The following is a 116,901-nucleotide window of genomic DNA, read 5'->3' on the forward strand; positions in this document are numbered from 1 at the left end:
AAACATAATAATCATGAAGAAAGAAGTTTCTCTGTAAGAAATGACTCTTCAAACAGGAGCGATGTGACTCAGTTTTGGGAAGTTTTCTCCTATGCTTCCCAGTCTGGTTTAGATTAACCTGGGGAATTATGTATGAACATTTGGATTTGGCCAGTAAATGGGGTGAGACCCTCTGGATGAGTTGGTTTTAAGACATATGGGACATGAAATTGATTGCTAAACCCATGTGTGATTTGGCCTATTGGGACTTCTACTCCTAGGCTTCTTCCCTTCCCCAACCCTGCGGGGTCTTTCTGGTTGACTCTGAGGCAGTGAGTAGCTGCTGCCAGAAGCAGTTGATGACCAAGAAAAGTGGGCAGATGACAGGAATTCCCTTAGCTGAGATGCCAGCGAAGTGCTTGAGGACCTTCCAGAATCAAGTGCTGAGTGCTTCCTGGAGTAATTTTAAACAGGGAGAACCGTTTTGAGCCTCAGTACTGAAGCACTGACTTTAACCTAAGGTTAGACAATCCAGTATTGAGGTACCTTTTGTGATAAAGGCAGCAAAGACCAATATGATAAAACAAAAAGGAAGCTTGATTTACTTAGAAGTGTTTATAAGATGAATATGCATTCTATGAGTCACTGATTGTTTAAAGTAAGTTACTGTATTATTTAAATGATCCTTTCTCCTGTGACTACTCAGATCTATCGGGCTACAGGAATCTTCACGGGGTTTGCTACTGTTATGCTGTGGCTACCATGTCTACACATATGACAAGTGTCTTACATCTTTTATCAATAAAAAAATACATCAACCCCATGAGGTAGGTAGTATCATTCTTATGTTTAGAATTAATATAATTCAGGCTCAGAAGTTAACTTTCTTACAATTTCACAGTTAGTAAGTGGGTTCATTACAATTTGTCAGATACTATAGAAGCAGCTCTTTAAGCTTCAATTACTGACACGTGCAAAGTTCTGCTGAGGAATATTTTATCTTTTTCCATTCAAAAGTTTTTTCAGGCATTGGAAATGTGACTTTTCTGAAGAAAAGTCTTCTATGAAGAAGACTGTTGTAGGGGAGTGGGAGAAATGACTGGAAGTAGAATCTTGTCACTCCAGGCAATAACCTGGCAACCCAGAAAATCTCTGATGGAGATGCAAGAGTTCTGTTATAATATTCTCAGAGTGGATAAGGTAGGCTGCCTATTGCTTATGAAATAGGTCATGTGACTTATTTTTTTTTTGCTGATGCAACATCTAATAATCTAAAATTACTTTTTAGAAATCTGCTCACCTTAATTTCATTCATCTTCTTGGAAAGAAAAGAATTCCCTATAAATTCCTATTTAATTTTGCCAATATTCTGAAGAAGACATGTTATAATGAATGATGGTTTTTTTTCCAGAATCCCATATTGTATGTATATAAATAGCTAAGCTACTAAAAATACTGATCCAATTCTTATAAGCCAGATTCTAATTCTTATTTCAACAAAGCAGAAGTCCCCTAAATGATTTTCTTTGGGTTAAAATACATTAATATTGGATAAAACCTCATATCCAAACACATTAAATTTTTCCTCAGATACCAAAGTTACACAGACACCAGGCTAAAATTTCTTTTAAATTATTTTATTTTTGTGTAAGCTAAAAGGAAATTTACACACTGAAATCTCAAAAGACCTTGGGCATGCACATTAACCTTGTTAGAGGTTCTTCTACATGTCTCTTTTTTTTCCATAGGAATTTCCCCAAACATTTAAAACCCATAGTTTTTACTGTATATACAGCCTAAACCATAGCAATCTATGATTATGTCATTTTACACTGTGCAAAATCCTCAAAAACTAGTGGTACGATAGAACAACAACAAAAAAATCAGTAACAAGTAAATTTCATTGTAAGACATTCATATAATTTGGTCCTTCTCCAAATCAAACTGATTTAAAACAGATACAATCTCTTTAAACCCCTCCAATCAAGTTCTGACAATGATCTATACCTATAACAAAAGAGCTATTGATGAAGTACCTTGCAAAAGGTTACACAGCAATATGCCAGATTGAAAAGATTAAAAAAGGGTCCAGAACTGATAACAAAAGCCAGATCTGAAACAAACCCATCACACACAAATGAAGTTAAACAGGGACTTTGGAGCTTATTTATGACAGCAAAAGTGATTCAACATATGATATGAAAAATTAAGAGGACATTCAACGCAATCTGAAAAGACTGAAGGGGATTTCAGACAGTGGAGCTTTGAGTTTTTAATTTTTTTATTTCAAAAGTTTTGTAAGAAGGACACCACCAGTGTATTTCACAAAGACATAAATGTATACACCCCAGCAACACAAAAAGAATAAATCTTCAAAAATGTTCACCCCCAATTATTTACATTTTTTTCTAATATAAATTTAGGACTTCAGTATGTAAATAAATATACATTACTATGTATACCTTTCTAGTGCGGCTTACCAACAAATCAGCTGAACTTGAATTTTCTTTAATTAGAGCAGGTATGCTTTTGATGGTAGGGAAGGAAGGAGGAGAGAAAGCATTTGAAACTGTCCAGTTCATGTCAGTTATCAGTCTGCTTGATCCTGGGAGCTGGTGGAAGGTGTTAATGTGGCTGGGAACATCAACACCTTGGCATGCATGAATGTCAAATCAGGTAGGCTGGCAATCACCTTGATAGCTTCTTCACTCAAGTGCTCTTCTCTTTTTGGTTTCCTATCAACAAATGAGAAAAGACAAGTGTGTTAATGGGACTTTGAAATAAGTCAAATGGAAGGAAATCCACTGTTATGGTTTGGACGTGAGGTGTCCCCTAAAAGCTCATGTGTGAGACAATGCAAGAAGGTTCAGAGGAGAAATGATTGGGTTGTGAGAGTCTTAACCCAATCAGTGAATTAATCCCCTGATGGAATTAACTGAGTGCTAACTGAAGTGTTAGGGTATGGCTGGAGGAAGTGGGAATTGGTATAGCTTTGGGGTATGTATTTTTATCTGGTGAATGGAGTCTCTCTCTCTCTGCCTGATCATCATGTGAACTGCTTCCCTTTGCCACACTCTTCCACCATGATGTCCTGCCTCACCCTGAGCCCTGAGGAACAGAGCCAGCCACTTATGGACTGAGATCTCTGAAACTGTGAATCCCTAAATAAACCTTTCCTCCTCTAGAGTTGTTCTGGTCAGGTCTTTTAGTTGCAGCAGGGAAAAAGCTGAGTAAAACATCCACTCTTTAGGTAGGCAGTTAGAAATCTTCAGGTACTTGACCATCTTTTCCTCTGCTAGTTCCTGAATATTATACTTTTGCATTCTGTGCTTCCTGCACCATATGCCAACTCTCCCATGAACACATGGCCTGTTTTGTATGTTTATTAAACCTAGGCACGTACTTATGGATATTCACATGTACATGCATACAGCTCATAGCTTATGGCTAAAAGAATCTACCCAGGCATAATTTTAACATGCTACTATACTGAAATACTGCCAAAGCCCTAAAAACATTTGGCCTGACTAGAGTCCAAACTGCCCCCTGTGAAACTACCAAAATTACCTTCACATAAAATGTGTATAGCACAAGCCATTGTCATTTTAACCTCAGGTTTTCTTCATCCCCAGTGGGGAGCCCTCAGCTAGCTGAGATGCAGGCAGGAACCCAGGGGCGGCCATTTCTGAATCTTATGGGTCTTGCACATGAAGTCTATTCTACTATACCACTCCAAACCCCATAAGAAATAACTGGTTTTGGGCTTAGAACAGATGTGAAAAACTCCTGAAGAGTCAGATGTCCTAGTATAAGTAGCTCAAAATTGAGCACATGAGTGCAAACCAAACTGTATTTTTTCCTGGGATGTCAAATATATTGAAGGAATAGTTATAGTCATACAGATTATTAATTTTAGGCCAAAGATGACAAAGATTAAAAAAATGGATTTTAGAAAGCCCAATTTTCTTTTGTAGAAAAGGACAGTTGGTACTCAGATATGACACAAGTTTTCTTTCACTTAAATATTTTATACTTGGACAGTGAGCACGAAGTAAAAAAACAGGTAGATGCAGGTCTTCATTTAATACCTAGATTTTTCTTTTACTACTTTTTAAAAATATATATTTTTTAGTTGTAGATAGACACAATACCTTTATTTTATTTTTATATGGTGCTGAGGATTGAACCCAGTGCCTCACATGTGCTAGGCAAGCGCTCTACCACTGAGCTACAACCCAGCCCTGTTGTTACTACTTCTGAATGAAGGCTGAAATCAAAAGATTTTAAAGAATGATTGAAAAATCCAACAATAGACTTTTAGGTCCAAAGTTCTTCAACAGGGAAATAGCTTGAGGCATATCAGTAGATCAACCACTGAACTAATTTCAAGGATTTCTTAGAAAAACGTAATAGCAACCCAACATCATTTCTGATTAGTCTACATTTTCCACTGCACTTAAATGGTGGCATAACTATTTGATGGATGTTTGAGGAACTGGATATTTGCATCATTCCAATGTTCAATCGCCTACATTACTTTCTAGTTACAATGTGAAAAATGGAAAAGATCAGCCTCTCATCAATGAATACTACCATCATTAATAATGCAGTCAGTCAAATGTCAGGTGTCTTCTCTGACATAAAACCTATTATGCAGTCCATGCAAAATGTCTGCCCTGCATTCTGAAGCCTTTAGATGTAATTTCCAGTTTATAGAAACTTGGGAGAATAGAGAATTTAGTAAAAACAACTTTAAGGAAGCAAACAGACAAATCCAAAACTTAGAACATTCTGTAGGTTCACTGGACTAGTCTTTTTAACAAGCTAGTATTAACAGAAAACAAAAGGGGATATGCTAGGTTATGTGGGACTTAAGAGCCATGATATCCAGGTATAATAATCCTGAACCGCATATTGGTTTGTATAAAGCAGGATATTTTTGGAAAAACATGAATACAGTATGGGTATTTTGTAAAATACACACTGAAATTGGCAGATGTACATCACTGACTTTAAAGACTGACTCCATGATTCATTCAGGCTGCATTATGAAATCTCATTTTTGGGGCTTGGAATATAGCTCACTCTTGCCTAAGCATGCGCAAAGACCTGAGTTTGATCCCCATTTCATACGTACACAAAATACCATTTATGCTTTAAAAAAGACATGTATGTGTATCTACATGGAAAAAGACTTGAAAGAATAACTTCCTATAATATCCCTTACTACTTCTGCAATAAAAAAGGCTATTTAAAAAACAAACTAAATTGCACCCAATTGGACTTCTCCATTTGTGGAGTGCAGCAAAAGAAGCAGCTTTTAACCAAGAAACTTTTGGTAATGATTATTCTAGGATTTGTATCAATTGTTTTATTTCAGAGGCACTATCAGGAGGCAATGAAGTTGTATTTTAAAATTTTTAAAAGATTACATAATTTATAGTTTGTGCATTTGTCTTAGTTATTATACATTTATATGAGCTAGTCTTCTTAGAATATAAGAGAAAAGAAATTCTTGAGGAAGATTTGAAAATAGTTATATCATGACCTTTTCTCAAAGTTACAGGCTGTAACCCAATTTTGATCTATGTTCTTTCTAGCTAAGATCTGCCCTTTTTGTTAACAGACTACGACTGAGAGTCCAGAAAAAAGCATCTATAACAAAAAAAAAAAAAAAATGTTTTTAAACGAGCATGCCAAGATTTTTCAATGGGGGAAAGAACAGTCTTTTCAAAATAAACGTTTTAGGACAATTGAATATCCATATGCAAAAAAATGAATGTGGAACCCCCCTACCTCATATCATAGACGGAAATTAATTCAGTTGATCAAGGACTTAAGAGTTGAAACTATAAAACTCTTAGAAGAAAACCTACATGTAAATCTTCCTGACCTTGAATTAGGCAATGGTTTCTGAGACCTAAAGCATAAACAACAAAAGAAAAATCAAACATAAAAATTTGATTTCATCGAAGTTTAGAAACTTTGGTGCTTCGAAGGATACTACAGAAAAAGATGACCTACAGAATGGGAGACAGTACTTGCAATATATATACTTGATTAAAGTCTAGCACTTGCAACAAAGAACTGTTACAAATTATCTAATGAAAGGATCTGAATAAATATTTCTCCAAAGAAAATATACAAATGGTCAATAAGCACATGAAAAGATGCTCAACATCATTAGCCCTCAGGAAATGCAAATGAAATGATAATAGAGTACTAAATGGCTCAAGTCTGAAATCCCACCTAGCTACTTGTGAGGAGGCAGGAGGCTAGCAAGTTCAGGGCCACCAGTCTCAGCAATTTAGTGAGATCCTGTCTCAAAATTTTAAAAATGAAAAGGGTGGCTAGGGATGTGGCTCAGTTATACAGTGTCCCTGGGTTCAATCCCCGGTACCATAAATTAAGCAAAACAATAGGATACCACTTAATACCCTCTGTGGTGGCTATACTTCAAATAACAAGTACTGGTGAGAATGGAGAAATTGAATGTGCATTCACTGTTGGTGAGAATATAAAATAGTGCCATCAACTTTGGAAAACTTTGGCAGTTCCTCAAAAGTTTAAATATAAAATTACCATTTGACTCAGCAAATCCACTTGCCAGAGAATCGAAAAGATTGTCCATACAAAACCTTGTACACAAATGTTCATAGCAGCATTACTCATAACATTCAAAAAGTAAAAGAAAGGTGCTCACTCTGGCAGCACATATACTAAAAACATTGAAAACCACTGATTAATAAACAAAACATGTTTTTCCATACCACAGAATATTATACAGCCAGGTAGCCATAAAAAGGAATTAAATATTGACATATGCCACAACATGGATGAACTTAAAACTGTGAAGAAGTTACACATATAAGGCCATATTATAGGATTCAATTCATAGGAAATAGAGTGGGCAAATCCATAGAGAGACAGCAGACTAGAGGTTGCTAACGGATGGGGGAAGAGTGGTATAGAAGTGTCTGCTAATGGGTACAGGGCATTTTTTTGGGGGGAGGACATGATAAAAATATTCTAGAACTAATTGTACAACCTTGTGAATATATGAAAGATTTTGTGGCATATGAAATATCAATAAAAAGGCAAAAAAAAATGTATCCCTTGGTAGTTAGTCTTTTGGCTTATATAATTCTCAGTTAGAGGTCTCTGGCAATTAACCACTAGTCAGTCACCCACTGATTTAAATTAAACATTTCTCTCCATATTAGGAAGGTAAAGAAGATGCAACTTTTTTTTTCTTTGAGTACTGGGGAATTGAACTCAGGGGCACTGGACCACTGAGCCACATCCCAGCACTATTTTTTGTATTTTCTTTAGAGAGGGGCACCTCGCTGTTGCTGAGACTAGCTTTGAATTTGTGATTCTCCTTCCTCAGTCTCCCGAGCTGCTGGGATTACAGATGTGTGCCACCGCACTTGGAAAGATTCAACTATTTTAAAGGTAAGAACCTGCGTTCTTTAAAAATCTAAAGTGAGAAGTTCCTTTCACAACTTGTGTACTGACAAGAGAAGAGCATGTGTGTGTTTACTTATTCAAAGGTTCTTAGAAAAGAGTGGGCTGTTGTTTGTTCCATGTCAAATTTCCTCTACCTCAATCACTTTCTTTCCTTCTCCTCTTCACTATCACTTAGCCTTACCCCGAGTCCTTTTTCTTTTTTCTTTGAGACGGGGTGTTACTAAGTTACCTGGGTTGGCCTTGAACTTTCATTCCTCCTGCCTCAGTCTCCCAAGTAGCGGGGATTATGGGCATGCTATGTCTGGCTTAACCACTGTTTCTAAACCCTTTCTTACTTGACAGGCCCTCACAAAGCTTTTTTGCTCTATTTTCTGTGTTTTGTCAATATGTGAGAAGATTTGTTGAACTTTTACTTTCTATGTTTTATTCAAAACAAAAATAAAAAACAAAACCTGAAAACAACCAAAATATTGAAAATGCTTTCTGAAATTATATATACCACCTGCCTCTTCTTTGCACAATTAAAAACCACTCAAGGAGACATGTTACAGTATAAGACCTTTAAATTCTAATAGTAAGAATTGGTATTTGTACTTCTCAGGTATGAATGGCCATGTATTTACTCATTTTCAAACAATATACATTCCTCAAAACAAAATACAAAATTGGACAGGAAAGTAATGCAATCCAACTATACTATTGCCTCCAGAATATATGTGGTAGTTTCAGTGCATTCTGCTAGTTCAGAATAAGGGAAAAATGAGAACAACTTCTTAAAATGATAGGGGTCAGAAATGTTCCCTAGTGTAGTTTTCAGGATGAGTTTTAAAAATTAGGAGAGCAAGACAGCAATGTGGCTTAGAGCTCCTCCTAATGGTACAAAAAATGAATTCTGAACATAGGGATTTCCAAAACTATTGCAGTTTAGTTAGTGAAACTGCAGGGGGGAAAATGTGAGCAAACAGTAGGGATGTCCCAGAAATAGGAAGGGAAAGCCCAGACAACAAAGGCATCAGGCTTCTGTTGTTTTTAAAGTCAAATGTACATACATAGAAAAAAATCAATCAATCAGAAATCTGTATGACAAGTTTCAACTTGAATGGTTTGTTTAGAAAGAGAAAGAAAAAAGGAAGCCCAAAGTCCACAGGAACTGCAGTTTACAAGTATGTTCATTTAATACGTGGCATACTACAAATGACATGGGGCAATGAGAACAATGGAGAGACTCTGTGGACTTTAAAAAAGGACCCATATGTTATAAATCTGTTCTAGGGAAAAGTTAAGGGTATCTACAGTTATAAAATAATAGCTTTTCAAATTATATATAATAGTAGTAATATCTGTTGAATGAATGGAAATAAGAACACAATAAAGTTTAAAAGGCAATGGCCATTCAAGCTTAAATTTGAAGACAGCATTTATCATACAGAAAAAAAGGAAATAATCTGTTTTCTATAAAAGAACTGACTTTAACTGGTAACTCTGAATTTAACATGGGAATGGCATGTATTTATTCAAGAGAAAACTATAAAACTTCTCTCAAAGTGGGCAAATAGCAGGTAAAAAGCTGATGAATTATGGATTTGGGAAGCAAAGCTGGCCTGCCAACCAACCAATATTGCTCTCACACTAGTGATTTCCTGGCTCATAATGATTACATTTCTATTAGGAACTGGCTTGTTCTTATGGTTAATAAGTCAAAGCAACACATTATTCCAGTGTTTAATTATGTAAAACAAAAATTTACCTAAATTATGAACGTAAGGGCCAAGTGACAATCCTAGGGTTCAAACTCTGGGATATAGCTTTTCTAAAGGTGATGCCCTTAAAGAGGCTCCAAAAAAGCTTGGTAAAGGAAGGTTTCATGTCCCAAATCAGAGATGCTGATCAGCAAAATTTTGGAAAATAAGAGTGGCTATTCTCTATCTTAGCCTGCAAGTAAAAAGATCAGCCTATGTGACTTTAGAAGTTCCTAAAGATGATATTCTTATTAATTATGAATTAAAATGTTTCTACAAAGGCCTCAATGAGAATGATTCTCTACAAAGTGGGGTGGAGAAAGGAGAAAGAAAAATCACATTAGTCCTTTCTTATGAAATAACTCTGCTCTAATAAAATTCTTAATTAAACATAATTTGATACTATTTTCTGGATTTAGGCATCTATTGGCTTTTATAGATATAAAATGAATTTTAATACAATATATTGAAAGCCTGCCAACTTACGTGCTTTTTCCCTTTGGTCTATTTTAACTCAGAATTCAAAATGAAGGTTTAATTGCCCCTAACTTTTTACCTGGTAGATGTGCTTGTCTTCTCTACTGTGGACATGAGTCTTGCAAATGCATCGGTCACTTTGAGGCTTGAGGTGGAGATTTCCAGCTTAGAAGTTGTTAATTCGTACAACTCTGGATCCACACCTTATAGTATAAAATGATAGTCAGTGATGGCAAGCTGCAGAGGTTACTCAATTAGCCACAATCCAAGATGCAAGAACAGTATTCTGTAAACATCTGAGCCTTTTATAAGCACAATATATCTTTAGAACACTATAATATTGTGCTTATTTTTTAAATTAGAAATTTGACTTTTTTGGAGAATTTATGAAACAGAACCCACCCCACCCCCCTCCCCCATCACCCTGTACTGGGGACTGAACCCAGGGATGCTCTAACACTGAGCTACAGCCTCAGTCCTTTTTAAGATGGGTCTCATTAAGTTTCAGAAACTAGCCTTGAACGTGCAATTCTTCTGCTTCAGCTTTCTGAGTTGCTGCGATTGTGAGTACCACTGTAACTACCTTTAGAAAAATGTTTTTAAAATTCCACTTCGGAATACATTTACCTAATTTAATATAAAATTTTGTAGCAGATGCCTACATTTCTATTTTCCATAGAAAATGCCCTTTGTTTTGGATTAGTTGTGAAATAAGTTTGTTTTGGTGGCACCAGGGGCTTAACCCAGGGGTACTCTACAACTGAACTATAACCCCAGTCCATTTAAATTTTTGTCTTGAGATAGACCTTGCTAAGTTGCTGAGGCTGGCTTCAAGCTTGTGATTCTCCTGCCTTAGTCTCTGGAATTACTCGGATTATAGATGTGCACCACTGCAACCGGCAAAAGTTTCAACATTTTATACACGGAACACACATGATTTGTTATATAATGTGACATTCCCAATTTTCAAATTGGCTTATTAACTTCCATTTTTAAAATGCTCTTTTCCGCCAACCTATTCTAACCAGTTTTTCTTCATTATTTTCTTCCGCAGCAAAAGATTTGGAAGTAATATAAATTCTCAAACATGGTAAATGATTTGGTTAGTTTAGACGTGCTAGGCATGGTGGTGCATGCCTATGATCCCAGGGGCTTGGGAGGCTGAGGCAAGTTCAAAGCCAGCCTCAGTCACATAGCAAAACCCTGTCTCAAAATGAAAAATAAAAAAGGGTTGGGGATGTCGCTCAGTGGTTAAGCACCCTTGGGTTCAATCCCTGGTTAAAAAAAAAAAATCTATCTGAGGACATGAGAACTATTATTCAGAGCTTCAAATTACTAAACATACAGCACACTATTCTTTCTTTAGGTAAGAGGTGGGAAGGGTAAAATATTTTCAGAAAAAGCAAATAAAATCACAACTTTTTAAAATTGAAAGTTCTTATTTCCAGGGTTTATTGTATTTTAGTATTCTCATATCTTTGGTAGTCAATGGTTCAAAATATCTACAGTAAGTCAAAAGGAAGCTGAATTAGAGGGTTAGATTTACTGCAAAAATATACATAAAACCTCCCCCCATCTGAATTCACTAAAATTAACAATTTTTTTTATATTTCCCATGTAATAGATGTATATTAAATAATGACTACAAAACACCAAGAAAAATTAAACTATTTTAAACCCAAGGTAAACTTTGGATAAAGATGCCCAGATTAAAAAAGTTTTTAATCCTCTACTGTCCCTGGTATCAGCAAATTATGTGAGCAGAAACTTCAGGAGTTTCAGGGTATAACAGAAAAATAGATTGTAAAAAGAAATGTTTTATATCTTGAATTTCATTTTTTCTTCTTTTTTTTTATTTGGAGACAGGGACTCAATATGTTCCTTAGACTGCCTTGAACTCCTGGGCTAACAACTGGGGACTATAGGTATACACCATTGTGACCAATTTTTACTTATTTTTTTAAACAGGCCTCAAAGATCAGACAGAATTATAATACATTTATTTACAAGTTCCCTCCCCTCAGGATATTTCAAGGTTAAGAAAAAAGGATCAGAAATTGGCTTCTATTAACCAGCTCTGTAGATGACCAGCAGGTTTAAACAGACCTCAGATGTTTACAGAAATTAAGCAAAAGCGGCTTCCACAGTTACCAAATCCAACAAGGGAGGAAGGCTATAGAAAATATAGGTTGACTCTCCCAAGTTCTTAATATTTCATTAAGGTACAGTTTAAAAATATACCTAAAAAGGACTTTTGTTTTTTCATAAGTATATAGATTGCAGTTAAAATGTAAAAAAGTAGAAATTATCTGCAAAGGACAAACTGCACTTCCTTCCTCTACTGGTAAAGGTTACATTCCAATCAACCACAAAATTTAAGTGATGTCCAAGTATAATGCAGAATAAAAAACTGCATTCTGACTAGCAACAGAAAGGTGCCAGTAAAAACTTAGTTGAGTTTATAAAATACTGGATACTTAGCTGTCAAATAATAAAGTGGCAGATGAAAAAGAAAAAGATGACAAATCACCCCTTTCTCCAGCCCCAAATACCTTTTCCCCAAGTAAAAACACACCAACCCTGCCCCCAAAACCACTCTAAAATCCGCAACCACCAATGGTTAATTTTTTTTTTTTTAAAAGAAACAGGATAACTCCCTATTATATACTAGTAATTAGAGAGTAATTTTTTAACGCGTTTTTTTAATAGAACCTTAATGAGGCATAGTTTATTTACATTATTAAAGCTAGCCAACCAAATTCTATGCCAACCTCCTCAGAATCACACACAAAATAATTAATTGCAAAGCTAAGACAAAATGACTTTCCCAGAAACAAGTCAGAAAAAGTGCAAGCAAGTGGTGACATGGAATACTAAGGTGTTGGTACCTGTAGCTTGATGGTAAGTTTTAACAAAACCCAATAACAATAAAAAGAAGTCAAAGCAAATTTATTATAATATTTATACAGCAGCTAGAGCATATTATTAAAAATATTGAACAGAAATATCTAAAAGGTTCTAAAGTAATGAGGATTGCATTTGACCTTGTTGATTTCACTTTCACTATAGCACTAAGCTTCTGAAACTGCTTACTTTTCTTGCAGCTGTGAACACTGAGACTGATTATTAGATCATTTCTATACTTCTTTATATGGCCAGTTTATTTGTGCTTCTATGAATTTTTTTAAATGAGTTTGAAATGTAAGCAAAAATTAAAACTAAATCAGGATTTTAGGCATCTAAAAGCAAAAGTGACCTCATTTAAACTTGATGACAAAATGAAGCTGAGAGCAAATTTAACATGGGACCCTGATGATTAATTCTTGGGAACAGAGTAATAAGGAAAGTGATATACAAGTTTTGGTTGCTCCCCCACCCCCATTAAGTATTATGAAATGTCAGGCACTCTAGCTTACCCAGGTCATTCCATAAATCAGATATATTTAGAAGTAATTTAAGTAAACAGTAAAATATCAGCTTTAAGTCAAAACCAGACACAGATTTTTTTTTTTTTTGTATGCTTCCAAAATGAACAAAAAAATTATATCCAGGGACTTAGATTTGAGGAATCCTGTCATCATATACTAGAGGGCTTTGGAAATTCCCTGTGACAGGATCCCTACCAGATTTTTTAAAAATGGGGATCCTGGGTTCCTAGTTCACCCTTAGCTGATTGTCGTAACCTTCATCTCCTATCATGGTTCCTAAACTGTTGGAAGTTGGGTTATCTGATGAAATAGAACAAAACCAGCAAATTCTCAGGAACCAGGCTAGCTGTGAAACTGGTCACTAGTGGTCACAAAGGGATCCTCACTATGCATTGAGGGCATTGGCATCTATACAGCACTCCAGTGGCTGCCTAGTGATCAATGGGCATTGTCAACTAGGAATAACAGGGATTCATTAAAATCATATATAAACAAATATAAACATAAAAATGCCATTATAATTTTAATCCTTTATTCAGTTAAAAATGACAAAGTACATTAGTTCTTTGGTCAATGAACTGAACTTTTGCAGGGCTGAATATTAACAAGCACTTCAGTAAGTTTTAATTTCTAGCTTTTAGTATCTCATAGCAATTGTTTTCTACTATTAAATTTGTTAACATTTTTTTTCTTCCATGGAAAACCAACAGTATACTTTTGATTTAAGAGCTACAATTAAAACAATAATAGTTCTATGTTGGACTGGGTGCTAACTCCATCATTCTGGAACCTTATTACATATTTTGCAGCACTAATAAACTAAAATGCTAGAATTTATAAAGGTTATGTTATTAGAGGTACTACAATGTAAAGTTTGAGTACTAAAATGTTCTTAAATCTGAAGTCTGTTTTTTCAAGTAGCTTTACAGAATATGCTTTAAAAAAATAAGCATACAAAATATCACATAAGTAGATACTTATGGGGGGAAAATCTTGCCTTTAACTGTCGAAGGACATTAGGGCTATATTATTGTTAGAAACTACCTCTAGCTCTGCATATTACACTCTGAAAAAGTTTTTCCTTAAAATATCTCACACAAGTCACTTGTAGTCAGATAACAGAAAATAACAACAGATAGATGAAAGAAATGTATTAAAAAGACATTATGGAGAATGCAGTCTACTTGTTTCCTTGTTTATAGGAAAGTCAAGTGTTGTGGTCATGCTTTTAGTAAATTAACTAGAATTGTGGTTTTAACACTCTGCTGACCTGGGATTGTGGTGCTGCTGCTAGAGCTACTGTCATCCACGGGCCCAAAGAAATCAAGGTTCAGAAGAGTGGAACCTCCACTAGCTTGAAATTCAGTGACCGTGTTGGTAGGCAGCCACACAGAAGGTAAGCCAAGGGAGGAGGGGTTATGTGTAAAAAGGGGTAAGACACACACTTGAACATGCAGGTTATAATTAGTAGTCATTACACATTTTAAAAAATAACATTAAAACAATGTGTACAGTAATTAGTTTTTCATTACTAAGGACATTTCTAAAGTAACAATTTAATTCAATGTACATTTTTTCATGTACAATGTAAAGAACGTAACACTTAGTAAGGTTTTAGTTAGGAGTTCAGTTCTTTCAATCAAAACTAGAAGCCATACCAGAAAGACCGAGGGGAAAGTGTACCCGTTAAAGGGAAACAATACTTTAATCTCAACCCAACATTAAATCACTATACATGCCCAAATCAATCTTTTACGTTAGTAATATTGGTTTCTAATTAATGGAGTTTAAAAAAAAACGACAAAGTTGTCAGTTGCAGGACAGGCACCATACATTAACTTAGTTTAAAATAAGATAATAAGGAATGTCATAACTGCCCTACCCTGATGTGCAACCTCAAGCTGTACTGTTCCCCTTTAACTCTGAAACAGTAATCAGAAATAGTATACATTTTTAAAGAAGTTGTTAATAAAAAGCATGATGATTTGACTAGACACCAGACAACAGCAAAAGGTGCATCCAGGCTTTCCTTCAGCACTGTTATTCAATTGGATGCTTTCCAGATATCCTAGGACCTCCACTATAAAGCAAAACTGATGGTGTTTTAGACAATGGCAATGACAACTGCCATTGAAATGATGATGACAGATATTCTGGACAAAGGCTCAAACTTAAGAAGCACAAGGTGCAGGAACAATTATACCTCAGGGTCCACTGAAAATGTGTGATGTGAATACTAGAAACTAGTATTGTGTGTTATTTTAAAGACCCCACATTACTAGAATAAATTATTCCATTTTCAGATTTTTCTTTAAAATTCATAAGCAAAACCAACACTTTCTATAACTGCCTATTAGCATTTGGAGAAAATTTTAGAAAAGGATCATGAAAATCATTCATTTTTCATTTGCAAGTAAGTGCTCTATAAAATATTAAATCTGAAAACTATTTTGAGTCAATAAATAGGGATCCACACATTGTTTTTGGTTAAATAATTGTGCTTTAAAGCAGCCTCGAGCCGTTAAGACTTCGCATTCAAGAAAATTCCATAAATTAAAACTACAGAAAAAATTTTGAAAGAAATCAGTCCTAGCTAAAATATCATTTAAGCTATCTAGATATCTGTAAAAAATAAAGCTTATTTTTGACCTAAGATAAAGAAGCTAAAATTGTACCTTGCTACTACTACCATAAATACTGTTGATAATAGTAACAGCTGGTTTCTTGAGCAATTACTATTTAGAAAGAAAGCCTGAATTTCCAAAGATAAGTTATGTTCAAACAAAAAGGGAAATCAGCAGAGAGAAGTTTGTCTGAACTTTGTAGCTTTCTTAACTCTAGCTCTGGTGCTAGAGGCTCTACGGAGAGACGTACCATCTAAAGGGTTAGTAAGGCCACTGCTACTCCAGTCAAACTGGACGGGTGGTAGAGACTCCTAGAGTTGAAAACCAAAAAATCAAAATTAATCAGTACAGGTTGTAGCAATGTAAAGAATCCTTAATAAACAAAGCGAAATTAAAAACCATTACAGCAAGACCACAAGGCAACAAAATACCTGAAGATAAAAATTGGGGTAATTTACAATTTCAGAAGGTTACCTGCAAATATAATACAAACTGAAATTGCAGTTTATAGAGAGGACAGCTTACTGACATAAAAAAAAAAAAAAAAACCACCTCAGAAATGGGGTTATCTTTACATTTTCAAACAATTTATGGACTGATTCTGTCAAACTTAGCTTGGTTAATAAGAAAATATGAAAAAACTTCATGAATTTTTTTTCATTAAAAAGTGATTAAATTTATTTTAAGTGACTAGTTATTTAAACTTTAATACATAAAATATAGCATATTAGAGAAAGTGCCATACTGAAAATGAGATCTGGGTTGTTCAAGATTAAGTAACCACTAAGAAACTAGTTAAATGACCTTTGTATAATTCAGTTAATTTAGTTGATCTCCCTACAAAATGAGAAGGTTCAAACTCCAAGGTCTCTAGTTCTTTACAATTTTCCACAAAAGAAATTATGAGTCAATAAATGGGACTTACATTTTTACTCAACTTCTGACTTAGCAATTACTTAACTGATATCAGAATTTAATTTTTAATAACGCACTACAAAGAATTTTCATAACCTATTTGACTATACTAGATTTTAAAATTTCATAACTGCCAAATATAAAGGTAAAATAACCAAATGGTAAATATAAAATGGAAAGTAGTTCAAAAACATTTTTAAAATGAGTATTTCATTTTAAGAATATTCTTAAAAGGAAAACTTTTTTTCTGGTTTCTCTAGTTTTGGGATGGTGTGGACAACTTTTAGAAACAACTTATGTTTTTGTGTTTTTTTTTAAGACTTTTAATATCGACATGTCATTTTTTCCTTTTTAAAAATATTCCTGGGTAGGTTTACCTACACTGTTCCCTGTAGGACAGAAGCCTGAGTACTGGAAATTTGGAATTTGGAATTTTGAAAAGTCTAATCTAATAATATAGTTGTTTTGATATAATTGGGATACTATTGATAGGCAAATTAAGTATTTAATTTCCAAAAATCTGGTCCATTTTAGACATTGAGGAAGAGAGTAAAAACCAAGTAAACATTAATATTAGGGGTTCCATGGATAAAAGATGGTTGGGAAGAGTACAGTGTGACTACGAAGGGGGTTTCTTTATGGTGATGTATGTTGATTACAGTGGTGGTTACCTGAATCTACACATGTGATACAGAACTACATACACATATCATACCAATATATCACATTCCTGATTTTTATACTGTACTATAATTATAAGATGTAACTCAGGGAATAGGAGATTTCTCTGTGTTATCTTTGCAACATTCTGTGAATCTATAATTATTTCAAATAAGTTTTTTTTTTTTTTTTTTTTTTTTTGAGGAGGTGGATACTGGGGATTGAACCTAGGGACACTCAGTCACTGAGCCACATCCCCAGCCCAATTTTGTATTTTATTTAGAGACAGGGTCTTATTGAGTTGCTTAGTGCCTTGCTTTTGCTGAGGCTGGCTCTGAACTCTCAATCCTCCTGCTTCAGCCTCCCGAGCTGCTGGGATTACAGGTCTGTACCACTACACCCGGCTCAAATAAGTTTTTTAAATGCTGTTAAAAGCTCAGTTTAAAACCTACCTGGCAAGATTAATAAACATTTAGAAAAGATCCTTTTGAGCTGATCCCAAAGCACAAAACTCTAAGCATTCTAGCAGGTTCAACTTATTCCACTTTTGGATCGACAGGACCTTCTACTTATATTCAACAATGAATGGATGGACAAAACCTAGATAGGTGCAATAACAAAATTTCTGAATAAATGAAGCAAGCCCTTTAACATGTCCTATCTAAATAACATCAAGGATCTGGATGCTAAGAAATGTATCAGTAGTTTGCTGGAATATTAGCTTCCCATAGAGGCATATAGCATTTTGAGGATATAACCAAAATTATAAAAATGGGTATGAACATGAATCAACATTTAGTGGAAATGAAAATAAAAGACTATGTAAGCAAAAAAAAATGGCATTTATAAGTAAGGCAACTCAAAGAAAGCACTGTGATGAAGCATTTTAAAACAACTTGAAGCAATGTGGTATGAATGATTACTGCAGAGACAAAAGCACTAAGAAAACAAGTTCATTACAAAAAGAATGAATATGCAGAATGAAGACAGATTTGGATTTTAGTCCTAGTGGTACCACTAATGTATAATTTAGGGCAAGTCACTCAGGTTTTCAAATATTTTCTTACTGAAAAAATGGAGTATGGTATTAGATAATTTTTTCTTCTAGTTTTAAAATTCTGATTCACAACTAAAATAGTCATATCAAACAGTCCAAGAGAAGTTGTTGCCAGTGGGGACTAGTTTGATTACTCCTTGTCAGAGATTTCACTCTATTGCAGTGAATGAAGTGTGGTTTAAGTATCTATTGAAAGGGTAATCAGTAATGGCAGCATGAATAGTGCGACCTTGAAATTCTGGGTGTAGTGGTGCAGGCATGTTAATCCCAGCAGCTCGGGAGGCTGAGGCAGGAGGATATAATGAGTTCAAAGCCAGTGAGAGCAACTTAGTCAGGTCCTAAGCAACTTGATGAGACCCTGCCTCAAAATAATACAAAAAAGGGTACCACTATTACACATGAACTGCCTTTTCAGGTAAAAGTATCTTAGAAAAAAATACCATTAATAATTATTAATAAGCATTTTAATTCCTCAAAATGGTTATAAGAAATCAACGCCAATCTGAAAACAAAAAAGTCCAACACAACCACATTCAACGTGTATCAAAACGGATAGAATGGGAAGATTCAAAAGCACTGTCATAATGGGAATTATATTAACAGTGCTGTTTGAAGTGGTGGGAGAAAAAATGAGGTACTGAACAGATTTTTCTTGACACATTTTGCTAAGCTTGTAGTACTACAGGATGGAGCTGTTTCATTTGGAAAAGATGACGACTGGGAAGATGTTAACAGTATTACTGCATGACCAAAAAATAAAAACTAAATTATATAGCATGCTAAAGACTAGTGGTAAGAAATATCATTTTATATAAGGAGAATCTTTACAATGCACTTCAGATGTTAACTATTTTGACCTGAATCAGAGGTGGAGCCAAGCAAGGATCATACAATTCAGTGGTGGAGGTCAGGCATCTTGGCACAGAATTATAAATTAACATATGTTCTTTATTACATCATCTGGAATATGTTTTTAATCAAATCTAAATCAAACTATATAAAAAATGACAAGCTGTGAGGTGTAAATAAAATGAAATGCATGAGATCAAAATGCATGAGGTGCAAAAATGACAAACAACAGCTAACTCCAATAAAATATACAATAGCTTATGGGGCTGAACATGTGGAAGTGGTTGGATGGAGAAAGGAAGGAGGCAAGCAAAACTTAGCAATAAATGTCTCAGTAAGAAAGCTCTATTTTCAGTAAATGTCCCAAGTAGTTACCTTCCTAATACCTCAATACTATAGAAATAAAATGTTGACAAAAGTAGAAGTGGAAATATACTATGGGAAATGTAATTTTGTAATCTGCGTAGATAGGGCAGGCCTGTGATAGCCGATAGCCAGAGGGCACTATGAGGGAAATGAAAGGAAGTTAACTAAGATTCTATCTACTGAGATATTTTGCCTAAGCCACCCTGTCTGCTTGCCCAACCATCAATAAAGCCAGGCACTTGTACACATCAGGTTTCCTTGTCCATCAATTTTGTGCCAGTAATTCAATGGATTCAAACAGATGTTTAAAATCATGCCCAAGAATAAATCACAGTGGTATGCAGCAGTAACATTAGATGCTTCTTGAAACAGGTGAGATGTGGACCTATAACATCATTTTCTAAAGTATGTTCTTAAAAATACTGGTTCTACAAAAGTTATGATTCCTTTCTCCCCTGCCACTACAAAAGGGTCCAAGGGTCAAGTAAATTTGAGAAATGAGTTAGAATTAAATAGGATTATTTACTGTATGATTCTTCAGAATCTTTACTGTGTGTGTTGCTAGTTTCCAAGGGTGATTATGAAGGTATAAAAATTATTTCCCAAACTTATTTTAACCTGGAACCTTGCTTTAGGGGACCACTGCTGGGGATTTCTGTTCAATGGAACATACATTTTGGGCAAAGCTATCCAAAAGTATATTTTTGTGTTAAGATACCACTGAAGATGATATTTAAGCTTAAGAAATGATGTACATGGCAAGAACATGGTTTAGAAATGTTAATGTTCACTAACAAAACAATGTTTAACCAGCACTGAGTCAGTTTCTAATTTGATGTGGGAAGAGTAAGCAAACCAAGAAGGCCCATTTTCTCTAGGTAGAGAGGGTAGACAGAGAGGGTAGACTTTAAAATAAGCATACTGGGCTGAAATAAAACCTGTGCTTAAATGTGCCAAAGAAGTAAAGCATAAGAAAGGTAAGACAGCTTTTGTTGCTTTCTAAAATGTCACAGGATTTCAAGACAGACCATAGCAGAGTTGAAGAATTGGTATAAATGCAGTGTTTTATTGTTGTTGTTTTTTTTTTTTTTTTTAATTCAGCACTTACCAGATTTGAGTCAGTAATTATAATCATATAACATTCAAACTGCAATGGACTTTTGAGATCCCTTCTTCAAACTCTTCATTTTATAAATTAAGAGACTAACACTTGGACTGGTTTAAGAATTTATCCACAATTATCTATTTTCATATTGTGCCTTTCTGTATTTGAAAATTAGATAATTTGATCATTGTATTCCAAGGAATGCTAATTAACAATCAAAACCATGTCCATCATCAAATTGAAGTTGTACAGTAATGATAAAGTGCATGTGGACATGTGTCAACATATGCAAAACATATCTATATAAATGTGGATATTTTTACCTGGAATTGATCAGATGTACATGTGTTCATCTCTGGTGTCAAGGTGGTTGTTTGACCAATGGAAGCAATTTTTTCTGCAGCAGAGAGTGGTTTCAATGGTTCCTTGGTGGGCTCTAACATGCCCTGAAAAAAGTATATTAGCCATTAATGAATGGGTGAGGGAAAATCAATCCATAAACATTTTTATAAAGTTACTATATTTCACTAAATAATCATCACCACTGCATAATTATTGCACCCTATTTTTTCAGTACAAAAACTGGTTTATAACTTTATGCTGTACATCACATAGTATAATTCATTTGACTTGCTGCTTAAAAGGTAAGCAGAGTTGCAATGCATACACCATTGACATATGAATGCACATTTGTCTTCTCATGCACTGTGAGCTGGGAACCTAGAATTCTCGGTGCACATGCATAGTCTGCATATTTCCAAAGCAAATTTGTGTAATTATTTTGAGTGTTGGCAGTATTATGGTAAACACATGAGTGGCATTAAAGATGGCATGAAAATGAAACCAATGATAGAAGTGCAGAATCTTTCAATACAGAAGATTAAATTTTGTAGTCTATACTTTGCAACACTGTAGTAAATGTTCTCAAGTGTAATATTTCAACTATAATACACAAATCAATAGCTAATGTGTTAACCTTTTTTTTCCCCAGAGCAGAAAAATATTTGTTACTGTTATGTAGAAATGATGTTCATTCAATTCACAACAGCCAAACTATGGAACCAGCTTAGGTGTCTGTCAGTGGATGAATGGATAAAGAAAATATGGTACATATTCACAATGGGGTTTGTGCTCATCCATAAAGAAGAATTAAATTGTCATTTGCAGAAAAATGTATATAACTTAAGAACATTATGTTAAGCACAGTAAGCCAAACTCAAAGTCAAGGATTGTATGTTTTCTCTCATATGTACGAGCTAGAGAGGAAAAAGGAAAAGGGGTGCGTGCTTTGGGTGAGAACCTCATAAAAACTGAAAGGAGATCAAAAGAGGAAAGGGACCATGGGGGGGAGGGTAAGGAGAAATACTGTGGAATGATATTGATAAAATTATATCATGTGCATGTATGAATATGTAACAATGAATCCCACAATTATGTGTGTTGACTTGGACATTCAATCTTAACATATCCATGAGTATGCATCAATGATGGTTTAGTAATACCAGCACTATTTTTTTCTTTTTTTTTTTTTTAAAGGAAAAAGCTTCACATAATGGTCACATCCTACTTTTTTGTGGGGGTGGATACTGGGGATTGAACTGAGGAGTACTTGACCACTGAGCCACATCCCAAGCCCTATTTTGTATTTTATTTAGAGACAGGGTCTCACTGAGTTGTTTAGAACCTCACTTTTGCCGAGGGTGGCTTTGAACTCATGATCCTCTTGCCTCAGCCTCCCAAGGTGCTGGGATTATAGGTATGCGCCATTGTGCCTGGCCCTACTTTTTGAAGAAAAAAAAAAAAAAATTGGCATAAAATCTACAATGGTGAATTAGTAGAAAGAATGAAGTTTACTTGGGAATCACTACAGACATTCTGTTTACAGAAAATCTTGTAGCATTATAATGGGAACTACTTCACAATTGTAACTTTATAATCAAATGTTTTTGAAGCCAGATCTTATATTTTAAATCAGACATTTTAAAGAGCATAGTTACTACTGTCTCACAAAAGCATAAGTGCAACTTGGAATGATGGTGTGCAAGAATCTAACACTTGTTTTTTTTCGGAGGGGGGTTCTGGGGATTGAACCCAGGAGTGCTTAACCACTGAGCCACATCCCCAGCTCTTTTAACATTTTATTAGAGACAAGGTCTTGCTGAGTTGCTAAGTGCACTGCTAAGTTGCTGAGACTGGCTTTGAACTTGAGATCCTACTGCCTCAGTCTCCCTGGTTGCTGGGATTACAGGCGTGCGCCATTGCGCCCGCCGGACAATCCAACACTTAGGATGATTAAGAACAAAGTTATAGAAAAGGGCCACATTTGTGTGCCCGGAGAAGTGAGAGCCGATTCTAAAACACTCCATGCTATATCGTGAGGTCTACATCCTTTAATGTTAATTTAGAATTTAATCTTGGACTCCAATGAGGTATTTGGTTTTGGTTTGTATATGCAGTGTTGGGAGTTAGAACCCAGGACCTTGTATATACTAAGCACACATTCCACCACTGAGCTACACCCTCTACACAAGGGATCTGAGTTAGTATTTAGTTTCTCAGACTGGCCTGGTAGAGGCAGTGCCATTTCAGATGGGAAACCATCTTACATATTTCAGTGCCTTCATTACAAATCTTTGACAGACATTCTGAATGGGTTATAGAAACTGGGGGAAGAATGAGGTGGGGGATCAGTGCTTCGCATCAACAAAACAAAAAATGGATAATCCAGGCTACTGGCCTGAAGAGTGAAGCATCTACAAGAAATAATACTTAATAAGCTCCTATTTAACAATTAAAGGTTACATCCTGGCAAAAGTCATCCTTAACTGGGGAAAAAAATCAAAGTTGCCAAGTCAGTAATGCTAGAATCTGTAAATTTCTAAAAACAGCTTTCAGAAGAACCCCACTTTCCTATAAACAGGGAATAAGCTAATGAAGGCAATTCACGGATTCAATTCTTAACAATAGTACATGTAAAAGGTCTTAATCTAGCAGCTAGAAAAATGAAAATAAGTTTATGGTCTAACTCAATACTATACTGGTTCTCTAAAGTGCTCTTATGCAAGAACAACATACATACGCCAAACAATTACTAGTGTCACCCAAGCTTCTATTTTAAACCATCACTTAAACCAGTTGTTTTCAAACTGTAGTCTCCAATCAGCAGTTTGAGTGTCACCTGGGAAGTTGTCAGATGTGCAAACTCTCAAGCCCTATACTCCAAAACTAAGTAAGAAACTGGAGGTGGTGCCTAACAATTTATGTATTAACAAGTCTTTCAAATGATTCTGATACACATTAAAGTTGAAATGTGTATGTGTAAAGTTGAATGATGATTTCAGGTACTATTCCTCCAAATGAGATTCAAAGATTATTGAACATTTCATGTGAAATGTACCATGGGAAAAATTTAGGTATAATTAAAATTTGATATTAGAATATGTTTCTAAATGAATACCATCACAAATACGGAGAAAAGATACATTTATATGCACTAAATCAACTTTGAAAATAAGGTTTATAAAGTAAAATTAATAATAAAGGTGATAAGGTAGAAAATTAAAGCATAAAGGTTTAGCTCTAACTCCTCTCACACCCCAAATTACTGGCTAATGTGCTGAGGTTACATATAGGCAATAGGTTACTGCCTTCAGGATACTGAATGAAAGCTCCTACAAATGAAATTCCTAGTTCCCGCTCAGATCATGACAATCTAACAGCAACCACCTCTTGAGTGTGATTCTTTCAGGGGGGAAAAAAGCCAAATAGCCAAAAAGTTAAATATTCTGGATCCTATTGACTTACAGCAAAAGAGAGCATAGGGATAATCAAGCTATTTTTAAAGTACAAGATAACTACTTATGAAAGGCAAAAATTGGCAAGAAAGCTCAAGCACAGAAAAGAAAATTTCATTAAAAAAAGTGAAATTTTATAATTCAATATCAGTTAGGGTTTACTCATGGAAAAAATGATGGAGTCTAAAAGAGTCAAGTTCCATAGCAAATTCACTTTCACATGTGCATGGGGGTGGTAAAACTTAGATTCCATATCAAGTGTTAGTTTTTCATTCTTAAACATAGTATTTTTTTCCTTATTTTCAAGTTATTGGTTAACATAACTTAAAAATTTTGAGTTTGATAGAACATTTTTATTCACCAATAACTCAATGACACACCAAAAAACACAAACATCAATCTTTAAAATGTGATTGAGGCTATATAAGTAACGATGAATATGACTTAGTTTTCTGAGAGTACTTGGCTTATCTGAAAAAACGAAATTTAATACATTTAAAATATTAATAGAGAAACTAAAAACCAATTATGGGTCCTGGTTCATTATTGTTTATTATAATTTGGTATTTCCAAGCTTTTATGTATGTCCATTGCCTTAATATTGCATTATTTAAAATTAGTAACAATTAGATTAAAAAAAACTAAGTTTTCAGATACTTCAGTTTCTAAAAGCAAGTTTAGAAGAGAGTCCTTCAAAGGTACATTTTAAAGTTATAAGCACTAGTATTACTAAAAATAATTTTCAATTTAAAAACAGTATAGGAAAGTTATGTTCAATTCATTCTACTGTCTTTCCTATTCCCAATCCTCCTCCCTTCTCCCTTCATTCCCCTTTGTCTAATCCATGAACTTCTATACTATGCTCATATAAGAATACAGGGACCAGTGTAACTCCACATCATGTTCAACCACAAGAATGGGAACAAAATTGTAATGGGTCGCACCCCATGTATGTATAATATGTCAAAATACACCCTACCATGTATATCTAAAATCAAAAACAAAAAATAAAACTATAATTGAGTACACAAAAATGTCCTGAGACAAAGACCAAAGGGCTTTATGATCTCAAAAAGGATATTTTGCATGTGTGTGTATAAAGATTCCAACACTAAATGTCAACTTACACTTCTGTCATTCTACGTAAGATGATTTTACAAAATAAATGCAGTCACTACAAATATGTGCAGAGACACTTCTTGGTACTTACCAATCCTGCTGCATACATGGGCACTATAACAGGCTGCTTCTTATTGCCCGTGAAGAGCTAAAACATGTGTTAGAGATAAAGAACAGATTTAGTCTCCAAAATATACTTACAATGTTTTATTACATACATTGTGAGTGATTAATTAAATAAATTGTTAAATTGCCCATACGGAGTTTTAAAAAATCTCCTAGTTTCAATTCTCTTTTTTTGGGGGGCTCGGGGGGTGGTAGCGGGGATTGAACTCAGGGGCACTCAACCACTGAACCACATCCCCAGCCCTATTTTGTATCTTATTTAGAGACAGGGTCTCACTGAGGCTTAGTGCTTCACTTTGGCTGAGGCTGGTTTATAAACTCACGATCCTCTTGTCTCAGCCTCCCGAGCCTCTGGAATTAAAGGTGAGTGCCACCTCACCCTCTTTTTATAGTTAAGGGAAAATACTGAAACAACTATTTTTAAAAATGAGAAATATTTCTTGGAGAAACATTTAGGTAGATGGATGTTTAAAAGTTGGAATACTTAAATAAATAAAGGAACATTTAAATAAACTAACTTTTTTTCTGAGGAATTAGCTTATCATGGCTTGAACAGAAGTATAAAATTTAAAAATCATTTGAAAGGATTTTTCAAAGTACTAACAAACTCACAATGTTTCGGGTGTCTATTCCCAAGGAGCACAAAAGTTTCTTGTTGCTATGGGAGCCGCCCCACTGATATCTCAAGCCATGTGCATCATGGATATCCTGTAGTTCAGTCCACACATCCAGCAGTTCTCTGCAAAGACCATAATAAAGCCACCAACAACAGGTTATTCAAAACTTTTCACTATGAATTCTACTTTTAATATGACTAAGACACACTATACATTCCAATTTACCTTTACGTAAGTATACAACAGTTATGTGAATGAAATCAAGAGCCAATACTTATTAGAAAAGTAACTAATTCATATGAAACAGTATGCCAGTACTGAGTAGAAATGTAGCCTTTTATTATAAAATAAAAAGAAATCACTCAGCATTTCACTACCTTAATATAGCTATTTAATATTTATGTTTTCTCCTTGACAAATCTTGATCTACAAATACACACTTGCAATTATATCATATCTATGCTTTTGTATTTTTCAGATTTTAAGCATTTCCTTGTTTACAAATGTACAGTAGTTCCTCTTTAACTGTGGATTCACTTTTGAGATTTCAGTTACTCATGGTCAATCATGGTTGTAAAATATTAAAGGGGAAATTCTAGAAATAAATAATTCATAAATTTTATATTGGGTGCTGTTCTGAGCATTTATCTCATTTCACTTCATCATATAGTTATTGTATCATCTCACATCATTGTAAAAGGTGAGTTCAGTACAATAAAATATTTTGACAGATCAAACAGGCACAGCTTTTATTACAATACATTGTTATAATTGTTCTATTTTATTATTATTATTTTAAATCTCTTATCATGCCTACCTTATAAATAAACCTTTACCATAGGTATGGATGTACAGGGAAAAAAACATAGTATATATAGGGAGTTTAGTATTTGAGGTTTCAAGCATCCATGGAGTTTTTGGAACATATCACCTGTGGATAAGGGTGGATTACTATGACTTTTTCAACTGCTGTGTAATGTTCTATTAGGTTGATGCACAATTATTTATTTAGTTACAACCCTATAGTTCTAAGGTTTTGTTTTGTTTTGTTTTTTGTGGTTATGGGGATTGAACCTAGGGATGCTCTACACCCCAGCCCTTTCATTTATTTTATTTTATTTTTTACTTTATAGGGACAAGGTCTTGCTAAGTTGCCAAGGCTATCCTCAAACTTGCAATCCTCCTGCCACAGCCTCCTGAGTTGCTGGAATTACAGCTATGTACCACCATGCCAGGCTTGGTAAGTCGTTCTTACTGTTCAGTTTTTAGAAAGTTAATGACTATCTTCCTGTATCTTATGGTGTATGTATTATTGTATGGTTGTACAATTTCCTTAGAATAAATCATGTGGAGACAGATGACTAAATGAATCCAAGAATACAAATTATCTATATATATAGCATTTTAAAAAAATATACACAACTAAATATTTTTAAGATGCACAATATAAAACTTGTTTTTGTCCCTTCTTTTCTCAGAAATCATCCCAGAACAAAAACCAAGTAGCAAAACATAATCTCAATCTTCCATGAAATAAAGGGACACTTAAATCCTATATTACAAATACTGGGAACACAGAGAGGGATGAAGGAGAAGTAACTGATTTAGTTAAATAGAAGGAGTGACCTACAGAAGGGGAGGATGCTTAAAGAGGCAGAGAAAGATAAAATGCAGAAGAACAGCCTAGGAATAAAACTTTAAAATTAAAATGAGAAAGTCAATCTAGACCCTTTAAGATCTAATAATTAACAGGAGTTCCCAAAAGAGAAAATAGGCAATTGACGAGGTAATAAAAGAAATGCTCAATACTCAGTAGAAGTCTCTAAATTGAATGGTCCTTCCTTATGGTCAGTCCAATGAATGAAAAAAAGACTCTCATCAAGATACTTTGTTGTAAAATTTCAGAACTTCAGCAGCAAAAAAAAAAAAAAAAAAAAAAAAAAAAAAATCTCAAACTATAAATTCAATGTGAAAGTAGAATAAAATAAAATTCTGTCTCCCAGGTATTTTTACCCCCTTCAGGAGGTTATTAGAAAATGTGCTCCACTAAAATGGGATCTGAGCAAAAGGAAGTCTCAAGAGAACACATGCGTAAGAGGCCTAGACAGAAACCATTCTAGATATGAGGAAGATAACAGGGAGGAAGGAGAACTCTGTGAGCTTCAGGGAAAAAAAAGGAAGAAAGGACAACCTAGTAGTTTTGCTCACAAGTATATTGTACTAACAGGCTGCTGAAGGGTAGTGAAAGACTTAGTAAATGAGAAAGACAGGCAATAACAAGTGGAGTATTCCTTATAAGAAATGACTGAGACCAGAAGTGTTTCAGATTTCAGAGATTTGCTTAGGCTTTACCAATTGTGCATCCCTTATCTGAAATGTTCCAAAATTGGAAACTTTTTCCTTTTTTTGAGATGGGATCACTGTGTTGAACAGCTGGCCCTGAATGTATGTAAATCCTATATTACAAATACTATACGCACAAGAGACCCTCCTGCTTTAGCCTCCTAAGTAGCTGGGATTAACATGAGTCACTTTTGTACTCAGACAAAATTTTAGAGTATTTCAGATTTTGGACTTTAGGATTATGGATGTTCAAAGTCCAAGAGAAAGTTGGGTAAAGGAAACAGGGGCTTAGCAGTGAACAAAATTTACTTGATCATACTAATAATTATAATAATGAAAATACCAAATAAGAAAAATAACCAAAAATCTAAGTATATCGGGAAGATGAAGGCAGAATGGCAGAGATAAGATCTAAAATCTTATTTATTACACTAGGAAATAAAAAGATAATACATGACACTGACTGATTAAAGTACTGATTTAGAATATCAAAAGAAATAGTTCAAAAATAGAGAAGCTGGGCTCAATGGCACACACCTGTAACCCCAGTGGTTTGGAAGGCTAAGGCAGTAGGAGCACAAATTTGAGGTCAGCCTCAGCAACTTAATGAGGCCCTAAGCAACTTAGGCCCTGTCTTGAAATAAAATTTAAAAAAGGGCTGGCGATGTGACTCAGTCAAGTAGTTAAGTGCCCCTGGGTTCAATCCCTGGTACCAACAAGAAAAGAAAGAAAGAAAGGAAAAAAACAAAAAAAACCAAAAAAACAGGTTTTTTGTTTTCATTATGTCTTTTTTTGGGGTGCAGGGGATTGAACACAGGGTGTCACACATGCTAGGCAAGTGCTCTACTGCTGAGTTACATCCCCAGCCCTTCATTATAAGTCTTTTAGCAGAACATGACTAAATTTCAACACATAACCTTTTAGATCCTTAACGCTATCAGAAAATTTTATAAATCAGAACAGTCAAACCACATGGTATCTAAAAACTGTCTGCTACTTACCCATTTTCAGCTAAGGCCTCTCTCGTTTTTATTGGCAAGGTGCTTGTTTCCAGCAAGTGCTTCAGGGATATAACATCCTCTTCAGCATCAGGGACAAATATGGAAGGAAAACATGCTTCGAAAATTCGTTCCAGGCGGTTTAGTAAAGCTGTCTGCATCAAAATATCCCCCAAAAGTTTATTTACATTTCTGCAATTGTAATAATGTCTAGTACTATCATTAAAACAAATGCATATACCTTGTCCACTACTGTAAAAAAGTGAGGGAAATCTGCCACTCAGGTACAAAAAATACATGTAATTACTCATAGAATAATCACTCTAAAGGATTACCTGAAGTAATCATGGTGATGATATAGCAGGTGACAAATATCGAAGTTTGAATAATGTGTCCAAAGCCAAACCGAAAATAAACAAAAACCAGACAGAATTCATATTCTTTCCACCATGAATGTACTCCAGATTTAGGAACAATGAGATTGTATACATGTGAAAGTATTGTGTGTGCTATTACAGCAGATCACTACCTTTTTCTTGGACATAAATACTTGAATTATAAAATCCTTTCTGAAATATCTCTGCTGCTAATATGTATAAACAAAAGTAGGAAACAAAGTCTCAATCTTTACTGATTAGAAAATTAAAAACAATTTTCATTTTGGTAATCTGTATTATCTTCTAGACACCGTTTCTCTATTCTTCTTTGTTGCATGTGTATGTATATTTTAAAACAGAAACTATCTTCTTTGCAAGTAAAATTTGAATATTCCATATTTTCACCTAAAGGATAAATTTCTTTAAAGTATTTTTTATTAATTCAAACTTATTGGATTTACATTAACTTTTTTTGGGGGGGGAGGTAACACCAGGCTTACCGCACATGTGCAACCTGTAGAAATATTCATTCCTATTTTCCTAACTGTATTACAGACACAAGCAAGATATTTTCAAACTCAGACCAATTCACTATTTAAACATCAAAGAGGACTACAAACTGTTAATGAGTTAAAACCTGCAGGAAGATTAAGTGTACTATCCAGTTGATGCCAAATGTACAAAAAAAAAAAAAAAAAAAAAAAGCCACATCATGGTAAAGTCATTAAAAAAATAAAAAGTGAATGCTTAATTTCTGTTGTCTAGTACAGTCAGGAGCCAAGAAAAATAAAAAAATAAAAAGGAAAAAATTTCATAAACACATTTTCCAAACCCAAATCTCTTTTGGAAGCTGAACCACAACAAAAAAATTTAACACTGAATAATTAGTCTCTAGGTACTTTCCTGCTAACTCTACAAAAGTTACTCTGTCACCTTCATTATATTCATGTGTATGCTGGGAAAAGGTTTTCACTCTCAATTATGAACCCTAAAGTAAAGGGTAGATGCAAGATCCCAAGGCTTGTGAAACTTGAGTGTGTCAAGGGGACCCAGCACTTACTTGCTTCAACAGAGGGAAGGGACAGACATTACTTTTAAAGGGATCAGATAACTTTCTAATTGGAAACCTGATAAGCATTGGCTCCTCCTGGACAAGGAAGGTAAATAAAAACTCACATATGGCCAATTTTTATTTCTCTTAAATTAAAATCTTTCTTCTATCCTGTTATCTTTTTAAAGGGAGAGGGGAGGAAAAAAAAAGCTTATCACCTGGAGAAAGAAAAAACACATTAAATCAACTGGGCAATATTACAGATGATGTGTAATAGTGAATAAATTCTCAAATGAATGGAAAGTACTTGAGGAAAAGAAACATCACATTAATCACCTTAATTTACTTCTTCAACCTTTTCCCACAAAAGATGTAAATTACATGAACACCGTTAAGAAACGTTTCATACATCTTCAGAGTTAGAAAATTTGACTGCTTCAGATCTTTTGTTGAATGAGGTGGAGTCAGAGCTGTCAGTCTTTTCAATATAAAGCCAAAGAGTAAACATTTTGGGTTTTGAAGTTCATTCATAAACAAACATGGGTGTGTTCCAATGAAACTTGTTTTTACAAAAATAGGCAGCAAGGATTTGTCCCCTGGGTCATACTTTGTCAACCCCTGAAGTAGAGCAATAAGTAAATATCAAATAACCAGAATCCACTAACAGCATCACCAAGCAGCTAAAAGAATTAACAAAGATTTGATTAAATTAAATTTGTTTGGGCATTTTTACTTTAAAAAGTGTATCAACTTCCAACTATCCATGAGACCAAGTTGATGGTAAGAGCATCCTGTAAAAATAATTTTCACTACTATCTTGTTCATGGCAACAAAAGATGCCAAACTGCATTTATTACTAGTTAATTCCAGTAAGTAAATGGCTGATATAACACTTTGATAGAAGGCTGCAGACCTTCTTATGATTCACTTATGATCTGCACATAACCAGGTCTATCTACATCACAGGGGGAATGATGAATTAGGAAATGAATACTGGGCACCCAGTGTGTGTTAGAAGAGACAACTTTAATCATTACTACTTTCTTACACAGATGATACTTTAACAGCAGCCTGTCCAGGAATAAAATAGAGTCAAAACTGGGCTCAAGATGCTGGGATGTAGCTCTATGGTCTACACTTGCCTAGCATGTGTGATTGCCCTGAGTTCAGTCCCCAACACACACACACACACACACAAACACACACAGAAAAATCAACCCACCAAACACACACTAGACTCAAAATTCACTAAGAATGTTTCTCTAAGTCCCATTTAGCACTCTAAATCATAATGAAACTACTTGTTTCAGTCAGTTAATTTCTACCATATTAGGATATAACAAAAAATTAAATCAAAGTATTTTGCTTCCTTCCCAAGATCTTGCTGTTGAGTAAGTGTGGGGAGAAAACACAGTTTTCGTTTTCAAGTATCTATTCTTTAAGGAACCTCTTATTTAAAGAGAATCTGTAACTGCTACTCCTTGCAGATTTTAAACTTTGGATATTGGTGATAGACTTATTGGCATTTGTGAGTTAAGTCTTGATTATATTATGAAACACAAAGTGTACAAAGCATACAGTAGGTGCATTTAAGAGTAATCTGCTTCCCCCAAAGCACGATAAAGCTAAAAGTTCAAAAATGTAATGGAATATCATCCCAAGTAACTTGGTAAGTAGAACAGGTTACAAGAATACAACTAATATGATGCTCAGAAAAAGAGAAACTAATCTACCATAAAAAACAGTCTTTTGTATCTTTCAAAAAAGATTTTCCATGAGACTGTAATCAGACAATAAAAAAAAAAAACATTGTTACTTTGAGCATAAAATTTAGTATCTCACCATACTAGTCAATAAAGTAAAATATTATACTTGGATTTGTTCTAATGTTTATGAATAAAAAGGAATTTTGTTTATATTACTTCTGTTTCTCTACAGACAATTTACTCCTGCTTTTGCTTCAATGAGAGCACTTTTAGTTTTTTTTTAAGTCTATAACCAAATTACTTAGACAAAAATTACACTGAATAGTGACATTTATTAATATGTTCCAGTACATGAAGACTGTATTAGAGTAAAATTCCACAAAATTATATCTTATTATTTAGAATTAGTGATAAATTCTTACTGGCTGATCTCTGCTTTCCTTATACAGATAAGGCAGCAAATATAAAGCAAACAACATCAGTATAACCCATTTCAGGAAACTGAAGAACTAAATTCAGCAAAAAATCAAAAGATGTTCTTTGAACATACTCAAACTGCAAAAGACTGATTTGATGCATTATAGTTTTGTTTAATGTTTACATAGTGCTTCCCATGAGCCAGGCATTATTCTAAATGCCTTACAAATATTAGCTCATTGAAGTTTCTTATGAAACTTCATTCATTCATTACAAGAAAGGTAACAATATTACTTCCATTTTCTGGATGAGAAAAATGGAGCACAGAGAGGTTAAATTAACTTGCCTCTGGTCACATGCATATTAAATGGGGAGGATGAACCCTAACTCAGGAAGTGTAGTCTCAGAGTAGGTGCTCTCAAACCACCTGTAGTTATAAAAGCAGTTCTAGGTTTAATTTCTGAAAATTACAGTAGTTTTTGAGGGAATGAACTATGTGTTATTTTTGAATCTCTAGTATTGAGGTTCCTGCACATGGTATGGGAATCCTAACTAAATCAAAGTGCATTGGGGGAAGGGGGGGTGCAGGAAGCACTCCACTTTTGTTTAGGACTGTTAAGGGCATAACTTCTATTTATGAAAGTATATCTTATTGTAAGCCATCTTAATCGTTCTTAGGAACGATATAGGAAGTACAGATTTATATAATGTATTGATAACTATAGTTGAATGCTTTCTATTTGCTATACTATGCTTAATGCTGTACATGTAACACTTGAGGAATCTTCTAAAAGAAACCCCTCAGAAAAGTATTATTGTCTCCATATTACAGATAAGCCAATTGAAGCTCAGGGAGCTTAAGGTCATTAACCACAATTTTATTGTGTACAGCAAGAATGTGACCCAAAGTTTGACTTCAAGGCCTACATTCTTTTCACCAAATCATACTTTTACCCACTTTTTGTGGTCTTTCAAATATTTCCAGTCATTAGACAATGGATCACCTGTTAAGTATTGTGATGATGATCATATTTTAAAAAGCAAATAATTTCATCTAACACAGTTGCAAACATTTACTAAACAGTAAGTGTTGGACTCCAAATGAACATGAAGGAAATAAGTGCACACACACTTAGCAGTCTAAATAATTAGCTGAGGCCACAATATTAACTAAATGGCACACTAAGTACAAAAACATTCACACAAATTACTCGAATTTTAAATATCTTTAACTTCAAAGTATAAAGAAGAGAAAAAGGGTCATTGATTCTCCCTTGAAACCATGAAATAAGGTGATGGGTTAGCTGAATACTAGTTTATGTAACTCAATCAAGTCATCCTACACACACGAGCACCAAATTCTCAATGTGACAAACAGGAGTACATTTGGCTATTAAACACTTTAAGAACTGGGGCTCTGATAAATGTAGGGTTGAAAAATCAAATGCTCTTCAAGGCAGGTGCCAGACTCCCCTTTTATTTTCCCTTAGTATTCAATTAACTATGAAACCAATTAACAGTCCAGCAGGTCTGCTACTTGGATTCATATGCATTTCTACCTGTCAAAACCATTCTGAAAATGGTAACTATCCCAAAGCAGGATCTTTTTCTCTCAAAATAGCTTGAAAGGTGAATATATTGCCAAGAGGCAGAACTAGAGGTACTGCTATACAAACTGAGTTGCCTCTCTCTTTCCACTCTTAACCAAACATACAGTTAGCAACACTATTTCCTGCACCTTTGAGAACCGTTTTTCAAAAAGTTTCTGAGGTTATTCAGTAACAGTTAACATTTACTCAGCACTCACTGTGTACAAAGTGCTCTCCTTAGCATCTTTACAGGCATAATTTCATTTATCCTCATAATGAGAGTTCTAAAGTGAGTACAATGATTATTCTTTATATGCTTTTCTTCCCCATTGTCCCAGGCACTGAACCCAGGAACTCATGTGTGCTAGGCAAACACTCTACTACTGAACTCACCCCTTGCTGATAGTATTATTCTGTATATCTTAAGGTTCAGGAAAGTTGCTCATGCAAGTTACTCCAAATCCCTGGAACTAACATGACTACAGCACCTTCTTTTAATCACTATGCTATATGCCTAGGGTTCACGATATTTTTAGGGGTTCATGAAAATGTTTAGTATTTAATATTAATCATCTTTATTTCAAGTCATGAAATTGAATTTAAAAAATCTTTTACGGAGAAGGGGCTCATGAAAAAGTCATAATGCAACGCTTGGCTATACCACATCTCCAAAGGTACACTCACTTTTACAGCTTTTATCTTTTACCATTGTCTTATTTTTCCAAAATTATTTTTACTTTTGGAAACCACATTAGATTTCATTTTTGAGAAGGGGGGGGGGGTGAGGTTTTGCTATATTATACCCAGCCCAGGCTCAAACTTGTAAACTTTCTACCTCAGCCTCCCAAGTGTAGCTGGGATTACAGCTGTATGCCATAGCACCCAGTTACCCAAAGGCTTAATTAATCAAAGGGGGCAAAGCATTATGCACAAATTCACTTTTACTCATTCCCAGTTCTGTTATCTTTCTATGTCTGGTGATAGGGAAGAAAGTCCTGTGGGATATAAGTAGCCATTTCATCTACTGGTGCAAATAAGCTATATTATGTAGTGCAACATTTCTCAAATGGTATACACAAGTCACAAATAGGTTGCAAGTTTTCCAAAAATCCTGAAAGCAATATATGGACATACGGTATTCTCTCTTGTGATGGTAATTTTATGTATCAACTTGACTAGCCCATGAGGTGCCCGGACCTTTGATCAAACATGTGAGTGTGCTTTCGGATGAGGAAACATTTGGACTGGTAGACTGAATAAAGCAGACTATCCTCTCTAATGTGAGTGGGCCTTGCCCTATTAAAGACCTGAATAGAACAAAAACACTGAGTAAGAAGGAACTACTCCTACCTGACTTTCTGAGTGGAGACAACAATCTTTTCCTGCATTTGGACTCAAGTAAAAAATTGGCTCATCTTTTTTTGGGGGGTGGGGAGGTAGTGGGGATTTAACCCAGGGGTGCTTTACCACTGAGCCACATTCCTAGCCCTTTTTATTTTGACAGTTTTGCTTAGTTGCTTAGGGCCTTGCTAAGTTGGAGAGGTTGGTCTCAAACTTGTGATCCTCCTGCCTCAGCCTCTGGGATTATAGGTGTGCAACTCTGCACCTGACAAAAATTGGCTCTTCTTAGGTCTAAAGGCTGCTGGCTTTCAGAACTTAAACCATTGGCTTTCCTGGTTCTCAGGCCTTCAGATCAGAATGGAACTATATTAGCTCTATTGGGTCTCTAGCTTCCCCGCTGTATTTTGGGACTTCTCACTCTCCAATCAATTTATTCCTTCCTTCTCTCCACCCTCTCTGGCCCTCCCAATTCCATTTATTGGTTCTCTTTCTCTAGAAAACCTAATACCTCTCTATTTTATAAATGACTACATTTGATAAAAGTGTACACTTGATAAAAATGATAAAAGTGTACCACAAATTTAATTCACCTTTCCAGAAGGATGTATAAAGACCCTCATCTAGAGTTCTAGATTCTGCTTCTTAGGCAACTCAAATGCCTGTCTTCTTTAAAGTATGTACTTAAGGCAACTGTTAAAATTCCTTCAACATGTGTCCAGTTAGTTTTCCTTTCTTGCTCAGGAATAGACATTGATTAATGCCAACAGTTTCAATATTGATAGCATTAGGTCTTGCACTTAAGTGGATATTTAGAAGAAACATAAAATCCACTGAGTAATTTAATCTTCCATTTAAGAGGATACCTTATGTCTTACCACTATTAAATATTAAGTAAGATATCAAGTATAATCTACACTTGTATACTTACAATTCTCAATTTCAAGCTATCTAAAAGGAGGGACCAAGTCACCAAGTTCAAAAAAGATGATTTGCTCTTTTTGGACAATTTCTAGATAAATCTAATAAGAGTATGTCTATCTACTTTTGAACTAAAGACCAGAATGTTGGAGCTGGGGCTGTAGCTCAGTGGCAGAGTGTTTGCCTAGCATGTGTGAGGCACTGGATTTGATCCTCAGCAGCACCACATAAAAATAAATAGATAAAATAGAAGTAGTCTGTCCATCTACCAAAAAACCAAAAAAACAAAACAAAAAAAACCAGAATGTCAAATTTTCTGAGGGAAAAATAGCAAAAGGAAATGCTATCCAAATACTTAAGGAAACCAAAGATCCTTAAGGCCAAAATCTTAAGTCTTAATTTCTTTACTTTGTTACTTGCTTCTGTTTCAATCATAAGTTCAAATGTTCACCCACAGAAGGGAAAACTGGCACACAATTTCAGGTAAATGATTAAATAAATGAAGTTGAAAATGTAAGATTGGTTACATTCAGTTAGAGAATGCAAACTTTCTGGTGGAAAAAAAAACTCAGTAACTTAATCTCAAAATAGCACAAACCAAAGAATAAGTGATTTTCTTCTTTTCCTTTTATGTGACATTCTTAGTTTTTAAACCTTTAACTTCTCAAGTAACATTCAGAGCAATATTTAAAAAACTTATAAAAGTTCAGTGTTAAATGCAATGCTTATGACATTTAGCTCTTTTACCATACATCTAAGAAAAAGGCATCTTGGCTATTTTAATCAAGGTTTCTTTCTAAAGTATTAAAAGTCAAAATAAAATGTTTAAATAACATCATAATTATCTTTTAGGTGGAACAAAAAGACTTCTTTGAAAATAAGGAGGCTTTGTTGTGGTTGTTATTTTTGTTTTGTTTTAAATCTTAGCCCAAAAAGTAAAGAACAGTTTTGACCTCTTTCTGATTTGTACTTTTTTTTTTTCAGTAATGGGGATTGGATCCAGGGCCTCGAGTATGCGATACAAGTGCTCTACCACTGAACTACACCTCCAGTCTACTACTTGTCATTCATAACAATGTTAAAAGAGAAATATACTAGACCCTGAGTTCTCAGGAAAAAATTATTCACTAAAAGGAGACTATCTTTTTTCTCATGTATGGTTCTAAAAGTAGGGCTTGAACTCTCTGAGGTACACTGCACCAGCAGCTGTAAATTAATTTGACTAAGAACATTTTTTGAATTTGAAAAATTTATTCTTGATGGAATTTTCCCCACCTAAGTAACAAATAATTGCAATAAGCCAGAGAAAGCTATATTTATTGAAACTTTAAGTTATGGTAGTTTAAGTTGAGATTCAAACTCAGATCTATCAGATTCCATGCTTTATTATCTCCTATATTCGGTTATCAAATTATAAATAAATAACTTCAATCAACTTGTATGATGCAAGAAACTGCTATTTAAAGTGGTCATATTTTAAAAATTCATTATCTGATGATGTTAAAAGTTCTAAGGCTACAAATTAAAGATCATTCAATACCAATGTCATCCTATACTCTAGTGAGATGAAACTAAGTAGGCAAACTGTTAGGTCAAAACCCAACAGTCTTCATTTTGCATTATAATTGGTTCACTTGTGTTTAAAATTCCAAGGTTCTGCCTCAATAATAAATTACTTGACAGGAATAATATACACTAGTCAAACCATGTAATAACTGAACTAGCAAAGTAGATAATTCAGACACCCAAAGTCAACAGAAAAATGATCAGCTATGTACATCAACTGGTAATAGCCTAATTTCCCTAATATCTTTTTTAATTGGTTCTTTTTAGTTATACTTAATGTGTCAAAGGTATCAAACAATGATGTATAACCAGTTCAATTAACGCACACTTTGAAATACTTCCAGTTGAAAATGGGTTTCTCAGCAAAAGATAACCAGAGAAATAAAGTTTGCAAACTGTGATTTTACCCACAGTATCTTTAAAAATAAGCATGTGGGCCAGGTGTTACATATATCAATCAGTGATATATAGCAGTGATTTTTAAGGGAGTGCCCCCTTACCCATCCTAGGGCTGAGGAAAGGCAAAAGGATACAACTTAGGACTAGGGAACAACCTGGATGTTGAGCCACTCCTCTAGGGTCTATTATAGGAAAAGTAAATTTAATAAATCTTCTAAGCAAATAAATACAACCACAGTAAGTTAACCTACAGTCAATTCTTGTTTGAGAACTAACCTTAATTGATCTCACACCCTCACCCCAGGTCTTTCTGTAGCTGTCAAACTATTTAGTTCAAAACTGCCTTTTTTCCTAGTTCTTTTCCTATCCTTCAAGTCACTACAGTTTCAGCACAAAATGAGACTTCAAATTCTGCTTGCTCTCTTCTGCATTTGAAACTATTCTTCATACTCGGTAGGCTGAGGCAGGAAGATCACAAGTTCAAGTCCAGCCTCGGCAACTTAGCAAGACTATCTCAAAACAAAAAATAAAAGTTCAATACCCCTACTGCAAAACAGAAACAAAACGACAAAAACAACCCCACCCCAAAACTGTACCTCAAATCTTCTAAATCTTTGATGGACAAAATTAACAGCATTTTTCCCCTCTTCCTGAAGCTTAAGAAAAAAAAAAATCTTCTAAATCTCAGCTTAACTTTAAAAACAAATCATGTAAAGGTAAAAATAGGACTTACTGGAATAATTAGTTTATTAATATATTATTTTTTCATTGAATATTTTTAATTGTTTCAACAAGTGTTAAGTGCTTGCTACATGCCACGTATTAGAGATAAGGTAAAAAAGTAAGAGCTACTGCCCTAAATGTCACCTTATATGCAAAATATTGCAAAGTCCTAGTTATTTTTTTCTCATTAGTAAATATTACTTCCCAACACACTCATGCTTATCTATTTTCTGTTTCCCTTCTACTTCCCTTTTCTTCTTTAATGTTAGAAAACCTTCACAGAAGAGACTTAGCTTCTTTTGTTAATTGCTCTATCCCTGGGGCTAAGAACAGTGCTAGGCAAGCTTATTGATAATTTTTTACACAGATAATATTTACACTCACCAAAAATCAAATGGGCAAATTTCAGTAACTATTACACACATCTTAATTTTTTTTGGTGGTACTTGAGATGGAACCCAGAGGGGCCCTACCACTAAGCTACATCCCCCAGGTCTTTTTTTTTTTTTTTTTTTTTTTTTTTGGGTGCTGGGGATCGAACCCAGGGCCTTGTGCTTACAAGGCAAGCACTCTACTAACTGAGCTATCTCCCCAGCCCCCTCCAAGTCTTTTAATTTTTTATTTCGAGGCAGGGTCTCCTTAAGTTGCTAAGGCTACCCTTGAATCTAGTGATCCTCCTGCTTCAGTCTTTCTGAATCCCTAGGATTATGGGCATGTGCCACTACAGTTAGCAAAACTGGCAAATTTCTGTAACTCTTAAGGAAACTCATTGGGATAAAAATCTTATCAAGTTTTATTACAGGACTATTTATAATTTCTCAAAGGGTTGTAAAAAGGTAACCAATCTACAAAGTGGGCAAACATTACATATAAAGAGATTCCTTTAACAGGTACTCAATTGAAAAAATATTTTTTAAAAAGCTGAATTGGAAGTCTTCACAGCAATTAATATGTCATAAAAAATAGAGAAAACTAGTAAATACCTGAATGGAAGTGGCTGATTCCTGTAAATGGCCACTAGCAACTGCTCCTTTGGAAGTTGCTGAAGGGATACTGTGCATCTTGGGGGTTCCTGGAGTATCAACATTTTCATCTGTCCTATGTGACTGCCAGACTTCCTTTCGATGATAAGCTTCAGTAGCCTGCTGATCTCCAAAAGCAGCCCAGGAACAACCATCTTTTTGTTCATCCCCAAAAGCATTCCAATCTACAACTTGGCTAGGACCAGCTGAACTGAAGTCCGCAAAGTCATCAGAGTCTTGAAAAGCACTGCAGTCATCTTGAATATTTGGCACTGAATCAAAATCTCCAAACTCACTATCTTGCCCATTTTTCAGTTTTGAAACAGGTTCACTGCCTGTTCCACCAGACTTTCTTGCCAACTGACATTCCTCTGATAAACTATCAGAAGTCTGCTTCATGTATGAATCAGTAAATATCACTTCCTCCAGGCAAGAAACAGCATTTGTATCCCCAAATTCTCCAAAGTCATCACCTGGTTCACTAGAATGTGGAAAGTGCTCTGAGGACTCTTCAAAAGTGACATCACTCATTGAATCTTGAGTACCAGTGATGAAAGGTGGAGTGGTGCCACTGGCTGTGCCAAAGTCACCAAAATCATCCTCATTGGTATCATTGCAAGTCACAAATTCATTACTACTATCACCATTTTTTACACTTATGGAATCATCCAAAACATTCTCTTCTGTAGGACCAATGTTTGGGTTTTGGGAATTAGTAAACTTTCTACCTTCTTCTTTGGAAGAACCAACTTCATCAGCATCAAAAGTTTTAATAGAATCCATGCATAGGTCAGCATATTTTGAAGTAACTAAATGTAGTTTTTCCTCAGTTTTACATTGTTCTCTCCTAATGGCTTCTGAATTATCAGCTGAATCTACCAAACTCCAAACCTTTGACTGATTGCTTGAATTTAAAAAATCATCCTGTTGTAGCATTGCAAGGCCTTGTTTTTCAACACTGAAACTTCTGTTAGTTGCTATGCTTATTTCTGAAACACACACCTGATCCTCGCCATCAGTGTCTCCTTTATCATCAAAACTTTTAAGCAAAGACATTTCTTTTACAGAATTCAGTTCATTGACTCTGTTAACTTTGTTGTTTTCCTGAATGGTTAGAGCATCTCTCTCATTTAAAACTGCACATCTTATTTCTTCTAGTTGTATCCTTTCCTTTTTGGAAAATGTGGCAAAATCTGCAAATTCTTCAGCAGGACTAGGTGCAAAGTCTAAATTATACTCAGTGCTATGAGTGCTCAAAGGCTTTCGTCCCTTTGAATCAGCTACATTGTCCAGATCATCTGTTCCCTGAGGATTTACAGTTTCCAACCCTGCAAACCCATTTGTTAGAATCTCCAGACAAGGAGGCTTTTCACCATTGCAGTTCTCTAACTGCTTGTTTTGATGAACAATGTTCATATCAGTTCTAAAATCTCCTGGAGAGAAACTTTCAGGTGTTTCAACATTCTGTCTCTGCTCTATTACTTTGTTTAAATCTCCTGGATCTTCCATGTCATCAGTAGAAGTATCTAAAGTTTTAGATGAAATAATTTCTTTGCTGGTGGTACAAAGTAAAACATCAGACTGACCTTTCACAGGAGTAGAAAGTTCAGCAGTGATGTCCTTATCATTACCATTTTTAATGGACTTAAAGCTTGTAAGGCTATCTACGTTTTCTGAGAAATCATGAATTGGCATAAAATGGTTTGAAGATACAAACTCTTCCTTGGGACGAGTATAATCCGGTGTATCAAAATCAACAAACCCTATGCCAGAAGGGCTGACTTCTGAAAATCCACCGAATTCCCCAAATTCATCATCATCATCATCCTCTGCTCCATTGTCTAGAGGTGGTGGGGATGAAGAGTACATTCGAATGATGTCTGGCTCCATTGTTCAGTTGCTTTCTAATTAATTTATACCTGTAAAAAAAATTTTTTTTGAGGGAAGAGATTACATATAATAAAGTCTTCCAAAACTCTCTCAAAGCTACTTTAAAACAATGCAAATTTATACTGCTCTATTTTGTATCTTTTTAAAAATTCTTTTCATTGTAGATGGACACAATATCTTTATGTTATTCATTTAATTTTATGTGGTGCTGAGGATCGAACCCAGTGCCTGGAATGTGCTAAGCAAGCACTCTACCACTAAGCCACAACCCCAGCTCTCTATTTTGTATCTTTTAAACTGTTTCTCTTAAGTGAGAGTACATAGCTATAACATATTGGCAAAATATTTTTTTTCTCTTTCAGCATACAATGTCACTGGGAGTACATTCCAGAAAATTTTGAATATACACCTTTAAAAGTACACCTAACAAAATGTTCTCTCAGGTCCTTGCTTATTCTACTAATTTCTCTTTCATATTCACTGGGGACTCAGTGCTTGCCTTATGGATTTGTATGAATTCTTTATATATTAAGACATGAAAACCCTCTAATTAAATTTCTACAAATACTTCCTTCACTTTACTTTTCAATGTTTATTTCTGAACCAAGGTTAACTTTTTCATACCTGAATTTTGAAGTAGTTTACGGCTCACAAGAACCTGCAAAAACAGGAGAACTCTTGTATATTCTACACAGCTTCTCTCAGTGGTAATAAACTACCATCACCAGATGCTCCTTGACTTTTATAGGTATACATCTCCAAAAACCCATCGTAAGTTAAAATTATCATAAAATAAAAATGCATTTAACACAACCAACTGAACATCACAGTTTATTTCTGAGGCACAAACATAAATAAGCATTTAATACACCTACTGAACATCACAGCTTAGCAACACAGTGCATTGTAGGGCAACACATATGCTTGTGTGGCTGTTTGGGAGCTGTGGCTTGCTGTTGCTCATGAGGAAGTATCCTACTGCATATTGCCAGACCAGGAAAAAAAAAAAAATCAAAATTCAAAATTCCAACTACAGCTTCTACTAAATGCATACTGCTTTCACATCATCATAAAGTGGAAAAATTTTAAGTCAAACTATCATAAATTGGGGACTGTTTGTACATGGTCAAACCAGGAAACAAATATCAGTATAATACTATTAGCTCACATATGGGTCTTATTTGGACTTCCCTTGTTTTTTCTTTTTTGGTCCATATGTAGTTTTATGAAATGTTATCACATATATATATTAATCATCACTACAACTGGGAAAAGAACAGTTCAATGAATACAAAGAAACTCCCTCAGGTTGCCCCTTAATAGTTACACCTATCTTGTGGGGTGGTGATCTCGTGAATATCCAAGAGAAATCAGTAGAGCAGAAGAAAGGGACCAGGGGAGAAAGAAGGGAAGCAAAGGGGCAATAACTGGGAAATGATACTGGCCAAATACATTGTTATATTGTGTGCATGTACAAATATGTAAAAATGAATCCCACCATTACTAAGAATAATTATAATGCACCAATAAAAATATGAAAAAAAATTTCACCTCTGCTTGTATTTTAATCCTTGGCAATCACTGATCTATTCTCCATCATTATAATTTTGCTATGTCAAGAGTGCTATGTAAATGAAGTTATATAATATGTAACTTTTTAAAAATAATTTGTAAATCTTTGAAGCTGGCTTTTTACATTGTTTTATGCCCTTGAGGGCTATCCATGTTGCTGCATGTATCAATAGTTCATTCCTTTTATTGCTAAGTAGCCTTCTATTGTACAGTTGTACCACAGGTTGTCTATCTATTCACTTTATATAGGACATCTCAGTTGTTAGAATATTTTTCTATTGCAAATAAGGATTCTATGAACATACATACAGATTACCATGTGAACTTAAGTTTTCATTTCTCCAAGACATATATCCAGGAGTGTGAATGCTGGGTCACATGGTATATTCAACTTCATAAAATTGCCAACCTGTTTCCCTAAGTTAATTTAATGGAGTCAAATCAAATGATATTTTCATTTGTAATTTTCCTCATTATTTTGTTATCATGTAAGCTCAATATTTCATAAATATTCACTTTTATTTGCCTCTACAGTTTAACATTTATTTTTTAATATATCTAGAACTTAGTTTGGTGTATGATGTAAAGCAAGGATCTGATTTTTTTTCCTAAACAGTCAAGCAATAATCATAACCCCATTTGCTGAATACTACTCCCCCTACTCATTAATTTATGATGTCTTCTTTTTTATATATTTAATTCTTAAATGCAAGTTGTCAGGTTTATTCTGTTCCTCTGTACTGAGGTTACAAGTCAGACAACATTAGAAGCAATGGAAGGACACAACCAACCCAAGTCCTGGAATAAACTAGCCTATTAATAATGAACCGATACTTCTTTTTTTTTTTTTTTTTTTTTTGGTGCTGGGGATCGAACCCAGGGCCTTGTGCTTACTAGGCAAGCACTCTACCAACTGAGCTATCTCCCCAGCCTGAACTGATACTTCTTGAAACTCACAATTGCCAAGTTAGATACATGAGGAAAATATCTGTTATAAAATGTAACCAGTTTCGCAAGCTAGAAAGCCAACTTTTTCCCAGCTCTTAGAATGAAGTTTCCTAAGATGTTCAAGTTTTAGAGCAAAGGTACTTTAAAAAAATCACGAAATGTAATTTACAGATGAGGAAAATAAGGCCTATTGGTGAGTAACTTTCCCAAAGTTCCTATATCTGCTTAATGGAGAATGGCTTGGAATTTTGAAAAGTAGGACCTTTGAGATCAGTGATGGGTTCAGTCACTAAGAGTTATTCTGAATGAAATATCCAAGTCAGAAAAAAGAAAAAGACAAAATTGTAATATACCTACTTTAAATTATCTTCCTTATGAAATCAGCACCATAAAGAAATAACAGCTTTAGCTGAGCTAATCTTCTGCTGCTGATTTGAAAATGATAAAGAAATAAAAGATACACATAAGTCCTATTTTCTTTCTTTTGTCTAACATCCTGATAACTTTTCTCATGTTCAATGTCCAAGGTAATTTGATCTTTAACAGTTTCTCCCTAATTATGAAGTCCCTATTATTTAAACATCCTCTGCCACTGTCAATGAGAATAAGAGGGAAAGGAACTTCTGGACATATATACTGCTGTTGGGACTGTATAGTTAAAAGGTTCCAGAAGGCAATATGACTATACTACACAAACTCTTAAAATCTAAAACAAAACTTATGCAGTCATTAACAGCATGATTCCTTTTTCTAAAATTTAAAAGCATTCATAATGATATGGACATGTCCAAAGGAAACAAAAGTCACATTGAAGGGGGGAATCCTACTAGTCAAATCAGAGACAATTTAGTATTAAAATAAGGACGAACAAATTATAACCTACTGAATAAAATAATAATCTAAGTTCTCACAGATAAAAACATGGCAGTGAATAAACTGAAAGTTAGATGGGGAACAAGATATTAGAACAGTTTCAAAGTGCTTCCCTACAATACACTTAATTACAAAGGGAAAAAGTATAACTTTACAGCAGTGAAGCCTGACACTACCTGAATCAAGTGATTAAGATGAATAATGAACTCATATAGCACCAGAAGAGATGTGATGAGAATAATACGGGACAAATTCTGGAATATTCTTGTCAAAAATATATAAACTGAACTACTGAGGAAACAAACCCAAATGGACAGACAGGTACTCTACATACAAGTTGGCTTGTAATCATTAAAAGTATAAGGTCATGAAAGTCAAGGAAAGAAAGACTGAAGAACTGTTTCAGATTGATGATTAAAGAGACAACAGTAAATGCAATACTTGATTCTCAACCAGATCCTTTTCTATAAAGGTCACTGGGACGATTGTGAAACTTGAAGTCCAAGGATTAGACAGAAGCAGTTTAATTTCTTGCTTCTGATGAGTTTGTGGTTATGTAAGAGAACATACTAGACTATAGGAAACATACACTGAAATATTCAAGAGTGACAGGGCATTAGTTTGGCAATGCAGTCTCAAACTATTCCAGAAAAAAATGTCATTTGTATTGAACTTGCAACTTTTTATAAGTTTGTGATTCAGAATAAAATTTTTTTTAAAAACTTAAATGCATTCAAGGAGAGTTGTATATCTTCATTTAAGTATGTACACTTTGTTACTTATGCAAATACTTTTTTTAAAAAATGTGGCAAGATACATATAATATCTGCCATTTTTAAGTGTATACTTTAGTGGCATTAAGTACATTTCACGTTGTGCAACCATCAGCACCATCTGTCTCTAGAAATTCCTTTTTATCTTTCAAAATATCAAAATGTCTTCTGTACTCATTAAACAATAGCCCCCCAAGCTTATTTCACTTTGCATAAAGTCCTCAAAGTTCATCTGTACTGCAGCATATCTCAGACTTTCACTCCTTTTTATGGCAGAATAAAACTCAATTATATGTATTACCACAACATGTTTATTCATCAAAGGATACTTGGGATGCTTCCACCTTATGGCTATTGTGGATAATGCTACCATGAACATGGATGTATAACATACCTTGTTTTAAAACATTTTTATTTTGAAATAATAGATTAAAAGAACATTACAAAAATAGCATAGAGTCCAGAAATGTTAATATCTTATATATCTCTGGTACTATTATGATTTAGATATGAGGTATCCCCCTAAAAAACTCATGTGTGAGACAATGCAAGAATGTTCAGAGGTGAAACAATTAAGATTATGAGAACTATAACCTAATAAATGAATTAATCCACTAATATGGGTTAACTGCAGGCAGGTAGAGTGCAGCTGCAGGAGAATCACTGAGGGAGTGCCTTTGGGGTTTATATTTTGTTCCTGGTGAGTGGAGCTCTTCCTCTGCTTCTTGTTGCCTGTCCTGACTGCTTTTTCTCGCCTGCCCTTCCACTGCAATGTTCTACCCCACCTTGTGCCCAGAGCAATGAAGTTGGCCATCTGTGGACTGAGATCACTGAAACTGTGAGCATCAAATAAACTTTTCCTCCTCTAGGTTGTTCTTGTCAGGTCTTTTGGTGACAGTCATGAAAAAATTAACAACAACAAAAAAAAAAATTCAAGAGCAAAACCAGAAACTGACAATGTTGGTACATTAATATTAACATTATTGTTAATAGATCTTATTCAATTTTTATCTTTTTAAAAAAAGAACCTGCATTTACTTGTTTGGATGTTGTTCTGTTCAACTTCATTCCCTAGAGACTGCATAACCAGTCACCATCGTCAAGACACAGAACTGCCCCTACCTGCTCTCCATCCTTGTTGACTGGCAACCATTAATCTGTTCTCTAGCTCCACAGTTTTGTCACTTCAAGATTGCTATGTAATCATACAGTCAGTTACTCTGTGAAGTTGCCTTTTTTCACCCAGCACAATGCTCTTGAGGTCTATCCTGGTTTGTTGCATCTATCAATAGGTCAGTCCTTTTTACTGCTGAGTACCTTTCTGCTATACAGAAATACTAGTTTGTCCATTTAACCACTAAAGGACACTGGGGTTGTTTCCAGTATTTTACTACAAATAGTATATATAATAAAGATGTTAAGACCATTCATGTTCAGGTTTTTGTGTAAATGTAAGTTGTTAGCTGAAATAAATGCTGAGTGTGACTGCTAGGCACTATGGTAAGTGCATGTTTAGTTTTATAAAAAGCTGCCAAATTATTTTCCAGAGTGTGTGTACCATCTTACATTCCTACAATACCTTATTTTTAAAGAACCATGTGTGATGTTTCTTTTTGGCAGAATCTGTTCATGGTAAAACTACAGATTTTTCTAAAATGTTGCCTTGTTTGAAAAATGGAATAATTTATTGATTCAAGGCTTATTTCAAAATCAACTAATGCAAATATGAAATATGAATCAGAAAACTTGTAACCAAGGCAACAACACAGGAAGTAGTTTCTCTTCCTCATGTACCTTGGCAAGGTACTCTATTTCCCCTTCTAGGTGACACAGGCTCTATCAGCCTTCCAGACTACAAACATTTGTACTTCTCAATACTGAGTCACCTATTGATAGGAATAACTTGGGGTTCTGCATGTTCCTCTCCAGCAGGCCTTGGCTCTGACTCAACTCACCCTTCAGAAACCTAAGAGAATGCCAGTCTTTATAAGTTTTAGTCAACCATACAGTGTGGAGGAGGCTCAAGGGTTTCCAGAAAATTCCTCTGTGTCCAGGCTAACTCTACTTAAAAGAAGTTTTATGTTAATTGAAGTATTACTTGTATAATGAATTTACAAATTAAGTTTGACTTAGATAATCCACTTTTTTAAACACATAAAACGTGGGTTTTAAATAGCTATTTCTATTTAACAGAGGGGAAAAAAGGATGGATGAGCTACTTTAATATTGTGTCTGGCACACAGCAAACTCAATAACTGTTTCTTCATCCTTCAAGATGTCCCAATTTCTTTATAACCTGAACAAACGGATGTGTGTGCATGCATAAGGGGTTGTGGTTGAACTTGCTATTTTTATGCCTGCTTACTGCAAGACCTGTTAGAGGGGAGTGAACAAGTAACAAGGCTACTGCCTTGGCAGACAGGGAGTAAAGCCATAGTAAACATAAATATTTGATGTGAGGGTCTTATAACTGTGTAGTGAACGGACTACTGCTAAAAGTGCTCAGAGCAGGAAGACAGAATCTGGACAGACTTCCTGTACTTTGGAGATTTATCCATGGGAAAATCACATCCTTATAAAAATGATTAAGAGAAAATCAGGTGAGTAATAGTATTTAAAAATGCAAGCCGAAGCAGACCTTCATAAACAGCGAATATCAAAAGGGTTTTGGGTCCAAGAATTCTGTAGAAGATCTGATACAAAGGGTCAGAAAAACAACAATCAGCAACAGACTTGAGTCCTAAACTAGATTAATAACTAGGGTGGCAGAGCACACAATGGGTGAAGGTGATTCAGTATTAATCTTCCATCAGAAGAGAAGATGCACATAAGAACTTCTGGCTTCAAAAATGAAATGATAGTGGAAAAGAGGAGATGGTGAGGGGCTGGGGTTGTGGCTCAGTAGTAGAATGCTGGCTTAGCATGCGTGAGAGGCACTGGGTTTGATTCTCAGCACCACATAAAAAATAAATAAATAAAATAAAGATATCGTGTCCATCTATAACTAAAAATTAAAAAAAAAAAAAAGAAGAGATGGTTAGTCTGCTGGCTGACAGCTGTGGAGTCAAGAGGCAAGAGGGGCTTGGGAAGGTGGAGGAAAGAAAGAGTCAACTATTATTTGACACTATTTGGTGATTTAAAATAGTTTCTTAGGAATAAAGTAGGAGAACAAAGTGCCACGTATCAAGACTTGGTTTAAAGCCATATGTTCACATGATAACAAAAATATCATTTAGTGTGGTAAGGAAAGGGTGGACTTTTCAAAAATGAAACTAGATTAGCTGCTTATCCACACAGGGAAAAAGCTTTGATTCTACCTAATATAGAAATAAATACCTTTGATTCTATCTTATGTAAAAATAAACCCAGATAGATCATAGACCCAAACACTAAAAGGTAAAGAAATCAACCTTTCAGGAGACAAGATTATTTTCATCACCTGAGGGAAGGCAAAAAATGTTTTAAACAAGACATAGAAAAGCACTAACTGAAAAAAAGACTGATAAATTAGACTACATTAAAATTTAAAACTTCTTTTCATCAAAAGAACATCATTAAGAGAGTAAAAAGGCAAACCACTGTCTGGGATATTTGTAATAAATGTAATTGTTAAAGAACTCATATCCAGAATATGTAAAGAATTACTAAAAATCCAATAGAAAAATGCCCAAAATATCTGAACAGGTATTTCATAAGAGGATATTCAAATGGCTGATAAGCACATGAAAAGTCATCAGGGGAATGCACATTAAGATCACAAGAAACCACTATGCACCCACTAGAATGGCTAAAATTAAAACAAAGTTATTCTAACCATAGCCACTTTGGCAAGGTGCAACTGGAATTCTCATACTTTATCGATGATTGTGTAAACTGTTCTATGCATTTGGAAAACTTTTAGCAGATATTTCACAATATTTGATAATTCAGTAAAAACATTTTAACTCTAAGCCTATGCCTCAAATAATATACCCATTAAAAATATAAGTCAATACTTGTTTAATTGCATAAACCTTCAATAAAGTTAACTTTATTGCTAATTTTTATAAATAATCAATCCCTAGAACATAAGCAACTTATGTAAGTAAATTATATAATTTCATAGGCTTGAGTGGGCCTGATGACAAAACAAATCTGAAGCCCAAAATTGAATGACCAAGACCATAATCTCTAAGGCCATTAACAGTCTGTTAACAATGGTAGTTTGGAAGAGGAATGGGAATATGCAACTTAGATGTTCTTCAGTGTCTTGAAGTAAACTGGCTACAACTCTTACACAGTTACAGGAAAGACCATAAGAATAAAAAAAATTATAAGAAGGTTGGAATGGAAAGAATTCTTTGTATGTAGGAAATATATAGGGTATTCCTTGCACAATCCTCAAAGAGATAGATAGTCTCTGACCTTTTTCTACCCTCTTATTCACACACAGTATTATCTACTATAAAGGTCTTTGGGCTCTCATTTGGTGGTGGTGGTATGGGTATTTCTAAGAGGCCCTCTAGCAATCTCCTAGAATCAAACACTGAGAGTTCCTTCTACACAAGCAAAAAGCTTATAGCCCATACTGCTTACTCCAAACTTACTTTTATAGGGACTGAGGTAGCGATGGGGGCTAAAATTAGGAAAGATGGTGATTAAGAAATGGGAAAAGAAAGACAACTTTATTTGAAGTTATATGACTGATAGTACAAACTATCAGGTAATGGGTCACACACAAAAACAAGTCACTATCATTTTGCCAGAGGATGCCTAAGATTTACCATTAGTTACTTGTTAAATTATCTGTGTAAGTTTAAAAAAGAAGAAGAAAGAGAACCTGGGCATGGTGGCACATCCCTGTAATCCCAGTGACTCAGGAGGCTGAGGCAGGAAGATCCCAAGTGTGAGACCATCCTGGGAAACTTAGTAAGATCCTGTCTCAAAAAATTAAAAAAGGGTGGAGGGGTAGCTTGGTGGTGAGTGCCCCAGGGTTCAATCTCCAGTATCAATCAATACAACAAAGAAAATCTGTATTTTAGAAAAATTAATTAAAATGTCACATAAGCAATTAACATTGATTTGCATTACAAATGTTGCAATAGTTCAAATTCTTCAAAATCTTATCTGTAATATCCTTATGAGAATTTGCAGATAATGTCAAAATGTACTATCAATGAATCTGCCCACCCAATCTACATTTGTTTCACTTAAGAATCATCTTAAAAAAAAAAAAAAAAAAAGAAAGAAAGAAAAGAAAAAGCCCAGAAAAGTCCTTCCTCTGAGCCACATGAAGTTTGGGATTTAGTTCACTTTTTAGTTTTGAATATATATTTAGAAAACCATGATGTCACTGTCACAAAAGTTTTCATGGCTCTGAATTTAAAATGATTTTTGTTCTCTCTTTTTGGGTGCATTGTTCTTGACATATTAGCCCCACAGGGGCCAACAAACACAGAGAGAGCCCCTAAAAATAAATGCTCTTAAAGAATTGAGAAAGGTTTTTGTTGTTGCTTTGTTTTTAGGACTACCATCCTCTCTTCAATACAAGCTGCAAATTTTAAAGCTACTTAATCTAACTTCCACAATTTCAAAGCTGATTTTTGGGGGGGCAGGTGGTACTGAGGATTAAACTCTAAGGTACTCTATCACTGAGCTATATTCCCAGCCTTTTATATTATTTATTTCTAATTTTGAAGTAGGATCTCACTAAATTGCCCAGCTGGCCCTGAACTTGCAATCTTCTTGCCTCTGCCTCCAGAGTAGCTAGGATTACAGGCTGCCACCATGCCCTGCTCACTGTTGAATATTTTTAAAAGATCTCATAATTAACTTGCCAACTTAAAAGCAAAAAACTAAGATATTATAGACATCAACTTAAATCAGTATCTACTCATAATATATAGTAATATTTAAGGTGTTTGTTAAACAAATATCTTCAATGTGTTTTCACTCTCCTGCTTATTCACAATATCAAGTTATTTACTGAGTGCTTGCTAGGTTCTAATATTATGTGAAAAGCAAATATGAATTATCTCATTTAATCCTTGTACTACCAAATGAAGTAGAAATTATCAGTTTTTTTTTTTTTTTTTTTTTTTTTGTACCAAGGATTGAACTTAGGGGTGCTCAACCACTGAGCTACATCCCCAGCCCTTTTAATATTTTATTTAGAGACAGGGTCTCACTGAGTTGCTTAGGGCCTCACTAAATTGCCCAAGCTTGCTTTGGCTTTGAATTTGTGATCCTCCTGCCTTGTAAGAAGTAAAAAGTGATCTCTCGAAGGTAGCATAACTAGTAAGTGGCCAGTTAATTACAAGCTAATCAAATATTTTATAAGTGACAGAAAATACTGCAGAAATGACCAATACCAAGTATTAGAATTATAAGAATTCTCCCCAAAAGATTTTGGAATTGCTCAGAAAAAGGTTTTTCAAACTTCCACAGTAATTTGGAAGAAGAAAGATGATTTTTACAAGATGAAGAAAGTATAATCAACAAAAATACCAAGAAGCAAATCTCTTATTTAATGCACAGAGTATCAAATATGAACAAATAATAAAAAAATTGTTATTTTTAACCAGGAAAATATCTTTACACTTAAGTTGATCACCCAAAGAAAGACAGACTGCTTACATTAGAGATTGTTTTACCTTTAACTTGTCATATCAACTGACCATATTCGAGAGTTTACTAGCTATTTTCCCTGAAAGCTACTTCAACTTGAAGTTGATTAGATAAATTGACTACCTACTGATAAAAAGGACACCAAAACTAGTAGCAGTGAGGATATATATATTAGACTTCACAAAACAATTTTTTCCTTAGTATGCTCTGCTCCAATTGTATAGCAGCAGAATAAATTAACCATTCTAATTCTCCACACTCATATCCCTGAAACTACAATGCAAATAGAATCTAAAATGCAAGAACTACTTTGATTTTAGGCCTCTTCACTAAAATCTTACTTACATCCACAATCTTGAACAGATAATCCCTGGACCACCTGCTTTTCGTCTCACTTGCTGCTCAGGGGCTATATGAATTTCTCTATCACCACTGATGCTTTCTTTTTAGCTCCTAAACGTTCAAGACTCTTTTATTCTTAAAACAAAAGTCCTCCTTTCTGTGTACTTTCTAGTTCTCACTACAGACCTTCTTAAAAGGGACCTGTCTGTTCACTATCTCTACTTCCTAACCTCCCACTTAATCCTCAACATTGCACACTCTGGCTTTCATCCTAGCACTCCACTGACACTGCTCCCACAAGTTAACTTTACTTGAGCTCAAAAGGCAGTGTGTATGGGCAGAGGCCTCTGTTGTTTCAATTGTATCCTCAGAGCCTGGCTCACAGTAGGGACTGAATACATTATTATGGTTCTTCCTGGGCATTTATTCCACTGACTACTCTTGAATGAGCCCCTAGATTTCAATAACCCTACCTCTGGTCTTTTAGTGCTCCACCAAAATTAACTTAGGAAATATATAAGTTCAAACAAGATAACTAAGTGTGTTTTGAGGGGGAATGTCCTAAAAAGTGATGAGCATGAAAGTAAACAAATGCCTTTGTGCTGCAGTACCTTATGTGAAAGCTGTGAAAAAACATTGCTTAAGGACAAAAATTTGTTAGTGTGTTAACAGACCTGCTAACATGAATATTTGCTTTGGTATGGGAAAATTTCTTTGCATAAGTAGAGGTGTCAGCTTGTGTTATCAGAGTGTGAACCTACTTTAGAAGTCCAACTGATTTTCCCATGCCTTCTTCCTCTGCTCCCCAGCAACTTTCCTTAAGCACTTCATGAAAAATTTCCCACAGAAGATTCCGCAGTCAGCTGACATGCTCTGAAAGAAATTTCTTGCTGTACAGTTAAATTACCATTCTAAGCAAGACTGATGAGTTAAACTTCAAGAGCTCAGGGTATTCTGAGAAAGAAAAACAAACCAATTCCTAAATCTAAATCACAAACTGCTTTGTGGGACTTTCAAAACTGAAGACACCACTCTAGTCTGTAACTAGAAGATGCACACCTTGGCATGTCCTTGGCAGCTACCCTTTATCTGACAGTGCTACTCTTCATGCAATTATAAGTACCTACCCTAAGAGCAACTCATCTGTTAGAAAAAGAAGCAATTACTAAAAGGTTATAAAACTGCAACTGAATGCAGTTACAACTACCTGAGTTAACAGGCAATATCCTAGATACGATGACTCACAAACAAAGCCTTAAAATATGGCCGAGGGAACAGCAGTTTTATCTTACAAATTAAGTTTTTGCCAGGTACTGTTAGTTTTACCTTAATTTGTTCTCTGACCACACATCAATTAAGAAAAAAAGGTGACCTAAAGGCATGTGATGAGACAGAAGGAAAATAAACCACACTTAAAGAGTCATACATGATCCACAGACAAAAAAACCATAACAACATTCTTGGTTTGTTGTTGTTGTTGTTTTTGGTACCGGGGATTGTACTCAGGGGCACTTGACAAAGGAGCCACATCTCCAGCCCTATTTTGTATTTTATTTAGCGACAGGGTCTCCCTGAGTTGCTTAGTGCCTTGCTGTTGCAGAACCTGGCTTTGAATTCATGATCTTCATGCCTCAACCTCCTGAGCCCTGGGATTACAGGTATGCACCACACAGCCCACTCATAACAACATTCTTGAAGGGGATGATCATAAAAGAAAACTTTACCAAAACAATGCTCACGAATATCTATAGGTAATGTCATAAGTGGGTCAATCTATACTGATAACCCCATGAAAATTATGGAAGGAACTGAACCCTGGGCACTTAACCACTGAGCCACATTCCCAGCTTTTTTTATTTTTAGAAAGGGTCTCACTCAGGGTCTAGCTTAGTTGCTGAGGCCAGTCTCAAACTTGAAATTCCCTTGCCTCAGTCTCCTGAGTTGCTGGGATTATAGGCATGGTTGACCTCTTATTTTATTTAAAAAAATTTTTTTAGTTGTAAATGGACACAATACCTAGTAAATCATTATTTTATGTATTTATTTTTATGTGGTGCTGAGGATTGAACCCATGCCTCAAACATGCTATGCAAGCACTCTACCAGAGTTACAACTCCAGCCCCATGGCTGACCTTTTAATGGTGTTTTTGCTTGGTTTAAAGTTTTACTTTACTTTTTCTTGAAAGGTAAAAAGACTCTAAAGGCTAAAAGGAAAAAAATAGGTAACATTCATTATTTGCAACATACCAAATGTTTTGGTTAGAAATAATTTGAGAATTAGCTTGTCACAGAATTTTTTACACATTACCCTCCTTGTGATGCACAGAAGAAATATATCTTTCATTATGATCCAACATTAAGACATTAAAAAAAGGTTTCACCAAACAGTATTTACTATTTTTTTAAAATTCTATTTCATTTTTTCTAAAAAGCTGATCATGATATTGAAATTGTATCAATCTGTAAATTGATATTACAAAATAATAGTTCTTAATCCAAAGTTTATAAGAGTATCTCTTTCCTTCTGATCCAATTCTTCCAAATACAATTATTGCTATGATTGCTTCCAGCACACAAATAGAGGGTAATAGGGCTTCTTTCTATTTCTTTTTTGGTGGTACTGGGGTTTCTTTTAAAACAAAGAACTCCTCCTTGATCTGCAAAAAAAAAAAAATGCATACATAAATTACACTATTTTAAAGAACCAAGCAATTTGATGAAATGTAAGTGTTCTTTTCCTCTTTGCATAAAAGTAGTAAGTCATTATTTCTTTTCCTTCAGATTCACACTACCCTCAATCTAGAAAGCAAGACACTTAAAGGATGGAGCTTTTTAAAAAACAAGTTACACAAAATATGAACATTTTGGCAAATTCTAATGATTTTCATTGTTTAGGTTTGCTAACATTAAAATTTTTCGTGCCATATCTACAATGTAAAAGATACTCTAAAAGATATTGCCAGTGAGAGTATATATTGGCTTATACATCCTATAGCAATTTAGTAACACATCAAAATTTTTAATGTGCACTCTTATAACTAAGGAATTTAATCTGCACAGATGTGTCCTACCTATGCATCCATGCAAGTATGCAAAGTTAGTTCATGCAAGTATAAAAAAATGTTTATTTCAGTGTTGTTTAATTTTTTTAAAAAAGCAACTAAAACAATTTACCGATATGTAAGTGGGTAAAGAAAAAGTGCACCAATTAAAAAGAGATAAAGTTATACTACTAATGGGGAAAGGTCTAAAATGCATTTAAGAGAAAGCACCTTTTGGAAAAACATTTCTCTTTTGACCCTTTCTCCTACAATGGATCTGTTTCTTCTGTATACCTTGTAACTATCAAATATGCTATAGGCCATGGTTTCCCTGTATTCTTATCCTGGCAAAATCTCCAACTTTTGTTTTTATATGTTCATAATGCCCACACCTCTATCTGAAAGCTTCCTGATCTCCAGATCTGCCTACCCAAATGTCTTTTAAAAATATATTTACCTGGATGTCCCAGAGACATCTCACACTCTCCAACTGCAAACTGAAGTCAACCTCTACTCAAAAAACAACCAGAAACCATTTATTAAGCCTTCAGAACCCAGGAATGAAGTTTTCTATGAAGTCTGAGGAAGTGAGATCACTTATAATGGAGAAACAGGGACAGTGAGACTGAATAATCTGTTCAGTCCCACAAAGAGTTATGTATAGAAAGTGGGGCTCTAACATTAAAGCCAGTGTTCTTTATTATGTTATTAGGTTGCCTATCTCTGAATTAATCCTCCTTTTATTACACTGTCACATTTGTTTCCATGTTTTTCTCCCCTCTTAGGCTCTAAACTAATGGTTCTCAACCTTAGATTGCTTGCTTGCTATTTTTTATTAGAATGGATGAACTCTAACATCTGAATTTCTAAAAAGTTTCAAAGGTGGTACCAATGGTTAGTTAAGGTTAAGAATCACTGTGTTACGCTCCAAGGGATCATATAAATATTTCTAAAACGGAAATGCTAAAATCATTGATATAGGCATATCAATGAGACAGTACTTCACCTTTAAAAAAGTGTTCCTTCATAATGATTGGACTACAAAAAATTGTGCTGTACACATTTATGTTAGAATATAATTAAGAAATTTAACGTTATCAAGATTTCAAAAGCAAGGAGTTCCCAACATTAAATTTTCAATATATTTCTTAAAAATGAAACTTAGAAAATTTACTTAAAGGACTGAATTTAATTTAATTATTGCAACAATCCTTGAAATGTGATACTTCAAATATCTGTAGTTTGGGGGCATTTCATTTCAGAAATGTTTAATTACTACAAAGAATGGTGACTTAACCAAAAGTAAAAAGTAATGAATATTCAAATAATCATGGGCTTCAGTTAAGAGAACGATTTGAATTTGATACTTGAAAAACTTGATAATATGTTTTTTTCAAGGAACAAAGATACTATTAAAAATAGTAAAAAGTATGCTGGGCACTGGGTGCACACCTGTAATCCTGGTTACTTGGGAAACTAAGACGGAAGGAAAGCAAGTTTGAGGCCAACCTGGGCAACTTAGCAAGATTCTGTCTCGAAATTTAAAAAATAAAAGGAATGGGATGTAGCTCAGTGGTAGAGTATTCCTGGGTTTAACTGCAAAATAAATAAATTCATTAATAAAATAAAAAGTTATGAGTTAAAGTATCTCAAGTTCATTAATAAATCTGTTAGCAACACAGGGTCTTTACATTTATTGCTAAGTTTCTAATTAGGTATTTTATCTTTTTATCTGCTGCACTGTTTTAGCAAATACTGTTTACATAAATAAAAGATTTTAGAAGTTATAGTTATATAGTACACCATCACATCATAAACAAAGTTGGGTAGAGTGACCTTTTCCTTTCCAATTCTCATGTCTCTGCTTTTCCTTACTAATTGTAAGGAATTGGCAATACTAATACCAGGTTTCATATTAATAGCAATGAGAGACATCTACTGTTTTGTCTTGGTGGAGATATTGACTTCTGCGTTGCTACATATTTTATCAAATTAGAGAAGTATCCCATAATTCTCATTTTAAGTTGATTTGTTAAGAAAAAAGTCAGACCTGGTTTTAAAAATGCCTTTTCAGTATTTATAGAGGTAATTACATAATTTTTCCTTAGATCTATTAATGTAGCAAAAATACCAGTACCAATCTGTAACTGTCTTCAGTCTATCAGACAGTTAGGAAGACAAGTTAATTTTCTGCTGCAGGAAAAAGGTAAATATTTCAAAATTATCAAATAAACATTATATAAGATCTTATATCTTGTATAAGATTTTATAAGTAAAGTAGTATGTAGTACTTACTACTTATTTAATCTTATTCCTTACTTTCACTTTTACACAAATAGGCTTCAATACAAACTTAAAAATTCTCATACGTATTAAACACACTCAAATCGGTAGTATAGTCCACCCTCCATTTCCATAGTTTCCACGTCTACAAATTCAAACTGAAGATTGAAAAATATTTGGGAACAAAATGTATCTGTATGGAACATGTGTCAACTTTTCTTGTTATTACTTCCTAAACAATATAGTATAACAACTATTTGAACAGTATTTATACTTTAATATGTATTATAATAATCTAGGGATGATTCAGGACATTTGGGAGGACTGCATAGTTTATATGCAAATACTACACCATTTCATATGAAGGATGTAAATACCCATGGATTTTCATATGGGGGGGTACCCTGGAATTAATTCTCCATGGATACTGAAGGACAAGTATATAAATTTTTCCAGGCTTCATCCAGTATCTCTTCTTACACAACATATCCCAAACAACCTCAATTTCATCTACCTAAAGTTTATAATTACCATATTCTAGGACTTCCAGATTTATCTCTACAGTCCAGTCAAGCCATTTCTCTACCAGACCTCCCTCCACTTGAAATCCTTGAAGACCTCAATTTAACAAGAAAGAGCTCAGGGGTCTGGGGATGTAGCTCAGAGGTAGAAAACCACACAGGAGGCCCTGAGTGTGCAACTCCCCACCAAACCATCAAAAACAAAAAACAAAAGAGAGATAGAGAGAAACAGAGCTCAAACTCTCCTTCCTTATTATAACTTTGACCTCTTTCAGAATTCTCTGACTCAATGAATGCCCCCATCCACCAACACCCAATTACTGAGCCAGAAACTTAAAGAGGCATCTTTGACAAATCTCCTCACCCTCCACTATCTCTAACAAATAATTTTACCTCATAAATCCCCCAATTCTGGAATATTTGTAGCTCTTTTCAGCTCCCCTGACTCTACTCTGGTCTAAACTGCCATTATCATCTAGTCTCCCTAACTAGTATTCAATCATGCCCAAGTCAAGCAATCTTTATAAAAGTAAAATCCTTTTTTTTTGGGGGGGGGAGGGTGTACTAGGGATTGAACCCAGAGGCACTTTACCACTGAGCTACATCCCCAGTCCTTTTTATTTTTTATTTTGAGGTAGGGTCTCACTAAGTTGCTTAGGGCTTTGCTAAGCTGCTGAGGCTGGCCTCAAACTAGCAACCTGAGTCAACCTCCCGCTGGGATTATAGACCTGCACCACCATGCCAGGCTAAAAGTCAAATCTTGTTATGTGGATTCTCTGCTTCTGATAAAAGACTTTTAATTTCTTTCTTTCTTTCTTCTCTTTTTGGCAGTACTGGGGACTGAATCCAGGTGTGCTCTATCACTGAGTTATATCCCTATCCCTTTTCATTCTTTAGTTTGAGGCACGGTCTTGCTAAGTTGCCCATGCTGGCCTCAAGCTTGTGATCCTTCTGCCTCAGTCTCCCAAACTGCTGGAATTACAGGCATACACTGCTACACCCAGTTTGTTCTATCACTTTTTTATCACCCATACTACTATTACCTTGATTCAAGTCCCTGTAATCCTAAAGCTCTATCACTGTAACCAACTCCTAACTGATCTTTCTGTTTCTATTCTTGCATTTCTATGGTCTATTTTCTATATAGCAGTCAGAGATATTCTTTTGTTTTTGTGTGTCAGGGGGTGCTAGGCATGGAATCCAGGATCTCACTCATGCTAGACACATACTCTACCACTGAGTTGCACTTCCAGCCCCAGTAGATCCTTTTAAAGCATGAATTTTCTCATGCCTTTATTCAAAAACCCTGCAATGACTTCCCATCTCACACAGTAAAAAGACAAAGTCACTAAAATTTCTATAGTCTCCCACACTGAGCCCTCACTTTTCTTTATTCTAGCCACAATGGACTTCCCTGTCATAGGTCTTTGAATATTCTAGGCATACATCTATCTGCCTCTACCACTCTTCCCCTTATTCTCTTTACTTCCTTCATGTCTTAAGTCCTCTCTAGTATCGCCCTATATAAAAAAAGCCCTAACAATTCCTCACCTAATTCCCCCAATTAACTCTTTTTCTACATGATACTTAACATCCTCTGCCATTACTACTTTATTTGTCCCACACACAAATATGCATGTGTGTGTACTCTCATGCATGCACCCACACAAAGAAAATGAAACTCTAAGAAGGCAGATTATTATTCTTATTTTTTTCACTTCAGTATTCCTAGTACCTAGAACAGGGCCTGATATAATAGCAGGTGCTCAAAAAATATCTGTGGTAAGAATGAAAGAAAGAAGATACCATCGTGTTAGCAGATACTTGGTTGAAATGATTTATGGTATACTATAAATATTTACATAAATAAAACTTAGTATAAATCTGATTTACTATATAATCTTTCTCTGGGAATTATTCATTAATATAGTGCTGTAAATTAAGCTTTGAGCATACAGACAACCTTAATTTATTAGCAATTTATCTCTGAAAGTCTTACTTTTAAGTTAGTTATTTGGAATAGGGGTAGTAGTGACTTAGGATAGGATGGAGTCTTAAATCTGCTTTCTTCATCTTTTATCTCACCTCCAGTTTTCCTTCCCACTGAATAGTTTCTGAACTTTTCTCTTTCCCAGGGAATAGGTCTAATTCACATATCTATGAGACCCCACCCTAGGGTAAGGCCAGAAATAGAATCTTGGAGTGTGATACAAGGCTGTTAGAGTTGGCAGTACTTAGAGGAAAACCCCGGTAAGTGAAGTCAATACTCCTCAGAGAAGCCAACAATTCTTGATTCAAATGTTTGCTAAGTTAGAAATTCCTGTATTTTAAAAGGAAGTGAACACGAAATAAAACTAATTCCTTCCCTGTTCCCTTTTTAAAATATACAATGCTGACAGAATGCTATTTTATGTTTTAAATACCTAAACTTTTAATTTTATTATGAAGGATTTCAAGCATATAGTAAAGCTCAGTGGGAAAACAAATGATCAAGGGCCCACCATGCGGCTGTGTTAAATCTTAATCTCTTACCAAATCTGCTTCAGAATAAAGATAGTAAAGTTTGAAAATTGCTGGTCCTCTCCTAGAGCTTTTAACCCTCTCCAGTTCTCTAAAAGTAACTTTTATTACAACAAAGTTTATTACTTCCATGCATGTTTTTAGATCTTGTTACATACTCCGCAATTTAATATAAATATATGGTTCACATTCTGGCCCTGTCACTTACCAGTCGTCTGACATTAAGGCAAGTTCTTTACTATCTCTGTGCTTTAGTGTCCTCTTTGAAAAATGGGAATAGCACCATCTACTACCTTATATGATTGTTGTGAGGACTAAACAAATTAATATACTATACAGAAAGTATTTTTTTTTAAGTATCTTGCTGCTCTGGGTTATAGTACAGTGGCTAAGCACTTGCCTAGCATGCCCAGGCTTTGGGTTCACACCCTGGGACTATGAAGAAAAACAATAAAACAAACAAAAAACCAAAATGGGAAAGTATCTCGTTCATAGGAAGCAGTGTACCTCAGTGTTAGCATTTATCACCCAAAGCTGCCAAAGGATCTGTCATACTGCTTGACGATAGATTAACTACCAAAATAACACAGGTAAAATCCATACTGTCAGATAGTTTCAAAAGTGGATTAAAATAAAAAATACTAAGTTCAGTCTGGAAAGGTTCACTAGCCTACATAAGGAGGAACTGAAAGTGCTAAGAAGAGAGAACAAAATAACTTTTTAAAAAAATTATAAATGGTAGGTAACATTAAATCAGAATATAAATATTTGGCCTGAATTCATAATGATTTAAAAATGCCTAAATAGCCTCCTTTTATGAGATCTGGGTAGAGGGTTGGGAGAGAAGGGGCAACTCTCCTCAATAAGATGCTATTCAAAGGATTTTTTTTTTTTTTTTTTTTGTCTGTTGAGGGAGGTATTTTAGATTCCACAAGGTAAAACATTATTTGGCACTCAAATTTCACTACTTTTCTCGTTTAGCTCTTTACCAACCGTAAGCAAAACTAATTTGAATTTAAAATGATGTTTTATAATAGGATTGACCTAGATAATATGATTTTTCATAATGACAATTGGATTCTACAAAATTTATTAATGCATTATGGACACATTATCTTTGTTTTGACACAGGATTATTTTTAGTACAGTCTCTAGGTCAAAAGATCAGAATACATCAAAACTCGAGTGCCCTACATATTATCTGACTTCCAATGAATTTCTTTCAAAAACTTTTTAATGACTTAAAAATACATCTGAGCTTTGTCGACCAATTGACATACCTAATTTGATACATACACAGAGGAACAACTGGATCTAATGAGCATCTAGTAGGTGACATTTACTAGGATAGAAGTTTTTATGCACAATCCATCTTTTAATTCATGTGAAATATCTCTATGGATAAAACTTAGAAGGCTACTAAACAAATGTACTTCTGCAAAGTGCTAAAAATGACTACTACAAAACCAACACTTAATCTTGAACCACATAAAAAGCAGGTAAACTATGCTAATGATACCAACACAACAGGACAGAAACATTTGTTTCTCCCATAGTTTAGCATATATTTCTATGTCCACGAGGTTAACTGAAAGTAACAATTAAATGTAACGTCAAGGAAAAACTTCCCTCCCCCCAAAACCCTCGGAGTATGAGAAGGTAGTCTGGAAGAGAAGATTTATGCCTTCGGAAAAGTTTACGAGTACAGTTATACTTTACTTCTCCCAAAGTGAGAACTTTGAAACGGAACAATTGCTTCTGTCTCACGCTTCCCTTACCCCCAACTCCAGTAAATTTTTTACATGTATGAGTCAGTTCTTTCCTCAGCCCCAACAGAAAATTCAGTGGGAAATCAAGCTATATAATTTAAATAAACCACCACCACCATCAACAAAACAAACTATTCTCACTACTTTCCCAATGGAAGAAGAACCCCAGAACCTCACCGCCGCTCACCCTCTGTCCCCAACCCCAAGCAAGCCGCAACGCCTGCAAAGCCGGGCGCTTGAAGAATAATGGTCCAACTTTTCGAACGCAATCTGGAGAGAAGACGCAGGTTATTCCTTGAGGAGTGCAAGGAGAAAGCAGAAAAGGTCCTCTCAGAAAGGAAGGCATGAGTTTTAGGGCTTTCTCTCTGCCCGTTGGACGGTTCGAAATCGGAGTGCTTCAGAGACCCTTGAAAGCAGCACACTTGGGTCGCAGCCGGCCTCAGGCCTCGGTGAAGCAGGCAGTGTTTACACCTGTCACGAGGGAGGGGGAGGGAGAAAGAGGAAGCCCGAGCGAAGCCTCAAACTTCTCAACAGCTCTCGAGAGGGAGCGGCCGGCGAGGAGCTGCAGGCAGGTAGAAGCCAAGGGGCAGAGAGAGCCAGCGGCGGCCAGGGAGGGAACGGCTCACACTCCCTCGGCTCGTGCCCGGGATGGCAAGGAGGGTGCGGTGAGCTTCGGGCGCCGCCAGCGGCGTTCCCTCACCCGCCGCGGAAGAGAGCAGAGCCGGAGCCCGAAACCCGCAGGCCCGCAGAGCCGGCTCCATCCCCACAGCCCCGGCTCCGCGGCGGGCAGGTGCTTCGGGCCAAGGCGAGGGGCCGGCCGGTGGGCCGGACCAGGTCTCCTCATCCTTTCCTCGGTGCGGACGGGGAAGCCGAGCGGCAGCGCTTACCTGGCTCGTCCGGGGCGGCCGCGATGGGCATGGCTCAGGGGCCCGGGGAGGAACTGACTCCCCGGGGAAGGACCGGCTATTCGGAGCTGGTGAGAGCGGAAGGCAGGCTGCTCCCAGCCCTGTCAGTGCAGCAGCGCCATGGACGCCCACCCGGAGTTTCAGCGCTGCCGCGGGACCCCCATCCCACTACCCTCCGCCCTCTTCCGCCGCCGCCGCCGCCGCCTCCTCCTCCTCCTCCTCCGCGGAGACCCCCCGCCCACTCCACACACTCTCCCATCATGCAGCGGGGGAACCGCTGCCGCTGAAACGTCACTTCCGGACGCAGGTGGCTAGGTCGGGGCCGGGCGCTGGTGGGCGCTGGGGGTGGGGGAAGACACTCTGGGGGAATTAGTGTCACAGAAAGCTTACCCTTGCGCAGGCGCCGTTGCGCTGACCGCCGGCCGCCATTTTGGGTGCGGGCAATTTGCCCTTTTCCTTTACTTCCTTGCGAGTCCTCGAAATGTGGGGGATAGACATCCTCCGCCCCAGCGGCGCTCCAGGCGAGGGACGGGCGCTCCTCTCAGCCGGTTAACGTTAACGTTCAGCTCAGGACCGAGTTAAGTCTCTCGCTCTCCAAATAAAATTGCAAAGGTTTGGACATACAGAACCAGATCTTCTCCATCAGAAGGTTTCTACCTTCTAGACGACATTTATCTGCTTGCCCCTTTCGCCCCGAAAAGCAACTTTTTCATTCAGTCTAAATTGTTTCCTCTTTTTACGTAAGACAGCAGAAGAGGAAGCTGTTATTTAATAAATAACGAAGAAGTGATTGTTATAAACCGAATTTAAGATGAGAAACCAGTCGCTGAACTAACAAATCGTCTTCGACAAAATAATAATCCGGAATTTTGCTAACGGTTGGAAATGGTCGTTTTTCACATCAATATCAAATCAATATCTGCATTTAATCGCATTTCTTGTAATAGAGGTCATAACCGATTGTTTCCATCATCGATCCTGAGCAGTTGATCCTTTGCTTTCTTGTAACCTTTCCTCCCCTCCGTTATCATGATTAGCTCTTAAACACCAGCCACTGTAAAAATCAGACTACAGGGTTATCGGATTATTATTGCCCTGGGTTCCACCCCGCAAATCACGAGCCTTGCCGGGTCCTCATTCTGCCCACATTTGCTAAACCTCTGCATCAGTAATTTGGATAATTTAAAATAGTTCCAAAACGCCAAGACTCACAGCTATGCAGGGAAATAAGGATGAGAAAAACCCTTCAGTTACAGAAAAGTGTCCACCCCTTTGAGTAGAGGAATTATACAGTAGAATAATTTTCAGTGGAAAGATAAAGACAATAGCCGTGTAACAAGGTTTATCCCGCCTCTGCAATGTTATAGGCAAATTAACTTGGAGCTCTAAAACGCACCCACTTTGTCTCTTTACAACTCAATTTCTCTAAGATACACGGAGACTGCATCGCTTTAAACTGGAGTACCAATTGCTTTGTGGTTATGCCGGATTTTTTGTTATTGCTCGGTCACCGAAGTGAGAAAAACCTATAAGGCTTGTCAAATTTATTCCTATTGTATTTCGCCCCCTGCTGGTTTAGCTCATGTGCAAGCTTGAAGGAAAAAAAAAAAGTTTATCATTATAAATGTTTACCAACCGGAAAGAAAAGAAACAAAAATATTTGTGTGTGTGTGTGTGTGTGTGTGTGTGTGTGTGTGTAGAAACTGGAAATGAACTGATTTTAGACAAACACATACTTGTTTTCATTTGATGACGGTAATAAATACATTGGAATAACAAAATACATTGTATTGACAAGATCCTACCGCTGACTGTTCGCTAAGAAAATGTTTAAATAGTGAACTTTAAATAAGTTAGTGAATTTTAAAAGTTTAAAATAGCGAATTTAAATATCAAAACATTAATAGCCTGATGTAGTGGCACACACCTGTAATTCCAGCTGTTCTGGAGGCTGAAGCAGGAGTATCTCAAGTTTGAGGCTAGCTTGGGCAACTTAGAGAGACACTGTCTCAAAAATTAAAAAAGGGTTGGGGATGTAGCTCAGTGGGAAACCACTTCTGGGTAATTCCCAGTACCCTCCCATTACATAGACAAACACAATGGGAAAAAGAAAAAAAAAGAAAAAGAAAAAGAAAAATTAAAAAGAAAACCCCGCTGTTGGGAAAATATCTTCCTGATTTCATATATAACGAGTGATTACAAAATGCTTTTTATCAGGTAAATGTAGAAACCAATTCTACCAACTTAAAAGCAACAATTAAAAAATCAGCTTCCAATTACTATGAAAATTGAGTAACTATTTGGCCAACTGACTTTATGAGTATAATCAACCAATCTGTAACTGATACTCTTAAGTGTAATTTTGAGGATAACATTTTAATACGTATAAAACTGTATTAAAAGGAAAGTCTGTGACTGTTTTTAAGATGGTTAACCTGTGGAAAATATGCTTATTAAAATTCATTGCATTTGGAGGCAATAATAGTATTGTTTTTGTTTACTTCTTAAGCATGACCATAATTGTATTACCTGAGATTTGGTAAAAAGAAGAGAAAAAAAAATAACCAATTATCATTTCTTGTATTTATTTCTGATTTTTCTTTTGTGTATACGTTTTACAAAGTTATAATCACAAAATAAGTAGGTTTGTATCCCTTTTTTCACCTAATGGTATGTTGTATTCATATTAGCATCTTATAAAAGTTCAATTTTAGTTGTCTACACAATAATTGAAGGAGTGGAAATACCATTATGTATCTAGTTCCCTATTAGTGAAAGTAAGGGATCCCACAAAAACCACGCCAGACACGGGAAATCACATAAGGGAGTTCGTTAAGCAAACAAAGTGTCTCCCTGCAGGGTAAGAGAGAAAATGAGAGGAAATGAAAGGGAATGAGAAAGGGCATGCTAGAGAGAGTGGAAAAGGAGGAGGATAGAGAAAAGATGGCGGGGTAGCTACCGTGAAGCAGTTGAATTCCGCTGGGCTAACAGGGGCCAAATAACGGAGAAGGATACTTGCAAGCTGACTGATGAACCCATAGCTAGCTAGGATGTTCACAGACTGACAGTAGTTGGGGGGAGTAGGGAATGGCTGCAATGGAAAGGGCGGGGGAGCAACTTTGTACATTACAATGAATATATTCCATTATTACAAACATTACTTTGATGAATATTTTGTGCATGTGACTTTCTCCAATTTTCAGAATTTTTTCTTAATATAAAAATTACTGAACCAAAAGTCTATGATGTACTATGTTCATTAATGTTTTATCATATTCATATTATTTTCCAAAAAATTTGTCAATTTATATTGCCAGCAGTAATATAGGAACGTACTGATTTTAACATCTCACCAGCAACAGCTAATAATTAAAAGAAAGAAAGAAAAGATCGACTAGATTAAAAAATAAAAGAAATTTAATTTAGTACATTGTTAGAAATCAACAAATAAGCAAGAATGAAACCCCAGCAATGTAATGTTATGGAATAGGTCTTTGAATAGGCTCTATTATCACTATGATTTTCTAAGTTACTTAACTTTTGCCTTGATTTTCTTGTGTGTCAAATGAGAGAATGTAACTAGACCACAGGTTCTCAGAGGTATTTAGCAGCATATCTCCTTAAGAATATGGTCAAAGGTTTGGCCTGTTCTGTAGAAAACATCCCCATAGACATTCAAATTTCTTGTACTCCTATAGCCATTCATGGAAGAAGGTCTGTAAACCACAGCTTAAGAAACCTACACCAGGTGATACCCATGGTCCTTTTTGTTTCTAAACACTTACCTATTATTTTCCTTTATAACTCAGGAAAAAATTTCTGGCTAAACAAATACTTTAAAAATTTTTTTTAAATCTTTAGTTGTAGATGGACACTATATTTATTTTTATGTGGTGCTGAGGATTGAACCCAGTCCCTCAAACGTGCAAGGGAAGTGCTCCACCACTGAGCTACAGCCCCAGCCCTAAATAAGTACTTTTTAATGGAAAAATAAATTGTGATATATTCATAAATCAATAACTTTTCAGTATTTAAATAAACTAGAGCCATAGGTAATCAGTGTGGTTAGGTTATAAAAATAATGAAAAGTAAACAAAGTTTCAAAACAAATAAAATATGATTTTTAAAGATAAGTCTTATTATTTATGGATATAGATTTTTATAGTAAAGCATAAAAATATAGACGTGATGGGTACACACCAAATTTACTTGAATCTGTTTGCGTCATGCAGTTCATTTGTAACTGTATGATGTTTTTTATCTTAAAAAAAAAAAGAACTGAAGAAATATGTGAACCACATATGTGATTTACAATTTTCTGGAAACTGCAGTTCTTAAAAAAGAAAAGGAAACAAGTGAAATTAATTTTTATAATGTATTTCAGTTAGTGAAATATATCTAAAATATTTAACAGGCTGAGGTTCTGTGTTGCAATATCCTGAGTTGCTTCCCTCTGCCACATTCCTCCGCCTTGATGTTCAGCCTCACCCAGCCTCCAGGAATGGAGTTGGCCTTCTATGAACTGATACCTCTGAAAGCATGATCCCCCAGATAAACTTTTCCTCCCATAATGGTTCTTGTCAGGTCTTTTGGTTACAGCAATGAATAAGCTGACCAAAATAATAGTTATCTAGATATAATATCAACTTATGATCCCATCCTTATTTTTGTAATTTATCTTTGAAATTTAAATAACATTTAACTGAACTCTTTGCTGCCTTCAGCACTGTACTGAGGGACTAGAATAGAGAAGTAGGCCATAAACACAAATTTACAGTCAAGGAAGACAAAACCAATATACCTGAAACCATCATCACCTTGAAAATTGATTCTATCAAATGGAGAACAATCAAGGTTGAGCTGCATAGGCCTGACAAGAAGAGTAACTTGAGTTCAGAGAAAAGGGAGAACTGTTGGAGTAGCTGGGAAATGCTTCATTGCAGATATGTTTGCCCCATGTGTCATGTTGGGGCAAACATGCCTAATGCCCTCTCACAGCACCTGTCCTCTCTCATTAGGGGTATTCATAGTAAATTTCTTTTGATTTTATGCTATTTCAGGGAAATATGACTTATCCAGGCACTGTTCTCGTGCTATAAGTCCTGGATTTACTCAGGCTTCTTTGGGGCCTAGAATCGTGTGCCTTACTTAAAAAACTTAAGGACAGACCTCCCATGGTCATTTTTCAGGGGCCCACCACTTTTTTCTTCAATATCTTTGGCATGTTCCATGACCCCATCCCAACTTTGAAGCTAATCTCATGGCTATCCTTCCTCTGAGTTTTCATTGATGAAGCCCCATGAAGAATAGGAGTAGAACTTCACTGTGCCCCTTGGAAACTCCAACCAGATAAATACTGATGACCTGGAAGTTTTACCTTCCTGGAGCTGATACTCCTTCAAGACTGTCCCTCACACTCCTTTGCTGCAGGCAGGCCTGGGATGCCTGCATTCTGGCAACTTCTCACCAATGTCAGAAAGAGAAGCAGGTTGGTATCTGAACAGAGAATTAGCTTTAAAGTGAGATAGATCCAGTTCTGAGCCTCTGCAATAGCATAGAACTTTGCTGAGATCTTTCCTCAACTGCAAAAATCAAGATAGTACCCCTACCCCCACAGAGCTACTATCCAGATGAAATGAATATATGAAATATTCCAACATAAAGTCTGGTATTAGTCCCTCAGTGGACAACACTACTATCATGAATTGACTCTTCCCCCAAAACAGTGATTTTCAACTAGGGATGATTTTAACACAACAATCCCACTCCTCACCCCCCTGACCTGTGACATTTAGGAATGTCTGGGGATACTTTTGGTTGTCACAATTGAGGTGGAGGTGCAACTGACATCTAGTAAGTAGAGGCTAGGGATGCCTCTAAATACCCTATAATGCAGAGGTCAGCTCTCTAGGATAAGGAATTACCCAAGCTCAAAATGCCAGTATTGCCACGTTTGAGAAGCCTTGTTCCACAACATCCTGAATTTGCTGATATTATCTCTGCTAATTCTGTCTACTAAGGCTGCCAATTCTGGACCCCTGAAGTGTCTGCTGCTGCTCCCCAAACCTAAAATCACTCTATGAGCTACACAGCTACACTGGATTTTCAGAGACAGTCAGTGTAGAACTCTCTACAGCCATTTTGGGCCTCTACTAGTGTGACAGAGACAATACTTCCAGTGCCCTGGACTCTAGACCAGGCCCTAAATTCTTTAGCTCTGTAGGTCCCATGAAATAAATGTTGATGTATTGCTTTACCTATTAGGAAATGGGGCCAAACTTTGCCCAGATTAGGGCAGAAGATACCTGTGCAGAGCCGGCACTGGGAGTTTCCTTCTCTCTGGGGTTTGGTCCTCAGGTTGTGCAGGCACTTTGCATCCCTTCATTAACACCATCAAGTCTCTCCTCTTAGCTGAAGATTCAAGCCAAACCTGGCTTTTGCTTCTCTCCATACCTTTAGTCCTGTTGTAATCCTGTCTTAGATTATTTCACCTCATTCCAACTGATATGCTATAAATTATTTTTGCTCCTCCCCAGTCCCAAACTAAAAGACAAAGACAATTGGACAGCCTCCTGATGTGATGCAAGAGGAAGCATACAAATTACAGTTGAAGAATGCATATCACAAATATATGGTATTTTTGCTAAATGTAATATCTTTAATCTGAATCTACATGTATTAGTCAGTTTTCGGTCATTAAGAAAAAATACTGGAGGAAAAATGAGATTTATTTTGGTTTAGGGTTTTAGAAGTTTCAGTCCATGACTGGCCAGCTCTGTTGCTATGGGACTTTGGCGAAACAGAACATCATGGCAGAAAAGCATGGGGAAAGAAAGCTGCTAGCTCACAGCAACCAGGAAATGGAGGAGGTGGGTGAGAAGTGAAAAGATATACCCTTCCCAGGCACACTCCTAGTGACCTACTTCCTCCAATTAGGCCCTGCCACCTACAGTTTCCACCATCTCCCAATAATGCCATCAAATATGAATCCCTCAATTAACTAATCAATTATGAGGTCCGAGCCCCCACCATGCAATTACTTACAAAAATTCCTACCTCTGAATATTGCTGTGTTGGGGACCAAGACTTTGACACTAGTCTTTAGAGGACACTTTATATCCATATCACAACACTGTATAAACCTTTAAATCTAGCTTTCAGTTACAGGAAATACTGGAGAAACAAGTTAAACAGCCCAACAAGAGAATGCAGTACATAGATTAGTCTACAAGACAAATAACTCTGTCTCTTCTAGATTAAAAGAGACTTAAAAGAAATAATTGAATGCATACACAGTTTTTGATAGGATCCTCATTTGAGTAAGTAAGTCATTAAAAATATTTTGTCAGTAATGGAACATGAATATGGATTGGCATTAAATACTCAGATTTATTATTAATTTTTGGATATAATATTAATAAAATTATGGGTATGTACAAAATTTTCTTATTTTCTTGGGCTTGCCTGAAAATATCATGTCCATAGTTCATTTTTATATGGTTCAGGAAAAAAGCCCATATACATAGAGATGAAGTAAATATAGTAAAATGCTAGAGACTATTGAATTGACTGGGTAGTAGATGTACTGGTACCTATGTTACTATTCTATTTTCCTGCTACTTTAAGTATTTTCATAATGAGAAATAAATGAAAAGACTATTAAAAACTACCTGAGTGTAGAGATGAGGTATGGCTTTATTTATTTCCAAATTATTACATTCCCCAAGCAATCACTTTCAAATACACATCTCCCACCCTGGAGCAACTCTTGTCAACAGTGATCTTGAAAAGGGTTTTAAAGATGTAGAAAAGAGAAAACAAGCAAGGACTGCAACTTCGGAATCAATTGTAATTAGTTTAAACCTTCTAATGTGCACAAATACAGTAGAATCACAACTCTGTTCAACAAGGAGCAGTTCTAATGCAGTGTTAGCAAGAGAACAGCAGGACTTATATTATCATAAGTAGTGCAACACTCAAATCCTCTCTCTAACTTTCCAGTACTTTTTCCTCTGGTTGGAATGCCCTTCTTTCTGTTTCTTACAGATGATGATCTGAACCCCATTCCTCTGTTTGAAAAAAAAAAAATTAACTCCAACTTTGGAGTTTAGGTGGGAGGCAAAGCCTGACTCCTAGTATAAAAGCTGAAAATGCCAGTTAAGAGAATTAGAGATAGCTTCTATTTTTTTTTTTTTTTTTTGCCACACTCAGGGTGCTTTACCACTGAGCTACATTTCCAGTCATTTTTATTTTTTATTTTGAGCCAGGGTCTTACCAAGTTGCTAGACTGGCCTTGAACATGCAATCCTCCTGCCTCAGCCTCCTGAGTCAATGAGAATAGAATGCTAGTGTGTACTACCATGCCCAGCTAGCTTCAAATTTTTTATGCTATTCTTTGTGTTACAGGGTGGGGCGTATCTCTCTTTTTTATGAGTGTGTGCTATCCTGTGGCCAGTTTTGCTAATAAAATGAGTGGAAGCAGTGCTACATAACTTCAGAATCACTAAGAGAGATGAAACTTTTGATTTCATTGCTTGGAATTTTCCTTCTTGGAAGGGAGGCACTATATAAAAAGTGTAACCACCTTCTAAGCATTGTGTTGTGGAAACCCAGTCTACATGCAGAGGCCCCACAAAGAAGAACCCACTTGCTCTGCCAACAGCCAGCCATGTCAGTGAGCCATCTTGGACATCTCAGGCACATAAGCCTTCAGCTGCTTTGATACACAGCCGATGCCACTTGGAGCACAACTGTCCAGATGAGACCAGGCAAAGTACAGAATGTTGAGAAATACTAATGGTTATTGATATTTTAAGTCATGGAAGTGACTTGTTATGCAGCAATAGATAATAAAAACTGGCAGTTACCTGTTTTTTCTAGCTGTCCTATGTAAATCAGCTTTTTGTTGCTGTGACAAAGTACCTGACAAGAAGAACTTAGAAAAGAAAGTTTATTTGGGCTTACAGTTTAAGAGTTCTCAGCCTGTAGTCAGCTGACCCCGTTATTCTAGTCCTGCACTGGACTTTCCATCATGGTGAAAAGGTGTGGCAGAGGAAAGCTGTTTACCTTATGGGAGTGGGGAAGGAGGGTGGGGGGAAAAGGGGCTGCGGAGAAGATGAACCCTTCCAGTGACCCACTTCCTCCAGTCACATCTCACCTGCCTATAGTTACCACCCAGTTAGTTCATTTAAATTAGGAGAGACAGCTTATGTTATGGCTATCATAATTTAATCATCTCACCTCTGAATATTCCTGCATTAACACAGGAGATTTTGGGGGATACCTCCTATTCAAACCATAACTCTTCCTTTGTAGCTAAGTGTAGGCATGTTACCTCTGCTGGGCCAAGCAGATGTCTGTGCCCCAGGCTTTGATTTAGGAGCTAATGACATAAAGAAGCAAGAACCACAGAGAACTTTTCTGATATTGCTATTCACATTTGCAGCAAGACTGAACTTCTGAGGCAGTTGGGGCTGATTGTTGAATGTCTAGGGCCGGTGGGCCAGCTTCAACAGCATCCCCACTAGACCAGATCTCTGGCATTATTTGGGGTGATGTTTCTAGCTGTGTTCCTTCAGAGCCTGATTTTTTAGTTATCCAGGAAACTCAGTGAACTACCTAACATTTTAATACATTTCTTTTCTATTTAATCAGTCACTGTTGATTTGTTTCTTATGACTAAGAACTCTGACAGACACTCCTCTTAAACTAGCTGCCTCCTATTTTTTCTTTGAGATAAAATCCAGAGCTCAAGAATCATTCCTTCTAAAAGCCTCAGTGACTTCCTACCCCCAAATGTGTTGCTCCTCTTCTAAGCCCATGTGTCATCTTGTGCTTATCTATACCATTGGTCTTATGTACACTGCAATTTCCTTTCTTTCTTATTTGCTTATTTTGTTGTTGTTGTTCTGTTTTGTTTTGTAGTACCACACACATGCTAGGCAAGTAAGTGTTCTACCATTGAGCTACATTCCCAGCCCTATACTTTGCAATTTCTAATTTCTAAACTGCCTCCCTCACTAAACTGATAACTTTAAAGGGAAAAAAAGCTATATTTTCATCTCTCTATCTAGTGTCAAATATAGTGCTCATCTAACATTTGTTGGAGGAATAAGTAATTGAATGAACAAAATTGATGGTACTAAATTTATTTTAACAGTAATGTAAATGGGCATCATTTCAAAACTTTCATAGTCATTTACATTCTTGTCATAATAGAACATCAATAAGGATATACTGACAATAAAAATAGAGAAAAATTTAAAACATCGCTTTTATAAAATACCACAGTAAGTTCTTTGGAAATTACCACTATCCATAATATTAATGGATTCCTTCTCAGCCTAACAACAGTTCCCCTTTTAGGCACTGCCAGAAAATTTTTCATTATTATTCCAACAATTACTTTTATTCTTTTTGATGTAAAAATGTTGAAAATGTTAGTTTAAAAATCCAGTTAAATGATATTCACTAGAGAACTATATTTGGGAAGAAGAATTGTAAAAGAAAAATCACTTTAGAAGAAAAAATACTAGGGAATGATATTAACCAAATTATTTTATTATGTTATGTGCATGTACAAATATTTAACAACAAATCCCACCATTATGTACAACTATAATGTACCAATAAAAAATATGCCATAAAAGAAGTAAAAAAGAAAATAGATACACATGATGGTGCTTTTAGTTTTAAGATTTAGTGAAGTCTTGGCAAGCACATTCTCATTTGGGAAGAGCATGGTATTAAAGGTGAGTGAAAATATTTGTATGATCAAAAATCCAGCTGCTAAATCTGGATTCATCTACTACTTCAGGATCTCCAGGCATGCAATGTTAACAGCTGGGTTGTTCAGAGTTTCACCATTCAGAGTAATGGTGACATGTACTAAAACTTCAGAACTATTAAGACAAGGGGCTATTTATGATCTTTTGGCTGCTAGCATATTATTTAACCACTTGACAAATATTATCTAGTGTGTCAAGTCTTGATCTCAGGTGCTTTGAGAGCACAAAGATGAATAAGATACTACCTGTTCTCCAGGAGTTTGAGGCTACTATTAGGTATATGCAAAGTTTTTTTGTCTATGTTTTACCTACTATACTCCAATAAAACAATTATTAAAACATAATTGTCTCTACCACATGGATCTATATGAGGCCTTGGTGAAATGCTATAAATGAAACTCTGGACACAAGTGTTAGGATATAGTAAGTACCAGCAAATGTTAGTGCTGCTGGTGCTGCTGCTGCTGCTGTGGTTATTTCATGGTGTTATATCCCTATCAGACAGGAGATAGACCCAATTAACTGCATAGAGTTTGAGACACACAAGTCATGCCAAGAGAAGATAACATATCTCTGAATACTGGGATCCTCAGGATTCTGAGCATCAGGTGGATCAGTGTTCCAGGTATTGCAGTACCCTGCCTCCCTGTGGTTTACAAAGTAGTTCCTGTAATGCAGTGAGGCAGGGTTGAATCTTCGGTCCTACACTAGGGAATTGGTGTTGGTGGTTCCCAGCCCTCAGGAACTTTTCTGAGCTTAACATGGTGTTTTTAACCTTCCATCAGGCTTACAAACATTTGTTTGTTGAATGAATGAGAGCATATGTCTCAAAAACACCAGCAGTGCTAAGTATATGTTACCATCCATGGAAATAGGTTCCTTCTGAAAAAAATGTGAGCACTGATCTTATAAAAGCACCTGCTGAGAGGATCCCAGTTATCTATCTTTTATAACACTCAACCTAGAGAAGTGTTACTGCACGACAGCTCTACCACAGATCAGCAATCCATATCTGCAGTCATGCAGATTCTAAATCTTTCAACCAGATAAGGCAACCACTTTCTGGTGGAGCATTTTTCAAGTTCCTTTGTAAGAGGGGGTCTATGGATTGCTCTTCTATGGATCACCTCTGAGCAGACTGGCCACTTTCCCATCTGTTGGTTTATTTATTTTTGCCAGTCCAGTCTCCTCCAAATTCAACCTTGAAACTGCTTCCAGAATAATCATCTTATTACAAATCTAATTGTGTCTTTTATTACCAAAAATACTTCACTGACTTCTCCCGGACTGCCTGTGTAACAAAAACAGAACTCTTTTGCTTAGTAAACAAGATCTTTCATAATTTGTCATCAGCTTCCTGTTGTGTTGCTGCTTCATGTGCACTCAATTGCTCAGATTTCCCTAAACATTTGTCAAGCACTCATGCATTTCCCCACTTGATCCCCTCTGTCTAGAACACCCTTCCCTTTCTACTATCTAATGACTACAAGTCCTATAAGATATGCTTATGTATCACCTACTTTGACTCACTGGTCTGAGAATGTGCTTTTTCTATACCTGGGGCACACTGGTACCCATCATAGGTACCATAATAGATTTTTTGAGAACAAATAAAGGTAGGAAATATGATCTTAAGATGACCAAAATTAAGCACATGTCACTAAGGTCCAGGGAACAGTTTATGCCACTCAAATTTTAACAAGATACCTGAGTATCTTGAAGAACCCCATTTGGTAGGTCTGGAGGCCATGCCAACAGCTCTGGTTTGAGGTGCATACTGAAGAACAAGAGGTTACACTATCTAAAGGTCACTGTTCTAGGTGAAGGAAATTGTAAGTCCAACATATAGTCACTCTTGACAAGAGCCTGGCTCAGTTGGGGAGCTAGGCTACACACACAGAAAGGCAAACAAGGGTCAGATAATACTGTAAAATCCTCCTGCTCTTTCTAAGGTGCAAAGGATCATTATCTCTGATTTTGCTGTCTCTTTCTTAGGTTAGCATAGCTGAAGGGACCAAACCATGTATACCCAGAAATGTTCAAGACCATATATATTCATAAACAATGGAGACATTCATTTAAATGTTTCACAGTTCATTACACATTATGAGAAATTTCAGAAAATATCTGTCAATAACTCTCAGAAACAATTCCGACTCTTGTGCACAAGCAGTAAGTCCAAAAATATTCACTGCTGCTCTGTAACAGAAAAATAGTGTTTACAATCTAACTGTTCACCAATAGTGGATAAGTGAAATATGGTATTTAACACTAAATATATGTGAATCTTCATGGAAAAAGTCAAATAAATCTCAAAAACAAGGTTAACTGAAAAAGAAAGCAAGTAGCCAGGCACAGTAACACGAATCCATAGTTCCAGCTACTCAGAAAACTGAAGCAGGAGCATCACTTGAGCCTAGGAGTTAGAAGTCAGCCTGGGCAACCTAGTGAGACTCCATCTCAAAAAACAAGTGAAAGCAAGTTGCTAAAGGATACACATAGCATAAAATTGTCCATGTAAATTTAAACATAAAACAAAATGCAAACTATTTTATGATATAAAAGTGTACATGGGAAATATTACATACCAAACTTCAAGATAACAGAGGTCTCTAGAAGGGAAGGTAGGGCTTGAGAAGTTGGGTTTATCTCTGGGATGCAAGATAAGAGGAAGAGTAGAAGCTCAATAGGTAAATGTTCCCCTGTCCTTTAATGATGAGTATGGGTGGAGGAAAGATCTGTTATCCCAAGACTACACTCTGGACTGGGCATTTGCCAAAGATGGATAAATTAATATTTCTCCAAAATGTGCTTTGTTTGGGCCCATGTTTCAGGAGTCCTGATGTTCTTCCTCCCCTATGGTTTTCAAAATAGTTCCTAGAGTAGGGTGAAGTGGGGTTGAATCTTGGGCTGTACTCAGGTATGAAAGAGAAACTATCATCTCCACATACTCAGGAACAGGGGTGGATGGTTCCCAGCCCTGGGCTGGTGAGCCCTTTTCTTCTTTTTGACAGTAAAGTTCTTATGAATAACAAGAATAACAAAGTCTTGCTTTTTTTTTTTTTTTTTTTTTTTTTTTTTTTTTGCGGTGCTGGGGATGGAACCCAGGGCCTTGTGCTTGCGAGGCAAACACTCTACCGACTGAGCTATCTCCCCAGCCCAAGGCTTGTTTTTAAATTCCAAAGCTGACATCTTTTTTAGCTTTGCAAACTTTGTTTGTAATTTTTCATATTTTTACATTATATAATTAAAAATAAAAATTAAATTCTAAAAATGCCAAAAGTCAAGAAATATGTTTTACTAGATAATACATTATAATAGAATGCAATACAGACAAAGTGTGCAATACAGACAAAGGAAACTCCATGATTCCTGTCCTCAGCAATTGCCACTGTTAGTACCTTGAAGATACATACATATGTATATGCATCTTCATAGACTTTTTGCCTATACAAATGCACATACACATTTTTAACAATAAAAGGATAAAACTGTCTTTTTTCTATTGGAAATATGTTGAATACCTTTTCCCATGTAACTATATAAAAATTTATTCTAGACTTGATAGTGGCTGTGTTGTATTTCATTCAATACAAATACCTAATTAATTAAACAGTCCCCCTTTGGGGGGGTATAGTTATGTGTCAATTTTAGATAATACAAAGAGCATTGCAACATTTCTCATAGTGAAACTTTGAGGACTTGTGCTTCTACTTCCTAGAATTGAAACTGCAAGATCAAAGGTATGTTCATTTTGGATGATCTGCACTCCAACTTCTTAAAATTAGGTGCAGCAAAAATGTCTTATGAGTGTCGAACTATGTAATTGACATACTATGGATCAAAGCAAAAAAACATGAAGTTAATCCTCAAAAGAGTCATAGTAGGTCTTATTATAATAAAGATATAAACATGCTATGGAATATGTCACTCAGAAAAGGGTTGGCTATAATGTAGGTGTAGAAAACAGTAGAAATAAATGCAACATTATTATCTTGTCTGATCTTACAGTTGTGAGAGTAAACTGGTCTTTTGCTATTGTGGAAAAGTAACCATTATTCTGTTATAGCCTGGTGATAGTCCAAATAACCTTCCCCATACTAAACTACCTTCTGGGGATAATCTGGTTTCTCAGAAAAGTTCGTCCCCAGAAAGTACGGAGAAGAAAACACCTGAATCTGGATCACTTGATATTATCTTTGTTGTTGGAAAGTAATTAATTGATTCTCTAGTCAATCTTTCATAAGTGTGGTCAGCATAAGTCAGATTAGTGGGGTCTGGTCCACCCTAAGTGTCCATGAAAAGGCCTAAGAATGTAAAACTGCTCTATGAAGAAGAAGAATATGGAATCAAGTTTCCAAAAAAACCTGCTGCAAATATTAAACGTAGTAGTAATATTTCAGAAGTACTTTCTTTGAAATCAAGACTAAGACAAAGACATTCACTATCACCTCGAGGTCCTAGCCAGCATGGTATGGTAAGAAAAAATTTATAAAGATTGGGAGCCAAGTGCAGTGTTGTGTGCCTGTAATCCCAGTCATGTGGGAGGCTAAGGCAGTAGGCTTCAGAGTTCAAGGCCCACAGGACCCTGCCTCACACACACACACAAACACACACAAAAAGCCTGGGGGACATAGTCAGAAAAACATAATCAGACACCGGGGGTGTAGCTCAGTGGTGGTGCTTATGTAGCCTGTGTAAGGCCCTGTGTTTGAACTCCAGCACTGCCAAAACAAAAATGAATGTCAGATAATATTAATAGCTATATAGAACACCCCAGATACTCTATAGACAAATTTCTGGGGCTCAGCAAGTTCTCTGCATATAAGATTAACATGCAAAAATCTTTGAATTACTATAAAAAGCAATAGTAAGAAAATTATACTTTAAATATGTATGTTATTTATAATAGCAACAAAAATATAAAAATTTGTTAGGATTCAAAGGGCAAGATCCTATTGAGAAAAATCGTAGAACTTTAGTGACATGCATTAAAACCAACTTAAAAAAGAGACATATTGTATTCACAGAAAGGAAAACTCGATATGGTAAAGATTTTTTCCCATGAATAAATTTATAAATTTTGTGAATTTCCAATAAAAATCCAAATAGTTTCTTTCTTTCATATTTTTTTTCTTTTTTTGGTATCAGGGATTGAATGCGGGGGTGCATAGCCACTGACCCACATCCCCAGCCTTTTAAAATTTTTTTCTTTTGAGACAGGGTGTCACTAAGTTGCTTAGGGTCTCACTAAGTCCTCAAGGCTGGCTTTGGATTTGGGATCCTCCTGCCTCAGTCTCCCAAGCTACTGGGATTACAGGCCAGCACCACTGCTCCTGGCTCTTTCTTTTTGGTATAAAATTTAACAAACAGGTTTAAAATTTATCTGGAAGAGCAAAGAGTCAAGGAAAAGTGCAAATTTGAAGAACAAGATGGGGTAATGTAATTTATAAAATTAAACCCTAATATGAAGCTATAATTTTTAAGACAATATGCTCAGGGACATGCAAGTAAACCAGCAGAATGGAATGGTGCACCCAGAAACAGCAGCACAAATACAAAAACTTTATATAAAATGCAGCTGTCATTGCAGATCAGTGGTGAAAGAACAGACAATGGGATAAATGGTACTGGCAAAATTAGTTATTTGAATTTTTCATTCAGACATAAAATTAGAATCATATTTCATAATAGATGAGAAATAGATTCCAGATAGATTAAAAACCTGTGCATGAAAAACAAAAGTTTTAAACTTTTGGGAAATATAATTTGACTACATTAAAATTTAAAGATTAATACTTCAATAATTTAAAAGACACCTTATCTTAAAAGTGCAAAGATGCACCAAAAACCAAAAGGAGAGATTTGTAATGCATATGACAAAGTATTAATATTCAGAATATATAAAGAATTCCTATAGACAAACAGGAAAAAAGTAAACATCTCACTATAGAATGAACAAAGAATATTAACAAGTAATTTAAAGAAAATTGAAATGGCCAAAGACTTGAAAGGATTTTCAACTTTACTGATAGGAAAAAAAAAACAAAACACAGTAAGATACAATTTTAAAACCTCTTAGCTCAGCACATGTGCACACACCCGAAACTTATAGGACTGAATGTTAATAAAAATATGAAGTAACAGGAATTATATTTTTCCTGTTGGTGGGAATGTAAGTTAGTACAGTAATCCCCTTTTTTCCCAAGGGGGAGATATCCCAAGACCTCCAGTGGATATCTGAAACCAGGGATCGGATTGGGCCCTCTATGTACTATGTTTTGTTCTTATAGTAGATCTTAGCAACTTCAGTAGATTTTTTTTCTTATTAAGTCTGGAACTCTTACCTTTAAACTTAAAAGGAAACCATTCATGGCTTCCCTTTGTCATATCCAAATTGTCAGTATCAATATTCTTGTACTTTAGGGTCATTATTAAGTAAAATAAGGGTTACTTGGACAGAAACACTATGATGTCATGATAGTTGAACTGATAACCAAGACACTACTAAGTGATTAGTGCATGGGTAATAAACACAACATGGATACACTGAATACAGGTGATTCATGACCTGGATGGAGCTGGATTGCACAAGATTTCATCATACTACTTAGAATGGCATGCAGTTTAAACTTATGATTTATTTCTGAGATTTTCCATTTAATATTTTCAGATCATGGTTGACTATAACTAAAACCACAAAAGTAAACTGAGGATGAAGTGTGAGGGGGCTATGGTACATCCACTTTAGAAAGCAATTTGCCAATATCCAATAAAGGAACTAGCACAACTGCAACTCTAATTTAGAAGTATATTCCAGAGAAAACCTTCCAAGTGAGCATAATGAGACAAGAACATGAATGTTGCTGGTAGCATCATTTGTAGGGACAAAAATTTGGAACCACAAAGGGGAATGAAGGGAAGGGAAGGGAGATGGGAATAGGGAAGACAGACTGAATTGGATGTAACTTTCCTATGTTCATATATGAATCTACCACCAGTGAAACTCTACATCATGTACAATCACAAGAATGGAATTCTAATTAGAATAAGTTACACTCCATGTATGAAAAATATGCCAAAACCTACCCTACTGTCATATATATCTAAAAAGAACAAATAAAATTTGCAAAAGTAAAAAAAAAAGTGGAAACAACTTATATGATTGTTCAGAATAGATAGGTTATATTAAAGTTACATAGTATGGAACAGCTAAAATAAATGAACTAGATAGAGTTACCAGTATAAATGGGTATACAACTCTTAGATGCAATATTGAAGAAGTTACCAAAGGATACATATAATATTATACCATATATAAAATATCTGAAAGTCTACAGTATCATTTATCACTTAGAAACACACGTATAATAAAAGCATGACAATGATATTGCCATTTATCAGTGACAAGTTCTGCTTCCTCAAATGTTGAAGTATAACACCAGAGAAGCATGCCAAGGCAAGCACATGAAGCCGGTTTTATTTAAAGGTACTAACACAGACTTCTCCCAGGAGGGAAAAGGGGGCCATGGCTGATATTCTCGTATCCCAAGAAGTGAGAGTGCCCTGCATCTTTTATAGATTAGAGTCTCCTTTGTTCTCCTGCTCTCTCCCCCTCTTATCTCTCTCCTTTCTGCCCAGGAGATGCCGGTGAGATGGCAAAAAAAAAAAAAAAAACTGAGAAGCAGATGGGCAGGGGGAAGGGCCAAATGGAGTGAATCAGGCAGGTAGGGGCTCAGGGGGCATTAATAAGCAGTCCCCTGTCTGTAGCCTTTTGGGTGGGGTAGTATAGGCAGGTAACCTTGGTGATCAAAAGGGCTCTGGAGACACTGACATTCCAATCTCCCAGGGGTGGTCTCCAACTTCCCAGACTCAGATGGCCTCCGTTCCTTGATTCGACCTGATCACCTATTATTTTGGCTTCAACAATACCTTGGAAATGAAGCACATCAAATTCAGATGATGATTTTCACTAGCTGTTGATCCAGGAAGGCAGTGTAATTATGGGAAGGTCACACAAAAACCTTCTACTGTGTTTATACAATTTTACATCCTTAGACTTGATGGGGAGTATGCTCATTATACTACTCTCTATGCCTTTTTGAAATTTTTATCAAGAACAAAATAAGATAAGAATGTTTGGTTTGGTAGGAGCATAGAAGTGGAGGTAGCTTTTGGAAGAGGTAAATAAGTGGGGGTGTGGTGGTGGGGTCAGATAAGGACTGTGGAGGCGGCTTTGTACCTGAGCAGCCACTGAGGAGTGTAGGCAGCAGCCTGGAGACCTGCACGGAGGGATGGTGATGAGTTAGGTGAATGTTACATGATTTAAGGGGATACAATAGTGAATGGATTAAGCAGGAATGCAGAAGAAGGGACAGAGTCAATATCTAAGCATCATGGTGCCCCTATGGGCCCTCATTTACTCCTCAGACTCATTTGCTAAGTGGCCTGGAGAGCTTCCATTATGGGAGGTGCTGGTGAGAGGGCAAAAGGTAGCAGGGAGAAGTATGTCTCCCACTCTGTTTCTGTGCTTTGAGTGGACTATCCAACAGGGACATTGCTTCCTTTACGCCCACCTCCCATGATAGCCCCTTTTTGGCTGAAGCCAGCTCTCCCTAGGCAGCCCTGTTTCTAGGTCCTGGTAATAATTGGTTCCACCAGCCTAGAGGAGGAGATGGTTTCTAGCTGTCAAAACACAGAATAACTGGTCCTCTGTGTTAAATATCCCCTATGGATCTCTGCCTGGCCCCTGATTGGCCCAGATAATTTTGCAGATAATTTGCTTCATTTTCTATGGGAAATAGAGACACAGTGACAAAATGGTCAGGACTGTGGCTTCAGCTGGAAGAGCAGGAGCCAGAGGTAGCTAGAGGTAACTGGAGATCTGACTAAGGCACTTTTTATTCACAAATGGTGGTAACTGCTGAGAGGACATGGTTTCCTCCAGGAAGATCAATAAGTATCCCCAGCCCAGGTAGGCCAACAGCGACCCCTCCATTAAACCAGCTTTCTTGTTTGAGGAGGCACCCTGATTCTTCTTTGGGAACAGACAGTACATTAGCATGGAATCAAACTATGTAATTGAAGCTTTTTAAAAGTCCTCTCTTTTAGTTATTGGTCCGCATTGTTTTAAAATAATTTTTGTGGTTATAAATTAAAATACATATATTATAAACAGTTTGGACAAAGACTATATTTAAATTTGAAATGACAACAACAGCATTTCCTCTTAGGAAGGGAATCAGTTTATATTAAGTAGAATCTGGGAAACAAATATCTGGTACCTGAAGTATTTTGTTTACTCAGTATTTATGTTGTAAATGTTCTGCTCTTTGCTGATAAGGAAGCTAAAGTGAGGACCTAATGAAGTAAACAAGAATTCTTTCTTAGCCAAACTGGAATGGTAATGAAGTTCTCAAATTAGAATAAATTTGTCTGTGTCCTGATATCCATCGTGGTGCAGATGTCTCTGTTGTCATTAGTTATAAAGGGATAGGATGCTGTCTTTGTCAAATGGCTTTTCTATGGAGACTTACCCATGTGAAATACAAACTTATAACACCTGTATGGACATAAAGACATATGCAAAGGCTTAGTCATGGAAGGCAGTACCGTAAGTGTGGCTGACAGTGATGCTTCACAAATTACTGATTATCCCTCACATGTGCCACAAGAAAAGTGACATTCAAAGCATCTTTTCTCCTCCTTTCCCACCTTTCTCTGGGTGTTTCTTCTTTAAGATCATATAGGTGATCTCTGGTTTTGAAGGCTGCAAATACCAGCTTCATTATCTTCTTTTTGTAGTGGTTTAAAAATAAATAAATAGAAGTTCTTCTGACAGTTTTTAGTCCTAAAACTCAGTGAAGGGTTTTGTGGTTTCCACAGTATGCTAAAAATATTCTGAACTGAGACACTGGCTCTAGAAAGTGGTGATCATATCACAACCCAACAATGACAAAACATTCCCAAAGTAGTTCCTCTCCCTATGGCATCTGCTCTCTCTGTCTTGCTCAAAATTTGCTTCCTCTCAGCCACCCTGCCCTAGGCTGGCTCTGGTTCTCTTCCTTCTCCATTTTCACATCTAGACCAGCTCAGTGTGTAGTCTCAACCCAACTCAGCACGACCAGGGTCTTGGGCCTCTGCCATGCCATACAACCTCTTGTTTCCCAATCAAACCCTTGGGGGAGTGTTTGATCTCAAGGCATCTATGTAGTTGTTGTATTCATTTTACAAATTTTTTTTTTAACCAAAAAGTGTATTATGGCTGAGTGCAGTGGTGCACATCAGTAATCTCAGGAGGCTGAGGCAGAAGGATATCAAATTCAAAGCCAACCTGGACAATTTAGCCAGAACCTGCTTCTAAATAAGTAAAAAAGGACTGAGGATATAGCTCAGCAGTAGAGCACACTGAGGTTCAATCCCTGGTACCACCTACATACAAAAAGTATCTTATGAACATTTCCCTCTATCCATTCACACATTGCTTTTCCCTTTTCTTGTGACTACATAGTATCCCCTAATGTGGTTGTTTATAACTTTTTTTCAAAATCAGTTTTTGTGCTGATTAACTGAAAGGTGTCTCTATGATGTTATGCTCTAACAAACAATGCTATGATTTATTTATTGCATAATTTTGGGAGTGGTGTAGAAATTGGAAGGAAAGGAGGATATATGTTTGGAAGAGATCGCAGTGTGGGCAAGCCTGGTTCAGGCTGTGAAATTCACTTGCGTTAATCAGAAAGCACTTTCAGAGTGAAACTAAATTCCTGGAGATGGGCTGGGAGCAAAGACAACTAGTTTTAAGTGGTCACTGATTGTTAGGCAACCAATAATATCTATCAGTAATGCAGGATAAATAGGGCCTAGTATTTTTCTTAATGCTGTCCTGGGGATTGAATTCAGGGCCTTGTACTTGCTAGCAAGTACTCTATCACTGAACTAAAACTTCAGCTCAGAGGCCCAAGGTTAGCACATCTCTTCCTGACCTAATGCTATGACTACTGACTCTTCTCTGCCTTGGTTCAGAAAAACAGCCTGAGACCGATTCATGGAGGGTCTTTAGTTTCATACCAAGAAGTTTATAGCAATAGGGAGGCAGTTAGTGGATATGTTTGAGTTCAGACTTCAGTTCACAGCTCAAAAGTTGGCTTTGAAGCTACTCAAGGGTTCTTGGGAGAAAAACAGCACAATTAAAGAAAAGCTGACCTTGAGAAAAAACATCATGTATCACCTGGTTGTGTTAAACCTAATTATTTACCTTTATCTTACAGGAGTACCCCCCCATTCATTTAACTCCATATCCTTTGTACTTTTTAACTGTCCACAACCAATGTCCCCGGGGCACCCCCATCTGCTGATCAGCTGTGCTGATCTCTTCCCTTCTTGTTTGCTATGGTGGATTCATAATGCACACTTGTAGCATCCAGCATAACTTCTAAAGATAAACGTGACTTGGTTCCCAAGCCTGACTTTTTCTAAATCATTTAACCTATGGTTATTAAAAAAAAAAAAAAAAAAAAAAAAAAAAAAAAAACTTTCTTTACAACATTATCCCTTCAGTTATCATTTATTTGGAGATGGTTGTTTCCTTCAAGGCATTTCTGCAAACGACAGAGTAATTTCAACAATCATAGCAAAATGTAATATGATGTGCATATATTAAAGCTACACAGCTAATTGCAATTGAATACCAGCTCCCAAATAACAAAATACTGCAAATTCTTAATTTTTGTAGAGTACATTTGAGTCTCTTAATTTAATGAATTCTATCTTCTCTGCAGGGATGAACATGGAGGAAGGCTTTCATTCCTGTTCCTTCCATTGCTGCTCACCTGAGGTCAAAGCATTACTCTGTTTTACAATCTTCCTCCAACCTCCACTCTGTTCTTGGGTTCCCCTTTGAGCAAGGGGCTTCTGAGGCTTCCAGGCTGCACCATTCAATCTCTATTCTTAGGACCGAGAGAGGGTAACTATCCTAAACGCTTCCTAGCTGCTGCCATTTACTGAAAACTTGAACCCATGGAGTAACCCTTTGGGAACTGAAAGGAGGTGCCACTTCAGCCTCCTGAGCAGCTGTGTTTTTATTTATTTATTTATTTATTGTGGTGCTAGGGATTGAACCCAGGACCTTGTGTTTGCGAGGCAAGCACTCTACCAACTGAGCTATCTCCCCAGCCCAGCTGTGTTTTTTTCTTTGTTTGTTGTTTTGTTTAGGGTTTTGTTTTTGTTTTTGTTTTTGTTTTTGTTTTTGTTTTGTATGTGTATGTGTGTGGTACTGGGGGTGAAACTCGAGGCCTCTTGCATGCTAGTACTCTACCACTGAGCTTCACCCCCGCAACCTTTATAACTTGTTTTTTGGGACAAAATGCCAAGGCTGGACTTGAACTCCTGCGTGAGTTTCCTGAGCAGCTGGGATTACAGACATGTGTCGCCAAGCCTGATTTGAATAAGGTTTGTAGATAATACTATTTTTCAGTATCAGTTTCTTAATTTTAGTAATTTTACTATGGTTGTATAAGAGAGTGTCCTTGTTTTTAGAAAATGCACACTGAAATATTTAGCGGTAAAGAGTCATTGTTTCTGCAATTTATTCACAAACTTTTCAAAAAATTGTGTATATATATATATATATATAGAGAGAGAGAGAGAGAGAGAGAGAGAGAGGAATTAAAAAATTAAGTGTGGTAAAGTATTAACATCTGAGGAATTTAGAAAAAGAATATGGAAATTTTTTGTGCTGGTTTTGCAACTTGTTAGTCTGAAATTAGTTGGAAATATAGTTTAAAAACATCTCATAATAATAACACTAATATTTATTGAAGTCATTGGATACTTATCAAGGTCCTATTAAGTACTTTCCAAAGCATTTTGTATGTATAATGTCTTTTAATCTTCACATTAATCTTACGTGAAGGAAACTCTTATCTTCAAATTGTAGCGAGGAAGCAAGTTTAGAGAGGTTAAAAGAACTTGGCCAAAGTCATATTGTTAGCAATGGTAGAGCCATAATTGAAACAGAGCCTGTCTGATTCCAGGGCTCATGTGTAATGTATAAAGCTGCTCTCCCACCCATCAGGTGCAGTCATTGTCCCCACCTCCCAACCACTTGTCAATCTGTGAACATCCTAGCTAGCTATTGGCTCATCAGTCAGCTTGCAAGTATCCTTCTCCGATATTGGTCCCCTGTTAGCCCAGTGGAATTCAACTGTTTTTACTATAGCTTCCCCGCAATCTTTTCCCCATTCTTCTTCTGTCTGTCCTACTCACTTTTCTCTATCCTCCTGGCTTTCCACTCTCTCTAGCGCACGCCCTTTCTTTTCTTTTCTCTTTTCCTCTCATTTTCCCTCTTACCCTGCAGGGAGACACTCTGTTTGCTTAATAAACTCTCTTATGTGATTTCCCATGTCCGGCATGGTTCCGTGGAAATTCCCTTACATCATGTACTTAAGCTCTGTGTCACGTATATAATTACTGAAGATTGCTTAGATAAACAGCCACCTGACTGGGAAGTTCAGCTCTCTGGAAATGCTATCACATCATACAGATACCCCACATGACTCTGACTGAGACTATATACATAGTTTCTAAACAAAGTTTTAAATCAGGGTAGGGAAGAGACTTAATACTTCTTGCATTTTCTGTTCTTGTCCTTCCTCAGATACAAGGGAAGAGGACACTTCCCAGTTCTTGCAGTTAGGCAAGGCCATGTGACTAATTCTAATCCATAAAATACAAGCAGAAGCGATGGGAGTCTCATCCAAGATGAAGCACTCGAGGGCCAAGGTCACCTCTCCAAGCTCTCTCTTCTTCTAAAATGGCTATGAAGTCCACAGGTTGAAATGTCAGAGCCACAACATGGAACTAACCTGCATTCTGGAGTCATCTCATGGAGGAGAGAAACCTGGAAGAATTACCTCACACCTTGGGATTAGTATGGATGAGAAGTAAACTGACATTTAATGTAGAAAGCTACATTATTTTCTTTAAATGTAATAAAATTGAACCCTGAGTCCCCAGGTGGCAGGGCTAGAGGGAAATTCAATCTCAGTCACTATTAGAAATTCCTTTATTCAGAGTTAAACAAAGTCCTGAGGATCTTATCCAGAGCCAGATATTTAGAGGTGCCCCTGTAGTTCAGGGCATGCTGGTTACTGTAGATATAATCATTTTCCTAACCCACATGACTAGGGAAATAGCTCCCAGGCCCAGGTAGCTGCTGGACCACTTTGGGCATGAAAATAACAATAATGACTAACATTTACACAACACTACTAAGGTGCCAGGAACTTAGTGCTTTACACAGTTTTGCATGAGTCAACTACTCTAGAACATTCTTTTCTCAGACAACTAAGAGTTTTCCCTCATCTCCTTCAGATATGACCCTTCTCTGTGAGGCCTTTCCTGATGGCCTGTAACTGTGTTTTGTCCCCCACAACTTCCCCTTTTCCCCATTCCAATTTTGTCCCTGTTGCACTTTGTATCTTCTAACACATGATGCTATGTCATTTACTTACTAATAGGCATTTATGGCTCAGCATTTTTCATAGCAACAGGATTCCATGGTTTCTGTCTGCCTGTTCCCACTAGAATGTAAAATCTGTAAGAGTAGGGTCTTTATTTTTTTATTTTGACTTCTGTCTCTCAATCACTTGAACAGTAGCTGGCATATGTAGTTCAATAAATATTTGTGGAGTAAATAAAAAATCATCGTTTTACAGATGAGGAAACTGAGACATTAAAGGAAAGTAACTACCACGTTACTTAGCCAGCACGTGTCAAATCCAAGTCATCTAATTTCTTTTCACCATTGTTGTGTGACCTGAATATCCACACACTCAGATCTGAGCTCCCAGTCACCCTTCCCAGAGCCCCTGCAATATCCCTGGGGCACTGGGAAAGCCCAGAATGTGGATCCCAATTGTCAATGAGTCCATGAATTTCCTTCTCCCTTCAGTTTAATCTCCTTCCTTTCCCTACACATACCTCATTCCCAGAATTCCTAATGTAATACCTTCATTGAGATTAATCTTTCATTTAGAAAAGAGTTTATCTTTCAGAAACACTAACTTTCCACTCCTCCTGAGGCCAAGAAACAGAGGGCTGGACACTTTCTTGGAATAAGGAAGTGATATGTCCAGAAAACAAAATAGAAGTAGCTCTTGAGTGTGTGTGTGTGTGTGTGTGTGTGTGTGTGTGTGTGTGTGTATGAGGGGGTGGGGAGAGGATCACTGTTTTTGTACCCCAACCTCCCCTTCCCATACCAGCTGTAAGATCCTGTCCTTCTCTTAATTCTGGTCCAAAATCCAGCTACCAATACCTGCCAAAGCCCTTCTGAGTAGAACAGTCCTGCCCAAACTCACCTCTCCAGCGGTCAAGTGTGAAAAGGAACATCTTTTTATTATAGATTACTTCCTCCAGTGCTTCCTGAATCCATCCAGCTGCAGCAGTGGATTTGAGCTTCCTGGGAAATGACTCCCCAACACTGGCTGAAAATTGTAATTTTCCCCTTGAGCTCCCCCACTTCCGCCCACTGGCTTAGGAAAGTGTGGGAATGTGTGTGGTGATGTTTTGAAACAAAGGAACATTGCAAAAATAAGTGGAAGGGAACAGAAAGACCTTCCATGGCCGAGTTAGCACCTCGTAGTGTGACTCCACAGACAGTGCTTGCACAATGAATTCCTCTTTTCTCTAATCTGAGACAAGGTGTGTATTCAAATTATAATCTCCTCCTGGGTGTGGTGATGCACTCTTATAATCCCAGCTAGTAGGGAGACTGAGGCAGGAGAATCACAGTTTAAGGCTAGCCTCAGTAACTTAGTGAGGCCCTAAGTAACTCATTAGTCCCTGTCTCAAAATGAAAAATAAAAAGAGCTGGGGCTGTAGCTCAGTGATCAAGCACCCCTGGATTCAATCCCCAGTACCAAAAACAAACAAACAAACAAACAAAAAACCCCAAAACCAAAAACAAACAAAACAGTATGATCTCTTTGGGATCCAATGCTTTGATGATGTTCACAAACATACTAATATCATAAAGACATTATTTTCCCCTTCTTTTCTCCCCCTCCTTTCTCCATTCTAGAAAATCAACCTTTGTGAATATCATGGGAAGAGGGAGGCAGGGCCTTGCCTTCTTTGCAACCTGCTAAAGAGACCCCGGGTGAGTGTATGAAAAGACACCTGTGCCATAAGACCAGGTGGTGAGGGCTGTGTTTCCGGTCTTTCCAGTGACTTCCTATCTCTTTGTAATTGACAAGTATTTTTAGATGCTGGAGATTGATCTTAAAAAGACAAAACTTGTTGTGATCTCTTCACAGCTAGGTCCTTTGTGTTCCATCTCTGAGTGAGTGGCAGCTAGGACAATTGTGAGTAAAGGGAGCAAGCTGAATAGAACATGGCCCCTGAGGGGAGAAAGACAAGGCAAAGGGACTGCAGAACCTGTTAGGGGCCCAGAGCTCCACAATGACCCAGGACTGAGCAGCTATGCAGAGCCTTGAAAACCAGAGTGGGCAGCTCCAAGGACTCTTATTGGCCTCCCTTTTCCTCTCATGCAATTGGGAGGATTTGGGGGAAATTCCCTGCCCAAATTGCCTTGGGCAAACCTCCAAGTTCTCTTCTGGGGAATGCAATAGATTCCTCTGAAATGCTGTGGTTTGAGGCTGATTGAGGCAGGAGAAGCCAAGTCTTATGAAGCCATGCTATTTAGTAGGGCTCCCTGGGGTGGCCACACTGCTTTCTGGACCAGTGCCTCTCAAACTCAAGGGTGCCTCAAGCTCTCCTGCAGGGCTTGCTAAAGCACAGATTGCAGGGCCCGCCCGGGAGTTGTCTTTCAACTCTGTTAAGTTCCCAAATGATGCTGTTGCTCCTAGTCTGGGATTCACATGCCGAGAAACACAGGTTGAGTCATCCCCTGCCCAGTGGATATAAGCCCTGGAGGATGTAGCTCATCTGGGCGGAGCACAGTCAACCAGAGTGGCAACTTTGGGATGCCTAGCTTTCTCTCCCCCTGTAGGGGTCAGCCTGGTTCTGCCTCGGCCTAGGGTGAGCCTGGCCAGGATAACTATAGAATTAACACTTGTTAAAATCCACCCACTTCCTGAATGGATCTGGGGCTCTTGGCTGGGCTTTCCTTTAGTCTGAGTGTTCCCAGCCTCCGCTAGCAAGGGTTTTACTACCAAAAAGAGAACAGCTCTGCTTATGCTGGCCTCCCAAAGACACAATGAATGTGTTTCATTCACCTTGGCATCCCCAGTCCTGGTGTCTGGCTTAGTTTCAGGGTCCAACAAATGTTCCACAAATGATCAAACTAGGAGCCTGAATATTTGTGCAAGAGCTAGTGAAAGAGAAGGGTAGAAAGTGATGGAATGAATTTTAAGCTTTGTCAGTCTAACAGACACACTGACCATTAGTTCTGAAAGCAGGAGTGCCTTCTGAAGCTGGGTGATTATAACATTCTCCAGTGAAACTACATAGGACCTCACAAGGGCTAAAGCATTGGGAGGGGCAGAAGCTGCAAAAGTCAACCAGCAGGGGGAGCCTCCACCTTCACAACTTAGCTCTGTAGAAAAGCACCCCTGGTTCCTCTCTTTGTATTGAAAAAAAAAAAAAAATCATTATATTGCCTCAATCTTTTTGAAATAAGGTGAGAGTGAATATTCAATACCCAAAAAATTCCCAAGCTAAACAAAAGTTTTCTGTTTGTGAAGTACTCAGATAATTTGCTAAGTCCAGAATAAACTGCTCTAGCAGATAACAACTCCCCATCAGGAAGCTGTGAGCAACAGACTTGCCCAGTAAGGAAGAGGAAGACATTTCAGGAACAAACAAGGAGCAACAGAACCTCTGAGAAAAGATTAGGCTGATTGTAAGGAGTATTTTCCTCCCCACTCCATCCTGAGGTCAGATTTGGACAGAGGGCTGAGGAGGAAGTGTCCCAGGACACGCACCCCACAGTTAGACAATCTATCCTGGCATACTCAGTTTTCCACTACCAACAGATTTCCATACAGCCTCCAGATATTTAGAAAATGTGAAAGTACCACATGGATCCCACTATCAGTAGCAGATATTGGTTGGGTCTCTAAGGGTAGGGCTTGTACTGCTGCATTCCCACACTCTCTCAAAATTCCTATGGTGACCATGGGGTACAGTCAGGATGCAAGATAAGCTGTGGATGTAGGGCAGACAACTGCAATTGATGCAGCTGAAGATCAACCTGCAATGGACCATTAGCAATGTATCCTGATGCCCATCCTGATAACGGAACACAGAATTAAAATCTTAGTATCATCATTTGGTATGTTTCACCAAACAGTTCTTCAAGCTTTTTTATCACCCTTTCTCCTAAACTGGCTCTCTCTCTGTATTGTCAGTTTGCTTTAGTAGTGTCATCATTCACACAGTCATCAAAACACAGAACCTTCAAGTCAATTTTCACTACTACCCACATTCATCCAGCCAAGAAATCCTGCTCATTTACCTCTTAATGCATCTCCATCCTTTCTCCTCCAAGGGGTCTATTCAGGACTCATGTGGATAACCACCAGCCTCTGTCTCCTCTAATTTTATCCTCAACACATTCTAGATGGTCTGAAAATTATATCTCATCATGGAGCCCCTGACTTAAAAGCCATTGATATCTCCCTAAGTCCCTGTAGAAGAAAAGACTACAATACTTCCAGGGCAGGATATGAATAAGTGAATGAATGAAAACAATCAGATGGGGAAGAGAAAATAAGAGTAAGAGAGATTTTGTTGTTGTCGTTGTTGTTGTTACTGTTGTTAATCTCATTCATTTGGGAGATCATGCACTGTGATGCAGTAAGCCCTACCATGCCCTGGAATTTAATTCCAATCAGTACAGGGGAATAAAAATTATGTTCAAAATCTTTATTTCACTATTGACTTTGAAAACTTGTTACCACCCAGCCAGGTATACATCTTGTTTTCTTCCCCAGTCTCCACAGAGGTTTCAAAAGCCCTTGCACTATTTCCCCAGATTTACACTAATAAGAAATGTGTAATTGTCTTCCCCACTTGGCTTAGCAGACTGTCCCTCAGAAGTCCTTTTTGTAGTCAGCTAGTTGGGAACTTCCAGTGATCTCTTCTAGGCCTACCCAGTTGCTGGCTGGTGAAAAAATGTGGATTCAGAAGTGGGGAAATGCTTCCTCTTTGGACATAGTCATTGTCTTATACTCAGCTTAGAAAGGAATCTTTTCCTGGATGCTTGCATTTTTGTTTGTTTGTTTGTTTGTTTGTTTTTTATCCTTGCTGTGCAAGGGATTGAACCCAGGGCCTCATGCATGCTCTGCACGTGCTCTACTACCAAGCTACAACCCCCACTCCCTTGTCTAGCTTCTTCTAAAACTTTAGTTATTGTATTTTGTCCTTAATATCTGGACATATATCTTGGATGGGGCGGTAGGCCTTTGCTGCTGTACTTGACGGGATCTGACAAGTAGCCACTTGTGGTGATCTTGATGCCCGTGACTTCAGTGTCTCAGAGATGAGGTGGGGAGGAGTTGGTTGTGTTTATGCACCCAGGCAACTGTCATGTTTACTGTCTCTGGTCAGCTTCCAAACCAGCAGCACCCCACCCGTTAACACAAGCTCCATGGCTGGTTGCTGATGGGTTGGCCTGCCAGTTGTGAGTGGTTGTTTTAGCTTGAGCAATTGGTGGTTTCATCTGAGGAGCAGCTTTACAATCATACATGAGTTTCACCTGACAAAAGTCCCTAATGCTCAATGAAACTGTAAAACTGAAATGTGTTGTGTATACTGATCAGACCATCTGCTCTTCTTCTTGAGAGACTATTTGCTCAATCCACTTGGAGTTCTTGAGCTCCTCTGTGTTTGACATAAATCTAGGCTTCAGGAACCTAAAGATATGGTATGGTGAGCCAGGAGTGATGGATATATGAGCAGGTAAATGAGATTTAGAATCATCAGGCTGGAAAGCTAGAAGGTTGGGGTAAAGTGTTTCGGAGACAGAGGAGGTAAAGGGTGGTTGGGGAAGGTTTACTGAATAGTTGATATTTGAGCTGGGTGTAAAAGTCAAGGAAGGACATTTTAAGAAAGTCATGTGCCAGCTACTGTGCTTGGTGCTTTACCCGTATCGACTCATTACATCCTCACAACAACCCTGTGAGAAGGGAACTATTATTACTCCCATTTTATAGGTGAGGAGGCAAAGGTTTATGGAGGTTAAGTCACTTCCCTAAGGTCAGCAACTAGTAAGTGAGGAAGTGGGGTCTTGAGACATTGCCAGGTATGTCATAAACACTCAGTGAACATCTAGGTATTATTGTGATAATAATCATTGCATCCAGGGTTGCTGCCTCTAAAAACCTGCACCCTTGACTTCTGTGTTATCGTGGTTGCAACAGCATATTTGGACTTTCTGTGGAATCACTAGAGGCATTTTTGGTGGCATTCTTACAGTCCTAATTTAAAAGAGAGAGCCTTGTCTAAATTTATTAAGTGCTATTTATGCTTTCTTTTAATCTCAAATTGTCTCTGCTTCAGAATTTGGTGACCTCAATTGTTCCTGGTATAACTGGAATTCCTCTACATAGCTGGAAGAAGACTGACCCCAGCAAACATTAGACTTATATCATCCCATGCTACTGATTTCAGATCAAAGAGAAAACTTCTCTTTCTTTATTTCAGTATATAGAAATCCCAGGAAAAGTCTCTGATTGGCCAACTTTGGGTCACATGGCTACTTTTTGGGCCAATCATTGTGCCAAGAGAATGTTATGATGATTCACCCACCTGGGTCTCATGCCATATGGGATGCAGTGAGAGTGGTAGGTATTATGGAGGGCAGTCCCATCAGAATCATATGTGTCTTTACAGAGAAAGAATTGATTGTCCTTACCAAAAAGAAGGTCTGTGAGGTAGTCAGCTTCTAGTATTGTCCCCAGTGATCACTGCCTCCTGCTATGTTGGTCTTCAGATAATTTTCCCTTGGAGATTCTTCCCTTGAATCTAGGCTAGACCTAGGGACTCACTTCTAATGAGTGAAATACAGGAAATATGATAGCATGTCCCTTCTGAGATTATTTTACTAAAGTCCATGATCTCTTCCTCACTTATTCTAATGAAGCCAGTTCCCACATTGTAAGTTGCTCTATGGAAAGGTCCATGAGAGGTACTAAGATTTTCCTCTAGCCAACAGGCAGCAAGGAACTGAGACCCTCAGTCCAGTATCCCATGAGGAGTCAAGTCCTGCCAATGACCACTGAGGGAATTTGGAAGCAGATTCTTTACCATCCAAACCTAGAGATGAAATCAACCCTGGCTGACATGTTGATTGCAGCCTTGAGAGAGACCCAAAGCTAGATGACCCAGCTAAACTGCACCCAAATTTCTGATCCATAGAAACAGGCAGAGGATAAATGTGTATTGCTTTAAGTTGCTAAACTCTGGGGTAATATGTTATATGGCAACAGAAAACCAATATAGGGAGAAACATTGATCAGAGAGAAAAAGACAGAAAAAGAATTTACAAAATGCCATAATTGTTTTGTTTCTGAATGTCCTTAACTTGCTTTCTCAGACTCATCCTTCCAGTTCCATGTTCCTACCTGCCTAGATTTTTTTTCCTTCCTACTTTTTATTTCTTTCCACTCTGATATCATAAGAACCATCAGAAAAGGGAGATATACAGAGAAGGTAATAAGGAACTAGTAATAAGTCAAGCATAATGGTACATGCCTGTAATCCCAGCAATTTAGGAGGCTAAGGAAGAAGGATCACAAGTTCAAGGCATTAGCAACTTAGCAAGGCCCTAAGCAACTTAGTGATACCCTGTTTCAAAATAAAAAGTAAAAAAGACTAGGGATGTAGTTCAGTGGTAAAGCACCCCTGGTTTCAATTCCCAGGACTGAATTAGAAGAAAAAGGAGGAGAAGGAGGAGGAGGAGGAGGAGGAGGAGGAGGAGGAGGAGGAGGAGGAGGAGGAGGAGGAGGAGGAAAGTGATAATGTGGACCTCCTATCTGTCTAGCACTTCAGCACTTTGCAGACCAGCACTTTGCTTGATCTTATTTAATCATTCCCCTCAACTCTATACTGATAGTTTTATTTGTCCTCTTCTATTGATAGGAACTTGAACCCTGGAGAACTCACACAGGGGGTCCAGGATTACTCACCCCAGAAGTGGCAGAGTTGGGACACAAGCAAAGCACATTCATTCCACAGCAGCATGCTATCTATCTCTGAGCAGGAAGGCAATTGTTTTTATCCAGTAATAGGCCTGCTGGTGATATAGGCTAATTCCAACATCAAGCCTTCTCTCAGAGAGGGCTGATCTGTTTGTAGAACTTTCACTAGATTACTCTGTGCTTTTCTTTCTGGTGCCAACAGGTAAATTTCTAACCAGACCTATTGTCAGTTGAACAAGTCCCCTGGGAAGGAATTCCTTCTTCACTCTTTAAGTCACTTTCCTTCTGTGCTAACCAAATACTGGAAGGAGCATGCCAGGGAGGACACAGCTCCACCTGCTCTTCAGGAAACTGTGACAGTCCTTGTTTATTGAGGAGGGATGCCCATCCTGGCAAATGAGGCCAGGCAAGAACTTCAGAGCCCAGAGAGAATGTTCTGGGCCTCCATACCAAGAAGTAGGAAACCCCAGTCTTGCCTTCTGCAACACAACCAAGGCATGCCATTGAGTGGAGAGACCTGGTTTGCAGATATAACTCTGATTCCTTCACGAAGACAGTAGAACAAGAGCAAGCAGAGTTCTCATCCACAAGAACAAGAGAAACCACAACAGACACTAAAGATGAAGAAAAGTAATTTCCATGAAATGTTATTCTGTCATGTGACTCATAGACTGTTGAAATCAGTTTTAGAACATCATGCTGGAGACAGTCAGAGGTCTAAGGCCTTACAGACTACATTTTTTAAAGGTCAATCCCCTAGTGTCTGTGGGGAATTATTCTGGAACTCTGTCCTTTAAATAAAATGCTGTAATATTGGCATGTAACTTATGCACTTTCTCTTCTATATTGCAAATCATTTCTAGATTATTTATGAGAACTAATACAATGTAAATGTTATGTAATAGTTGTTATATTGTTTTGTTTAGGGAATAATGATAAGAAAATTTTGTACATGCTTAATACAGATGCAATTTTTTTCCTCAAATATTTTCAATCCATAGTTGTTTGAATCCATGGAGGGTCGACCGCATATGTTAGGCATATGCTAAACTCTTTATGTGCATAATCTTATTTTTTTCTTTATTTTATTTTTCTTTTTGTACTGGGAATTGAACCCAGGGGCACTCAACCACTGAACTATCCCCAGCCCTTTTTATTTTGAGACAAGGTTTCACTAAGTTGCCCAGGCTGGCCTTGAACTTGTGATCTCTTACCTCAGCCTCGTGAACTCTTGGGATTATAGGCATGCATCACTATGCCCAGCTATATAAGCATCATCTTGATTAATCTCTTGATTAATCATCTTGATTAAACAAGAAGTTTGTCCCTTTTGTCATCACTGCCTTGCAGATTAGGACACTGAGGAAGAGAGTCTAAGTATAAAGCACAGAGTTGCAAATCTGGTGATGGTGCTGGATTTTGAACCTAGTTAACCTGGTTCCATAGCCTGTGTTCTTTATGCATGAGACAATTGACTGTTCCAGAATTTAGTCCATTTCCATTGAGTCACAGTTAATTGAATCAAATAAGGCAATATCGTAAGATAAGACGGTGGCCAATAAATTCTATCTGAGTATAATTTGTTAAACATCTACTGGGGACAAAGCACTGTATAATTCATAAACCTGGGATATGAATTTGGCAGGGAGATGAAGCATGTTACTCATTCACTGAATGAGTGGGAAGGGAATTCTGCTTTTTTGAGGGGATAGTAGATTTGACCTGAGGCAAAATTGTGATGTCTCTATGTCTCATTGTCTGGTCCTCTTGAACCCTGTCCCTGTTCCTTCTTTAGCTTTGGAAATTTCTCTTCCTCTACTTAGGCCCTCCTCTCCATGCTTCTGTGCTCAGTACTGGAGTAGAAATAGGTTGCCTGTCCTCAGAGAATCTTTGGAAACAAACTTTACCTTCAGATCATCCAAGTGCACATATATCAATACTTCTTTGGTTGCCTAACTCTAGAGAAGCCACGAGAGGACACAGCATCCCCAATCTTACTGAGCTTATACTTTAGTTGAGGAAGGTGGACAAGAGTCCTTATCATAGGGTAAGATGAAATAAGAACACTAGAGGGGAATAATTAAGTAAGGTGGGTCCCCAAAGTGACTAGTAAAAGGCATTTTTTTAGTAGTGATGGAAATATCATAAATCCTTTTGATTATTTATTTTATTTTTTGGTACCAGGGATTGAACCTAAGGGTGCTCAACCACTGAGCTATATCCTCAGTCCTTTTTATTTTTTGTTTAGAGACAGGGTCTCACTAGGTTCCTTATAGCCTCACTAAGTTGCTGAGACTGGCTTTGAACTCATGATCCTCCTGACTTTCTTCAGCTTCTTGAGGTACTAGGATTATAGGAGTGCACCATGGTGCCCCACTCAATATTATAAATCTTGACTGGAATATTGGTTGCTCAGGCAATACATTTGTCAAAGCTCATCAAATTGTGCTAAGGAATACCTGCACATTTCTCTGTGCATACATCTTACCTAAATAAAGACTTCTTTTGTCTAGTAAATTTAAAAAGGCACAGTACTATAAGGAAACCAGTTAAGTACAGAGAGAGGTATGCCCAAGTGTGTATAGGTAAAACATCTATCCATGAGCTAGCTGTTCATTCAACATGAATGACCTGACTCAACATTGAGAACACAATAAGTACTGGGAACTGTTCTAGGAGTCATCAGTGAAGAAGACAAAGACCCCTGTCTTCATGAACTTGCATTCTAGCAGGATAGTTAAAATGGGAGTGGATGGGTGGGAGCTTTTGCTATTGCATCTGTAGCAACTGTAAGTTTTGGCCTGAAAGGGGCCAGTAATCCTTGGAAAGGCGAGGCTAGTGAAAAAGGCTTAGAAAGCTAGAAGGAAAACTTCTTTACATGCTTCAGAGACTAGAACTACCCTTTCAGATGGGGCTCAGAGGAAAACCTGTGAGTCTTCCAGCCCTAACCCCAGCATCTCCCTGAAGCTTAGGAGGGCAGCATCCACATCAATTTACCACCGCCAACTGTGTGGGTGCTTCAGCAAGTACTGAAGAGGTGCTGGCTCTCTTCAGACACATCTGCCAACGGGTGTAGGCTCAGACCAAAGCCAGTTAACCAGGAGGTTGGAAACTCAGTTTCTGAGAGCTGGAAGGGGTGGGGAGGTGTCAGTTATTTTAGAAACCAAACTTAGGTGCTTAGAAACACCACAGAAGGGCTTGGCAGAGTCACTGGGAGTTGAATGGTATTGCTGTGAATCATAGGAACGCCAGGTGAGAAGAGGCCATCTGAGAGGGGATGGAGGTTCTTGAGTCTTTAAAAAAATTTTTAAAGGATCCAGGAAGACTTGATCATATAGTAAAGTTTGTCACATTATATGTATAATAAAACACAATGAAGCAACATATAGTCATTGTTTAAAAAATGATCTAAGTTACATATAATCTCTGAATTTTCAAAGATAGCACAATTTATGCAATAAATCTTATTTTAAAGGTAGTTTTTTTCTCCCATTAACAATAATAGGTTATTGAAGGGGTAGACTGGGGCTGCATAATGTGAGACTTGTTGCAATTTTTCATCTCTCTTCCCAATTTTTGCTCTTTCTATAACCCTGCTTTTTTCCTTTGATGCTCACATTGATATTGTTTGCTTTCTCTTCCATAGTTTAAAACATAAACAGCTCTTCCATGTGAACTTGATGATTTCATATGGAGGCTGAATAAGATATTGGAATTAAATTTAGAAAGAGTTTTCTTAAAATTAAAAAAAAATTTCAGCAATGTTAAGAAAATAACCAAAATTCCCCAATAAAGTTCAGGAACAAGTAAGCATTTGAGTTTTTCTGTAGCAGACTGGAACCTTACTCTAGAGGTTGTCTCATCTATTGGTTTACCCAGTCCAGCTTGGTGACATGCTGAACAGGAAGAAGAAAACAGAAGAAAAGTCAGTCAAGAAAGATCATGCACGGGGCACAGTGGTGCATGCCTGTTATCCCAGCGACTCTGGAGGATTGAGAGTTTAAAGCCAGATTCAGCAAAAGCAAGGCACTAAGCAATTCAGTGAGACCCAATCTCTAAATAAAATACTAAATAGGGCTGGGGATGTGGCTCAGTGGTTGAGTGCTCCTGAGTTGAATCCCTGGAACCCCCTCCCTCAACAAATAGAGAGATCATGCACTGTGGGAATTCAGAAAGCTAATGTATTTTTGCAGAAATTGGCTTTTTTTTTTCTACAAAGTTCCAGAGAGTACGTAGTTTAGGTTGTGGCAGCACAGAGTCTTTGTTAAAAATGTTCAAGTTTAACAGGATGCATGAAAATAGCAGTGAGTAAGCAAATGAGTATGGCAGTGTCTCAATAAAGTTTCATTTACAAAAACAGCCATTGGCTGGATTTGTTCCCCAGGCTGTTCGTCAATCCCTGTATTATTGATTAAATGATGGTCAGAGACAACTAAAAAATGAGAGTAAGGGAAATAGGGAGGGAAAATGGAGTCAAGAGCCACTGTAGGTTCACTAGTTCCCCTTTCCTCTTTTTTCTGCATATGTGGGTACACTTTATTTTTTTTCTGTATCATAGTTAAGTGGGGACTATGCAACAAAGTCTGAATAGTGCAATATGAGCGGAACTTAAGCATGCCTGGTCTCTCAGGAACATCCTTGGAGATCTCTGTGTTTTCATTTGGTCTACCTTATCTGTGGATTGAGTGAAGAGGATCCAGAAGGGACCCTGGAGCCCTGGAAATGGTAAACCTGGGTTCTCAGATAACTATGTTGGGCAGAGTTTCCCTGCCCAAATTATTGGACTTTGATGTCAGCTAGACACTAACTTTTTATTTTGTGAGGTCACTGAGAACTGGGGACGTGTTTGTTACAGCAGCCATCTTCACTGTGACCATATAAAAGTTCAAGTATCAAGTTGCTTGGTGGCATGGGATTCTGAAAGTCTAGAAATTGAAGCAACATGTACTTTTATTTTCATTTATTTATTTTTTATTATATATATTTAGGTGGTACAAAATGATGTTTTGATAGACATTTAAAATGAAATGATTTTTGTAATCTAGCAAATTAATATGTTCATTACTTCGCATAGTAATTGTGTGTGTGCATGTATATGTGTGGTAACAGCACCTAAAATCTATTGTCTTAGCAAGTTTCCATGGTATGATATGATACTATATTAGTGACTACAGTCTTCATGCTGTATATTAGATCTCCAGAATTATCCATGCTACATAATTGCCACTTTGTACCCTTGGAACTGCACGTCCCCATTCTCTACCCTAACATTCTATTCCCTATTTCTATGTATTCAACTTTTTAAAGATTCCACATGGGTAAGATCATAAAGTATTATTCTTTCTGTGTCTGGTCTATTTCATTCAGTATAATGTCCTCCAGTTCCATCCATGTTGTAGCAAAACGGCATTTCTGAACATGGAGTGAAGATGGGGTTGAAATCAGCAGACATGTTTATGTCAGTCAGCTTTTTGTTGCTGTGGCAATACCTGAGGTGGGGAAAGACGGAGAGGAGGAAAGATTTATTCCGGCTCATGGTTTCAGTCCATAGTTGGCTGGCTCCATTGTTTTGGGCCTGAGATGAGGGAGAACATCATGGTGGAAGGGTGTGGCAGAGGAAAGAAAGCTGCTTACATTTTGGCCGCCAGGAAGGAGAGAGAGAGAGAGATAGAAACAGAGACAGAGTGTCAGGGATAAGAAATACATTTCCAGGGCACAGTGAACTACTTCTTCCAACTAGGCTCCAGCTCCTACAGTTCCATCACCTCCCAATAATCCATCCAAATTATTAATCATTCAAATTAATAAAAAAAAATTTGATGGATTAATCCACTGAGAGGTTAGAGCCCTCACAATCCAATCATTTCTAAAAACCCTGTCTCTGAACATTGCTGCATTGGGACCATAAGTCATATCCAAACTATGACATGTTTGAATTTGGTGATAAAAAACTACTGAGACCCTGATATGCTACTCTGACTGTAAAGTCAAGGGAGTTCTTGAAAAGAATTTTTTTTCAAATGTCTCATATAAAATTGCACCATTTGGGGAGGCTGAGGCAAGAGGATTGAGCATTCAAAGTCGGCCTCAGCAACCTAGCCAGGCCCTAAACAACTCAATGAGACCCTGTCTCTAAATTAAAAAATATAAAAAGGGTATGGGATATGGCGCAGTGGTTAAGAGAGCCTGGATCCAATCCCCATTACCACACACACACACACACACACAAATCAGTCCATTTCGTTCTCACAAAAGCATTAGTTCAGTTATAAAAACAGAGACTAAATCAGGTTAAGCAAAATTGGGGAATTTATGATGCAAATATGGAGGCCTTCTTCCAGACTTGAGGATAAGAATGTAGCTCAGCCTGAGATTGGGCCAGGTTTAGGAAATGGCCACCCAACAAGATTGTCTCTTTCAGCTCTGCCTGTCTCAGCAAGGGCCTCTGGTTTTTTGTAATCCAGCTTCTTCTACCCAAAATGGGTGCTACAGTTTTAATATGGTTTTTGTCACTCTAAATATTCATGTGATTAAACACTTGGATAGCACTGTTGGGAAGTCCTTTGGGAGATGAGACCTCATGGGAGATCCTTAGGTCTTTGGTGGTGTGCCCTCAGAAGGGAGAGAGATGTGGGGGTCAGTATAAAAGCCTGAGTTTGACGCCACTCAGTCCTCTCTGCTCTTGGTTTGAGTTATAATCTCTTGCTTCTGCATGCACTCCTGTCATTACCATTGCCATGGCATGATGCAGCCAAGAACTGAGTCAATGTTAGTAGTATGCCTTTGAACTTCCAAAACTGTGAGCTACAGACACCTCTTTCTACTTCATAAGTATCTATCTCAGTCATTTTGTTGTAGTAATGTAAGCTGACTAATATAATGGTCACACCCAGCAAACAAGGTTTTTCATTTCTGCCGTTCATAACATTAACCCAGACTGAACCTCAGTTTCCTGGTGCCCCTTCTAAAATCCCAGGAGAAAAACCCTGGCGAGGTTGGTATCTGCTCCTAGTCCAATTGGCTGCAGTCAAGGAGTCATGGTCACAGGATAGGAACATGGCTGCTAAAACACCTCTTGGGATGAGAGGAGCTCTTAAGAGGGTCCTTGTGAGCTGGGCAGACTTCCCATGAAAATTGGCAGGCAGACATTTTTTTCCTCGTTTCATTTCCTTCATTTCATTTACAAATAGTACCCTTTGCAGGCAGATATCATTCTCTCTCTCTTTTTTTTTTTTGGCACAAGGAACGTGTGGTGGCCCAGAGAGCTTAGTGGGTTTCTGAAATTCACTCAAACTTCATCAGCAGGGCTCATACAGCATCCATCCTTGCCTCTTCATCCAGTTGTTCCATCACTCATGACAGGCATCCTTGTTTCCAATATAATCAGTAATTGCATTTGATATCTAATAAGAGTTTAGCCATCACTATAAAGCTTGGGCTTTCCCTACCACTCTTCTGAAGATTTTTCTTGATTTGCCATAGCAGGAAGGACTGGGGTGAGGAAATAGAGCCAGGAGTTTCTTGAGTTTTTAGCACTACTAAGGTGGTTTGAGGACTCGAACTATCTCAAAATCTCTATTATAACTCACCTCAGTAATATGCTTGAGAAAACCAGTTAAACTGCACATGCAACATTAGACTGAAAAGTTCTAGAGGAAAGGAATTTTATTGCTCAGAATCTACCTACCACGGCACTTACTACCCAGTGGTTACCCTATAAATATTGGTTGGGAAAGATCAAATAAATTCATATGAATTCAATTTCCTGCAGAAAAAGTAGGAAATACTGAGAAGAAAAGGAAAGATAATAAAATTCACACACAATCCTACCACTCCCTCTTAAAATATGTCCTTAATACAGTTTTTATTATTATTATTATTTTTATTTAGCTTTTAATTTTTTACAGACTGCATTTTGATTCATTGTACACAAATGGGGTACATCATTTCATTTCTACGGTCGTACACAATGTAGATTCATACTATTCGTGTAATCATACATGAACATTGGGTAATGATTTCTGTCTCATTCCACCATTTCTCATACCCACCTCCCTCTCATTTCCTTCCAAATATTCTAAAGTTCCCCCCTTATTCTCTCATTCCTCACCCCCTCCCCCATTATATATCATTCTCCACTTATCAGGGAAAACATCGACCTTTGGTTTTTTAGGCTTGGCTTATTTCACTTAGCATGATATTCTCCAATTCCATTCATTTATTTGCAAATGTCATAATATTATTCTTCTTTATGACTGAGTAGTATTCCATTGTGTATGTAAACCACAGTTTCTTTATCCATTCATCTGTTGAAGGGCATCTAGGTTGGTTCCACAATCTAGCTATTGTGAACTGAGCTGCTATAAACATTGATGTGGCTGTGTTATTGTAGTTTGCTGATTTTAGGTCCTTTTGGTATAAACCAAGGAGTGGGATAACTGGGTCAAAAGGTGGGTCAATTCCAAGTTTTCTTAGGATTCTCCACACTGCTTTCCAGAGTGACTGTACCAATTTGCAACTCCACCAGCAATGTAAAAGTGTGCCTTTTCCCCCATATCCATGCCAACATCTATTATTGTTTGTGTTCTTGATAATAACCATTCTAATTGGAATAACATGAAATCTTAGAGTTGTTTTAATTTGCATTTCTCTAATTACTAGAGAGGTTGAACACTTTTTCATATATTTATTAGTTGCCTGTGTGTCTTCTTCTGTAGTGTCTGTCCAGTTCCTTGGCCCATTTATTGATTGTGTTCTTTGTATTTTTGGTGTAAAGTTTTGTAAGTTCTTTATAAATTTTGGAGGTAAGTGCTCTATCTGAAGTGCGTGTGGAAAAGATTTTCTCCCACTGTGCAGGCTCTGTCTTCACATTCTTGATTGTATCCTTTGCTGAGAAAAAGTTTTTTAGTTTGAGTCCATCCATTTATTGATTCTTGCTTTGATTTCTTGTGCTTTGGGAGTCTTGTTGAGGAAGTCTGATCCTAAGCCAACATGATGAAGATTTGTGCCTACTTTGTCTTCTATTAGGTGCAGGGTCTCTGGTCTAATTCCCATGTCTTTGATCCATTTTGAGTTGAGTTTTGTGGAGGGTGAGAGATAGAGGTTTAATTTCATTTTACTGCATATGTATTTCCAGTTTTGCCAGCACCATTTGTTGAACAGGCTATCTTTTCTCCATTGTATGTTTTTGGTTCCTTTGTCCAGTATTGAGGTGGCTGTATTTATGTGGTTTTGTCTCTGTGTCTTCTATTCTGTACCATTGGTCTGCCTGTCTGTTTTGGTGCCAATACCATGCTGTTTTTGTTACTATTGCTCTGTAGTATAGTTTAATGTCTGGTATTGTGATACCTCCTGTTTCACTTTTTCTATTCAGGATTGTTTTGGCTATTCGAGGTCTCTTGTTCTTCCAGATGAAGTTTCATGATTGCTTTCTCTATTTCTATGAGGAATGTCATTGGTGTCTTAATTTGAATTGCATTGAATCTGTATAGTGCCTTTGGTAGAATGGCCATTTTGACAATATTAATTCTGCCTGTCCAAGAATATGGGAGATTTTTCCATCTTTGAAGGTTTTCTTCAATTTCTTTCTTTAATGTTCTGTAGTTTTCATTGTAGAAGTCTTTCACCTCTTTTGTTAGATTAGTTCCCAAGGTTTTTTTTTTTTTTTTTTTTTTTTTTTTTTTTTGAGGCTACTGTGAATGGAGTGGTTTTCCTAATTTCTCTTTCAGAGGATTCATCACTTATGAATAGAAATGCATTAGATTTATGCATATTGATTTTATATCCTGCTACTTTGCTGAATTCATTTATTAGTTCTAGAAGTTTCTAGTAGAGTTTTTTGAATCTTCTAAATATAGAATCATGTCATCAGCAAATAGCAACAGCTTTAGTTCTTCTTTTCCTATTTGTATCCCTTTAATTTCTTTGGTCTAATTGCTCTGGCAAGTGTTTCAAGGACAATGTTGAATAGAAGTGGTGAAAGAGGGCATCCCTGTCTTATTCCAGTTTTCAGAGGGAATTCTCCATTAAGAATGAAGTTGGCTGTGGGTTTAGCATAGATAGACTTTACAATGTTGAGGTATGTTCCTACTATTCCTATTTTTTCTAGTGTTTTAAGCATGAAGGGGTGCTGTATTTTATCAAATGCTTTCTCAGCATCTATTGAAATAATCAAGTGATTCTTAACTTTAAGTCTACTGATGTGGTGAATTACATTTATTGATTTCCAGATGTTGAACCAACCTTGCATCCCTGGGATAAACCCCACTTGATCATGGTGCACTATCTTTTTAATATATTTTTGTACATGATTTGCCAGTATTTTGTTAAGGATTTTTGCATCTATGTTCATCAGGGATATTGGTCTAAAGTTTTCTTTCCTTGATGTGTCTTTGTCTGGTTTTGGTATCAGAGTGATACTAGTCTCATAGAATGAATTTGGAAGGGTTCCCTCCTTTTCTATTTCCTGAAATACTTTGAGGAGTATTGGTATCAGTTCTTTAAAGGTCTTGTAGAATTCAGCTGAGAATCTATCTGGTCCTGGGCTATTCTTGGATGGTAGACTTTTGATGGCTTCTTCTATTTTGGTGCTGGAAATTGATCTGTTTAGATTGTGTAGGTCTTCCTAATTCAGTTTGGGAGGATCATATGTCTCTAAAAATTTGTCGATGTCTTTGATATTTTCTATTTTGTTGGAGTATAGATTTTCGAAGTAGCTTCTAATTATGTTATGTATTTCAATGGTGTCTGTCGTAATCTTTCCTTTTTTCATCATGTAATTCTAACAATTTGAGTTTTCTCTCTCCTTCTCTTTGTTAGTGTGACTAGGGGTTTATCAATTTTGTTTACTTTTTCAAAGAACCAACTTTTTGTTTTGTCAATTTTTTGAATTGTTTCTCTTGTTTCAATTTCATTGATTTCAGCTCTGATTTTAATTATTTCCTGTCTTCTACTACTAATTTTGGTGTTGATCTGTTCTTCTTTTTCTAGGACTTTGAGGTGTAATGTTAGGTCATTTAGTTGTTGACTTCTTATTTTTTTAATATATGAGCTCAATGCAATGAACTTTCCTCTTAGTACTGCTTTCAGAGCATCCCAGAGGAACTCGAGAGATAGCTCCTCTTGGAGAGTGCTCACCTGGCAGTAGTGAGGACCATGGTTTGAATCCCCAGAACCACAGTGTGTCCCAGAGATTTTGATATGTTGTGTCATTGTTCTCATTTACTTCTAAGAACTTTTTTATTTCTTCCCTGATGTCTTCTGTTATCATTGCATCATTCAATAGCATATTATTTAGTCTCCAAGTGTGTGAGTAGTTTTTGTTTGTTATTTTATCATTCATTTCTAATTGCATTCAATATGTTCTGATAGAATACAGGGTAGGATCTCTATTTTTTTGTATTTACTAATGGCTTTTTTGTGGCATAGCATACGGTCTATTTTGGAGAAGGATCCATGAGCTGCTGAGAAGAAAGTATTTTCACTCGATGATGGATGAAATACTCTGTAAATATCCATTAAGTCTATATCATTGATTGTATTATTTAGTTCTATAGTTTCTTTGTTCAGTTTTTGTTTGGAGGATCTATCCAGTGGTGAGAGTGGTGTGTTAAAGTTCCCCACTGTTAATGTGTTTTGGTATATTTGATTCTTAAAATTGAGAAGGGTTTGTCTGATGTACATAGATGATTCATTGTTTGGGGCATAAATATTTAAAATTGTTATATCTTGCTGTTTTATGCTTCCCTTAAGCAGTATGAAATGTCCTTCTTTATCCCTTCTGACTAACTTAGGTTTGAAGTCCACTTTATCTGATATGAGGATGGAGACCCCTGCTTTTTTATTGGGTCCATGTGCATGGTATGTTTTTCCCCATCCTTTCACCTTTGGTCCGTGGATGTTTTTTTCTATGAGATGAGTATCTTGAAGGCAGCATATTGTTGGGTCTTCCTTTTTAATCCAATCTGCTAGTCTATGTCTTTTGATTATTGAATTTAGGTCATTGACATTCAAGGTCATTATTGAGATATGATTTGTATTCCTGGTCATTTTGGCTTATTTTTGGTTTTTTACTTGTCCTTTGATTGGCTTTTCCTTTAGGGTAGTTCCTCCCTTTGCTGATTTGTATTGTTTTCACTTCCTCCTCTTGAAATATTTTGCTGAGAATGTTCTGTAGGGCAGGCTTTCTATATGTAAATTCTTTTAACTTTTGTTTATCATGGAAAGATTTTATTTCATTGTCAAATATGAAGGTTAGTTTTGCTGGATATAGTATTCTTGGTTAGCATCCGTGTTCTTTCAGAGTTTGAAATATATTGTTCTAGGCCCTTCTTGCTTTTATAGTCTTGGCTGAGAAATCTGCTGATATCCATATTGGTTTCCTCTTATATGTAATCTGACGCTTTTCTCTTGCAGCCTTTAAAATCCTATCTTTATTTTGTATGTGTGGTATTTTCATTATAATGTGTCTTGGTGTGGATCTGTTGTAGTTTTGTAAGTCTCTTGTATTTGATTTTCTATTTCATTTTTCAGGTTTGGGAAATTTTCTGATATTATTTTGTTGAACAGGTTGTTCAAGCCTTTGGTTTGTATCTCTGTGCCTTCCTCAATCCCAATAATTCTTCAAGTCGGTCTTTTCATGACATCCCATAATTCTTAGAGGTTCCGTTCATGACTTCTTTTTTTTTTGTTGTTTTGTTTTGTTTTGCTTTTTGCGGTGCTGGGGGTTGAACCCAGGGCTTTGTGCTTGCGAGGCAAGCACTCTACCAACTGAACTATCTCCCTAGCCCTCGTTCATGACTTCTTAACATCTTCTCAGTTTGTTAAACTTTATTTTCAAGATTAAATATTTTGTCTTCATTGTCTGAGATTCTGTCTTCCACGAGGTCTATTCTGTTGGTGATGCTTTCTATTGAGTTTTTAACTTGGTTTACTGTTTCTTTCATTTCAAGTATTTCTGGTTTGTTTGTTTGTTTGTTTTTTCAGAATCTCTATCTCTTTATTGAAGTGTTCTTTTGCTTCTTGCATTTGCTCTTTTAACTGTCTACTGGAATGGTCATGCATTGCCTGCATTTGCTCTCTTATCTTGTCTTTTGCTTCATGGATCATTCTAATCCTGCAGATTCTAAACTCTTTTTCTGTCATTTCTACTGTCATGTTGTCATCGGATTATATCACAATATCATCTTGGTTTGTTAGGGACACTTTCTTCCCCTGTTTTTTCATATCATTTCTATATATTCCCCTCTAGCAGTGAAGATCAGAGATACTGAAGTTTCCCCCCCTGCAGGCTTATTATGACCCTGAAGTTTTCCACTACCTCTCCTTTGAAGGGGAGATCAATACAAATAGCACCCAATACAAAGAAAATGTAGCCCTGAACCAGATAGCCCCTATAAAGACTTTAACATTTTTAAAATAAACAGGATCAGTTTAATTACTGTTTACAATATTTGTAGTTGTGAACAAGAGGATGGGGAAAGGGTGTAGGATGGAAGTGAGTAAATAGAGGTACCTGTCAAAGGGCCTCCAGTCTCCTGTCGGTGTCTCAGGAAGGGAGCCACCCTTCCAATGGTGATGGCCATGCCCTCAGGAATAATTCAAAATGCCTGCACTGGCCTCCAAAGAAGCTGGGGAGCCCCAGTGAGTGTGTGCTGAGTCAGCACGGAGGCAAGTGCAGTGTCCCTCAGCAGTAGGATGGCAGGTGGGCAGACTCAACTAGACCTCCGTGTGTGTCGGGGGTGGGGGTGGGCTTAGCGACGGTGTCCCCTTAATACAGTTTTATAAAAGATTTGAGCTGGGGATGCAGAATCAGTGATAGGTCAGTGGCTTAGCATGTATGAAGCCCTACATTCAATCCCCAACACCACAAAACAAAATAAAACAAAACACATGGCTGCCAGTATACCTCAGTAGTTGCACACTTGCCACTCCCCAAATAATTTTATTTTTACTTTTTAATTTGTTCTAATTAGTTATATATGACAATAGAATGCATTTTGACATATCATATATAAATGAAGTATAACTTCTCATTCTTCTGGTTTACCTGAAGATGTAGAATTACACTGGTCATGTACATAGTGTAATAAAGTCCGATTCATTCTACTATCCTTCTTACCCCCATACTCACTCCCCACCCTTACTACCCTCTGTCTAATCCAAAGTACCTCTATTCTTCCCTAGGCTACCCCCCACATTATTGTGAATTAGCATGTCAGAGAAAACCTTCAGTCTTTGTTTCTTTGGGATTGACTTATTTTGCTTAGCATGATATTCCCTGACTCCATTCATTTACCAGCAAATGTCATAATTTCATTCTTCTTTAAGGCTGAGTAATATTCCATTGTGTGTATATACCACATTTTCTTTATCCATTCATCTGTTGAAGGACACCTAGGTTGGTTCCATAGCTTAGCTATTGTGAATTGAGTTGCTATAAACATTGATGTGGCTGCATCAGTGTAGTATGCTAATTTCAAGTCCTTTGGGTTTATGCTGAGGAGTAGGATAACTAGGTCAAATGGTGGTTCCATTCCAAATCTTCTGAGGACTCTTCATACTGCTTTCCAGAGTGATTGCACCAATTTGCAGCCCCACCCTCCAAATCATTTTATTGCACATACAATTTTTTTTTTTTTCTTTCTCCCCGCCCCCCACATCTCTTTATAATATTCTGGAACATGGTTGTAGTGGCAGCCTAGGATTCCATCTTATGATCACACTTATTTATTGAAGCTACTCTCCTCTTTAAGGTGGTTTCTAGTTTTTTCCCTGTTCTAAACAAGACCATGATGAATTCCTTGGCATCTTAATCCTTGAGCATATCTCAGACTATTTCCATAGGGTAAGTTCCTAGAAATGGAATTGCTGGCTCAAATGGCATATGCATTTTAATGCCTTTGATGCATTTTGCCAAATAGCCTGCCAGCAGGCCTGTACCAATGCACACTTCTACCCGCACTGCTGGAGAATTTCTATTTTCAAAGGTGTTATTAAAAAAAAAAAAAAAGTTCTCTTCTGCTATATCAAATGCTTTTAGGAAACTTGTCAGTTCTTTATGTCCAGGTGAGACTCTTGCCTGCCATCTTAGTGCTTCAGGAGGTGGCCTGTTGACAGGTACATGGGAAGCCTGTCAGGAAGATTTTGATCTGAAATAGCCTTTTAGAACCATGAGCTGCCCTCTACAGTTCAGACAAGGAGCAGGAAAAATGAAGTCTTAATGTCTACACATTCTGAAACTCTCAATGTGTGTTCAACAAGCAGAGTGACTTTTTACAATGTTTTCCCCAGAACTGGGCCCTTTTGAGGTTGGGGTCACATGATGGAATGACTGTGGAAGAACTTATACCAAGGGAAGTGCAGTGTGAGTCTGTTACCACAGAAGGATGTTCCTTGGATTCTTCCTACTTGGGGATGAGAGGGGCCTGTCTTGCTTGGGTCAAATCTCTGGATGACTGACTCTTCATCAATAACTGAAATGTACCAATGAATTGAGAACCAAAATTTATTATACCTGATAACAAGAGCCTGCATCTTAAAGTACATTTACAATGACCCAAATCCAGGCTGCTAATTTTATAGATGAGGTCACAGAAACTGTTCGCAGCAGGTATGCATTGTCCTAGGTCACACAAATAGTTAAGTGGAATTTTTAAAATTGGAAATCAGTTTATCATTAGGTCTTTTCACAGCCCTTTGATGAATATTCTCATCCTTTCCATTTGTGCCTATACAATCTTCAACAGAATCATACCATGGGAATAAACTGATTCCATGATACACACATCAGGCCCATTTATGAAATGCTTCCTGACTGGGTGACTGGTGCAGATGATGGTGATTCCATCTGACTGGATGGACCTTTGGGTGAGCATAGTGAACCCCACCAGCTGGAGATGGACATGAAGTAGCAAGTAAGGGAAACTTTTGTTGTTTTAAGTTACAGATTCAAGAGCTGTGACTGCGTCTAAAGTGAAGTGGGTGGAAAGACCAGTGGGGAGTGGTGGAGAGAAAGTTTCTAGCAGCAAGATAATATTGGGATAATATTTGGAAAACTAAGGTATGTATTTGGAACACCCAACTCCTTTCCCATAGCACCACTTCATGATCTTGGATGCTTTCCTCTAACTTTAGCTTCTCATGCTGCCTCCTTCTCCTCCTGGTTTTTCCTGCAAAAGTTCCTCCCCTAGGCATCAGGAGATTTTCATTCCATCTGGACATATACTTTTAGCAAACTGTGATTTTAAGCAGTTGGCTTCATCTCCTTGGGCCTTAGCTTTCTCATCTGTAAAATGGCAATATTAAGTCACCTCTAGGACAAACTCCATGCCTCCTGCCAGTTCTCTCCTTCTGGTTAGATCTGGCTCCATGTCCTAGTCCTCAGGGCCAATATGCTGCTCTTCCAGTTACTTTCCACACATTTTTCTCAGGTGCCTTCAAGAGATAGGGCCTCATCTCTGGAGTGTCACCATACTGGTGGGAACAACATTCCTTGCATAAGGTGGGTGGTGATATGTTGGAGCATGATTCTGTGGTGTCCACCACCCGGGCAATCAGCTGCCCAGAACTTGTCTCTTTAGTAATCTGCTTCATCCAGACATCTCACTTGTACAAATTTAGCATGTAAGTAGGCACTTTCCTTCCTTCAGGCCATGAGGTAGATGGGGTAGTGTGTACTTTTAACTTATTACAGTGTAAACACTGAACAACTTTTCATTTTACATTCACGGTGGAGCAGCAGATAATGTCTCGCATACCCAATTCTCATAAAATTCTGTGACAGGGCACTACTTTCCATCCTCAAGACCTAAAAAGGCTTTGGCACTTAGTTCATTGCTTAACTAGGGAGTTACTTGTAGAAAAGAGAAGATTCAGCCCCTTTCCCTTCTGGAACCCTGGATAGGTTCTAATAGGTTCTAGACTGGAATAAAAAAAGAAGCATGCTCTTGGGTAAAGATGAAAGTCATTATGGTGAATTAAGGATAACTTGAAATGAGTCAAATACAAATACAGTCCCATAATCTTGCATGTGCAAGTGTCTTCAAATCTACCAGAAAGTAGGATGTGACAAGCTAATCAGAGCAGGAGCATGTCCGATAAGGAAAACCTGAAAGAAACTAACATAAAGCAAAGCAAAACAAAACAAAACCAAAAAATCATCCAAACAACAACAAAAATGGAGTAATTAGCAAGGCTTTCAGGGCTCCCCAGAATTACAGATGAACCAGCTCATTAAGGCCTAAGTGGTTGTTTTCCATCTGGTTGTATCTGCTGGATGCACTTGGGTGGCTTATTGGGATAAGGATTCCCTGTCACTGCTGTTTTCTCAGCCACTAATTAATCCCTTCTAACCATCTCTGGGAGGTGGGTCAGGCACATGAGCATCTCCTGTAGAATCAACCAAGACAATAATCAGAGTCCCAGCTCACCACTCAGTGCCCTGAAGGAGCCCAGAGAGGACACTCTTGCCTTGGGCCACTCTTCCAGAGCCCTGCCCAGTGTCCCAACAAGTAGTAATCAACAAAGTCATAGCACACTTGTCACCTAAGCTCTCCGAACTTGTTTTTCTGCAGCAGGAGAGCTATACAAGTTCTCCTATTTAAGTTGACCATAAACTGCAAAGTACAGGTCCAGAATATAAAATATGAAGGGGCTGGGGATGTGGCTCAGGGGGAGAGTGCTTGCCTCACATATGCAAGGCCCTGGGTTCAATCTCAGCGGGGGGGGGGGGGGGGTGGGGAAGAATATAAAATATCAGATAAAATCCCAAGTGATGCCTTACTGAGCTCTCCTGTGTACCAAGCACTGTATTAAGTACCTTGTGGACTTCTGTTGCTTAACCCTTACAATAATCTTATAAAGAATATTTTTGCAACTCCACATCACAGATGAGAAAATGAGACTCAAACCGGTCAAAACTAATCCAAGGAGGTCACATGACCCTTTGCACTCAGATACATTGAATTCCCTCAAAAAAATGTTGCCAAATACAAAGAAGGAACCCCAACAGAGTGCTTAATACATTGTTTCTTTCAGCTTCTATGTCCCCTGGGCTGCCAGACTCTCTCACCCACCCTTGTTATGTTTTCCTCCTGGCTTCCCAAGGATAAGCAGAGAATACCTGTGGAAGGAGAATAAAAGACTGAAGAACACAAAGATTGAGTAGCTTTCTCAAAAACTCCTCTCTCCTCCCCCCACCCCCAGGCAGCAACCAACACCCAATCATATGTGTGGTCACTATCGTCTGCTCTGCTCTTCAGTCCATGACAAAGGTTGTCAAATGGCAGCTTGCAGGCCAGATCCAGGTTCCAGGCCCATGTTGATCTACAGACTTGTAAGTATTTTGACTTACTTGCAACATTTAGTAAATATTGGCTTTTATTTTTTACAAATGCAAAAACCCTGGCAATAAATGCCTTGTATTCTTTCATGTCTAGGTGGCAGCTGCTCACCTGGCCCATTTCACTCATTGATGCTGCCTGCTGGCCCCTTGTAGGCTTTGAGCGTGGGACCTCTGATTTATTCTAGCAATGAGTATTTTTCTCCCTCAGTCTTCCTGTTCAATTATGTCAAAATAATAAAACATCAAACTTGAAGATAAATAAGAAAGATTTACACATTTTCTCAGGAGTATTTATATTTTTCTCTAGTCTGAGAAAAATAAGTACTTTGTTCAAATAGAATTATGTTTATTTGTGATTTCCAATAGAAAACAATTTTCTATTCTCTACCTATTATTTTAAGATTTTGTCATAGTTTTTCATAAACCAGAAATTTGCTCTATTAGGTTCTTCAAGGATCTCTGAGTTCTTTATGCTTTCTCTGTTATAGTTTACTCTTGAGGATCTGAATGTATGAGATTCAGAGGAAACACATTCTATAGGGAACATAAATTTCCCAGGCTACAGCAGTGTGCAGGTTATACCAGGAATGCATAATAGTTATAAACAGCATTTCTTTGGCAAGGAACTCTAGAACTACTTGGATAATATTGAGAATTTCTATGGGATGTATCAAGAATTGATCATCTGTGGTAGCCAGTCTCCAAGATGATTCCCAGTGATCCCTGCATCCTGGTATTCACTTTTGTGTGGTTCCCTCTCACACTAGATAGGGCTGACCTGGGTTGATAA

The 116,901-nt window shown here is 37.0% G+C and overlaps 1 protein-coding gene across 5 annotated transcripts; it reads right to left on the reverse strand.

The window, feature by feature from the left end:
* Window positions 1–1,606: 1,606 nt before the first annotated feature.
* On the reverse strand, window positions 1,607–65,022 carry Aftph (aftiphilin). 5 transcript variants are annotated; one of them, XM_047522172.1, is made up of 11 exons: window positions 64,801–65,021; window positions 54,541–54,652; window positions 40,737–42,694; window positions 29,670–29,821; window positions 26,321–26,447; window positions 25,674–25,730; window positions 20,993–21,115; window positions 15,968–16,028; window positions 14,364–14,447; window positions 9,745–9,868; window positions 1,607–2,714 (listed from the first exon to the last, which is right to left on the reverse strand). In XM_047522172.1, the coding sequence occupies exons 3-11, from the start codon at window positions 42,663–42,665 to the stop codon at window positions 2,570–2,572; spliced, it is 2,802 nt and encodes a 933-aa protein (XP_047378128.1). In that variant the 5' UTR covers window positions 42,666–42,694; window positions 54,541–54,652; window positions 64,801–65,021; the 3' UTR covers window positions 1,607–2,569. The 5 variants fall into 5 exon arrangements, 4 of the variants coding, with proteins under 4 accessions (XP_047378128.1, XP_047378127.1, XP_047378129.1 ...); XM_047522171.1 differs by lacking the exon at window positions 54,541–54,652; XM_047522173.1 differs by lacking the exons at window positions 14,364–14,447; window positions 54,541–54,652.
* Window positions 65,023–116,901: the final 51,879 nt, after the last annotated feature.

This window comes from Sciurus carolinensis, chromosome 13, assembly GCF_902686445.1.
Source record: "Sciurus carolinensis chromosome 13, mSciCar1.2, whole genome shotgun sequence".
Classification (NCBI taxonomy): domain Eukaryota; kingdom Metazoa; phylum Chordata; class Mammalia; order Rodentia; family Sciuridae; genus Sciurus; species Sciurus carolinensis.

What these genes read in the sequence shown, in the direction of transcription:
- Aftph (XM_047522171.1), bottom strand. Translation starts at nt 42,665, where the DNA reads ATGGAGCCAGACATCATTCGAATGTACTCTTCATCCCCACCACCTCTA. An exon ending in GTACATCTGATCAATTCCAG is followed by an intron (nt 16,029 to 20,992) that starts GTAAAAATATCC and finishes TTTCAACTCTAG; the next exon opens with GAGTCTCTACCACCCGTCCA. An exon ending in AAGACAAGCACATCTACCAG is followed by an intron (nt 2,715 to 9,744) that starts GTAAAAAGTTAG and finishes ATTTGTTGATAG; the next exon opens with GAAACCAAAAAGAGAAGAGC.